The sequence below is a fragment of the Panthera pardus genome, unplaced genomic scaffold (genome assembly GCF_024362965.1).
Source record: "Panthera pardus isolate Hobbes unplaced genomic scaffold, ASM2436296v1 HiC_scaffold_18, whole genome shotgun sequence".
NCBI lineage: Eukaryota > Metazoa > Chordata > Mammalia > Carnivora > Felidae > Panthera > Panthera pardus.
The window spans coordinates 32,799,999-32,932,078 of record NW_026526743.1 but is presented as its reverse complement, the minus strand read 5'-3'; the positions used below and the strand labels follow the sequence as shown (position 1 = coordinate 32,932,078).

At 45.9% G+C, this 132,080-nt stretch overlaps 3 protein-coding genes across 4 annotated transcripts; all 3 read right to left on the bottom strand.

Moving 5' to 3' along the window:
* Nucleotides 1-10,936: 10,936 nt before the first annotated feature.
* Nucleotides 10,937-80,508, bottom strand: LPCAT2 (lysophosphatidylcholine acyltransferase 2). 2 transcript variants are annotated; one of them, XM_019455913.2, is made up of 14 exons: nucleotides 80,177-80,508; nucleotides 67,685-67,824; nucleotides 64,381-64,598; nucleotides 62,705-62,817; nucleotides 60,456-60,516; nucleotides 59,488-59,546; nucleotides 58,188-58,222; nucleotides 55,079-55,133; nucleotides 45,249-45,331; nucleotides 42,665-42,790; nucleotides 40,732-40,885; nucleotides 20,433-20,531; nucleotides 16,707-16,842; nucleotides 10,937-12,877 (listed from the first exon to the last, which is right to left on the bottom strand). In XM_019455913.2, the coding sequence occupies exons 1-14, from the start codon at nucleotides 80,345-80,347 to the stop codon at nucleotides 12,693-12,695; spliced, it is 1,635 nt and encodes a 544-aa protein (XP_019311458.1). In that variant the 5' UTR covers nucleotides 80,348-80,508; the 3' UTR covers nucleotides 10,937-12,692. The 2 variants fall into 2 exon arrangements, with proteins under 2 accessions (XP_019311458.1, XP_019311459.1); XM_019455914.2 differs by lacking the exons at nucleotides 59,488-59,546; nucleotides 60,456-60,516.
* CAPNS2 (calpain small subunit 2) lies at nucleotides 24,776-33,538 on the bottom strand. The gene has a single exon (XM_053906117.1). The coding sequence runs from the start codon at nucleotides 29,763-29,765 to the stop codon at nucleotides 29,010-29,012; it is 756 nt and encodes a 251-aa protein (XP_053762092.1). The 5' UTR covers nucleotides 29,766-33,538; the 3' UTR covers nucleotides 24,776-29,009.
* Nucleotides 80,509-82,661: 2,153 nt separating the features above from the next.
* MMP2 (matrix metallopeptidase 2) lies at nucleotides 82,662-106,007 on the bottom strand. Its single transcript, XM_019455916.2, has 13 exons — nucleotides 105,509-106,007; nucleotides 102,676-102,902; nucleotides 101,584-101,732; nucleotides 100,414-100,542; nucleotides 100,005-100,178; nucleotides 97,127-97,300; nucleotides 96,111-96,284; nucleotides 94,290-94,445; nucleotides 92,973-93,108; nucleotides 90,724-90,860; nucleotides 89,457-89,616; nucleotides 85,039-85,148; nucleotides 82,662-83,567 (listed from the first exon to the last, which is right to left on the bottom strand). The coding sequence occupies exons 1-13, from the start codon at nucleotides 105,662-105,664 to the stop codon at nucleotides 83,464-83,466; spliced, it is 1,986 nt and encodes a 661-aa protein (XP_019311461.1). The 5' UTR covers nucleotides 105,665-106,007; the 3' UTR covers nucleotides 82,662-83,463.
* Nucleotides 106,008-132,080: the final 26,073 nt, after the last annotated feature.

Genomic DNA, 132,080 nt, shown 5'->3' with positions numbered 1-132,080 from the left:
AGGCCTACGTGTGTGGTAATAGCTGGACGAAAAGAAAACGTGGCATGGCGAGACAAGGCCCAGACGGAAGGAGAGGGCTCAGGGTTTAGTGAACAAGGGCTGCATCCCGTTGCAGATCGGCCCGATTTTCTGGGTTCAAATAAATCAGCTGTATCAGAAGGCCCTTTTGGCTTTCCAAGCTTTTCCCTGTCAGTTTTATTGGCGCTTCGACAAGTCATGTGTCAGCCTACCTGTCTGAAAGTAACCCTGAAGGGAATGTAAAGGGACTTCGGCGGCCCCGTCAACGCCCCTCTCGGTCGGGCCTGTGTTTACCATTCAAAGGAAATGGCTTTTTCCTGACGACTGTGTGGAGTACAGAGATGTTGCTTCCATTATTTCAGTTTAATTGGGAGCTCCTTCTAACTTAAAACCCTGACAAGCAGAGGACTGAACCCAAGAAATCTGGGAAACTGTGCAAGTTTATATTGTGAATGTTTGTCGCCGAAGAAAACTCTGCGTGTGTGTGTGTGTGTGTGTGTGTGTGCGTGTGCGTGTGCGTGTGTGTGTAATAAATTTAGGGGAGGGGCTCCTGGCTGGCTCCGTGGGTGCAGTGTGTGACTCTTGATCTCCAGGTCATGAGTTCGAGCACTACATAATCCATCATTAGAAAAGGAAATATTTAAAGGGCACCTATGTGGTTCAGTTGGTTGAGCGTCCGACTCTTGATTGTGGCTCAGATCATGATCCCGGGGTCGTGGGATCAAGCCCTTGCGTCGGGCTCCATGCTCAGCGTGGAGGTGGGTGTGGTGCCTACTTAAAAAAAATTAATAAAAATAAATAAATAAAATAAATGTAGGGGAAACTTCAGGCCACTCAAGTGTCTGTCAGCAGAAGCATGGATAAGACAATTGAGGCAAGCCTTACACTAGGACCCTACTGTGTTATAGTGTTCACCAATACAGATGAATCACAATTACTATCTGCAAAAGAAATGGGACACCTGGAAGGCTTCATGTACTTAAAGCATGTACCTTACAATTTCATTTATACGGATTTTTAGGACGGACAGGCTAATTTGTAGTGATAGAAATCAAACTAGTAAGTCATCTCTGTGGTGATGGCGATTATTGAATGTCAAGAGATTCATAGGAATTTTTTGAGACAAGGGTATGGTTTATATGAGTGTATCCAGTTAATCTGTGCATTTCATCGTGTCTGTATTTTATTTAAAATAACTATAAAAATAATAATAAAATACATGAACAAGATTCCTTAAAGATTCAGATATCATATAATATACTTTTTTCTCTTTGCATTTCTATGTTACGTGATAATGAATGCTCAAAAGCCTATTATTAATCATCTAACACAATTCTTTTAATCTTTATGTGTGTTTTAGATCTTCTACTTTGAATGTAGTGAATTGAATGTATTATAAATTCTTACTACTATCGAATACAAAGGAAATTAACATCAAACTCATCGGAAATGGATGTTAATAAGATGGGTAGGTTTTCTCTCTACCTCATGGTTCCTCATCAGTATTATTCCCATTTTTATTTTTATGGATGTAAGCCCTGAAGAGTTTATTTACCTGTGTAAAAGGTAGTAATGGAAGAATTTGTTATAGAAAATTATTTAGGGGCGCCTTGGTGGCTCAGTCAGTTAAGTGTCCGATTTTGGCTCAGGTCATGATCTTGTCGTCTGTGCATTCGAGCCCCACATCAGGTTCTGTGCTAACAGCTCGGAGCCTGGAGCCTGCTTCGGATTCTGTGTCTCCTTCTCTCTCTGCCCCTCCGCCACTCAGGTTCTGTCTCTCTCTGTCTCTCAAAAATGAATACATGTTAAAAAAAACATTCTTTAAAGAAAATTATTTAGATTATTTTCAAGTCATTTGCCAAAAATCACATAGTATCTACTATTAAAGATTATTTGTAATGATCCACCAGCTAACAAACCAGTTGGTCCTCCTTCAATTTTATTGCAAGCAATTAATTAAAGCCATTACCATTAAATACATACGTAAATTAGTCAAATAACACGGTTAAGTATTTCTTATCCAATTATTTCCCCACTCTCCTTCTTAATACTCTGTCAGTATTTGAAATCGTTCCTTTGTCCCATGCCCAGAGTGTTCTTATACCCCCAGAGTAAGGTGTGATTTTAAGACTTAGAGGGGCGCCTGGGTGGCGCAGTCGGTTAAGCGTCCGACTTCAGCCAGGTCACGATCTCGCGGTCCGTGAGTTCGAGCCCCGCGTCAGGCTCCGGGCTGATGGCTCGGAGCCTGGAGCCTGTTTCCGATTCTGTGTCTCCCTCTCTCTCTGCCCCTCCCCCGTTCATGCTCTGTCTCTCTCTGTCCCAAAAATAAATAAAAAAGGTTGAAAAAAAAATTAAAAAAAAAAAAAAAAAAGACTTAGAATAGGTGCAAGGCACACCTTTTTTTCCTGTAAAGTGTAGGAAATGTAAATGTGGAAGACGTCTCTTTGAAAGACTTGCAATGAATTTTAAAGAGGCCAGTCACCCTGGTATCTTTTTACCGCAACCAGACTAGATTTCTGCTAATTCCGTGAATAAGCCTTCCTTTCTCCTGCACGTTTTGTTGTTCCCGGAAGAAACACTCCCTCCTTCACTCTTTAGCTTCTAGTCCTCTTTTCTGGCACGGAGGGCTTCCTCCATCGATGTTAGTTATCGCTGCCCTTTGTCACTTTCCCAAAGTACCTGTTTTCCCCTGTTTTGTAACTTCATCACGCGTAGCGTTACTACCGTTTTAGTGATTTGTCTTCACAAGGCTGTGCATCCCATGAGGATGAGAACTGTTTGTCTTGTTCACCATTGTATCCTGGGATCTATACCAGGACCTGGCACTAGTTATGTGCTTAATACGTATTTATGAAATGAATCTAAATGAATGAAGAAGGTAAGGAAAGTACGGTGGAGATCTTTCACCCGTGGTCCACCTTATACTTGGATAATCTCTCTTGGTATCGCTACGGCTTTACAATACGGTTTTATACCTGAGGTGGCAATTCTTCCGTCTCAAACACATGCAATTTGGGGGTTTTTATCTTCAGAACTTCTTGCTATGTGTAACTCTTTGTACTTCTAAATACATTTTACAATAAGCTTTTTAGAATCAGCTTGTCTGGTATACACACACACACACCCCATGTCACGGAGGGATCTTGATGGCAATTGCTCAAATTTATAGAACTATTGGTGGAAATTTTACATGTTTATCATATCAAGTCAGCCTATAAATGTAATTATTCTTTCCACTTAGCCCTTATTTAACAGAGTTTTAATCAAATTTCATAATTTTGTTCAAGTTCTTGCAAATGTATTTTAGATTTGTTTTCAGATATCTATTATTTCCTTTTATTTTTAAATTTACATATATATATATATATATTTTTTTTTTTTTTGAGAGAATTGTGTGATGTGAGAACAGCTCTGTCTTTGGTAGCTTTGAAGATGGAGATGGGCCACAAGCCAAAGAATGTTGGTGGCCTCAGATGGAAAAAAAAAAAAAAATTCTCCCCTCACGTCTCCAGAGGGAAGGAATACAGCCTTACTGACACCTGGCTTTTAGCCCAATGAGACCTGGTGACCTCCAGCATAAGATAAAAAATTTATATCATTTATGCCACTGAACTTGTGGTAATTTTATAGATGCAATAAGAAACTGATATAGTATGAATGCAATTTACTTAAAAATATTTTCTAATATTAAACCATCCTTGCATTCCTAGAATAAATCCAACTCGATCATGAATTATTTGATACATTGTTGGATTGGACTTAATAAGAGAATCTATATTCATACATAAAGCAGAAAAGTTACTGATTGTTCCCTTATTGCCCTCATATCAATGTTATTTTTCCTCTGTTAAAAGATGTATAATACTGGGATTATCTGTTTCTTAAAGATTTAAAACTTGTCTGGAGCACCATCTAAGGGTTCCTTGGGCGGGGTTGATTTTAAGCTACTTATTAAATTTCTATAACGATTATAGAGCTAGTCAGGATTTCTCTTTAGTCAAAGTCTTGATTTGGCTTTCATCCTTAATGGAATGAAATTTTGTAAAGCAAAGACTGATCAGCTGGATATGATCAAAGTCAAACTCTTTTCTCTGTGAAAGACCCTGGTAAGAAGATCAAAAGACAAGCTACACATTGGGGAAAAAATATTTGCATATCACATATCTAACAAAGAAGTATCTAGAATATATAAAGACCTCCCCAAATCCAAGAGTAAAAACAAAATAAAATAATCCAATTAAAATATGGGCACAAGAGGGGCACCTGGGTGGCTCAGTTGGTTAAGCGTCCGACTTCGGCTCAGGTCATGATCTCACGGTCTGTGAGTTCGAGCCCCACATCGGGCTCTGTGCTGACAGCTCAGAGCCTGGAGCCTGCTTCGGATTCTGTGTCTCCCTCTCTCTCTGACCCTCCCCTGTTCACGCTCTGTCTCTCTCTGTCTCAAAAATAAATAAACGTTAAAAAAAATCATAATAAAAATTAAAAAAAAATAAAATAAAATAAAATATGGGCACAAGAGGGGCACCTGGGTGGCTCAGTCGGTTAAGCATCTAACTTCGGCTCAGGTCATGATCTTGCAGTTCGTGGGTTCTAGTCCCTCTGGGCTGATGGCTCAGAGCCTGGGGCCTGCTTCAGATTCTGTGTCTCTCTCTCTCTCTGCCCCTCCCCCACTGTGTTCTGTCTCTCTCTGTCTCTCAAAAATGAATAAATGTAAAAAAAAATTAAAAAAAAAAGAAAAAGAAGAGTGACCACACCAAATATTACAAGGATGTGGAGAAACTAGACCACTCATCGCTGGTGTGAATGTAAAATGGTACAGCTATGGTAAATAGTTTGGCAGTTTCCAAAAAAAAAACAAAAAAACAAAAAAAACCAAAAAAAACCAAAAACAAAAAAAACCAAAAAACCAAAAACAACAACAACAAAAAACAACACTCTGTGCAACACTCTGTTCCTCAGCAATTGCACTTTCAGGCATTTATCCCAGAGAAATGAAAGCTTATGTTCACACAACGCCTGCCCATAAAAGTTTATAGCCGTTTTACTCGGAAAATGATAATAAACAGGAAACTACCCAGATATCCACCAGTGGGTGAAAGCTGAGATAAACTGTGGTACATCCATGTCACGGAATAGAAAAGAACACGTTCCTTATAGAATCAGCAGCCCAAAGTTACATACTGTGCGATTCCATTGATGTAACATTCTTGAAACCACAAAGATACAGACATGGAGAAAATATGCGTGGTTGTCCGAGGCTAAGGGGAGATGGGAATGGGGGGTGGGGGGAAAGGGCCAGGTGGCTGCAAAGAGCCAAATGAGGAATTCTTACAGTGGGTGGAATATTCTGTGTCTTGACTGTATTAATGTCATTACCCTGGCTGTGATATTCTACAGTAGTTTTACAAGATGTTACCGTTGAGCGAAATCATACTAAAGTTTCTCAACACTAGTAATAAAGAAAAAATGTAAAAAAAAAAAAGTAGCCCAGTGATAAAAATACATTATACACAAGAGAACCACGAAAAGAATTCCTTTTGACTTCTCATCAGACACAATGAAAGGAAGAGGTCAATGGAATCGTTACAGAACTGAAAGGAAAAAGGAAGTCAACACAGAATTCCGTATCTGGCAAAAATAAGTCTTTAATGAAGGCAAAATCAAGACATATTTAGACAAAAGAAAGCAGAGAGAATTTATTGTCAGGCATCTTGCCCTCTAAGAATTGCTCAAGGACATTCTTCAGGCTGGGGAAAAACGATGGAAAGGTAGAATCATACCAAGAAATTGAAATAGAGAGTGCCGGAAATAGTAAATATGTAGACAGACCTTTTTTCCTCAAGTTTTTACTTGACCGTTTTGAACAGAAATGATAAATGTGTCTTGTGGTGTTGAAAACACATAGAAGATACATGACAAAGGTCCAAATGGCAGGACAGAATGAAATGAAAGCACACCGAGCTTCCTACATGATAAGGGAAATAATGTACTTGTATTTGAAAGTAGACAATATTAAGCGAAAAGTATATATTGTAAGCTCTGGAACAACCACTATTTACTTACTAAAAGTAAGTAAGTATAGCTAATGAGCCAAAAGAAAATATAAAATGACAAGATACTAAAAAAAAAAAAAATTAGTCCAAAATAAGTCAGAAAGAAAAAGATCAAAGAAAAAATGGAATAGAAAACAAAAAGCCAGATGATATAGACTCAAATCCAATCACATCAATAATTCTATTAAATGGAAGGAGACTAAATGTTCCAATGAAAGGACAGAAATTGCCAGACAAGATAGATAAAAAGTAAGATCCAAATGGACCACAAAATACTCATTTTTTTTTAAGCTTATTTAGTTTGAGAGAAAGAGAGTGAGCGAGTGGGGGAGGGGCAGAGAGCAAGGGAGAGAGAGCGACCTCAGCCAGCTCCTGACTGTTCAGTGCAGAGCCTGTAACGCGGGGCTCGAACTCACGAACCTTGAGATCATGACCTGAGCTGAAGTCGGACACTTAACTGACTGAGCCACCCAGGCACCCACACAATCTATTTATTTAAGAGATGCATATTCAGTATAAAGACACAGATGGGTTAAAAGGAAAAGGAAGGAAAAAGATAAACCAGGCAAACACTGGTCCTAAGAAAGCTGGCATGGTTAAGCAGTTACTTACTGACAGAATAGGTAGTATTATTGGAATTACAGAGAAATATTCATAACGATAAAAGGGTCAGTTCATCAAGATGACGTAACAATCAAAAATGGTCATGAACTTAATGGCAGAGCTTCAGACAAACTGACAGTTGATAACAGAGTTTTCAACATCCTTCTTTCAGTAACTACTGGAATCGACAAACAATCAGCAAGGTGGAGAGGACATCTCGAGTTGTCAAGTCACTGGACCTAACTTACATTTAGAGAACATTACCCCCAACACTTGTCGAATCCTCATTCTTTACAGGTACACATGGGACAGTCACCAAGATGGACCGTAGGCTGAACCATAAAATGAGTCTTAAAACATTGAAAGGGACAGACATGAAAAAAATAAGAAGAAAGACCAGAGGAAAGTTTTCACCCCTAGCCTAGAACCCAGGCCAAGACAGAAAAACTCCCTCATTAGTCTTCCTTTGCCAGAAGTTGCATTTTTCTGGTTTATTCTTCTCCTGAGAGTATAGCCCTTCAGGCATCTGTGTGTCTCCCCTGAGACCTTGGTCCCAGATCCTCACCTCATTTAAAAACCTTGTCTTTTGCCTCGTAAGGCAGCAAAATACTAAGCCCCTTGTTACTGAGACTGACAAATGTCCGCCTGTGACCTGGAACTTTTATGCCTTCACATAGTTCTGGTTTCCAACTCTCTTCCCATTCTTGGCCGGCAAGGGTTTCCCTTCCTATTCTGCATGCTCAGCTAGCATTTTGAACATGTTTGTGACATTTTGCTCAGCATTCTATGGGTTTTGTGGCCAGAGGGTTCTCAGATTATCTAGTTTCCATATTTCTGGAAACTGAAACCGGCCACATAATTCTCTAGTTATTTTATGCACTCAAGTTACCTTGGCCCAATCAAAAGTCCCCTCTTTTAAAGCCAGACAGGCTTGGGTTTGAATTCCAGCCCGGGTACTCGCCGGTTATGTAACTCTTGACCAAGTGATAGAACCTCTCTGCGTGAGTCTAGGGATCTCATAACGCCAGGTTTTCAGGTTTATTGTGAAGATGATCTCTGTTCTCATACAATGCGAGGCGCATGAAATGAAACCTAATGTTATTGTTGTTCATTCACAAAATAGTGTTTGCTCTGTGTAAGGCACACCTGTTAAGTGGTAGGAATAAGAGACAGTAAATATGCAAACAAATAATGTCACAGAAGTTTAAATTCAAGGGCAGCAGGATTCAGAATGCCTGTAGAGGTGGAGTGGGCTATTTTGATGGGCAGTGGGGGATTCCTATTTGATGACCTGATGTTCGATTTACAATCTAAATAAACTCAGGGTGCCTGGATGGCTCAGTCGGTTAAGCATCTGACTTTGGCTCAGGTCATGATCTCACTGTTCTTGAGCTCGAGCCCCGCGTCAGGCTTTGTGCAATAGCTCGGAGCCCGGAGCCTGCTTCCGATTCTGTGTCTCCCTCTCTCTCTGCCCCTCCCCCACTCATGCTCTGTCTCTCTTTCTCTCTCTCTCAAAAATAAACATTAAAAAAATAAATAAAATGTAAATAAACTCAAACATTCTAAAAATTAGATGTGATAGTTGCACAAGTCTGAACATTCTAAAAAAAGCACTGAGTTGTACACTTTAAATGGGTAAATTGTATGATGTATGTAAATCATGATCTCAACGAAGCCTTTGTTTCTTTTTTAATCTGAATGAAGAAAAGCGAACCAGGTGAAGAGACGGAAGACGGTTAACGGTTGACGTCTACACCTCCAGGGGGGGCCAGACCACATGGGGCCTTGTGGGCCATGTGGAATAATTGGGATTGTATCCAAACTGCAATGGGGAGCATTAGAAAGAATTTAACTGGAGAAGTGATAACTGGTTTGTGCTTTGTAACAGTCGCTGTTCTCTCTGCCCGGCAAGGGAATTTATAGGAGGCCGAAGGTGTAGGCGAGAACAGCAAAGGGGGTGCTCCACAACAGTGCGAGTGAAGGTCCTAGATACTACAGTTGTGAGTTAGTGCTCAGTTCCCTACGCTCGACCTTGATGATCATATGAATTATTATGCGAGCAGAGATGTACTGTGTCCCACAGCAGAGGGACCCAGAAGAAGAAGGGGATTTATGCTCCTTCACTACCCACAAAGGAAAAAGATTACTGTAACGTCCTGAAGTTGACCCTGCCATTGATTGACAGTCCCTTCGATTATTCATATGGGAAGGTTTCTGGATTTTCAGCCCGCCTATCCTGGGCCTCAGTTCACCCATCTTTTCCCATCCCAACCACCTCTGTCTTTCTTCCATTTATGAACTCAGTCAAAATTTGGTATCTAGACCCCACAAGTAGGAACACATATGGCAGGCATTACTCTATCAATTCTGTAAACCAGGCAATGGTGATGCTATATGCAAATAATTAAGAAGCCTGGCCTTTGGAGTCAGACAGAACCCAAAGCGAAAACCCAACTCACATGTTCAGTGTGGAAGAACGATCACACGTGTCATCTTAGTGCTATCTGAAGAGACATTAGGTACACCGAAAAATTCACATTCGCAGGAAAATCGAATGACCTTGGAAAATGTCATGTTCCAAGTGAAACAGTAGAGTGTAGAATACCATGCACGCTCTTATCTTGAGAATGTAAGAATATTTGGGAAAAAAAAGTGAAATAAAACATGTCAAAACATGCGTAATTGCAGATTTGGGGTGGTGGAAGCAACCGTGATTTTTCTGTTTATTCTCTTCTCTCTCTTTTTTTGTTTTTATTTTTTCTAATGTACAGAGACTCTTTCAGAGGAATGATAAGAAAACGATAAGGTCCACGTTAGAAAAACTAGTGAGCTGGTATCCCAGTGTCGGGGAGACAGCTGGTTAGAGCCTCTTACACACACACTCGACAAGGTGACGGGTGACCTAGACACAAGTACTACGTTGAAAGGGCTAAAAGGGACATGAGCTCTTCAGGCCATTACCCTGTTTGCTCAGGTTTGTGACGTGTGTATTGGCAACATAGCAAGAACTTCGCGAGGGCCTTCACCTCTGTCAAACCACAAGGAGTGCTGATTTAATACTCTGGTATAACAACAACCACAAAAATTGAAGTCTCTTCAGGAGAACAGGAAGAAGAGGGGAAAGATGGTAAGTAGGTCTGCTTCCCTGCGGAGTGGTTTCTCACTGGTGGCTTCTTACCCACTTTGGTGATTGGTATATACAAACAAACACACAAAGGGTTTTGGGGTAGGGAGCCCACCTGTCCACCTCGCCCGGTGGGCCGATTCCCCATCTTGCATTTGCGGTAGCGTGAAGGGGAGGGTCCCCGAGTCTGGGAATCAGTTTTCTGTACTGTTTGTGCCTCACGCGGACCGCAGACCATACGTCTTCTGAAAGGGAGGCGGTCTCTTTGAAATATCCGTGTTGGGTACCACTACTAGCAGGCACGGCCAGCCCTCCGAAACTCGAGAAGCAGCGGCAGACGGGTATGAAATACGCATAATGCCAGCAATTTGGTCGACAAGCATTCAGCACATCATTGTTCTTCAACAGAACTGTTCTGATCGAAACCTTTCGAGTTTTTTGGATTTTTAATTTTTTTTCAGTTGCATTTGTTTATTTATTTTTGGGAGAGGGAGAGAGAGAGTGAGCTGGAGGGCAGAGAGAAAAGGAGAGAGAGAGAGAGAGAGAGAGAGAGAGAATCCCAAGCAGGCTCCAGTGAGGAACCCAATGTGCGACTCAAACTCATGAAACCATGAGACCGTGACCTGAGCTGAAATCAAGAGTTGGATGCTTAACCAACCGACCGAGCCACCCAGACGCCCCTGTAGTTTTTAGGTCTTAGGATCTAGTATTTCTCCTTTCAAAAAATAACTTTTTTTTTCAAGCTATTATAGGAAACCACAGTGCATTTAACTGATTTAATGAAATTTAATTCCTTACTTCAAGTTCTAAGAGGAGAAAAGTCTCTTTGAAGGCAATCTTTGCTATGATGGCTTCAAGAAGAACCTAGACTGTAGGGATACTGATGATCGTGACTGTGGTTATACACACCCCACTGGCCAAAGTCAACTTCTTTAAGAATAGGAACTATGGCACCTTTAGCTAAAATTTGAGTTTTTCATTAGAGTAAGATCATGCCTGACATTTCATAAAGCTTAAAGGCAAACAAGAATGATTAATCACGTTCATAAATATGCAAACACATTCAAACCATGATATTAAAAAAGTGTATTACCTTTGAGACAAAATGGCAAAACCAGAACTTTTTAATTGCCAAGAATTTACGTAGCAAGTTTATTTATTCAGTAACATAATAAAATAGGGATATTACATTGGCAGAAGTGGACTTAAGGAGCACAAAATATTAGCTTAAAATGGGAAAACAGTGGGATCGTTTTCAGGAGGTTCATAGGAAACTTTCCATTTTTAATGCTACTTTTTCGTAACTAATAGGAGTAATATGCAGCCTTTCTATGATAAACAGCGATCGTGGTACCTGAGTAGTACATGCATTCTATCGCACACTCAGACACTATTTGGGACAGATACTTTTCTAATTACTTAAGCAATGCTTTCCAGCTCATTCAATACTTTGTCTAAGCAGCTTTAAGGCATATGAAAAAGCAAACGATCATACGTGCTTAAGTATAAAACATTTCGGGAAGCGATGCTCCGAATGTACTCATTCACTTAGAGCACCAACTGCTTCATGTGTAAAACCGGCTTGAAATGATCACCCACCTCTCGTGAGGCTTTCCAACTTCAATAATGGCATTAAAAAATGAGTTCGGGGGTAAATCGCCAATATATTCGGAAACACAGCCCAAACAAAGAGACTGGATTCAAAGACAGAATTCAGAAGTGAGCCAACTATTTTTGTACATTATAGTAACTGGGTCTTCGTTCAAAATTTCAAACACAGGCGATATTAACCATATGTAGGATGCATGACATCCAATCAAAATGGCACTTGAAGGAAGTTGCTGCCTAACCTAAAGGAAAGATGTCACTGCCAGATTCCCGCATGGGGGTTAAATTCTTTACACTAATAAAGTAGGTTTTCAGATTCCCTAACTTTCGATATTTTGGAACCCTTTGTGTTTTCCCTGTAGACATCTCAGACAAGCTGTAAAATTTGTGAGGACACTTACCATCCCACTTGGATTGTAAAATATGTCAATTCTAATACTATATAAGGAAGGCAGATCTGACTCATTTAGTGGGCAAGCCCTACATTCTGAACTATGCAACTCAAACTAGACCCTGTGGCAAATGATTCATTTTCTCAGCAGGTAATTAAGGTTACCTGCAATAAGGCAATTCCCACTTGGCCTTTGGCCGTAGCCTGGGTCTTTAAAACAAGGTTCTAAACTGTAGGTCATGCAAAATGGTATAATTTCCTTAGCAGGCGGTTAAGGAAATCTTCCATAAAGGTGCAAGAGAGAGAATATGAGTTTTAAGAAGGCTCACTGAATTAACGAAGCTCTCCCTCCCTTCCAATCCAGCAAATTCAGTGATCCAAGAAACTGAATTGGAAATAGAAATAATGCATCTGTGAAGTTAAAGGCATGAAATTCCACAATGTTCCTTAGACTTCTCACTCATTTCCAGAACGGGAAGGGATTCGAGGTAACAATATTACCTCATTTCTTTAGAGGGAAGTAGGTTTAAAAAGTGTTTACCCTCTTTAAGACTTTTTACAGTGTTGATTAGCACTCATCAGTAAATAAGTGACACCATTGTATTCATTTGCATATGCAAATTAAGCTGGGAAATCCATAAAAACGTATTTATCACCAGTAAACCAACCAGCACAGCACAACATAAAAGAAAGGGAATATACGTATTCCCTTCATACGTATATGACTTCATATATGTATAAGAATAAAAGCCTTTTAATAAAAAAATCTATCATTTTTATTTCAGAAAAGCTTTCCATTTTAAACATCATCATTACTCAAAAGTCACACTGAAAACGCTATCAATAAATGCCTTTACAACTTCAAGTAAATGACTTTCCTTGTGAATATTTGCTTTTAATCATCCTTTTTGTCTGAGGTGCTCTCGTCGTGATTTTCAGGACTGACTTTATTGCTGGCGATCAAGGGAGCTGCCTGGGCTTCTTTTGGTAATGAAAACACATGGCACGTCTGGAGGTCTAAGTAGGTTGTAAATATCTTCGCATATTGTGGATGCTTTAGGGCAAAACTTTTAAATTCCTCTAGAAGAGAGAAAAAAAAAAAAAAAGCCCCGTAAATAGAGACGCATCTTCTTTTGGCACGATGCCGATTAATATAGGACCTTAATGATAGGATCATTGCAAACTCCTGTTACTTGACTCTTAGGAATCATACAGCCACTTTGGAAGACAGTTTTTCCATCATTTAGTAGAGTCGAGGATGTACATAGGCCGTGACCTGTCGATTCTCTTCCGAAGTCTATAACCTAGAGAAATTTGTGCATGGTGTGTTCTGGGAGACATGAATAAGACTGTTCACAGCGACCTTAGTTATGACGGGTGACAGTGCCAACGACCCGAGTCTGTCGGCAGCAGACATGGGGATGCGTAGCATTTTCATGGAACAGAGCAGCTCTACGGCAGAGAGGACAAACAAACAGCTGTGTTGTAGCCATGTGGTCGGATCTTAAAGCCATAACGTTGAATGAAAACAGCCAGATACACAAGAATGCATATTCGTATGAGTCCGTTAGATGAAGTTCAAAAGCTCGGCCAAAGCTAACACATGATATTTAACGATGGTACTTTGTGGTGAGATGCTAACAAGTAAAGCGAGGTAGAGAGTCCTTTGAACGTCAGGTTAGCTAGGCACACGTGGGTGGCTCAGTCCGTTGAGCGTCTCACTCGTGATTTTGGCTCAGGTCATGATCTCATGGTTCGTGAGAACAAACCCCATGTTGGACTTTTAAAGTCAGGTCCGTCATGCCCGCTTTAGGAGAGAGAAAGGGGTTGTCCCTGGGAAGGGGTGCACAAGGGTTTCCTGAAAAGCTCTATTTCTTTTTTTTTTTTTAAGTTTATTTATTTTGAGAGAGAGAGAGAGAGAGAAGGGAGGAGGGGCAGAGAGACAGGGAGAGAGAGATTCCCCAGCTGACAGCGCAGAGCCCCATGTGGTGCTTGAGCACCTGAACTGTGTGAGATCGTCACCCGAGCCAAAAATAAGAGTCAGACTCTCAGCTGACTGAGTCACCCAGGCCCTCCGAAAAGCTCTATTTCTTGACCTGAACATTGGTAACATAAGTGTTCACTTTACAAAAGCTTGTGATGCTCTATGTTTATGTTTCATTCAATTTTCTCTATTGCTGTTATTTTTTATAATAAAAAAATGCTTAAAAAGGCTATTGCTCATGATTTTTCTTACTGGCTTTTCAAACGATTTTAACCTTTAATTCTGGTATACAAATTCACAGTCTTGAGAAGCTGAGCCCCGACTTATGATCAATAAAGACAAGTAGAAGGTACAATATATAATCATCCTATCATGAGATCCCTGAGTCGTGGGCCTCTTTCTATCTTTGGGGTCTTGGATTTACGAACTGAGGTAGAGGTTTAGAAGGCTAACTAAGTTAACCATCAGAGTTTGCATGTCAAGCCTCCGATAACCTCATGTTTCTGAAGTATAATGCCACCGTCAATTCTGAAGCCCCTCTATCCTCTTCTGCTTGGATGGAGAGAACTTTATTGAGTTTACACAGCAAAAGGAGCCTAGACTTTGAATCAGCTAGCTCTCCAAATAAAAGGATTTTTAACTCCATGTTCTAGTTCTATTTCTTTTTTAAAAATCCTCTGATAACCCAGAGTCTATTTCACAGCACGTTAGACTAACAAACAACTCCTGGAGAAAGAAATAGGTCTCAGTGATGAGAAAGCTACCAGACTGAGCCCAAATCATGCTTTGCAACAGCAACATTATTTTGCATTAATAGACCACTTCATGTTTCTGAATCAGGCAAGCTATTAACATGTTCTTTGAATGTTCTTTTTTAACATCCAAAATAAAGGTTCATCTGCAGGAGTCTGTCTCAGTGATGAAGGCACAGGGGACTTAAGTGACTTTTACGGAAAGTAAACAGGAGAGTTGATCTACTGAAACCAAGATCTTTCAAGACTTGTGCTCTATTCAAAAAGTCAAGGTCTCTGTCCTCTTTGGGGATGTCAGTGGCATTAAAAAGTAACTCGTTTCTAGAAGAAGTGCTGTGACCTGGCTAACCCGTGGAATTTGGGCATTAATTTGGCTAATGGAAAACCGAGAAGGAAAATAATTTAAATGGTCACGTTCTGATACATTTCAATAGCTATTCTTTTATAAAATCATACTTAAATGCTTCCAAACATTTTTGCAAAAAAAAGGAAACTGGTATAATATCGGGGAAAGGGAGATACGGTGTGTATTCTAAAAAAGAAAAAGATTAAACACCGAAAAACAAAGCAGATAAAATTATTAAAATTGACAGGTAAAGTTATGACTACCTAACAAATTATTTTTGGTATAACTGCCACTGAAATAGTTACTCCAAATAGTTGTTCTGAATTTGGCAGCTCAGTAAGCAGTCTTACTTGTGAAAGGAAAATGGTCAGAGAATGAGTACCCAGGGGGTTTATGACTCATACATTTTATCTCCGTATGTACTTCCCATTTTTCCTCCTTCCCTCCCTCCCTCCCTTCCTTCTTTCCTTCCTTCCTTCCTTCCTTCCTTCCTTCCTTCCTTCCTTCCTTGAACTCAATAGAGTAAGTGCCCTAGGCATTTAATTACCTAACCTAGAATGAAGGGCAGGCAGAATGATAGTAATTAAAAACAGAGAGTAAAAGAAGTTTGCGATCTAATTCCCCCATCCCATGAAAGTTAACAAGCTGAAACTCTCTGTACCATAAGGAAAGAGGCCCTCAAGAGGAATCCCCCTGCAGCCTGCAGGAGAGGCTGGGGGAGGTACGCCAGCCTGACGTGAATGGCACAGCTGAGCCAAGCCAGGGAAGGAGTCACCCGGGCCTCTCCACTCAGCTGTTTCTCAACAACTGTACCGGGAAATAACGCGGAAACCGACGGACCATCCTTCGGCCCTAGGGGACTTGTTTTGATGTGTGGACTCAAGCCATCTGGAGAAAGCTTGGTCACTGATGGATGGACGTGCCGTGTGGCCACAGGGTCTTCTTCTGCCGTGCAAGTCCCAGCTTCACAGCGGTGCCATCAACATGATGGGAGAAAACAAGCCTGCGTGAAAGCTTAGCTAAGCTGCTGACGGTGAGCATCAATAGATGGTTTAGCTGCTATTATCCTTGTTGGCACCTCAGTCCCCACCGCTCTACTGTGGTTACACCCACTTCAGTTGACTTGCCCAGTTTTGCTCAGCCACGGAGACGGTGGAAGGGAAAAGACCCTTCCGGGAGGGGCAGCGGATGACAGGTAAGGTGGGGAGGGCAGAGGGCAGGCTCTAAAACCAGACTGTCGTGGCTTTTGAATCCTGGCTCTGACATTCTCTAGCTGATGCCCTTAGGTAACTTAGCTAAATGTTATGCATCTCAATCAAATAATAATTAAGAGTACTGATTAGGGGTGCCTGGGTGGCCCAGTGGGTTGAACGTCTGACTTCGGCTCGGGTCATGATCTCGCGGTCTGTGAGTTCGAGCCCCGCGTCGGGCTCCGTGCTGATGGCTCACAGCCTGGAGCCTGCTTCGGATTCTGTGTCTCCCTCTCTCTCTGCCCCTCCCCTGCTCATGCTCTGTCTCTCTCAATAATAAATAAACATTAAAAAAAATAAAAAAGTAAAAAATAAGAGTACTGATTAAATAGGCCTGCTAATAAATAAAGATTTATTAAAAAATGTTTAGAAGATGTTTAGAAGATGCTTTAGCATCTAAGCCCTCAGTAATTAGCTACTCTTACACCACTACCCCTGTTATTATTACTGTCAACATCATTATTACCGTTATTTCTGTTGTTGATAGAATTAGTGGAGGGACCTCCCGCCCGAGGGTCCATCTGTAGTCAGGGATGGCTCCTGGTAAACTAAAGCAGAAACCAAGCTGCCCACTCACCATACGAAACAGAATCCCCCTGGGCTATTTCCTTGAAGAGACCGGAAACATCCAGGTCGGGCACCCCAAGGGAGGCCTGCAAAATGGTGGAAAACTCTTCCTCTGTGATGAAGCCGTCCTCATCAACATCAAAGAGCTGAAGGAAGAGGAAAATAAAATATAGGAATGAGTGCCGGCAGAACAGAAATGGGATGGAGTAATCCCAGAAAATCTTTAATAATTCAAACCGTTATTGTGCCAGGGGCAAGGGAGATGCACGTGAAGTTAGAATGGTCTCTGCTGCCCATGTAGCTTGGGCATGGAAAGAGACAGAATTAAAACAGGGGTGACAACAACAGTAAGTACAGAGGACGTGGGAGGCCTGTGGAGAACAAGATGAATCCTACGGGAGAGGTCGGGGGAAGCTTGACCCAGCTGACACGTGAGGTGGGTCTCAGAGCACAAAGGGATATTCCTGGAACATACAAGGACTGGCAGGTGAGTGTCGGGGGCTGGAACCAGGAGACTGACGGACAAGCAGGACTCACGCCATGATGGGTGTGTGACACCTCACCTAACCCTGTGGGATTATGACAGTGGGGGACGCGCTGTGATCATATGTGAATTCAGAACAAGGAGGGTGGATTGGGGTCAGAAGGTTGGAAAGACTAGAGGCGGGAGAGCCAATTAAGTGTGGCGTGGAGGGGGGCCTGGGCGGCTCGGTCGGTCAGTTAAGCCTCGGACCCTCGATTTCGGCTCGGGTCGTGATCTCCCAGTTCGTGAGATAGAGCCTTGCCTCAGGCTCTGCACGGACAGCACAGAGCTTGCTTGGGATTCTCTTTCTCTCCCTCTTTCTCTGCCCCTCCCCTACGTATGCTCTCATGCTCTCTCTCTCAAAATAAATAAATAAACTTAAAAAAAAAGAGTGTGAGGGGGAGGAGTGGGAAGGACAGGAAGGGGCAGGATTTATAAGAAAGCAGGGGCAGGACTGGCATGGCAATCGGGCCGTCGGGGGTGGATGGGAAGGAGTGTGAGTGGGCGGGGGTGTTGTAGCCTGGGCACCTGGGATGAAGTGGGTGCCCTACCAAGAACGGGAGAACAGGGGTCCCCCGAGACCTAGGAGCTGGACCTGGGGGCGTAAAACCTGAGTGGGAGGAGATGAAGCGCCTCAGCTCAGGACTGTGGCGAGGCCTGAGCCGGGAATTCAGCAAAGAGCTGAGACGAGGGGTGTGTCGGAGCTTATCTGCAGGGAACGCACACGGTAAGGCAAAGCCCTGGGACAGCACGAGGGGAAGTACTTTGGAAGAAGCTGCCAGAGAGCTGGAGAACCGGAAATGAAGAGCATGTGACTCAGCCCCAATAGGAGGGAGAACAGCACCAAAGTGAAAAGCGAATGGGCATTTGTTTTTGCAAAGGGTGCCCGGGGCTCAGCGGTAACTACCAAGGATCTCGTCACACCCGGCTCCTCACAAGTGCGAGCGCGGCTTCCTTCCCGGGCCTTCCATCCCTAAACAATCCTCGGCGATTCATCTGTCACATTTGGTGCTTTGGTGGCTCTCACTTCTGTGACAGTTCCCTTCACGTGTCCATACTGGGGGCCTTTACTTCTTCTCCATCTGGCCTCTGTCATCACTACTCCAGATTGCGCCCCTCACTGAAATGTTCAATTTCCCTCAACTACTCATCGCTCCCAGTAGTCTCCCTGCTGCAGAGTAAATCCCACACTCTGGACTCCAGTAGAGAGCTCAGCACCCCGATTTCCTTAGGGGGAGTGGTATCTCCCCACTGCATGGACTACGGTGGGACTCTGAGCCAAAACACCCCGTCTTTCCAGCAAGCACACGCTCTTTACAGCAGGACCAGTTGGACCCTCCCTGGAACGCGACTGAGGACAGAGGACAGAATCGGAGGTGCTCATTCTAACTGGCCTCTGGGGTCGCTGCCTCTGAGTCCACCCTTGAGCCCCCTCCCCGGCCATATGGTGATTTTTGCAGCCACCGTCCACGCCTGTTTGCTCAGGGCTAGAGAACGCTAGCTAACACTCTACCCCTGAAGGTCACTGTGATCACGGAATGGGATCAAGGACGGGGAGTTACCTGGGAAGTGCTTCCCAAGTAAAGGATTGGATCCCGTACGTATAAACGGATAGTTCTAAATGAAACATAGAAGTGTGCCAAAATATTTCTTTAAACACCAAACACACCTGGAAAAGGAGGTTGAAAAATAACCACAGGAAAGCATGACCCTTGTCTTACTGGAAAAAGAGTTAATTATAGTTTCAGGTCCTCCTTGCCTGCCTCTGCACCAAACCGAGGTCTAGGCCAGAGAAAAATCTCTCGGCGTCTTTAAAAACAATAATTACTGTGATTGAGGGCCAAATTTTCTACCGGTCTTTCATCGGTGAACCAAAAGTGACCATTTACTCAGCTAAACTTACAATTATGTATGCAGTCCCGAAACAGAAACAGAAATATCTGAATTGGAATCAGTTAGCTATGTGTATAATTTTAGGTTTTATGATGAATAAGTCTGTAAAAGCCAAACGTTTTAAACTTGGAAAAAGTTCTGGCCCTTGCCTTCTGACCATCTGCTAAGCATCAACCACTTGGGTTCTTTATAGGCCTAACAGTTAACTCAGTTTTAACCAATCTGAGATAAAAAGCCGGCTTGGGGACCTCGCCGTCAATGACAGAGCACGTGAACATTCCTGAGGCTTGCCCTGGTGGCCCCTAAAACGTGAGAAAGGACTCTCAGAGGAAGAGAGTCTTTTCTAGACAATAGAGGGGAAAGAAAACCTTGTGGGATGCTCTTCTCAGAAAATCCGGAAGAGAGGGAAGTAGGAGCAGGAACAGGGAAGGTCCTCGGTGGTCATGGTGGGTGGAAACAGGGAGACCTCCACGAGGCTGAAGGATGAGTCAATACCCACAGCTAGGTACCAAGACAAGCAGGGAGATCAAGTTTTTGTTTTACTTGAGAGCAGACGACACAGCCTTAGAACGGGAAGGGAACATCCTGCATAAATACTCAGTAGATGCAGCCAGCACCTTTTATCTCAGAAAAACGAAAAACACTTTGGGAACGTCTTCTTCCAGCTCCTCTTGGGGGCACGCAGGTGATACACGGGGGTCGGGGTCGTCACAGCTCAAACCTCCACCAGGTTCTGCTGAGCACGGGACCATGTGTGCTATTTCTCTGCCCCGCCCCCCTTCCCTGATATTGCTGTGAAAGTACACGTGATACCCCAGGAAAACACACAGGGTGGGAACTTGGGACATTTAGCATGACGCTCACCTGACATCCCACAATAAAATAAATTCCATCAGGAAAAGAGCACTTAAAATAGCTCTGACACACAGAAGGAGAAAATGTGAAGATAGAGGAGAACTTTCCGGATGGTGAATTAGGATGACTAGTGGCAGGTGGTGTTTATTTATACACTGCACTTCGGGGCTCCAAAACAGACAGGCTGGAAAGAAAGAATTTTTAAAGCGAATTTGTTAAATTCACCGGCTCTTCAATTTCAATGCTATTAGTTAAGCTTCTCCCGAAGACTTCCTTTTTGCTTAACCGGATGCTTGTGGTTTCTTTAGTCTCAGTGGCAATTGTCTTAATCACATTACCCCTGTGTACACGTCCCAGCAGATCTATAAACTCAGGTAATGGATTCACTGGTTTTCACATAATGCACTTAGAGTCAACACTTGTTCACGAGGCAGACGAAGATGTTTTCAGCGGGGCTGACAGTACCTTAAATGCCATTTGGATGATGTCCTCCGTGTTGGCAGGGTTACACAGGACAGCCAGGCCAATCACATACTCTCGGAAGTCAATGCTGCCATCATGGTTCTGTGAAAGGAGGGGAGAAATCAATTAGGAGAGCCACCAGTTGAATGACCATTAATCACAGGGCAAAGGTGGACTCCAGGTATGTCACACAGCTTGGCATCATCACGTGCTGAGCTTACTTGGAAAAAAAGTTCCTACTGAGAGGGAACAGCAGGCCAGTGGCCTGCCCGTTCCCAGTTCAGAAGGAAGGAAAATCTATTTCTGCTTAGTAAGAAATAGAAACATTTAATCACTGAGGCCATGTAGAGCGGCTCTGGGGCACCTGGCGTGGGTTCTTGAGCGAAGGCCTGATGGAAGCCCCTCTTCGAGGCAGGATCTAGAATCTTGGTGGTGGCCCCGCCATGATGGCCAACACCAACAGGTCACTAGAGAGTGACCAAGGTCACTAAGCAACTCTCTATGTGTAGACAATGGAAAGGAAGGGAAAGGAAATGAAGGGAAGGGAAGGGAAGGGAAGGGAAGGGAAGGGAAGGGAAGGGAAGGGAAGGGAAGGGAAAGGGAAGGGAAAGGGAAGGGAAGGGAAGGGAAAGGGAAGGGAAGGGAAGGGAAAGGGAAGGGAAGGGAAGGGAAAGGGAAGGGAAAGGAAGGGAAGGGAAGGGAAGGGAAGGAAAGGAAAGGAAAGGAAAGGAAAGGAAAGGAAAGGAAAGGAAAGGAAAGGAAAGGAAAGGGCAGACTCAGGCAACAATTGCAGACAGATTCTTTCTTCCTTGCAGACTTTGTCTGCAATAAGCCAGAAGCAAGTGTGCAAATCTGAGCCACTTCAATGGCCCCATGATGATGTGAGGCCCCAGAAGATCCAGAACTCCGAAGCATCTAGCTACTATGTTACTATCTGTGTACCTCAGGAGGTGTGGCATGGCAATATAAAAGAAGGCATGGATAATTCTAAGCCAGGTTGACTGAGTGCGCTGTTTCTTACACATGAACTACTCGTCTAGACAGGAACGCTGAGGCCGAAGTGGGGAGAAGGAGATTCCGAGAACTGCAAAGAGGCCCCTACGATTATAACCCCAGGGTCTTAGAAGCACTTGGGCGGCACAAAGTCTTCAAGCGATGAATTCCCAGATAAAGCGTGAACTGGTAACAATAGAGCTAGCGTGGTACTTCGCACTTGAACAAATGGTGTTCGGCATCACCAAGAGCGTAAGCTTTACCTGTGACCGAGTATCTACATTTCGACCATGAGGAATTCCCCTAGGGCAAGGATTGCTTTCTCTGTGCGGCACTGTGTTTCCAGTGCTTAGCGCACATAGGTAGGCACTAAAAACAATACTGCTTTTTCTCCTTGACTCTCACCTACTTTGAGTTCACTTTAAAAACTAAAGCGCCTGGTGGCTCAGATGGCGAAGCGTCTGACTCTGGATTTCAGCTCAGGTCACGATCCCACGGTTCATGAGATCAAGCCCCACGTCGGGCTACGTGCTGACAGTGTGGAACCTGCTTGGGATTCTCTCTCTCCCTCTCCCCCTTGCACGCTCTCTCTCTAAAAAATAAATAAGTAAAAACTTTAAAAACAAATAAATAGAACTGAAGTCAGTGCTCTTCACTGGGGCTCCACGGATGAGCTTGGGGAAAGGGGAGGCCGTGAAGCCCCTGAAACGGTGTGCAGTGTGTGTGTGTGCATTTTTCTAGGAAAGAAAATTGCAACTTTTGCCTGCTTCTGGAAGCAACCAGGACTCAAAGGATCAAGAGTCACTTTTAGCATGCTGCTTTATCTTACTGCAGGGTGGGAACTAAAAGGAGAAGCAATTTAACTTCCCTTTCCCATCAGAGAAAATAGAAACAAAGATATTTCAAGACTTCCCTTAAGTAACACGGTTTATTCCGGAGACAAAAACTCAGGTCCTCTGACTTCCATTTTTGTCTGGTTATCTACAAAGGCGATTTCTTCCTTTTCTTGAATCAGTTTGTTTGAAAATAAGTTGACTTAAGAAAATGTATCATTTACATTTGATGAAAAGCACCCGTTTTATTTTTTTTTAATATGAAATTTATTGTCACATGGGTTTCCATACAACACCCAGTGCTCATCCCAACAGGTGCCCTCCTCAATGACCATCACCCACCCAACCCTCCCTCCCAACCCCCCCCCCATCAACCCTCAGTTTGTTCTCACTTTTTAAGAGTCTCTTATGGTTTGGCTCCCTCCCTCTCTAACCTTTTTTCTTTTTCTCCTTCCCCTCCCCATGGTCTTCTGTTAAGTTTCTCAGGGTCCACATATGAGTGAAAACATATGGTATCTGTCTTTCTCTGTCTGACTTATTTCACTTAGCATCACACTCTCCAGTTCCATCCACATGGCTACAAAGGGCCAGATTTCATTCTTTCTCATTGCCACATAATATTCCATTGTGTATATAAACCACAATTGCTTTATCCATTCATCAGTCGATGGACATTGAGGCTCTGTCTGTCATTTGGCTATCGTTGAAAGTGCTGAAAAGCACCCATTTTAAATGTGCAGTTAAGGTGTTTTGACAAATGCATACACCAGGGTAACCACCACTGCCACAACCAGTATCTATGACATTTTCATCAGCCCAGAAATTTTAGAGACGGTAGAGTTTTAAGTGACATCATTTTCTTCTTGGGCCAGCACCAGTTTACTTCCTTATGCACCATGGAGAGCTGCTGTTCATCAGCCTTAGAGGCCGAGCAGAGCAGCTTTCCAAACCGTAGATGCATTATTCAATATAGGCACATTTATTCCGCAGGTGGCTTTCTTGATGAAGCAACACAGGGCCTTGGATAGAAGTTTGGAAAAACGGACAGAAGAATGGTCTGTGGACACTGAAGACATCATAGATTGTGTGCCTGGGCCTGTGCTTTTAAATTTATGTTGTCTCTCTATTGTGAGGCATCCAATTTTTATCTTTACCACCGAACCCTACGTAAAACACAGGTCAAGTATCAGAACTCATTTTTCGGAGGGACAAAGAGAAATATAAAGGACTCTTCACATTACCACTATTCACAAAACAAGGTAATGTTCTGGACCTCTTCTCCAGGAGTGGTCTTGGCTGACAAAAAGAAGCAGACCCTTGATAAAGGATGTTAAAGCAGACCTTGCTAATCAGACACATGAGAAATTATATGTTAAATTTTCATTGTAGTAGTGTAAGGAGGGGAAAGCAGTGTGGAAATCATTCTTAGGTGTTTTATTATTGGATGAATAAAACGATACATTGTTAAGGTTCCAAATTAAAAAATAATAAGACTTGGAACTGGAAGGAACCTTAGAAATCATCCATTTGACTAATTCAGTTTTACTAATAAAAAAACGAATTCATTTTTACTAATAAAAAAAATTGGGAGATTTTGACGTTTAAAAATGTAGATGGCATAATTTCACATGATTTTTAAAAATCACTGAGTATTCTTTTCTCTTTTTAAAAAATATTTATTTATTTATTTATTTATTTATTTATTTATTTATTTTGAGAGAGAAAGAGAGAGAGAGAGAGAGAGAGTGCGAGCAGGGGATGGGCAGAGAGAGAATCCCAAGCAGGCTCTGCACCGACGTGGGGCTCTATCCCGCTTCACTTGACATCACAAAACTTGCTATTATCATCAACTACAATTAAAATTTAGGTAACTGGATTCCGAATCATTCAAATTCAAGCAAGTAGTTTAATAAAATAGATTCAAAAAACAAATAATAAAAAAGTATACGATGAGGGACACTCCTTTCATTTTTTAATTTCAAATCAGTTCCGGGGTAAAAGTTAACCCTCAAATCTGTGGGGTTAATTCTTTAAAAACCTATTGAACTTCTCTGGAAAAATTATACACTTAAAAAAAAAAATCTAGGGTTGAGAATATTTCAGGGCCACATTTCGAAGGAGGAGACCAGCTTTCTGGAAGGAGACCCTAATCCCTCCGTAATCTGTCCTAATCTGGAGGCCAGGACAGCCCCGAGTAGGAACCACGGATTTGCGCTGGGTCACTGCAAAAAGAAGGGGTGACCAAGCCTGGACGAAGCTCCAGACGGTGGGCCCCGTCCCTTCCCTGGTGGTCAGCAGGACCAGAAGAGCATGGAAGTGAGGGCTGATGGTCACCGTGACCTCACGGCACCCCAGCGCCCTGCCAGTCCCACCGTCACTCGACACTAGCTTCTAGGACCAGAGGGAAGTTCCAAACCACATGTTCAAACACGGCCCATTTAAAATTGCAGAAGGGACAAATGGTGATTTTCCTGCATCTGATTCTCAGGTATCCGTTCCCTAAAGCTTTTCATAGTTGGATTCGTTCAACATTTTTATTTCTACAGAAGCAGGTATGTTTAACAACATTTGAAGTCCAGCAACATTTAAGGATATGGGTGTCAATACATTTTGAAATGGCAAACCCCCAAGGACAGGACTATATTCTCTTTGGTATGTTATCATGGGTACCACCTCTGAAGGTGAGAGATCGTCAATACCATCAAAATAATTTAGAAATGCTTCCATAAAAACAGAACTTACTATGCAGCAGTCAACAGAAAAAGGCCTTGAGTCCTTGAAGATACTCTACAAATCCAAAGGAGTTCTATTATTAAAATACAGTAAATTCTCAGTTTCCCAGAGGATTCTGGGGAGAGGCATTCTGTTGGCTCAAATATTCTTATTAAGAGCGTATTTCTACCCACATATGTAATTGTATTACCAATTTTCCAGGAATTAAATTGCTTTAATCCACTTAGCATTAAATGCAGACACTTTTAAGAAGTGATTCTAAAAGCACCTCAAGATCAATAAACATGTTAAATATCAGGACCCTGCAGGTGCATCTGTGAATGTTTGTTAAGGCCCCACTATGGGTTAGTTGCGCAATATTACTGATGGAATTTCTGACTTAAAAAAACAGTTTTTAAAAACACAAGCACTACTACTCAAAAGATATTTTAAGTGACCTTTAAGATGATGTATACATTTTGAACACTCTCAGAGGTTTGCTTTCCTTAGGTACAGAGCGTGTTGTTCTTTTTCCTGCTGTTACAGGTTACAGAATCCAATGATTATATCAAGATAAAGATGTTTTTCAAAATCAAGTGGCAGATTTTGAAATTAAAAAGTGTAGATGGTACAATTTCACTTGCTTTTTTAAAATCACCGAGTATTCTTTTCTCTTTTTAAAAAACATTTATTGATTTATTTAGTTTGAGAGAGAGAGAGAGAGAGTGTGTGAGCAGGGGAGGGGCAGAAAGAGGGAGAGAGAATACTAAGCAGGCTCTGCACTGTCAATGCAAAGCCTGACTCGGGGCTCTGTCCCACAAACCATGAGATCATGACCTGAGCTGGAATCAAGAAATCAGATGTTTAGCCGAGCCACGCAGGCGCCCCACTGGGTATTATTTTCAACTTAAAACATCGATCGTATAGCTTAATGTTAGAAACTGAAAAACAATGGGATGAAATGATATGAATCAAAGACCTCTGTCTACATGTAGTCTTCCATGTAGAAATGGTAAATTTAAAAAAGTGTATCACATAAATACTCCCTCTTACATTGAAAATGTGCCTTTAGGGGTTTCTGCGTGGCTCAGTAGGTTGAGCACCTGACTTCAGCTCAGGTCATGACCTCACAGTCTGTGAATTCAAGCCCTGTATCGGGCTCTGTGCTGATGGCTCAAAGCCTGGACCCTGCTTCGGATTCTGCGACTCCCTCTCTCTGCCCCTCCCCCCATTCATGCTCTCTCTCTCTCTGTCTCTCTCTCTCTCTCTCTCAAAATAAATAAACATTAAGAAAAAAGAACATTTGGGGCACCTGGGTGGCTCAGTCGGTTGAGCGTCCGACTTCAGCTCAGGTCATGATCTCACAGTTCACGAGTTCGAGCCCCGCATCAGGCTCTGTGCTGACAGCTCGGAGCCTGGAGCCTGTTTCCGATTCTGTGTCTCCCTCTCTCTCTGCCCCTTCCCTGCTCACGCTCTTTGTCTCTTTCTCTCTCAAAAATAAATAAACATAAAAAAATTAAAACATCAACTGTTGGATAAAAACTAAGAAATTCAGTTACTTGTGGCTATTGCTTCTGCACAATGCCAAAGTTTGGGGTACTTAAAAAAAATCCAGAGTTTGGATTGGATTTTCCAATGTCTACTCTAGTGACTGGGGTTATCTGTACAAATGTTCTACAAATTCAGAAGAGAAGAGAAGAGAAATGTAAGTAACTGTGGGATGTTCTGCCCTGTGCAGTCAGGAAGAGAATCATAAGGGCAGATAATCCCTTGACCCGTGAGGAGCAAGAAAAATACTTAATACCGCCTCCCACTTGAGGTAACTGTCTTAACTTCCAAAAAATATTTAGAATTAAGTGAGGAAAAAAAAGTGCAGTGCAGTTATGCTGCCCTTTCTACAACCATCACGCAGAAAGGTTAAATAATAAGCTTAACATTCTGAGACCTTAAAAGGCATCTTGGCGGCTTTCCCCTTTCTTGGCTATATTCCTACACTCATGCCTAACATCTGAATGGGCGGACTGTAAAATAGGAATCCTGACATTAACGTGTGGTTGCTGGCGGCAGCCTCATTCTGATATGACCATACCTGGTCTAAGCAGCACACCAGAGCAGGCTTAAGTTACAAAGCCCCTGGTGGAAGGTGGACGTGGCGGTCTCTGTGCTTGGTTCAGGGCAGGATTATACACACGTGGTGGTGCATAAATATGATATGATGGTGATGATGGTGAGCAAAGAGGCCAAATGCCGACCTCTCCTAATTTCACTGAGGTTTGCTCCCAGGCAGCCGCGGGCTGTTAACAGGGGAGTTACATCGGGTCTATAGTTAAGCTCTCCTCTAAATGAGTCAACAGAGGAAGGAAGAATTTATCTTCAACCTCAGGAGGACCCTCCAAGGTAGCCTTGGAGAGAGGGGGAACGCATGAAAAGCCAGAGAAGCAGAGGGGTAGAAGCCAATTAAACAGCAGGCGAGGGGACTGAGCGGTTGCCCATGCAGCCCCCGTAGCTGAGTCTACTGGATCCTGCCTGCCCCACCATAATCACCTGAATCAAAATGAAAGAGCCAAACCGAAGGCCACATGCAAGAAAGCACGGCTGCCCTGCCTGGCAACCGTGGATGCTTGCTGGAATCATCTGGGGGAGCTTTAAAAGTACTCATCTCTCCAGGGCGCCTGGGTGGCTCGGTCGGTTAAGGGTCCGACTTTAGCTCGGGTCATGGTTCATGGGTTCGAGCCTTGCTACGGGCTCTGTGCTGACAGCTCAGAGCCTGGAGCCTGCTTTGGATTCTGTCTCTCTCTCTCTTTCTCTGCCCCTTCCCCACTCGTGTTCTGTCTCTCTTTCTCCCTCAAAAATACATAAACATTTAAAAATAATAATAATAGTAATAATAATAATAATATTCATAATAAAAAACCTCGTCTCTGGGCCCTACCTCTAGAGATAGATTTTTCTCTAACTCATTTGGAAAGGGAGCCAGATATCAGTATCCGTGAAGAGTTCTCTCTGATTCTGAATTGCAGTCAGGGCTGCGAACCACTATAATAATAATCCTCAGCAATACTTATAAATCTTTACGTATCTCTATATCGCTTCATATTCCAAATAACTGACGGCAATTTAGGTAAGCTCTACTTTTTGTTTCGTTTTGTTTTTCTTTGCTTACTTCTCTTCCATCTGCAGTTTTCTAAGAGGAGCAAAACAAATATTCCTAGCTCTGAGGCAGGGCAAGACGTGACAAGAGCCAGCCAACATGAACGTGGCATGCCTGATTTTGCATACGTGCGTGTAAGAATGATTAAGAGTGACATTTCGGATTACAGGTCTGCCCTTCATTCTCCAATGCCCTGACCCTCTTTACAAATACATCAAAGCAAGGTTGTCGCATGCTTATTTTACTAGAGAAACAGGAATAAAAGAATTCTGGAATGTTAGAGAGCTACATGTATCTACCCCCCTCCTGTGAAACTGCTTCTTTCCTCATTTCTGAACCTGCTCCTATACAGTTAAATAGGTTTCCAGGAATACATCTTTTTTTTTTTCTTACATAATGTAAAGAGCAGATGTGAAATGAGAGGAAAACAGATTTTGAACTTTCCTCCTCCTCACCTTTTTAAAGGGAAAACAGATCTCTGGAGGGCTTTTTTGATTTGTTCCAGGAGTTTTTCAAAATTTCACTCTCAATAATAACAAATTTCCTGCTCCTTGGAACTCACTCGCCAAATAAGCGACGGCCCGTTAAAATCTACTCCGCTGGGGCCCTGCCCCGCCCCGCCCCACAGCACACATGCATATGTCCATATATGTCCGCTACCTCAAAAAGCTGACATACAAACCACTCAGAACATCCTTCATAAAAAAAAAAGAAAATCTGTTTTAATGAAGCTGTTTAAAGGGCCGCCCCAGTTCAGAAGCATTCAGGCCGGTGCAAGAGCTCGCAGGAAATGACAGCTGTTGGGCAGGGTATCAGCCTCCGTGCAGGCGGCGCGGCTAGGCTCTTGGCGGTCCCGTCCTCCGGGAGGGCGCTGGCTTCTCGCTGCCCGCTTCAGGAATACATGGTCAGCTGCAGCCATTCTTGGATGGACACCTGAACCAGGCCGCCTGCACCTCTATCCAGAGACTTGAAGGCACGGAACATGGCATCCAGGCGGACCAGGCAGCTGATGAAATTGTTGAAATCCATGCTTCCATCCTCGTCGGCGTACCGGCGGATGATCATCTGGTAAAGTTGCTCGTTTAGCTGGAAACCTGCTGCCTGGAGAGCCCCTTGCAGCTGAGAACTTCCCAGAGACCCAGAATGGTCCCTGTCATACTGCTTATAAACGCACTGCCATTTCTTGATGTTGTTCCAGAGGTACTTAAATTCTTCGAAGCCCAGCTTGCCGGTCGTGTCACTGTCCATCACAGACACGATGCTCCGGCAGGTGTCAAGACTAAAGCCGTCGGTCTTCAGGTCCTTGTGCTTAGAAAGGACTTTGTTGAGAATATTCATTAGGTCGGTGGCACCCACCTCCATGTCCGGCCCAGCCAGCTGTGCAAACTGTTGCCGAAACCGACGAACTTCCTCACTTTCGTTGGCCTCCACGTTGGTGAAATGCTGCTGAGTGGGAGGGGGTTCTGGGGTGTACTGAGCTGCGGCAGCCTCGCTGATGAAATTCACAATGCCTCCGACTATCCCGCCAATATTTCTTCCTCCTCCACCTCCTCCTCCTCTTCTCTGACCGCCTCCTCCAAGAAGGCCTCCAAGAGCTTCCCCAAGACCCCGATCAGCCCCTTCCAATAAAGCCTTTGCCAGAAACATGCTTTTGGTTTAACAAGCAAGTGTAAAAGCTGCTGATACCTTGCAGATGGCGTGGAGAGAGCTGAAATGGAGTCTCATTAGCTTATAGGTGGAAGAACTGGCTTTTCTGTACCTGCTAACAGGGCACCACGCCCCATGGTGCTATGTCTCCCCTCCTACTGAATACTTGATTTCCATTAGGTCCTAGCACCTGCCAGTTTTTACAGCACCTCAGTAAAATATTCGTAAGCTATTGTGTGCATGGCGAATTACCAAAAATACTATTTTAAAATGTAATATATTAAAATACATGCTTCTATACATCATTGACTTCTCCACATCTGAAAGATGACCATGCATTTCCCCAACAGAAGCTAAATGACTCAAAGATGTCAAGCATGTCTTTCCTAAGGAAGATTTGTTGTTAGAGCAGAACAGAATTCTTGATCATCGGGAGGATAGTTCCCTAATCCTTCTCCTTTAGCAAAGATTCCCCAAGTCCAGTGTTCTCAAGAAAAACTTGGAAGAGGGTAGGGGGATTAAGATGCAGGGTCCCTAGGTCCCATCCTCAGAGATTCTGATTCTGTAGCCTGCTGTCGGGCTCATGATGTACATTTTTGGAGTCTTTTCTGAAGTGTGACAGGCATATGTAGAGCTCAGAGAATTTCACACACTGTGCACACCCATATCTTCACAGCCAGATCAAGAGATAGAATATTACCACCCCCAGAGCCTCGTCCCTCCCAAGGGTAACCACTATTCTGATGACGAACATCATCGATCACTTGCTGTACCTTAAATATATGGAGTCAAACAGTACACACCTCTTTGCGCCCTATTTTTAAAATTTGAATTAAATTTCTAAAAACTGTGGTGGAATACATATAACATAGAATTCTCCATCCTGTTTTTAAGAGCTCAATTCCATGGCATGAGGCACCTTCATATTATCGTGCGACCATCACCACCATCCATCTCCAGAAAACTTTTCATCTTCCCAAACTGAAGTTCTGTCCCCGTTAAACACTAACTCCCTGTTCCTACCTCCTGCCAGGCCCCGACAACCACTATTCTTACTTTTTGTCTCCATGAACTTGACTGTTCTAGGGTACCTCGTGTAAGAGGAATCACATAGGATTTGTCCCTTTGTGACTAGCTTACTTCACCCAGCATGATGTGTTCAAGGTCCATCCGTGTGGTAGCATGTGTCAGAATTTATTTCCTTTTCAAAGCTAAACAATATTCCACTGTATGTACGGAACACATTTTGTTTATCCACTCGTCTGTTGGGAAGCAACCAAAAGGTTGCTTCCACTTTTTGGCTTTTGTGAATAATGCTACGAATGTGGGTGGACACGCATTTCTTCAAGTTCCTGCCTTCAGTTCTTTTGGAATATATACCCAGAAGCAGAACTGTCGGGTCATATGGTAACTCGGTGTCTAATTTTTTGAAGAACCTCCATACTGTTTTCCACAACACTCCTTCCTGCCCTCCCTTCCTTCCAGCCATCCTGACGGGTGGCAGTCGTAATGAGTATGAGGTGCTAACATCTCATTACGGTTTTGATGTGCGTTTCCCTAATGATAATAGACTGTCCTCTCATTTCTGATCTTGGGTCTGGCTTTTGTTGCATTTGGAAGATTTGGTTTGATTTTTTTCAATGAGTATCCAAAGTCAGTCTATGACGAGCAGTCCCGCACAATACTTTGAGAGACCCTATCTTTGAGGCTAGCTAGAGAGGGAAGGCACCAGCCCGTCAGAAGTCTCTGGAAGGTCTACCAGTGAACTCTAGGAAAGGTGGCCAGGACATAATAACTAAACCATCACATTGCTTAGCATTTTGGAAATCAATTCCAAATCTGCAAAATGATGGTTAATACCATCTCTCCGCCTATTTCCTAATGACTCAGGGTCGTTTGTTAGGTATCAGGACGTGGGCTCAGTGTTTAGGATCCAGAGGTGAATCCATCAGGACTGCTGTGCTCAAGGATCGAGGACGTCCCCCGAAAACTAGTTGTAATTATAACCTGACATCTATGTTCACATTTCTACTATTAATACTAAGCTATTACATCTGCATATAGTATTCTTTGGTATTTAGGTATCACAGAATTCCTTTGAAAGACAAAATAGTCGCGATGAATAAAGAAAAATTCAGAGAAGGTAGGCTACTGAGGAAAGGTATGGTGCTGTATTATCAAGCATGGTGGGTGCCCGAAAGGGGTGCGATGAATTCTGCCAAGGAGAGCATTTACCTACACACGAGGTAATGTGCAGGCCTGACTACAGGGCAAGCCAGAGTGCTTCAAACAGACGACAGATGTGAAGGGACAGCGTAGTAAAAATACAGAGGAGCTGACAGGATGCGTGGTCTTTAAGTGACAGACCAACGTGATGACAGTCCCTTGCCCGGCACGACAGGCCATAACGGCAGATCCACAGAACAGACTCAGGCTGGCAAGGGCTTTGAACCGCCAGGTGACAGTCTACCTCTCAGCGGGAGCTGCCGAAGCTCGTGTATAAAGTCGAAAGGAGATGAGATGTGAAATTACTTTGTAAGTTGTGCAATTCTAGAACTGAATTATGATTGTTCTAGCCAGTGTCAGGGAGAGAACAGTAGCTGGGGGACACTGCTCTGTTCAGGACATGGGAGCGATGTCTCCTTCTGCCACACCCATTGGTTTGTGTAAAACACTCCCAACGACTGGTTTTATGACACAGCGACTCCAATAACTGGTCTCATGGGCACAATGAAATGGCCTCTGTGAACACCAAAGGCCAAATGTCTTCCCTAACCACACAGAAGAAAGCACCACAAAAGGACCATCTTCCTTTTAGGGGATCACAGGGCCATCTGGCCTCGGACAGATTTGAATCCATTCACATGAGCTCCTCTCAGAGGAAATTACATGGGCTTTGTTTTTATAATATTGCAAATTAACCTGATAGCAGCCACCGCCACATAAAACATGCCTCCTCAGGCCCGGCTGAAGTGGTTTTCACTGAGGTTTAAATCCAATTCCCCTCCTTTACTTTCCATGAAGATGGAGGGCATTTGGCTACCAGTTTCTCATAAGCCATCCTGGAATAAAACACTGCTATTAGATTAACAGGCCTTTTCTTCTCTGGACTATTTAACCCCCTGAGGCTATTTATTAGAACATTAATAGTAACTTTGGTTGCTGTCTGTGGGAACTCTACTGTCCATATCTGGAGGAAGAAAGAGTAAGGGAAGAAGACACATCTGCTGGCAAATTTAGCCTCCATTTGAGGGGGAAACGCTACCAAACTCAAATCGTAAACAGTAATACGTGAATGCTATTAGCAACATTATTCGTAATGGCCCCAAAGTAGAAACAACCTGAACGTGTACCAACCATTGGTGAATAACCCAAACGCAGTATATCCATACACTGGAGGGTTGTTTGGCAACAAAAGAGGACAAATACTGATCCATGCCGTGGCAAGGATGAACTGCAAAAAACATTACGCTAGGTGACAGAAGCGAGACACGTGAGACCATATACTGTATGATTCCAATATATGGAGACGTCCAGAAAGGGCAAATCTGTAGAGACAGAAAGTCTTTCTCCTGGACTAGGTCTAGAATCATACTTTAGGACTCACAAGTCAGTAGTGGTTGCCTACGGCTGGGAGACAGCTGGTGACAGGAGCTAACACTTAATGCCACGAGGAGACACAGTGGAAATGTTCCCAAACTGATTTACGGTGATGGGTGCACAACTTGGCAAACTGACTCTAAAAATCACTGAATTGTAGGCTTGAAATGGGTGAATGGTATGATATGCAAAATAATGCCTCAAGAAAGTTATATATACACACACATATATACATATACATATACATATACACATATGTAGGGCCCAACTGTGTCTCAGTAAAACCAGCAAAACAGGCATCAGGCTAGATTTGGTCCATCAGCTGTAGTCTGCTGACCAGTGCTCTATTTCCTAAGCTGATGAAAACAAAGCATGTTGGTAAGGTTTAAGGACTGGTTGAGAGACTGTAGTCAGTGCTTAGAGTGCCTACTATTAATTTGTAGGATATCCCACATTTGACTTAAAAAATACACACACACACACACACACACACATACATACATATATGACATACATAAAAAAGTCAACAGCGATGGTTTAAAGTAAAAAGAATACCGACGAGCAGTTCTAGTCTCAGTCCTGCAACTGACCAGCCCTGTAGCCCTGAGCACCATACTTCTTCTTTCTGGCTGGCGGCTTTCTGCGAAATGAGGAAGGTGGGCAGTTTGACAGGAAGGCCCTGCCAGCGCTAGAATTCTAGGAGTCTAGAGTTTCATGTGTCCTGCAGTGGTGACGGTGGTGTCGTTTCTACCTTGCATTTCCTTTCCTTCTCGTGCCCAAGTGTTTTTATGCTACATGTTGACTTCATCTTCCTTTGTCTTGGGTCTGGCTGCACCACTTTTAAGGACATACTTACCCTCACCTCCACTTTGACACACTGCTTTTCAGAAGTATTCCTGGTGGTGACCCACCAAGCATGGTGCTCCTCCTCCAAAGAGAATGCCGAGATGGGGCTGCTGAACCCAGAAGGACATACAAGCTCCCACTTGCAGGGAATCCTTTCCATTGGAGACGGGGCGGGGTGGGGGGTGCTTTCACCTAACTGCACCATGATCTGGACCAGACCTGCCTAATTTATTGATGAAGATGTCATGTTGGATGAAATCAAAAGCCTTTCTAGAGCCCATATAGATAATATCTATTCCTTCTTCTTTATCATCTTGGACCGTCACTCTGTCATAGGAGGAAATTAAATTGGTCGGACGCAATTTGCTCTTTACAAAGCTCTGTTCTTTACTTCCTGATGCTCACAGAGGAGGCCAGCAATTGCTCGCTTGTGCTAATACAAAAAGCTAAGCTTTAACTCATGCAGCCTCCCTTCTGTTTCTTCTGAGCACCTCCTAGGTATACTTGCATTGAGGAGCCAAAAATAAAGTGTATAATTCTCACGCTTGAGTGGATATTCCTAACAGAACAACACTCAGTGAGAGAAAGTACTATAATGGATTGAATGGAGCAGCTCAGTCAACCTGAGACGTGAAGAAGGAAATGGTCAGACATACAGGACCACCAAACATTTAGGACGACTTGTATGACTGCACAGGAAGAAGGTTATGGCCTTTTTCTGTTAATTGTGTCATAAACGCTATAGGTACATTTCGTATAACAAATCCTGATTAACTGAGATTTAGAATCAACAGGAGTTGTTTAGAATCAACAGGAACTCTGAGAAACTACATTACAAATCAACCCAGAACTGGAAATTTAAAGGATAGAAGACTTCACTGTTGGTGAGTGTTCACCTCTACCACTGTAGAGAGAAAGCAGCCATAGGCAATCCATAGATGGATGGGCACGGCTGTGTCTCAATAAAACTTTATTAAAGAAAACAGGCATCAGGCTGGATTTGGTCCATCGGCTGTAGTCTGCTGACTACTGCTCTATTTCCTAAGCTGATGAAAACAAAGCATGTTGGTAAGGTCTAAGGACTGATTGAGAGAATGGAGTCCGTCCTTAGAGTGCCCAATATTAATTTGTAGGATGCCCCACATTTGATTTAAAAGCGATCACTCTGAATCTTTATTCTCATCTCCTCTGTCTGCCTCTTGCTGATACCCTCCCTTGGTGCTACTCGTGTTATTTGTCTTTAGAGATGAGAGAGACTGATTTCGAATTCCTCAGCTATAGATAGTCCAACATGAGCTCATTATCTGTTTTACCAACAACATTGCCTGACAGACCACCACCTGCTAAAATTTAGGTAGGTGGTGATTCTTTCAATTCGGTAAAAAAGTTTTGAAAACCGTCGTGATTTTTCCCCTTTCTGTCCGCCTTCTAACTGGTACTTAGTTCTTCTGGCATTCACTATGTCCTTTGTTGAAATATTAGACAGGAAAAGCGTGTGTGCACTTCAGCTCTTTGACACTCTGGCATTTTTGGCTATTGTAAGCTTCTGTAGATCTTTTATTGCCGTTTCACATTATGTGGAATGAATGCGTTCCTTTATCCCGAGTTCTTTCCTGTCTGCCCGGTTCTCGGTATTAGTGCCAGCGTTAAATCACGAGTGCCAACAATAACAAGCATCTCGGCTTGCCCCTTCCTGTCAGACAAGGTGGGGTGCTGCAGCCTGCGGGTTTTCTGCTCACGCTGAGAGTCAGGACCGGGCGCTTGCGCAGCTGACGTGACTGGCCGTAAATAGAGAAACCTTTCTGAGTAGGATGAGATGAACTTTTCTGTTCCGTTGTACAAGTTGCCCTGAAACTTTGGGACCATATGCCCCGCAAAGCAAAAAGTATTTACCATCTGGCTCTTTACAGGAAAAGTCTGCTGACCCCTGACATACAGCTTCTGCCACCAGTGAGCTTGCATAGTATTGGAGTGATGGATGCCGACGACATACTAAGCTGAGCGTGTCACGAGATGCGGCGAGGAGACACCGGCCTCGCTACCAGTGAGAGGTAAAGGGCAGATGACATGGCACACTGTCAAGCTAGCAACGAAGGTGAGCTGTGCTGTGGGGGACGTGAGGACTCCGTCTCACAGGTACATCAGAGACTGCTGGTGAGGCGGCGGCACACGGGTCTGCTGGGGACGCCGCGCTGGAGGAGGACGAAATCGACAACTCCGAGACCCCTTTGTAACTGTAAACACGACGGCGTTCCAATGATTTCTGGTTGAGCCAGTGTGGTTTCCGAATCCCATTAAGTACACTTCAATCCCTTCAAGAGTGCTGGCAAAAAAACCCCTAGTATTGAAAACGGGATTATGAATATAAAAAATGTTGAGACACCACCATCGTCTCAGCCTTCGACTCTGACTCATCTGGACACCCGACTCATCGGAGGCAGAGTTCAGTGGGCATTCATAAAAATAAAGAAGCTAGGGGCGCCTGGGTGGCGCAGTCGGTTAAGCGTCCGACTTCAGCCAGGTCACGATCTCGCGGTCTGTGAGTTCGAGCCCCGCGTCAGGCTCTGGGCTGATGGCTCGGAGCCTGGAGCCTGTTTCCGATTCTGTGTCTCCCTCTCTCTCTGCCCCTCCCCCGTTCATGCTCTGTCTCTCTCTGTCCCAAAAATAAATAAAAAACGTTGAAAAAAAATTTAAAAAAAAAATAAAGAAGCTAAATTCGACGCCAAGATGAAAAAGGTCTTTTCTATCTTTCAAAGAGATCAGACCTCTCCGAAGGAAATGACCCTAAACTAGGTAACTCTGGTGCGCTTTGGATCACGAATGCCATGCTTCTGTGGGACCTTACCTGCTGCCACATACATACCTGGGAGTCTGAAGGGACCTGTCAGAGTGTCAACAGGGGGCCGGACCAACAGTGTATTTTTTAGGGACGAAACTGAGACAAAACCATTATTACCAACGATAGCGTTACCAACGATAGCCAAAGTATAGAAAGAGCCCGAATGTCCATTGACTGACAAATGGATAAGGAAGATGTGGTGTATCTATATGCAATGGAATGCTACTTGGTGAAATCTTGCCATTGGCAACAACACGGATGGAACCACAGTACATTATGCTAAGTGAAATAAGTCAGGCAGAGAAAGACAGATATTGCATGATTTCACTCACATGTGGAATTTACGAAACACAACAGAATTTAAGAAACACGCAGTAGGGGAAAGGAAGGAAAAACAAAACAAGATAAAAACAGAGAGGGAGGCACACCATAAGAGATTCTTAAATACAGAGAACAAATTGGAGGTTGCTGGAGGGGAGGCGGGTGGGGGGATGGGCTAAGTGGGTAATGGGCATTAAGGAGGACACTTGTTGGGATGAATCACTGGGTTCTACTTCTGAAAGCAATACTACCCTGTATGTTAACGGACTTGAATTTCAATTAAAAAAAAAAATTACAAAGTTTTTATAGACTAGCCAAGAATGCACATAGAAAGAGTAAGGGAATGTGGGGAGATAGGTCTCTTCCCCCATCCCCCAAATACCAACACAACCACATTAGACTCTGGGAGAGAATGAGAGAGGCTTCGGGCAGCTGTCTGCACTGCAAACATTTCCAGCTGCTGGAAGAGCCACAGGAACACCCCGCCCTTTCTTGTTCCCACCCTTCCTCCCCCTCCCCTCCTCCTCCCCCCCCCCCAGCCCCCCCATGAAACATTGAGTTTAGCAAGATAAGCTACTCTGAGGGAAACAAACTATGGCGTTACTGAACTTCTTGTCTTTCCCCTGGAACATTCCCCAGCTAAATCACTTAGAGAGACTGAGAAAACAAGCCTAGGGTGGGAGTAGCTCACCCGCACAGGGCGTGGCAACAATTGCATAATTCGCCTTCTCAAAACAAAGCAAATCTTCACAGGCACAGACAAGCGGATGTGTTAAAGACAAAAAAAAAAAAAAAAAAAAAAAAGGAAAGAAAGACAAAGACAGAAAGGGGAGAAAAGAAGGAAAGAGGAAAGGAAGGTCACGGGCGCTAGTCACTAACTCCCCAGACTATTTTGTCTACCTTTGGAGATCAAAAGGAAAGTGCTGGAGAGACCATCTCACTGTCTGCAGCGAAAGCCAAGTCGCACTATACAAAGAAGCGACAAACCCAGTTGTAAGTGATGTGTGAACCCGTGGAAGCGGTCCACGCGGGAATGTGATTGCCCAAACTGGCTGCCAACACTCACCAGTCTCCTAAGTGCCTGGAGCCCACTGTACCCTCTAGTTCAGAGGGAACCGGCTCACCGGGGGTTATTGTGACCCTTGTGCTGGTCCCTTCCCCACTTCCAACCTGCCCATACTTAACACTGCCAGAGAAACGACGGGGCAGCCGGCAGGGACTATCAGTGATCGACAGCCAGATCCTCATGATCTGTTGTCCTGACGACGGTCAGGTCACTGCTGGCGGTGACAGTTTGACACCTGAAGGGAGGGCCACCTCGACAGATATTGTGTCTAATTTTGATCAAATATCCCGATGAGCACAAGGTCTAAGATGCGCTCGAAACTTCCTCCTTGGTTCCTGCTTCACGGCGCTTCCCATCTCCCCATCTCCTGTCCTCATTTGTACATCCCTGCCATATTCTTTCCTGTCACCATGTTCATATTTATAGAAGCTTCATTTAAAATTACTTGCCTGGTATCTAGAGTCAAAGAGGAGGATGCGACACAAATCCCACAGAAAGACTTGTAACAGTCCAAGCGAGAAGTTCTTCTGTTTTCCCAACTTGCATGGGTGGAGCTGATGACTTACTTCTCCTTTCTCCTAAATCTTCATCATGCTTTCTAGTAGTGCCACTGCAGTGTCAGGGACAGGGAAAGATTGCTTGTGTGCCGCAAGCAAGCCAAGGAAAGGGCACTGGGCACTACCCAGAGAAGGTGGCTGAAGTGAGTCACGTTAAAGAATGATGAGTCTTAGAGATCACAGACTAGCTCATTAGGAACGTGAGTGTGCTCTGGGTAAAGGGAAAAAGAAGCCGTGTCCTGGTTGCTGTCATCAGGCTGTCATTTCCTCATGAAGTATCTTTTCCCAGCGGTCAATAGAGAACGGGGACTTCCGGTGCCAGCCAGGAGGGACTAAGTCCAGTTGAGCCTCCCTCTCCTTCCAATTATAATTAGAAACTCTCATCAAAACACAGAAAGCAACTACCTCTGGACAAGACACCACGGCAGGAGGGTTGGTGAGGAAAGCCACAGCGAAAGAACAAGGAGTGTAAGGAGCAAAGTTGTGGGAGACCGAAGGCAGTATGACGTCATCATTAAATTGTTGAAAGGGAAGAGCTAGCAACTCAGCTCTCTTCACCATGCAAATAGCCTTCAGGAATCCACATAACATAAAGTCACTCTCAGATAAGGAATAACAAGACCACAGTCCTAGGTATGTACCCAGGTGAAACGAAAGCCTACATTCACACAAAAACCTATACAGGAATATTCACAGTTTGTATTCTTAATGGCCCCAAATTGGAAACAAACCAAACCCTCCTCAGTTGGGGAACGGATACGCCAAGAATGTTGCGTCCATACAATGGAATACCACTCCGCAAGAAAGGGGAACAAATTACTGATACACACAACAGCACGGCTGAATTTCAGATGCATTATGCCAAAAAAGCCAGACTCAAAAGGATATGTACCCTTCGATTCCATCTATATGGCGTCTAGAAAGGGCAAAGCTGTAGGGTTGGAGTGACTGTTGGGGGTTAAGGGTAGGGCAAGGATTTGACTGTAAAAGAATAGCCCCAGGGGATACTTTTTTGCATCTGTGATATATCTTGAATGGAGTGGTAGTTATATGCCTCGATGCATTTATGAACCCTCGTAAAACTGTAACCAAGAGAGGAAACTTCACTGTCAATTTTATATGTTAAAAAACACATTAAAAATAGAGAACTTGAAACCTTCATACATTTTTCCTAAGGAGACTCCGTGACAATTCAGTTATCTGACTGCGTGTACTGACATATTCATAAGCAGAAAATTGTACCCCCAATACAATGGCTAACAGCCAAGCTTTAATTGAAGCCTTTGTCATAAAATGTTATTTGAAAAGAAAATCTACTCGGTGGTCACACATTTTGGGGGAAGTCCAAAACCTTCAGAACAGAACAGTACCACCCCTGTCATCAATGTATGAATTTTGACATAAATATTTAAGTTCCTGTCAGTTAAAGAGGCCTTGGCAATTTCCATATTACAAACACGGTTTTGTGTGGTCACAATCTTTACTTCTGACTTGGTGTTTAAAATAAATAGATACTATCATAACTGTTGCAACACACACGTGCACGCACACACGCACATCATGATATTACTACTGCTCTCGTTTATTAAGGGGAACAAACAAAATCATGAAATTAAACCACACACTCGGCCTCGCTTCCTCTAACAGCGACCTGCCAAGTTCTTCTAATGCCATACTGATTTATGGAGACGGGCAGAGTATGAATGTTAGCAAGTTGAAGATCACGTTTTAACATACCCTGTCAAAGAGTGTGAAGAGTTGTCTCAAGACATCTGAAACAGGCAACTTTAAATACTCTGCAAATTCGTCAATTCCAATTCTTCCTCCTTTGGAACAACAGGCAATGGTTGCGTACTCGTCCAACTGCTTACGAATGCTATCCCAATCTAACCTAAGCAAACAAACAATCAGAGATGCGTGTTGTCAGCCCCTTACAATCCACAAGGACATTTTACGAACATTCGTTTGTCTGAGGGAAAAAATATCGTACATCGTTACATTTGAAAATGAAGATAAAATGGGTATTTTGGGATACTTATGGAACATGTATACAGGTTTCTGAGGGTTTTTTTTTTAATGTTTATTTATTTTTGAGAGAGAGAAAACAAGAGGGGGAAGGGCAGAGAGAGAGAGGGAGACAGAGAATCTGAAGCAGGCTCCGGGCTCCAAGCTGTCAGCACAGAGCCTGACACGGGGCTCGAGCCCACAAACCATGGGATCATCATCTGAGCCAAAGTCGGACGCTTAACCGACTAAGGCACCCAGGCGCCCCCCAGGCTTCTGAGTCTTTTAAAGGATATTGGTAAGACCAATTTCCCCCAAATACCTGTGCAAAAGAAAAGTAACTGAGAAGAGCAATGTGACAGAAAAAGAAATGACTCATGAAAAGAAAATAAGAAATCATATTGTAATCCAAATATTACTAATTAAGTCAAAAGTACTTATTGAGTTGTTAAAAAAAAAATGCCACTGTTAATTTCTAAGGAGCTTCCAGGCTGATAATGAACACACATTTCACAAAATGTTGTGTCAGGGAGATTCATTAGATAGGACACACTTCCTCCGATGTTAGTTATAAAAACACTAAAACACCAGAAAACGTACCGTAGCTTACAGCACATCTGCCTTTGTCTTGTACTATTAAACAGGTGACTTAACACATAACTGCTTTCTTCTGTATCCAATTTCAGTAACTATCTAAACTTTTCAAATTTATACGAATTTTGTAAATATAACATCAAAATGTGTTTGCTATCTAGAAGATATAAATAATACTTGATCTATTATCTTTAAATATTGACCTCTGGGGTGTCTGGGTGGCTCAGTCGGTTAAGTATCCGACTTTGGCTCAGGTCACGATCTTGTGGCTTGTGGGTTTCTGTGCTGACAGCTCAGAGCCTGGAGCCTGCTTCAGATTCTGGGTCTCCCTCTCTGTCTCTCACACTCTGTCCCTCTCTCTCAAAAATAAATAAGTATCAAAAAAATATTTTAAAAAATAAGTAAATATTGACCTTTAACACAATAACTGGTTTTGCAGCTCCCTCCTAAGGAGGATGCCAAGGCCAAGGGAATCAATACATTCTGCAAATCCCTAATAGGAGTGAAAACAGAGTGACTGGTAGTAAGTGGGAAACGAGGGGTGACAGCTTTCATAGCAGATGGTTCAAATGGGTTGTTCATAAAAGCACAAAGGGGTGTCTTGGCCTTAAAAAAAAAAGTATGTACCCAGAAGAAAAAGGAGATTGAGGGTAAGTACTTAAAATTCAGTGATGGTCAGAATTGCTTCTCTACAAGTCAATTCATTTTTCACACGAGAAGTTCTGACCGCTGCATGCCAGTCCCATCTAATTACGCCATCCTTGCAAAGGGCAGCGGGGTAGGCTGACTGCTCTGAGACCCTTCTGGGCGGAGGCAGATCTGTGCTGGTCCATATCCACTCTCTCTCAGTCTCCTCCTGTGACCAACACACATGTCTCTGAGTTAACTGTCCTCGAAAAAACACAACTGGATGAACTAAGCAGGAGATAAATTTACAACTCTGCCTTCCTTAATAAACACCATGGAGGTTCGAGAGCCGAGCATTAATGAAACCAGGGAAAATAAGCGTAGAGGAGTTCAGATCTCTTTGGGACACCTTTACAAAAGTGTAGCAATTTAAAGGTATACTTACTTCAATTTCCGGCTAATTTTGGTAAATTCCACCAGCCCAGCTTCCATGGGCAATGTTAGCTGTCCTGCTGAGATCATTAATCTGCAGTCTTCATAAGTGTGGTCTGTTACTGGAATTCCCAAAGCTCTAAACGGCATTTCAAAGCAAACAAATTCAATTTTTTTTTTTTTTTAAGAAAGGTAATGATTTTTTCATTAGGCCTGAGCTGGGGAACGAACAACAGTAAACAGGGAAGTATTTACTACTTTTTAAACCAGTAGCTTTGGCTTATTATTGCAAAAGAGACGTATTTCTCTCCTTCTGCACAGACTTCCTGGTTGTTTTGTGTTTTAACTGTGACAATAGTTGACTTCAGTCTCAGGGAAAGGAATAAGGCTTATGTTCCAGTCCGGTGGAGTCTTTCACCAGCTGTGGACCTTTTGGCTCTTAACCTAAGCCTTGCTCTTGTCATCTGTATATAGGAATAATTACCCTACTTACTCTACAGGGTTATCTATCGTAAAGATGGGCCGAAAATGCCTGTGGGAGTACCATTTGAACAGATACATTTGTCTGTACACAGTGTAAGTGAGTAATCTACCCAAATCGCTAGCCATCTGCGTTTTTCCATCTCTCGAAACTGGAGATGACTTCTTGCTACATAATCTTCTGAAAATACTAAAGAGAACTGATAATAAGCTCAAGATTCTTCCAAACCTAAACATCCGAACATGAAATAATTTCCTGAAGATTCCTCTTCACAAAACTTTCATTCACAAATATTCAGCGAGACTCATGAAGTTAGATCTTCAACGGTATTTGGTTTTGTTGAATCACCGTGAAGAACGTGACATTTTCAATGAATGGGATACGAATAAAATATTTTTTTCTATCTACAACCAGGCTATTTTTGATGAGTAAACATTCTGGTATAAGAATACGTAAGCGGGAAAATAAACATTTTAACTATTTCAGGAATGTATAATTTATCATGCTCCATGGGTATAGCATGCTCGTTAAGAGCTTTTGGGTTTGGGTAGCAAGTGGGGATCTGAGTCCCAGCCCAGACCCTCACTGTCTGCTATGATCTTGGGCAGACGACTTCCCTCTCTGAATCTCGGGTCCCTCGCTTGCCTCCTAGAAGTGCTGTGAGGGTCACGTTAGCTACCCAGAGTAACAGCCTGGCACAGTACTTGGTAAGTATTTATCAAGAGTAGTAGCAACCCCACTTTACCACTTTCAAATGCTTCTGTCATACACTTTCCTAGGTGACTCTCAGGATAAGCAAAACCATCAGAGAGGAGAGACGAGTATTCTAACTCCCACTTTACATTGGAGGAAAAGGACCCCTCGAGGGACTTGTCTGTCCATGGTTGTGCAGCTAATGGAGGTCTTTCCTACTCTTTATCCAAGACCCTTAAATCTCCACGGCTCCAAATTCAGAAAAAAACCAAAACGGCTGCCTAATCAAATCCCTGCTCTGTTTTTAGGCAAATTATTGGGAGGTCAAAATACCTGGTATAAATTCCCTCCATTCCCCAAATGTATCTTAGTTCCTAACTTTTGGGCATGAGCTCATATGAAAACATAAGGAGAAAGGGAAGAAAACAATATAAAAGCAAATTTTGTAGCTAATCTAGAAACTGGGAAAATCAAGTACCTATAGGTACACATAGTAAAATTTTTTTGAACATTTGAAAATTTATTGTTTTGGAAATAAAGTTCTTCTCCTGTGAAATATTAATATATATATAATATATACGTAATAAAAAATATAATCTTGCTTATAATACCAAATTCAGTCATGAAGCTAAATTCAGAGTTCTCATTTGAATGTTTACTGGGGATAAATATCGCCGGCCTATGAGCGTCAACCCTCCTACTGGAATGGCAGAAAGAGGTGGCACCTGGCATGAGGGTGAGCACCCCGTAGGGCTGCCTGGGAGGTCGGACAGTATGACACGCATGCTTTCATTACAGGACGGGAGGAGATTGATCTAATCAGAGTAATGGGCAGCTAAAACTCCCTTAAGCTCAGGACAATACTTGCCTCCCGTTTTGCGATTTACAAATCCTAAACTTATAGCCATTCCGAATGGGGGTGACTCCCCCCCGTTTCTGTGCCTCCATTACGTTCCCTTGCAAACTTCCTCCTTTTTGTTGCTGTATTCATTAATGCCTTTGAAACACCCAGCGTTGGCAGCTCTGGGGAGGCTGGGCCATAGGAAGCGGACCATGAAGGGCTCAGACCGTCACAAGGCTTTGTCAGACAGCCACAGGCCAGCTTAGGAGAATCCACCCCGTGGAAGTCACTGACTGGTCTCTTCTGGTTATTGAATCCTCCCTGCTCCCTTTCTGGCAAAGACACATATCCATTAGTTTGGGGCTGCATCTGGGGAAAATATTCGTAGATTGTTTTACCACATTCCTGGGCACATTTAAAATTTCTAACCAGAATGAGTTAAGAAATGAGACCCTCGGAATTAAAAAAACAAAAAACAAACAAACAAACAAACAAAAACAAATCCTAAAACTATATAAAAACCATATATTTACCAATCATTTAAAAACTATTTATTGATTATGATGATATATAGAAACTCACTCTGCCATTAGACTCCGGACTCTACAGGCAAAAAGGATGGGATCGCTTTTTTCTTCATCATTTGGTACTTGAACAGGCATAAACTGAAAGACAAACATACCTTTCCATTACAACTGTTAGGCCTAAGCATTAAATGCTACATACATTAATTTATAAGCTGTCTGTCATTATATTAAATCCCCCACCTTCCTGGCGCATGGGTTACATGCTAGACAGGGAACAACATTGTGTGCCACTCAGCAGATCCGTAGTCCAGCCCTGTGTCTTTCTGTGTGTTAACTGGTAGGTCTCTGGAGTTTTCTTCACTGTTGCCTGGACCCTAACAAGAGGGCTGTGATCACCCACTCACTTCAGTGCGATGAGGATGAAAGAAGCCAGTGCCTGGAATATTCTGGAAGTTGTAAAGCTGTAGGTTCTGAGACCTTATTCTCCAAGCTGTACTTCCTACCACTTCCAGCCCTTTGTGTGAAAATGTTAGTACCAGAAGCAACCTGTTTCTTATGATTTATCTTCTCTACCCATGCCTGTGTCAGCCATATTTTTATCATTTGTTCAAATGTCACGCTTTGCATTTCTTCTGCTCTCTTTTAACCCTTAGCATCGGCTTTCTAGCTTTTGCAGAGTATCATGTGTTATCATTTTAAATTTTACTTTTTTTCTCTACTTGATATTCCGTAATGTCTCATTTGTACTGTTCTTGTTTTATTTACAGTTTTCTAACATTTAACAAGATTTTGGTGCTATATTGAACTCATTGCATATTTTTTGAGCACCTACTATATACCAGGCAAGATTAACAGGACTCTATTCCTGCTCCAAAAAAGATCTGTATTTTACTAGGATAGACCAACTAACTTAGGTTCAAGTTATAAAGGTCACATGACCGGGACTCAGCCCAAGTCCTATCAGATTCTAAAACCCTTGTTTTCCCCACTCAACCATCCTTCCTGGAGTATGAGAGCAAGGGATAGGAAATGATTAATTTGGCAGGGGGCAGGGAAAGGCAGCCAAAGAAGCTTTACAGAAGAGCTAATACTTGATCTTGGCTTTTTAAGGATAAACATGATCTCGCCAATAGCTACTGTTCATTGAATTATAACTATGAACCAGGCACCGCGCTAGGGGTTTTATATGCATTATTTTCATTCCACCAGTCCTCTTGATTTTAGTCACAGGATTGGGACTCACATTAAAAGACGTGCTTAAGACTTCATGGCCCATTTTCATTCAATAAATATTGCTGAGGCACCTCCTGTATGCCAGGCATTGCACTAAACCCAGAAGACAGGACAGCAAAGCCCCTGCCCTCAAGGAGCTCTCCATGCGGTGGGGTAAAAGTTATGACAGATGAGTGCAGTCTACCAACGAGAGCTCCCATCCATTAAGCACGTACCATAGGCTGGGTACGTGCCGGGTACTGTATATTAGGGGCTTTATAAGATTAACTCTCCACAATTCCTTGAGGTCAGTTCTACCACTTGCACTTGACGGGCGAAGAAAGTAGCTTGAAGAGGTTAAGACCACACACCAGTGGCAGGATCACGATTTGAAAGAGAAAGAAGACTGTATAAAGAACACCACTTTTGGACCTATGTCGACCTGTTTTCAAATCCTGTCCATCGCGTCAAGAAGCCTTTGGGCAAGGGTGATTCAGAGATGAAGTGTGAGCCAGGGGCTGGCGTGACCAGGTCCAAGCTTTTGAGCAGAAACATCGGTTGGTAGGAGTGGACAAACCAAAGAGGAAAAGGCTAAGAGAGCAGGGAGAAGCCCTGGGGGGTCTGGAATCACCCCGTGAGAGAAGGAAAGACCACGAACAGAGGGAGTGAGGGTGCAGAGGCGAGCATGGATGCAAGTGGTACGGGAGGACAAACTGGAAGGAATGGTAGGACCGTGCGCTAGGTGACATTGACCGTCATTGACCGCTAGGTGACACAGCCTCTCCCAGGGGACGGTGGCATGCTGTGCAAAGAACACTGTTTCGGCTGCTTGCCGTCTTGTGTCCGCCGTGAGGTCCCAGGAAAGTCATTCAGCCCTGATGAGACTCAGTTCCCCCTCTTGTTAAGCGAGGAAGTTCGACTCGACATTCTCGAAAGCCCTCTCCAACTGGAATTCGACGGCTAGCTTTCCACTTAGGATCGTTATTCTTTAAGATGGAAAAACACGCTAAGCCACCAGAGGTCCCCACATCACTTATGTATCCAGAGCAACATCCGATCTTTGCAGATAAATCTTTCTCAAGTGTCCCTCCATCCTGTTCTAGATTTGAATTTCTTATGCGTGCTTAGTAGGAAATCCAAGGAAGCAAACAGGACGTTAAAAATCAATGTTCATAAAACCTCTAACAAAAGAATACAAAAACGTTTTAAATTGCCATATAATTCTTCACTTTTTAAAAAAAAAAAAAAGCCACACGATCATTTGACACACGCTTAATCTGTAGGTCATAAAAGCACATCCTTGAGAACCCTGAAAAACAAATTACGGCTACACTGTTAACCAAACATAATACGACGAACTGTGGGTTTAATTCCTTTTACTGCAGGTAATATTTTCCGTGAAAGAATTTTTAATAACTCTCATATTGGCATGGCATTTTATTCTCAATGAAGAAAATCCCACTGGGAGTACAAAATAATTAAAAGCCTGTATTTGACCCTCACGGGCCTTGGAGGCCTCCCATGCCTCCTGAGAAGCAATTCAATGGAAATTCTCGTAAGAAGTCACTTCTCCTTGGAGCGGACCTAGCCCTCTTTAACACATTTCCATTTTGCATGTAGACATTCAAGGCTCACAGCATATACGTGTCCTCTATGCGGGTAGGGTGACTGGCTGAAGACAGGAAAACGTGATTGTCGTTGTCTGCTACTGTCCCCTAATACACAGCTCAATACTGCAGGGTCTTCAGGACCCCAAATTTTCTTTTCTACCTTCACCTTCTCTCACCATCCCGAGTATCCACATGGACGGTTCGTCAGACATGTTGATCTCACGGCTCTCCACCTGGTCACAGGTGCTCTCAGCTGTGCCTCAGCCAGGGTGACAAACATAGGACGCTAACCTTCTCTGGCAAGTTCTTCCATGAGAATTTCCCTTCGTCGCCTATTAGCTTTTACTTCTCTAACCTGGTCCGGCACAGACTGTAAGAACCTGCTAGTGACCCTCAGGACATGCTCGTCCCTCCCTTCCTGGCAACAGCTGCCTGCCTGTCCCCACTGCCCTTCAGGAGTCAGACACCTCCATGTGGACTTTCTGTCATCCAGACTCTCCCCCTTCTGCCACACCCATGGCGCCAACCACATACCCATGATCGCCTCTCCTGCTCCTGCCTTCCCATCCCTGCTAGAGACCACTGCAGGATGCTAAGGAAAGGTGCACAATCTTACGGGCTGAGGCTCCTCCGATCCATGGGAAGCTCCATAGGGTCCTTACAGCTGCTTGAAAATTATGTGATTTTCCCCAGGTGACCATACCACCTCCAGACTCAGAAATAGTTTTGTTTTGCTGAAGGTCTTCCCTTTTCCTTTTAATCATGCAAGTGTGCCCCCAAATGTGATCTCAATACTGAGTCTGTTTCCTTAGTGTCTGTGTGACAGGTGAGGATCAAGTTACTTAACATGAACCTCACTGCGGCTTGGATATCTGTGCTGCACCTGCTGCCGTCATATCTAAATGTTTCAAACACGGTCTGTGTTTCTCAGGTTGCAGTCCTGCTTTTCATCCCAATGGTACTTCACGCTCAACTTTTGAAGGAAGACAGTGAAAGAGTTAAGGACATGCGACCCCAAAACATACCGCTTTGGTATACTGATTATTTTGAGCTGAAGGCGCTTGGAAAATAGCCAATGTGGGGAGACGTTTTCTCTGAACTTCCCTTACCTCCCTAAAGTCAGCTACTCTGAAAGGAACTCAGTTGTCCCTCATCTGTCCTAAAGTCCCTCCTGGGGAGTTTCATCCAACAGGGAAGATGGGCTCTTACCGCAGGTGACACGACTGGAATTTGACATCACACACAGACAAACGTGATCACACGCTATCATAGCTCCCGGTCTATTCTTCCCAGGGCCCACCAGTCTTTCCTAAAAACCACTGACTCTCCCCTGCGTGGCCTACCCCCTCCCTCCCCTTCCTCACTCCTTTTTGTGGTATCCACTTTTTATTCCCCATGACGCCTTGCACACATATTAAAAATGAATAGATGTGTGTATCCTTTCCCCTATTAATCTGCCCGCCATGAGATTATCTCACAGATCCAGCTATGGAACCTCGGTGGGGAGACGGCAGGCACTGCCTCCCCACAACAGCCCAAGTGAGCTTTCCCAGTTCTTTCCCATTGCTCCCGAGACTGGCTCGGGGCCTCGCTTCAATGTGCTCTGTTCCTCCCCCCCGCAGGCTCGGCACCACCCTGCCCCATCTAAGGGGAGGCTAACCGACATATTTCCCATGCTAACACCTCATTTGTCCTGCTGGTCTGGGAGTGCCCTACCTCCACCGGGGCCTTAGGCTGCACGCAAAATAAAGTCAGAATTCTTCAGCCCATTTTGAAGGCGATCCGATATCCAGAGCCAACCCTTTACATGGCTACTCAGGCCCAGCAAAACTGCCTTATTCATTGTTTCCTGACCACGCGGGGCACATTCCTTTCTACCAAATGGACCATCGTGAAAAAGAGAAAGACTGATGGGTGACGATACTACAATCAGTCTTTTCTTCTTCCAAGTAACAGGAAAGGACTTTAACGAATCACTCTCAACAAACGTGGAGTTCTGGCTCTTCTCGTGATTCTTCTTTTAAGTCTTCAAGAAAGAGCAAATGTGAATCAAGGAAGGCATTTACGAACTAACATTCGCTGCTTTCTTCCCTGAAGAACAGAGACATTTAGAGGATAAGGAAATACAAGTGAATGTTTATTGAACACCTACCACGTGCTAGTATGTAAGTAACCTTATTAAATGCTAACCACCCTATAAAAGAGGTGCCATTATCCCCATTTTACCACTGAGAACACAGGCTAGGAGAGGCTTAAGTCATTCACTCGAGCACATACAGGTTGGTAGCAGCAGAATTGGAAGAAAACCCCAGCTAATATTCTTTATATAACATTCTATTTCTTTTTTTAAAAAATAATGTTTATTTATTTTTGAGAGAGAGAGAGAGAGGCAGTGTGTGAGCAGGGGAGGGGCAAAGAGAGAGGGAGACACAGAATCAGAAGCAGGCTCCAGGCTCTGAGCTGTCAGCACAGAGCCCGACGCGGGGCTCAAACCCACGGACCGTGAGATCATGATCTGAGCCGAAGTCGGACGCTTAACTGACTGTGCCACCTAGGCAACACATACAACATTCTACTTCTCTGCTACTACTTAGAAATTTCAGAATTCTACCGAGTTCCAGAAGAAATTAGCTTTGTTAAAACAAGCACATATATAGGTTTTATGTGTGTGTGTATATTTGCATGATAGAGGTTTTCTAAAAGGCTTGTTTGTTTTAGATTCAAAACTACAAGTCATATGAGTGTGTTTAGATAATTAAATAAACTACATAAACATACCTGAACCTTCCCTAAGTAATAAACTCTTTGGAGATTTGAAAAGTTGTATTGGAGCGCCTGGGTGGTTCAGTTGGTTAAGCGTCTGACTTTGGCTCAGGTCATGATCTCTCAGTTCGTGGGTTCAAGCCCCGTGTCGGGCTCTGTGCTGACAGCTCGGAGCCTGGAGCCTGCTATGGATTCTGTGTCTCCTTCTCTCTCTGTTCCTCCCCTGCTCACGCTCTGTCTCTCTCTCTCTCAAAAATAAATAAAGATTAAAAAAAAATTTTTTTAAATAAATAAAAAGTTGTATGTATCTATAGGGATTGGTCATAACACTCACTATTACAATCCTTCCCAAAATCAGAATTGTTTTTTTAATTAAAAAAAAATGACCTTCTCTTACTTGTGACAATGGACTGCCCACCATAAAGTACTCTAAGTCCAATTTTAGCCGCTAGAAGCTTGCTTTAAGCTTTGCAAAAGAATTTACTAAAACAAAATGTTTCTGTCTGCCTACAAATCATTTTTCTGTACCTGTATCATAATGGATAGCTCTGAATACAAATAGAGATGTAACCTATGAAGGAGGAAACAGACTGATGATCACTGTGAATGCCCTGTTTCCATTCATAAAACAGCTGCTGTCCACATAGGGCCCTATAATCTGGCTTTGCTTGGATTCTCTTTCATGAGATTCACTAGCAGGCTGTTGATTTATGTCACATTTGGGGATGTTTCCTACTAGCTATCTTCTTCCCTATGCCCCTAAGCCAGATGCTTATAAAGACATACGTGTGAGGTAGCTGGCCAATAAAAGTAACCACTCAAAGACAGTTTAAACACATCCACTATGCCACTATGATCCAGAGAATAACTTTCAGGAGAACCTTCTGCGGACACACATGGCATCATTGTTCAAGGATGCCGGAAGACCAATTATAGAGGGTGTGAGGTTTGGACCTGATTGTATTTTTAAGACTCAAGAGTCAAGGAAATAATGGCCTTTTCAAAAACAAGTTCTCTGCTTGAGAAAGCAGAGAGGGAGTGAGGGGAGGAGACATTACACTCCCTAGGTGTTAGCTATCCAATGGTTTTGGTAACTACAGAGTTGGAAAATCATCATCAGTGAGGAGTGAGTTGTAAAAGGAAAGAATACAGCCTTCAGCATCCAGAGATGTCCTATGACTCACCAAAAGGGGAGGTCTAACAGGTCTAAAGGATACCAAACGATCCACTCAAGTTCATTTTAAAAACTGCAAAACTTGGGGTGCCTGGTGGCTCAGTCGGTTAAGCTTCTGACTTCAGGTCAGGTCATGATCTCACGGTTCACGAGTTCGAGCCCCACATCGAGCTTGCTGCTGTCACTGTAGAGCCCGCTTTGGATCTTCTGTCCCCTCCTCTCTCCGCCCTTCCCCTGCTTGTTCTCTCTCTCTCTCTCTCTCTCTCTCTCAAAAATAAATAAACATTAAAAAAATAAAAAATAAATAAAAATAAAAACCGCAAAACTTAAGACCACATTCTTGAACAGTACATCTTAATTAAGCTTAACTGGTTACTAGAAGTTCTAAAGTTCTAAAAACATATGTAAAAAATAATAACTAGGATTTCCATCAGTTGTAATGAACATGGACGCTGGGAGGGGGTGCTTCTGAACAACCAACACGACTGTAGTTGGCACAACTAAACACGCCGAGCCTTCTAACTAAGCTACATGTGTGGCAGCTCAAGTCGGGCATCCCCAGATGTGGTGCAGAAGCCGGAGTTTTGACACAGCGCCCAACTCTCCAGGGCCCTGAGCCAGGGTGTGGACACAGAGAGCACCAGACGGGCTGTGGGATACATTTTTCAATTGTGCCCAACCGGGGGGAATTAAAATATTCAAAAGTCATAAAGTGGTGAGAAGTCCCCAAGGTGAAAGGTAGCATCATGAATCTAAAATAAACATAATTAAAATAAGAAGACTACATGTGAAGGCCGCAGAGTCCCATCCTCTTGCCCTGCACCACAATTCGAACACATTGAATCTTACCAATTCAGCTATTCTAAACCAGGTGCTAGCCATTTTGTTTGTGAAGTTATCAAAGGATATATTCTTTCTTTGCCAGCAAATATTATTCAAACAGGTCTAAGAACTGGCTGGAGAATGCAAACACTGTAATGGAAAAGAAGGAAGGAGGGAATAAAGGGGGAAGGGAGGGAGGGAAAGAGGGAGAAAGAGAGAAAGAGAGAGGAAAGAAAGAAAGAAAGAAAGAAAGAAAGAAAGAAAGAAAGAGGAAGGAGGGAAGGGAAGGAAAGGAAGGGAGAGTGGAAAGGAGAAAGAAAGAAAGAAAGGAGGGAAAGGAAGGGAAGGAAGGGAGAGTGGAAGGGAGGGAGGGAGAGAGAAAGAAAGAAAGAAGAAAGAAAGAAAGAAAGAAAGAAAGAAAGAAAGAAAGAAAGAAAGAAAAAGGAAGGAGGGAAGGGAAGGGAAGGAAGGGAGAGTGGAAGGGAGGGAGAGCGGAAGGGAGAGAGAAAGAAAGAAAGGAAGAAAGAAAGAAAGGAAGAAAGAAAGATAGAAAAGGAAAAAGGCTATGACACAGAAAGGAAATGTGGTAATAATGGTCAGGACAAAAAAATGAGGCCTTTGCATACCTCTGTTGTAATAGTTTGACCACTGAGACATGTGCTAGACAGTTCTAGGTACATTTCCACATCTGTTGCTAGATCTCGTTTTAGCTGGGGAAGGGTAAATTTAGAGGAAGGGGCAGCATATATATTATATAAACAATATCTTCCAATTTTGCAGAGAAGACAGGGTGGGTGTTTTAAGTATAAGTTTCCCTTCCTTCCTCCCTCCCTCTCTCCCTCCCTTCCTTCCTTCCTTCCTTCCTTCCTTCCTTCCTTCCTTCCTTCTTTTAGAGAAAGCAAACAGAGCTAGTCTATCTGCACAGCTATGGAAGATGGAAGAACACGCTTGGAGTACTTAGAAATAATATAATATTTCTTCCTGACAGGGCTTCCCAAAATATATCCTATGGAACACCGCTTCCAGGAGGTATCCAGAGAAAAAGGGATATGGTGGTCACACCATCTCAAAGGCACTGACAGGTCTTGAGAAAAAGAAATCTGATTGATTTTATTTACACTGGTATTTCTCAAACTTACTAGAGTACAGATTACTGTTTTTCTCTAGAAACATCTAAGTATATTCTAAGAAGTAGTGTTTTTTTGATCACATTGAGAGAGACAGAACTGGTTTTAGAGGTGGGGAAGTGTGGCATACAGTTAATAATTAGATCGTTTCCTGGCAAGCAGACAACCTGTAAGTCTCCAGAAAAATTTCACCAAAGTGAAACTCATTTTGAAATGCAATTTGCCCCCTACATCATTTGGTATTTCCGACCTCTATGTGGCTAAATGACTAAGCTATACAACGACAAAAAACCAGTATTCTTGTGACTTAAATTCCGTGTCCTGTCACTGGGAGCATGGGCCCCCACTCAGGACTCCGAATTAACATATGCAAACTTAGAGTTCTCATTGCACAATCTACGGATGCAACTGGAAGATGAAGGCAAGAGCCTGACTCACTCTTCGGACCCTTCTCTCTTCAGAGGCTCCCTGAGGGTATCACTAGAGCCAACTCTACTGACTCTGCATTTATGAGTCCATTCCTCATCATTGCTTGCATCTAAGAACGGTTCTGGAACCTTCGTTCAGAGTCTTAAAAATCTGGGGCCAGGATTTTCAGAACCATCTAATTGCTCCCACACTCCCTGCCTGTCTCTGCAACTCAAGCCCAAAGACGGCCAAACCAGACCAAAAGAATGCTGACGTGAGCTGCCTCCCAGAGAGGATTTCCGCAGGCTTTCCAGGTGCAGAGTGAGTCCAAAGTGAGGGCTTCTGACGTCTGTGCCTCTCCCCAGAGTCCAAGTAGCACCTCTCCGCTCTGACAGAACGTGCTCTTCCAGGAGCCGTGGGGCTCCATCGGCTGCTGTACGTAGCCCCTTTTGTCAAGATGTGAAGCATACCACACCGTTCAACCGGGCAGAGGTCAGCATTGAAAGGAGGATGATGGAAACCAGTTATGCAAATCTGGTCAGCCAGGGTGGTCGCCTATGAAAGTGCCCAGAAGCCAGAGGTTTCTCCTGATAGGATTCCAAGGGCTGGATCTGACAGCCAGGTGGACAGTTTGTAAAAGACCAGCGCCTATTTTAAAGATGGCGGATTTAACCGCCAACCTTTGTACAGTGGGGCTCTCGAGACTACAAGTGCAAAATAAAAGGAGAGGCCAAATCTCCAGTTCCAAGACTGTTTGTGAATGACTTACCTCAACTTCCACCTTTGTGAAGAGCTGGCAGAAAGTGAGCATACAGAGCTGAATGCTGAGGAGAAAAAAGAACAGGCCATCTTTATACGGTAATACAAGCATCATCTATATTACCCGACGATCCTTTCTTTATAGGCAAACACTGCCACGTCACGCTTCATATATATATTTTGTGCTTATAAATGCCACACGGCAGCTGTAACACTCCTTGGGCGTAAGCAAGTATCCTTGATATTCCAAAGTTAAATCACCAAGTACAACACCAAATATGTACTTGTGAGTCAGAGCTGCAGCTCGGCAGACTAAACCCCAAATGTGAAGTCTCCTTGACAACTCAGGCTCGTAGGCCTACGAGCCTAGAGAAACTCATTTCCCGAGGCCACATTTTAAGGTACATACATGTGCTTATAGGAAAACTCCTGAAGTGAACATTACATTTCGAAACCCTTCTCTGATATTAAAAAAAAAAACAAAACAAAAAACCAGTGGGCCTTTCCCTAAAAGCAGAAACTTTATCATAATTGTCCCAATTAATAATCAATATTTTATTTAAGGAGAAATTTTCCGAAATGTTTCAAATTTCATTGCAAAACCAGATAAAGGCTTTCTTTAAAGTGGTTAAAACCAACCCTCTCAAAGATAATTTCTGAAATAGTTGTTTCTATGTACCTTTCTAATATATATTTAGATTCTCTGGATAGGATTTCTATGGGATTTTTATTTCACCTCATTTAGACAGATGACCCAGAAATCTGGCAGAGTGGATCATACTACATGAAAGAAATCAACCGACCTTTTTTTGTGTTTAAGAAGCTAAAATATGATTTAGCTATAAAAATTATTTAAAGGGGCTTACTTAAGACACGAAATTTAGAAATTTAAACAAGGAACTTAGTTAAAAGAAGGAATTTAAGAAATAGATGTACCAATTCCGTATATAATTATAAGTTGTTAAGTATTGGTTGTCAAACTTCGCATCTGAGAGGAAAAAAATATTTTACTATTAACCCCAAGCAAATAAAATCAATCCACATTGTCTACTATAAAGTAAATTGTCCCTGAGTTATTTAAATTGAACTTTTGAATTTGGTGATTTACACAGACAAATCTGTTCTGAAAATTCTGAATGCTGGAAGGAAGGAAGGAAGGAAGGAAGGAAGGAAGGAAGGAGGAAGGAAAACGAAACAAACCAGCATAAGATCTCATTGAACCTGTGTTGTCCAAACAACACTTCTCAGACCCACACAAAATGGCTTTTCCATAGCTGCCCTTTCTCTGAGTGTATTCCCCAAGTTTATTAACTCTCTCCCTTAGGCTGTCTGTCTTGGTATAGAATCTCTTCCTTAGAATCTGAGTCTAGACTAGCCCTGGGAGCAGGAGCAACTGAGAAAACTGACTTAAGAGTAACAGATTCAGTGCTAAATATCGTATGAAGCCCACTGGAAGATTCGGGCAGAAATGAGAGTGACCACAGGCCAAGCACAATGTGGCATTTGGACAAAACAAAGCTGTGCCTTTTAAAGATTTTGTGTTTATCACTCCTAAGAAATCTTTAACTCCTCAAAAAGTGTTTTCCTCTCTTTTCTGAATTCTCTCTCCTATTTTCTTCTTCCCTTTGTCACACTTGTTAGAAGGCTGGTTTAACCAGAACACTCCATTTTCTATCCTGATCCCCCTTCCAAGAAGGCCTTCTCCTACTTGACCTTCATGCCTACCTGGACTGCTGAAAACGTTTGAAAAAGCCATACTGAGCGCACTGTGCATCTGAAGTCACTATCTCTGCAAGGCACTTAAATTGTCAGGGCCCTAAGGATGACACAACTCAGGAACTATAAAGACACACTATATCCAGTTTGTAGGCACTCCTTTTTCTAAAATACTCTCATACTATTTGTTTCTTCTCACTTGCTCTCGTATAAAAAGCTGAAAACCAAGAACACGAGATCAACAGTGGCACAAAACACGTATTCTAGCCAAATAAATAAACTGATTTCCTGAAGAGTTAAAGACCACATAATGCCTAGATATTCTTTACTATTTGTGGTCTTTATTTTGAGTGTCGTTTACTTAACTTCAACTATGAAGGACTGAAGCGTAATAGGAACATACGTGTTTCACATGTTAATAAACACTAACACATGTGAATGGCCCATCAGTTACCTATTCTGATTTAAATTTATTATTTTGATGCAATTCACACATACAAAATGGAGAAAATTGGTATGCACCATAAAAAAAAATCTGACTTTCATACATTGTTTGGATTATCTAAGAGGTATGCAAGGAAGTCACAAGATACTTGAAGGCGAATGAAGATTCCCTTTTAAATAGGTCCAAGTGGTTGTTTGTGCATCGACAACGTTATGTAAACTCTCTATGTAATAGTATCAAAAGGCATTGCTGGGTAAGCCCCAGGCAAAGTCCTCACATCCAGGCATTTTACATGGCTCTCACCAAATATAAACCAGCTCAGACTTATCCAGGGGGAACTCGACAAAAACGTCTTGAGAGAAAGTACGATTGTACATGCTCTGTTCTTTTTAGAGGCCTGTTTCAGTGCAGCTTGCTTAATGGCGAGCTGTATTCCTCTCCTGTCTTAAATGTTTATAGAAACTGCTGATCCCTCTGCTTTTAAAATCCAAGAACGGAACTGAAAGCTTAGCTATTTTCTCAACTCAGATCAGACATATCACAGCTATTTTAGGCCATATGACGCAATGACTCCGGACTGCTTAAACCGATATAGTAAAACAACAATGGAGACACCAGATAACATGCTAAATCTGCAAAGGGAATAAAACTACAAGATTAAAGCTAAGTAGGGTGCAAACTGGGTCACTGGACTGTTTCTTAAGGATTGGTAGCTACACACGTGAGACCCGCAGGAACACGGCAGACAGCTAGAATTCTGCACGTGGCCGGCGCTGGGGGCTAACAGGAAAGACAGCGATGCTCTCTACAGACTTTCTCCTTTACAAGATTCTAGGATTTGATTAGAAATCTTTACTTTTACGAAAACAAGGCTTTAAAAAAAAAAGGAATAAATAATTTTTCTTTTTCTTCCCTGAACAAAATTTATATAAACCAATAATAGAGAGAAGCAACTTACAATGTATATCCCTGCCATGTCCACGTCACGGTATCCTACAATAACAAAGGTGTTTAGACTGTTAGTTCAGAGAAAAAAAAAAAAAAGCTAAATAAAATCAAAATCTTATTTTCATATTGGTACTCATATACGTCCCTGCTGAATTAAAAGCAGTATGTTGAAAAGTAAAACAAGCCTATTAAACAACAGCAAATTGCTCTATGAGTTCTTGGATTATATCTCTACATGGCAAAAATCTGTTTTCTATACGTAGCCACCTATCTTTTCATGAAATTAAGTTGCTTTTAATTCTTAATAGAATTCTGAGCACGGTTAGCTATTTTTTCTCCTAATGTGAACACATCTGGATAATTAATTTGTTTATAAGGCCCAGAATATATCAGTTCTCAAAAAAAAAGAGGGGGGGGGTACATGCTTGGGAGAAAAGATTAGAGTAGTACATAGTGAAAGGATTTACATAAATGCCAAATAGGCAGAAGTACAATTAAGTAAATCTTGATAGATATTAATTTTTTAACTAGGGGATGTCCAAAGGTGAGAAGACAGCCACTGAAAGGAAGTTGAATTGATCGAGAACTCTTGATCTTAAGTGACATAGATAATGAATCATTACATTCTGCTTGTTCATGGAAAGTCTCTAGTAGAGAAAGTTCCTCTCAAGACAAAACAGATTCCAAAAATTCTTTCTTTAGGAAAACGGTGGCACAATAATATCCAGAAGACAGCGGTGTGCCCAGCTGGAGTGGAAGTCCCTGTTTCCTGAGCCAACCGTGCACCTTCTATAGGATGACAGCTTCTTTTCATGTATCTTCTTATTCACGTTACTTGCCAAGAGTCCCACAGCTAGGAAGTACTGAGCCAGTAATGAAACCCCAAGCCAGTCCCAGATTTATCCTGCGACACCAGCTATCCCTCCAGTAATGACCGCTGAATCAGGAAAAGTCTCTTTGTAGGCTCAGTGCAAATCACAAATCTATGCACGTTTCCTGCTACCCAGGCCAGTAAGAGCCTGAATCTGAGACTTCATTGGACCATCACAGTAACAACAGAGGAGAAACTGGGGAAATGCCTTCCTGGAGCTTAGGAATACCAGAGACATCGTGTAATATTGGTGTCCACAAACACGTGCCTCTCTTGGCAAACTTCTAGAAATGAAATGTGGCACGGGGAATGGGGTCTACCCATGTGCTTCCAACCTCTGTCTATTCAGAGCTTTCTTCAAATTCTAAAAGGGGTCCCAGAGGATTTGTGCTGTTCGGAATGTCTGAGATGTTTTCCCACGGTCAAACACTATGCTTACCAGCTTGTTCGGGTACCTAAGGAGGATCGGCTGCACGGGAACCCCTGGAATGAAGGCCCCTAAAACCACATTGAGACATTACATCTTCATATAGGACATGAGGATTACTATAAAGAGAATTAATAATAAATGGTACACATATACTTTACTGCTTTAAGAATACACACAAACTGTGAAATGTTGGTAGAATCCCCAGTGCTTTACCAAAATGAGAGAGTTCTAAAATTCAGAATTAGGAAACCAAGACATTAAATGTTATGCCCAAGTCACTGAAAAGATTTATGTACATCCCCACGTGTTTTCATTTTCTAAATACTTATTATACAACAGGATTAAAAAAATAAAAATAATGGCAAAGTCAAGACAAAGAGAAAATGGGGAGAAGAAAATCTAAATCAAAGCAAATACTTGTAGCAAGAACGAGCCCCACTTGCTAGAAGTGAGTTTTAACTTGGGCTCTGAGCATTCCAGCAGCCAGTACAAACACATGTTAAAGTATTATCAGTTACTATGAAATTACGTATGAAATTATACATCGCTATGAAATTTATGACTTTATAATATTAAAAAAAAAGAGTGAAGTGTAGAAGGCATCTGAAGGCATTACAATGATCACTTGTTTTCTATTAGAAAACACAGGACCTGGGGTGTCTGTGAGGGTAGCCTTGAAGGAAAAGAAGAATCTGCCAGTGGTTTCTGCGTGTGCATGGATATGTGTGTGCATGTGTGTGCGTGTGCATGCACACACACACACGCGTGCACACACACACACACACAACTATCCAAGGAAGAAGGGGTTGTGATACCAAAAGAGAAAGTAAAGGGGTTCTGCAGATTCACTGTGTTAAAAACTTTTTATCGGAAAAGAAATGCCCAGAACAAACTAACTGATTGTTTTGTGTATTAGTATCAAATCATTTGAGAAATCTTCCACAGTTTGTTATAGTACATAATTTAATTGATCTCACCTGGTTTAAAAGTAATCAAACAGGAACGATTAGTACAAGTACCTTCTGGGAAAACTAGTATCTTGGGAGAAAAGGAATACGTAGATTTAATATTTCAGTCTAATCAATCGGTTACCTCTTTACTCAGTTTCTTACGACTTCACAAATAGCTGCCAATTCTTAGAAGACGAAAATGAAATAAAAGGCTAACACTTGATTCTACCGAAAACTAGAATCAGATTATTCAGTTTTCCTCTAAAAGAACTGTCGTCTGACCATTAAGGTAATCAGAAAACGGATTAAAGCTTTGAATAGAAAATACACTTAGCAAATGTTTCTTAATGATGATGCTAATGATCTGAAATAAACTTAAAAGAAGATATAGACCCGGAGACCTGGTCAAAGAGCATATTAGATTCTTTCCTCTACTGCTATACATCCTTAACCAAATCGTTCCTACTTCCTTGTTTCTGTTTTCCCTGTTAAATGATATTCACTCCTACAACACATAGTTTAAGGATATACGGAGGAAGCAAAAAGGAAGCAAAAAAAATACTTGCAGTATGCTTTATGCTCCCTTGAATTAGTAGACATATGGAATAGAGTTTAGTACCTTGTTTGAGAAAGTGTTTTTAGCATTTAACATAGGCCTTTGTGTTCTTCAAGTGAAAGACACAGAGCACAGTTAGTTTCCCCATTAACGGAACAGGCTGGATTTGCTAAGGATTTCAGGATCGGGCAACGAGTAAATTGCCAAGTACATAAAATAACAAAAAAGAAAAATCCTGCACCCACAGCAGTTAGTGTGTGTACTTAGTTAGTATTTGTATCGTTAAATAATTAGAAAGGGAAAACTTAATCAGCCTAATGTGCCACAATGACAGGCTATTTATGAAATAAAAATTGTAAGTGTGTGCAATTTCATCCCCCAATTTAAAAACAAACAAAACAGGTTTCCTATTACAACAAGATACACTATCAAACGTGGTTCATTCAACGGAAATTCTACAGCTACTCCATTAACAATGAACGGATACAGAGTAAATCATAAACTCTCAGATCTGGAAGGGGCATTAAAAGCCATATAGCCTTTCCAGTGCTTGAATTCTTTCTACAACACTCCCCTCCCCCCGCTCAAGTTGTTGCTTAGCCAGTGCCTGAAAATTCTAGAAAAGGATTTCAGGGGCGCCTGGGTGGCGCAGTCGGTTAAGCGTCCGACTTCAGCCAGGTCACGATCTCGCGGTCCGTGAGTTCGAGCCCCGCGTCAGGCTCTGGGCTGATGGCTCGGAGCCTGGAGCCTGTTTCCGATTCTGTGTCTCCCTCTCTCTCTGCCCCTCCCCCGTTCATGCTCTGTCTCTCTCTGTCCCAAAAATAAATAAAAAACGTTGAAAAAAAAAAATTAAAAAAAAAAAAAAAGAAAGAAAAGGATTTCAGATCAGATCATTCTGCCTCTGGACAGAGAGTTCCTTGAGGTGGGTGAAATGAGCTGAAATCTTACCTATTTGTTAACTTTTGCCCACAATCCTAGATATAGTCGTTGGATCCAAAGAGAAGAGTCAAACCCTCATTCCAAGTGTCACTTCTTCCTGGTCACTTTTTAAATCATTCCTCACATCCCTGGGTTTCTGAAACCTCCTGCTGGGTAATACTCCTCTTAGTATTTTAACATCTACGCATCATCATGGGTGGCCAGATCACAGGGCCAAGGTAGAACGATACTTATCGGAATTATCCAGTAACTGCTGCCCCTCCCCTTACCTTCCAAAGGCATTCCAGGGGTTGGAGGTCGTGAGATGGGAGAGTCTGGAAAAGTTCTATAGGTGATTCCTTATATACCCCTTGATCTGAAAAGCTCTGTCTAAATATACTTTGGATAAGACTAAGATCATAATCGCTTTTTTCCCCCAATAAACATATACTGTTTAGTATACTAAACATACTGTTTAAACATACTGTTGAGTATAATTGAGCTTTGATAGGCTGTCTTTAAGATTATAAATAAATTCAGAGAATGTATTTTTTTATGACACAAAGTAAAAATTGGTTCAAAGAGTCCGGAGAATAAGAAAGAATGATACATTTAATCCCATGGGATATCTCCTGGGGAAGAAGACTTCTGAATACTCACTCATTTATTCTGCTTCTATTATGCTGAAGACACCTAGCATAGGTGTCCCCAGATACTGCCATCTGTGGAGCCAAACGATTTCCAAGCACACAAACAAGAAACAAACTCACAGTATTCTAAATGAACGTCCCGTGTGTTTTACCTGCGGCCACTGTCCTCCTGATGTTGCTCGCCTTATTATTTCATTTATTGTGTTTTTTCGAGAATCCGGATCTACACGGGACACCAGCACTGGCTGCACAGCTCGTAAAAGTCCTTGAAAACAAACAAAAGGTCACAACTGAGTCTTTTTTTTTTTTTTTTTTTGGCTAAAGCTATCACAGCAATGATACTGTATGAATCATAAAACAAGTGTTATGTAAAATTAAAATACAGCAAGTCAAAGAGAACTTTTTAAAAAAACCCTCCAATTTAAAGTTTATAAGAATTTAGCTTCCAGAGGCGTCTGGGTGGCTCAGTCAGTTAAGCGTCAGACTTTGGCTCAGGTCATGATCTCACAGCTTGTGGGTTTGAGCCCCGCATCAGGCTCTGTGCTGACAGCTCGGAGCCTGGAGCCTGCTTTGGATTCTGTGTCTCCCTCTCTCTCTGCTCCTACCCACTCACACTCTGTCTCTCTGTCTCTCTCTCAAAAATAAATAAACATTAAACAAATTTTGAAAAAAAAAAAGAAAACTGATTATGTGAATTCACAGTACATACAAATAAGGGGCAATTATTAATTTTACTAAAATTTTCAGCACGACAGTCTTCTGACTAGGTAGCTTCCTCAGGCACGCAAAATAAACCTCAATTTGCCAAAATTCCATTGCTAAACACCTTTCCAGGAAAATGCCATATGATACAAAGCACTGTGGCTACACTGAGGGAAAAAAAAAGAATGAGCGAAAGAAAGAGAGAGAGAATTTTTCTGAGCTGAATGACAAAGCTGAGGACACGACTGTTTCTCCAAAGCGCCAAGGCAACCTCAGGCAACCTCCACACCCACTCTGTCACCACTTGCAGCTGGCAATAACCTTGGGGCAACCGGGACCAGTCACTTAGAGACTCACACCCTAGGGAGAGACCACAGCACCTGGTGGGATAAGCATTTCATTTGCTTCATTATTTTATACGGCAGGAAGTACTTATTGTTCTACATCATAATTTTCAAAGAGGTTCAGGTCCCTCATGGAGATTCTGGGGCAATAATAAGAAAACAGAGTTAAGAGGAAAGACTTCGTGTGAGTGTGAGCCTAATACTCTCAAGAGAAATTCGTGAAATAGCACGTAACACAGTGTTTTCACCAGTTCTTTGGTTCAATTCTCCCTCCAGAAAATCAAGCATGTTTGGTACTTGAAACTCGGTCTTTCTAGCAATATAAGAACAAAAGGAAGTGACTGGACCCTGATAAAGATATGAATTTAATAAGAATTATAAGGGTACAGGTAGGGGAGTCTCTAAACTTTATCACAAACTCATTCTGAAAATATAGTTCCTCATTAAAAGTAAGAAAATAGGGGCAGCTGGGTGGCTCAGTCGGTTAAGCATCTGGCTTCAGGTCATGATCTCGACGTTCGTGAGTTTGAGCCCCGCATTGGGCTCTCCGCTGTCAGTACAGACCCCACTTTGGATCCTCTGTCTCCCTCTCTCTGTCCCTCCCCTGCTCTATTTCTCTCTCTCTCAAAAATAAATAAACATTTTTTAAAAAGTGAATAAATCGCTTTGAAGTGTTTCACTATTTTAAAGTTTTTAAAAAGCCTACCGATAGACTATATATGATTTTTTGCAAATGTGAACCCCAAGCATGAAAATATCTATATTGTCTTACAAGTACTTACTGCCAATCAGAGGCACCTGTGCATTCTCGTTTCGAGACACCATGGAAGGTAACCCGGCTACGACACAGGCAATTCCATCAAAGAAAGTTGAATGAGGGGCAGCGACAAATATTGGTGCCTCCGCAGGACCCGCCACCTTTCCTTTCACGGTGACCATGAATCCCATGGATAAGAACATGGCATGACCCAGAAACTTCAAAACTGGTTGAGTAATTTTCCTTTGGAAATAAATATTAAAAAAAAAAAAAAAAAAGACACAATGAGCTTTGTTAATCTCAACTAACAGCAGGGCTTTACTCTAAAACACAATACAAAAACCCAAACATGTCAGAACACTTCATTTTAAGATAGGAGCTAAGAAGAATACAGCTAACAGTTACATGGGGTTCTTTTTGCCACGTACTATCCTAAATACCTTACATTTATTAATTTATTTAATCTTCAGCCCAATTGTACGAAATGGATTTTATTTTTTAGCATCCTCATTTTTTTTTTTCTTTAACGTTTTATTTATTTTTCAGACAGAGAGAGAGAGAGACGGAGCATGAACGGGGGAGGGGCAGAGAGAGAGGGAGACACAGAATCGGAAGCAGGCTCCAGGCTCTGAGCCGTCAGCCCAGAGCCTGATGAGGGGCTCGAACTCACGGACCGAGAGATCGTGACCTGAGCTGAAGTCGGACGCTTAACCGACTGAGCCACCCAGGCGCCCCACTCATTTTGCAGGTCAGAAAACTGAGGCACAGAGAAGTACAATTTCCCAAGGACATGTGGCTACTAAGTGGCTCCATGATTCTATGACTACAGACGGATAAAAATGAATCTTCAACACACGTCCCCCACTGAGAAATCCAAATCAGTATTGTTCTTCACAGGAGTGACCTTGGGAATGTACATTTGTGTAACAATGATGCTATCTCCCCAGACACTTTTAGAACACTCATGCTGCATCAGTCCTCAGTTATTTTAGGAATAATTTTTTAAAGCCTTATTACCTATGTCATTATAGCTCTTAGACATCATCAAAAATCTTAAAAGCTAAAGTCACCAGCTCGCTTTCCTGGAAGTAGATGCACTTACACAATTTCAGAAATTTAACTGCTTACTTTTTTAAAAAGAATTTATGTCAGGGGCGCCTGGGTGGCTCAGTCGGATGAGCGTCCGACTTCGGCTCAGGTCATGATCTCACTGTTCGTGGGTTCCAGCCCCGCGTCGGGCTCTGTGCTGACAGCTCAGAGCTTGGAGCCTGCTTCTGCTTCTGTGTCTCCCTCTCTCTCTGCCCCTAACCCACTCGCATTCTGTCTCTGTCTCTCTCAAAAATAAACAAACATTAAAAAAAATTTTTTTAAATTTATGCCATTAAAGACTAATTAATTCATCAAACTGTGCCAGGACCTCTGCCGGACACAGAAGACTAAGACTATCCAGTCCCTGTCCTTGATAAGCTCAGTTGAGTTGGGAAACAGAAACACATTCCTAGAAATGCAAACACAGGACGGATATCTGAGTATGTGAAGAGGCATGCAGTTTTCATGAAAAACAAAACCTGTGTCTTTCCTGTAACACATCTAATGAGAGCTTTAAAAAGTAGACTTCCTGTCTAATTCTCTCAGTACAATACAGCGAGGGGCTATTAAGCAATTAGTCACTGAGGAAGTTTCTCTGACTTTTATTCCACAGTAAGGAGAAGTGAGACACAGAAAGCCAATGTACTTTTCCAGAGGGCACAGGGAAATGACCATCTCTCTCCTTGCTGTTTAGAGTTCAGAGTCTATTTTACATAAGGATAAAAAGCTCACCCCTTTACCGAATTTCCACACTTATTTTTGATTTAAAGTGGTGTAGATTTTGACAACCGCATTCTAAAATATCCCATATTCAGAGCTGTTAAATACTTTTTTAAAGGATTTTAAAAGGGCTAAAAGTTTGGGGCTGCATAATTAATTTCAATGTTACCTGTTTGAGAGGAAGTAGAAATACTTAATTGGAAAAAATGGAACTTTCTTTTTTTTAATATTTATTTTATTTTTGAGAGAGAGAGAGACAGAGAGACAGAGAGGCAGCATGAGCGGGGGAGGGACAGAGAGAGAGAGAGAGAGAGAGAGAGAGAGAGAGAGGATCTGAAGCAGGCTCCAGGCTGAGCTGTCAGCACAGAGCCCGACGTGGGGCTTGAACTCACAAACTGAGACCATAACTGAATCGAAGTTGGTGCTCAACAGACCGAGCCACCCAGGCCCCCGGAACGTTCTTTTCTAACAGTTATTTAATCTGTTTTCTGGATTCTTAGACTACTCCTTCCATCATGATAGGGCTTCATAAGCTGTTAACAACAGAAACCAAAGAGATAATTGAAAGGAATTGGCGAGTCATGAAAAAAAATCTCTCTTAAAGTATTTTTTAGGGACACACGGCCTTGAATCATAAAGCAAAGGATTATGATTTGCAAGGATTGAGGTGGTGTTATTCTCTGGGGACACTGCCAGCCTTGTATTCACTTCCACTGGAAACCAGTCTTGTGCTGAATGTTGACATTATTCACTAGAACATGAGCTGAATAGTAAATTGCGTATTTCTTTAAAAGTTTCTAGAACAGTGATTTTCAAAATTTTTGGAGGACATTCTCAGTTGAGATTTGGAAGAAAGGAATAGACCCTATGCAGCATACAAATTTTAAGCAAGGTGGACAATTTTGGAGAGTTCAATGGTGCCCTGCACCTCACCTCCGGCTTTCTATTCCAAGAAGTCCACCTTACAAACCTTCACTCTCAGGACATACTTACGGCAACAAGTTGGCTCTGTCCAGTGGGAATGAACTTTTACCAGTAACTATCAATTGGTGATGAGTTTATTCTCAAATACCCTGCTGATTAGATAAATATTCAAAAATACACTATAGCTCATCCACTTACTTGCACCACGGCAGAAAGAATGTAGTTACTACAGAGGGACAAAAGTAAATGTCATGACTGGGGGACAGCAGAGGAAAGACACATAGTTTTCAGCTGTAAAGGTTTCAAGTATACTAGTTGGGTTTCCCAGAATCAGGGACCTCTCACTTTTTGGCAATGACTCGGAAAACAATATTTTAATATTGGGAAATTACAACTTCAACAGAAAATTATCAGAAGGCGCTTGGGCAAAAGTTTCTATATGTGATGAATTTGAGAACCGTTTCATCTGAGAAAAAGAAAATAAATGGTTAATAGTGAGTAGGAACATTAGATAAAACCACTGACTGATGACTAAACCACAGTAATTGCTTCTTTAATCTTGATTTAGCTAACATTTAGACATTATTATTTCTTACCTCCTCCAACCAGTTATTGGATGGGTCAGCTTTTCAGGACAGCATGCTGTTGAAATTGCAGCAAATGGCCATGCCAGTAATATAATTAATGCAACCAGTAAGACACGGATTGGAAGCAGGATAATTCCAAGAAAGAAAATCTGCAAGTCAAAATTGATTAAAAAAAAAAAAGGATGAGTGGACAATATTGTAATGTTCTGGCTATCAGACTGAAACACGTAAGAGGAAAGTTTTGTGTTATTCACGTGTTCACTAAAGGATAAACTGAACATTAACATGCACCAGACATGAAAATCTAAGCACAAGGGAAAAGAAACTACATCTGGCAAAAGCAACAGTGAATAAAACCAGGTACTATAATGACAACTTGATCTATTTATCAAGGAAGGTGATAGAAACAAAGTATCTGACTTAGCAGTCAGGGAAAGCTTCCTGGAGGAGTTGAAGGCTGAATGGTCTCGAAAGACAAGCACAGGGGTGCCCGGGTGGCTCAGTCAGTTAAGCATCCGGGTCTTGACTTCGTTTGGCTCAGGCCATGATCTCACGGTTCACGGGTTTCAGTCCCGCATCGGGCTCGGTGCTGGCAGTGCGAGAGCCTGCTTGGATTCTCCCTCTCTCTCTTTCTCTTCCTGTTTCTCTGCCCTTCCCAGCTCATGGACTCTCTCTCTGTCTCTCTCTCTCTCTCTCTCTCTCTCTCACTCTCAAAATAATAAACTTAAAAAAAAGAAAGAAAGACAAGCAGAAGCTAGCAAGGTGAGAGGGGAAATCGCTTTTTGAGAGCTGAGTGGAAGGAAGAGTGTTAATGAAGGTGTTAGAGTGTAAAGGAGTAAATGCATGATTTTTATACCTGCCAGTCCTTTATAATTAATAACAATAAGGAGATGGAGAAGGGAAAAGTACAAATAACAATAAAAAAAAAATAAGGAAGAAGAATGAAAACTAAAAATAACCAACAACACATGAGGGCTTACTAGGAAGCAGGCACTCTAAGCACTTGGCAGGTGGTGACCTATTTGATTCCTATGACCTTAGCTTGTTTTACCTCCAGGAAGGGATGGCAAAGAGGAAGCTAAGTGAAGCTACTTTAAGATGACAGTTACCAAGTAGCAGCACCAGGGTTTGAACCCAGCTTGGTTACAAAGCCCTTGCTCTTCATCCTATACCATCTTGACTTTTAAATACATGGCCCTTATGCATACCAGATCACCTTTCTTCTGTTAGCCAATTACACTACTCACACAGTGCTGTCCTTCTGCCTCTATTGCCCCTTGATGGAAATCTGAGCATCATCAAACAATTTATGAGAGACACCAAAATTGTTCCACTTTTCTATCGAATTATTTAACATACAATTCAATCTCTATCAAGTTATCTGTGTGCCTGTGTGCATGTTTGAAGTCAAAATTACATATGAGGAAAATGCACGGATCTTAAGTACATAATTCAGTGAGGTTTGATAAATATGTACCCTTGCAACACCAATCAAGACACAGAACATGTCTACCATCCAGAGAGTCATCTTGGGCCTCTTCCAGTGAATCCCTACCCTTTTAGGCAACCAATTCTGGATTTCCATCACCATGGATTAGTTTTGTCTGTTCTTGAACGTCATATAAATGAATCATACATCATGCATTCTTATGCGTCGACCCTCTCCCAGTTAACATAATGTGTTTTGAAATTCAACTATGTGATTTTGCAAATCAGTAACTCATTTTTTTTTTTATTGCAGAATATAGTTCCAGTGTATTGCCTGCATGACAATCTGTTTATCTATTATTATGTTGATGAATCTTTCGGTCGTTTCCAGTTGTGGGCTCTTATGACTAAAGCCACTATGAACATTCTTCTAGGAGACTTTTTGTGGATGTGGGTTTTCATTTCTCTTAAGTAACTACCTAGGAGTGGAACTGCTGGGTCATAGATAGTTTAACTTCATCAGAAATTGCCAAACCACTTTCCACAGTGGTTGTATCATTTTAAAGCATTACTGGCAATGTATGGGAATTTCAGTCATTTGTACATCCTTACCAACATTTGGTCTTAGTATTCTTTTTAATTTTTTTTAAATGTTTATTTATTTTTGAGACAGAGAGAGACAGAGCATGAACGGGGGACAGTCAGAGAGAGAGGAAGACACAGAATCTGAAACAGGCTCCAGGCTCTGAGCTGTCAGCACAGAGCCCGACGCGGGGCTCGAACTCACGGACCGTGAGATCATGACCTGAGCCAAAGTCGGACGTTTAACCGACTGAGCCACCCAGGTGCCCCGGTGGTATTCTTTTTAAAAAAAAAATCAGGGTTCCTGGGTGGCTCAGTTGATTGAGCACCCGACTTTGTTCGGCTCAGGTAATGATCTCACAGTTTGTGAGTTTGAGCCCCACATCAGGTTCACAGCTGTCAGATCCTGCTTCGGATCCTCTGAAGCCCTTTCTGCCCCTCATGCTCTCTCTCTCTCTCAAAAACTAATGAACATTTAAAAAAAACTTCTGGGGTGCCTGGTGGCTCAGTCAGTTAAGCGTCTAACTCTTGATTTTGGCTCAAGTCATGATCGCATGGTTCATGAGATCGAGTCCCACATGGGGCTCTGTGCTGACAGCACAGAGCCTGCTTGGGATTTTCTCTCTCCCTCACTCTTTCTCGAAACTAAGATAAATATTAAAAAATCAACTTTATTAAGGCATAATTTACATAAAATAAAATGCACCTATTTTAAGTGTAGAGAGGATGAGTTTTTCAAATATATCCTTATGCAAACACCACCACAACCGGGATATAAAACAGTCCAATCACCCAAAAAAGTTCCTTTGTGCCACTCAGCAGTTAGTATACCCTCCCTGGCCCTTGGTAACCACTGACAGGCTCTTTTTCACCCTAGTCTTGCCTGTCCTAGATTGTCACATAGAGATCACACAGTATGCATTTTTTTCTGTCTGGCTTCTTTCCCTTCATATTTTTGAGATTCTACCTGTCGTCATTATGTACCGAAAAGACATAATGTCAATACATAACATGGTAAAGTCTTTTAAATTGCAGAGTATTATTCCACTGTATGAATATATCATGATTCATTTATCCATTCATTTGCTCATGGACATTTGGCCTATTACAAGTTTTTAGCTATTATGAATATAGCTCCCATGGACATTAAAGCTCAAATCTCTGGTGCTCATACATTTTCACTTCACCAGGAGTGAAGCCATTGGGTCAGAATGGATAAATTTATAAGACACTGCCAAACAGTTTCCCAAACGGGTTGTATGATTTTATGTCTCCACTGACAAAACATGGAAGTTTCTGTTGCTTCATATCCTCACCAATATTCGGTGCTTTCAGTCTTTTTAGGCATTCAAGGGGGCATAAAATAATATCTCAATGTGGTTTTAATTCACATTTCCTTGATGAACCATGATGTTGAGCACATTCTTCATGTGCTTACTGGTCATTCCTCTAACTTTTTATGTTAAGTGTCTGTTCAAATCTTTGGCCTATGTTTATTGGGTTGTTAGTCATTCTCTTATCAATTTGTAGGAGTTCTTTATATGTTCCACATACAAGACCTTTGTCATTATATGTATTAAAATATTGAAATATTTTCTTCCATTCTATGGCTTGCTTTTTCATTTTCTTAATGATCATCTTCTGATGAGAAGAATTTTAATTCTGACGCAGACTAATTTATCAAGTTTTAGTTTTAGTTTTCTGTGTCCTTTCTAAGAAATCTTTACTTATCTCAAGGTCATGATGATATTTTACATTCTTTTCTAGAAGCTGTATGGTTTTGATCTATGACCCATCTTAAATTACTTTCTGTGTGTGGTGTGAGGTAGGGATCATGGTTTGTTTTTGTCCACAGCTTTATCTAGTTGTTCCAACACTATTTGTTGAAAAGACCTGATACTCCATAATGACTTTCTTGGCAACTCTGTTAAAAATCAGTTGAACACATATGTGTGGGCTCTCTATTATGGTTCATTTATTGGTTGATATGATTGATTCATCTATTCTGTCAATACCTCATCCTCTCCACTTCTGTCACTCTTTTTAGTAAGTCTTGAAATCAGGTAGTAAATGTTCTGCAGGTTTTTCTTCAAACTTTTTTGGGGTTAATCTAGATCCTTTGCATTTCATCCATACATACATTTCAGAATTAATTTTTCAGTTTCCACACAAACAAAAAAGTCTCTTGAGATTTCAATGAATCTATAGGGTTTATTGAATCTATAGATCGATTTGGAAGGAATTATCACCATAATAATATTGATTCTTCCAATTTATAAACATGATATATCTCTCTCCACTTATGTTAAGTTTCATTAATTTCTCACAATGGTGTTTTGTTGTTTTCAGTGTACTGGTTTTACATATTTTGGTTAAATACATTCCTAGTTATTTAATGTTATTTTATTGCTATTATAAATAAAATCATTTAATTTTATTTGGCAATTGTTTGCTACTAGTATATAGACCTATAACTGATTTTAAGTTTTACGCTTCTACCCTACAACCTAGTCAATTTCACATATTAATTCTGGTTGTTAGTCATTTTGCAGATTCTTTAGGATATTCTACATATACAAACATGACATCTGTGAATAAGTACAGTTATACCTTTTCTGCTTTTTTTATTTTTAATTTTTAAAACTTTAAAATTCCAATATAATGAACATACAGTGTTACATTAGTTTCAGGTGTGCAATATGGTGGTTGAACAATTCCATACATCACCTGATGCTCATCAAGACAGGTGCCTTAATCCCCATCACCTATCTTATCCACCCTCCCCACTCACTTCCCCTCTGGTAACCATCAGTTTGTTCTCTATGGTTATGAGTCTGTTTCTTGGTTTGTCTCTTTTTCCCCTTTGCTCATTTTGTTTGTTTGTTTCTTAGATTCCACATGTAAGTGAAATCATATGGTATTTGCCTTTCTCTGACTGGCTTATTTCTCTTTCCTTTTTAATCTGTATGTCTTTTGTTTCTTTCTCCTCCTATTTTATTGCACTGACTAGGACCCCCACTTCAACATTGAATAGAAGTGTTGAACAAGATATTTGTCTTGCTCCCAAACTTTGGGGGAACAGGCTCACTATTTCACCATTATGATGCTAGCTACAGGGGTTTCATAGATACCTATTATTACATTGAGAGAGTTCCCTCTTATTTCTATTTTCCTGAAAATTTATTTAAACATCAGTGGATGTTGAATTTTGTCAAATGAGTTATCAAAATTTCTGCATCCATTGAAATGATCATATACTTCTTATCATATGTTTGGCTAATAAGATAAATTACATTGAAATATAAATTTTTGTAGGTTAAACCAACCTTGTATTCCTGGGATAAACCAAACATGGACAGGATATATTATCCTTTCCACACATTGCTATATTTGACCTGCTAATAGTTTAAGAGTTCTTATATCAGGATCATGAGGGAAATTGGTGTGTAACTTCCTTTTCTTATAACATTTTTTTCCCCCAGATTTTGGTATTAAGATGATGCTAACCACATATGTTTTTGTATAGTGTCTTCATTTTCATTTATCTCAAAGTATTTACTAATTTTTATGATTTCGTCTCTGAATCATTGATTTTTTAGGAGTAATTTAACTTCCACATATTTGTGAACTTCCCAGTTTTTTTCTGTTATTTTTTTCTTTTTTTCTTTTTAAAAAAATTTTTTTAATGTTTATTTATTTGTGAGAGAGAAAGACACAGACAGAGAGAGTGTGAGTGGGGGAGGGGCAGAGAGAGAGAGGGAGACACAGAATCTGAAGCAGGCTCCAGGCTCTGAGCTGACAGCACAGAGTCCGATATGGGGCTCAAACCCACAAACTGTGAGATCATGACCTGAGCTGAAGTCGGACACTTAACTGACTGAGCCACCCAGGTGCCCCTCTGTTATTTTTTTCTAATTTAGATACATTGTGGTTGAAGAACATACATTATATTCTTGTAATTCTTTTACACTTACTGAAACATGTTTTATGGCCTACTATAATTCTCTGTCTTAGAGAATGTTCCATGGGCACTTGAGAAAAATGCATTTTCTGCTGCTGCTGGATGGAGTGTCTATATATATACATATATATATATATATATGTATATATATAGACATGTATATATACATGTATATATCTTAGGGCTAGCTAATGTGTTGTTCAAGTTTTTTCCTTGTTTATACTCTGTTTCACTGTTCTACTATTGAAAGTAGGGACTTGAAGTCTATAACTACCATTGTTGAATTGTCTATTTCTCCCTTCAATCTGTTTTGCTTTGTGTATTTGGGGCTCTGTTGTTAGGTGCATATATGGCTCTAATTGTTATATTTTCTAGATGAATCAACCCTCTTATTATAAAGTGTCCTCCTTTATCTCTAGTAACAATTTCTGTCTTAAAGTCTATTTTATTTAATATTAATATAGCCCCTCCAATTGTCTCTTGGTTACTGTTTGCATGGTATATCTTTCTCTGTCCTTTCATTTTCAGCCTATTTGGGTCTTTGAATCTGAAGTGTGTCTTTTTAGATAACATAGAGTTGGATTATATATTTTTAATCCATTCTTCCAGTCTCTGCCTTTTAATTAGTGTGTTTAATCCATTTATACTTAATGTAATTACTGATAAGACTTAATCTGCTCTTTTACTATTTGCTTTCTACATATCTTATGTATTTTCATTTCTATATTTCTCCATAAAGTTATTTTATGTTAAACAGATATTTTTATAGTGTACCATTTTAATTCCCTCGTCACTTCATTTAAAATTATTTTCGGGGCGCCTAGGTGGCTCAGTCGGTTAAGCGTCCAACTTTGGCTCAGGTCATGATCTCGCGGTATGTGAGTTCGAGCCCCGCGTCGGGCTCTGTGCTGACTGCTCAGAGCCTTGAGCCTGTTTCAGATTCTGTGTCTCCCTCTCTCTCTGACCCTCCCCCATTCGTGCTCTGTCTCTCTCTGTCTCAAAAATAAATAAACGTTAAAAAAAAAAATTTAAATTTTTTTTAGTGGTTGCTGTAAGTGTTCCCATCTTCACTAACCTAGTTTGGGTTAATACTAACTTAATTGTAATAGTATACAAAAATTGTGCTTCTATATCTCTATCTCCTCCTTCCTCCTGTTTGCTTATATTGTCATACAAATTACATCTTTATACACTATATGTTTATCAACACATATTTCTAATTGCTTTATGTAGTTGTCTTTTAAATCACATAGAAGACAAAAGGATTTACAAGTAAAAATTATTTTTATATTGTCTTTTATATTTATACATGTAGTTATCTTTACCAGTATTTTTTTTATTTCTTCATTTGGATTGGAGTTGCTCTCTAGTATTATTTCAACCAAAGTTCTCCCTGTAGTATCTCTTTCAGGGAATGTGTGCTCGGGACAAATTCTCTCAGTTTTTGTTTAATTTCTCTTTTACTTTTGAAGGAGAGTTTTTCTGACTCTATAATTCTTGGTTGACAACCTTCTACTTTCAACACTTTGAGTATATCATCCTAGTGCCTTCTGGCCTCCATGGTTCCTGATGAACAATCAGACATTAATCTTATTCAAGATCTCTTTGTATATGATGAGTCTGCTTTCAAGATTCTCTCTTCTTCTTTGGCTTTTAACAGTTTGATTATGATGTGTCTGGGTATAGTTTATCTTTGAGTTTATTATGCTTGGAAGTCATTAAGCTTCTTGGATGTGTAAATTAATGTTTTTTTCACTGAATCTGGAAAGTTTTCAGCCATTTTTTCTTCAATTATTCTTTGCCTCCTTCTGTGGCTCCCATTATGCTTATGTTGATACACGTGATGGTGTTCTATGGGTCTCTTTTCTGTATCTTTTTTCTGCTCACTTTTCTGTATCCTTTTTTCTTTATATTCCTCATACTAGTTAATCTCAATTGCTCTATCTTTAAATTTGCTGATTCTTCTGTTTGTTCAAGTCTGCTGTTGAGTCCCTCTAGTGAATTTTTCATGTCACCTATTGTACTTTTTAATTCCACAATTTCTATTTGGTTCTTTAAAAAAATTTTTTTTTAATGTTTATTTATTTTTGAGAGAGAGAGAGACAGAGAGAAAGAGAGAGAGAGCTAGTGGGGGAGGTGCAGAGAGAGAAGGAGACACAGAATCCGAAGCATGCTCCAGGTTCTGAGCTGTCAGCACAGAGCCCAATGTGGGGCTCGACTCATAGATTGCGAGATCATGACCTGAGCCGAAGCTGGATGGTTAACTAACTGAGTCACCCAGGTGTCCCTTTGGTTCTTTTTTATAATTTCTATCTCTATCTCTATTTGGTGATACATTGTCTCATATTTTCCTTTAGTTTTTTAGACATGGTTTCCTTTAGTTATCTGAACATATTTAAAGTATCTAATTTAAAGTTCTTGGATAGTAGGTCCAATATCTGGGCTTCCTCAAGGATAGTTTGTATTGACTCCTATATTTCCTATTTATGGGACATACTTTATTGTTCTTTGCATATCTTGCAATTGTTTTTGTTAAAAACCATTTTAAGTAATATGACAACTCTGAAAATCATATTCTCTTCCATCACCAGGGTTTATTGTTGTTGCTGTTTGTTGTTGTTGTTATTTGTTTGTTCAGTGACTTTTATGAACTAATTCTATAAAGCCTGTATTTTTTGTCATGTGTCATGTGTGGCTACTGAAGTCTCTGACCAATTAGCTTAGTAGTCAGCTAATGATTAAATAAGATTTCCTTACATGCCTAGAACCAATAAGTTTCCCAGTGTTTGCAAAGAGTCTCTTGTTTGTATGTTGGAGCATATCTTCAACACACAGCCAAGAAGAAGTTCACAGCTCTGCCTTAGCTTTTACTTCCTGTTTGTACAAAGCCTAAAGATTAGCTAGAGGTGAGAGCTTAGGGTATTCTGTTGTTTTGTTTTGTTTTGTTTTGTTTTCAGGTCACATGTATAGCCTTGGGTATACACACAGACCGATATAAGTGGATGCCCTTCTAGATTCCTATGAATATGTCAAATCTTTTTAAAGTCCCCTAAGGACATCTCATTCCCTAGCTTTTTCTTGTAAGGTTTTTGGTTAAGCCTATTGTTCGTTCCAATCTTTATTCACTGCCTCAGGCAGCTGTCATGTTAAGCAACTGCCTCTGATTGTTTTTGACAAACACCACTGGAGAAAAGACTGTTTGCACTGGGTGACCTCCAAGGCAGGTCAAATAAGGCTTGCAAACAGTCTTGCAAATGACCTAGAAATAACCTTTACTGCAAAAAGGACCATAGCATAGACCCTGAACAGACAGTTAGAATGAAGTTATAGTATATTCATACAATTTACTCACATTCACAATTAGTAGCTAATACAAAATTTAATTAAGTTGTCAAACATTGGGCAACTTTTTTATGTGCCATTTCCAGGTTTGCAACAAATAATGGTATTTAACAGTAAATAAACCATTTCTGAGGAACCTTTTGACAAATTAAAAGGATTCTCCACCATATTTCCATTTGGTACATCATCTCTGGAGGGAGGCCTTCTTTCAACACTCTCAGGGTTATCTCCTCTGGATTTTCTTCATAGGACTACTAAAACATGGAATTTCATATTTTTTGTATTTGTTTAACTTTTTCAGTGAAACATAAGCTTTAGATAGGCAGGGTCCTTATTTCTCTTGTCCACTGTTGTATCTCCAGAAATTAGAGTTGTGCCTGGTACATAATAGACATTCAAAAAATATTGTTGGTGTGGTAAGTGCCCCACAGTTACTACCAAACACTCATTTCAATTCCATATTCTGTTGAGGAAATGAAAGCCAGGCAACTTATTTCCATGCCACTAAGCGGCAGACCCTTAAATTGTCAGAAAGAGAAGAGGAAGGGCAAAGCTAAGTCTTACAGTGAGATACACAAGTGACAACAGTCCTTAAGCGAGATATTGATCATTATTCAAGGTTAAGTTGAGTCTGAATTGATCATAGTAAGTCATACTTAAATGAAAGTATATCCACCTTTTAAACTTGGTAATATAGATAACATTGTTTTTCAACCAAGTCTAGTTAAATCTTCCCTTTGCCCAGACTGTTCAAGACATTGAAACCTCTCTGGTATCTCTGGTCTATATTTTTAATTTAAAAAGCAAAAGCAAAACAAAACAAAAAACCTAGACTATATTCAACTCCGTTCAATACAAGTAGTAAATTTTAAGTAGAGTATAAAATTTGTAGACAACAAATAGCATAGCTATCAATATTAAGATCAGCAAACAGTCCAGATTCTTTCACACATTATCCCACTTAATTTTAACCCTCCTTTGATGTAAGACTATCCCAATTTAATCAATGAGGAAAGTGAAGTTCAGAGAGGTTAAGTAACTTGGCCAAAGTCATACAACTAATAAATGGCAGGGCCTGAGCAGGTTTTCTAAGACTAGTGATCTTTCCATTATACTACAGCTCTTGTAGAGTTATTTGAAAGTGCTCTCCAAACAATAACAGGTCATGTATAACAAAGAAAAACAAACAAAACAATTTACTCTAGATGTAATATAAATATAAATAAATATAAATATATACCACTTTGACCCTCTCTCCAAAATATAAAGCCAAATAGACATACTTTCATTGAAGAATGACTGATTTGACCAAATCAGACTAAAATTAATCCTGTGTGATAGTCAATGTATTTAGAAGTGTTTCAGAAATTTTAAGATACAAAGGGACTATCTGTCCATTTAAAGACACTAGGGTCGAATTTTTAAACATTTAGCTTCTTTACAAAGAGGTATTACTACATTATCTTCCTCTTCCTCTCTCGCACCCTTCTTCAACAGATGCCCATTACTCTAACCTGCCTCCACTGTGGAGGACAATGGTCTCAGCACATGTAAGAGGGCTATGCAAATATTGCACGATTTCAAAGTTGCAGTAAAGAAACGTGTGAGATGGACAGGAAAACATGAACCCCCCCCCCCTTCTTTTTTTTCATGCAGAACACACAGGACAAATGTAGCTTGCACATTCTATCTTGTTCTTTGATCGCTAACTGTACCAAAGAGGAAGTCCAAAGAGGGAGTTGTAACTGCTAATGGTAAAAGCAGCGCTTTACAAGAAAAAGGAAAGAAAAGGAAACTTCCTTTTTGTGTTCAGCAATTCTTAACAGTGGAAAAAAGTTTCAAGAAGCGTTGACTCTAGAAGTGATTGAGTGAAGAATGATCCAGGGTGATGACTTTTGAAACACGTTAAGCTGACCCACGTTATCCCTTTTCCTAGATTCGGATTTCCTCCCCTTGATGCCCCTGTTCAGCTAGATCATCCCAGCCTTACTTCTTTCCTTGTTCTAATTCCAGACCCGGGTTCTCTGCGTTCTCCCTCACTCTTCACATCCCAGACTGCCTCCTCTCCTTCCCTAAGGCAAAAAAAAAAAAAAAAAGACTTCCAAGCCCACTCTCCTATAGATTGCCTCCCCCCCCCCCACTCCACACTAACAAACTCGAGTTGAAGTTCTTGTCACAGATTCATCTCCCTTCTCAGCACAGAATGTTTCCTGTGCCACTGGCCTGCTCAGTCTTCTCTTGTTTAGGACTCACCTCTCAGACCCACATGTTCTTTGCATTTGCTCTTCTCACACACCTTCAGACCATCCTCCACTTGTCCTCAATTCTCACACCTACACCTCTGCCCCTTCCAGACTCGTGGTCCCTTCAAAAGCCCTCACTTCCTAGATCCCACATCTCGTTCTTCCTCAGAGCCTTTGCTTCTCAGACTCGCAACCCTCCACCCCTGCCACACCCACACTCCCTTCCGACAACTGCCCCTGTCATATCAAGGGCCCTTCCCTGAATCTGTCTCCCCTCTCAGACCCACATCCCTCTCCCAGACCTGCCTCCTCTCTGTGACCCACATCCCTCCCCTGGATCTGCCTCCCCTCTCAGACCCACACCCCTCCCCTGGATCTGCCTCCCCTCTCAGACCCACATCCCTCTCCTAGACCTGCCTCCTCTCTATGACCCACATCCCTCCCCTGGATCTGCCTCCCCTCTCAGACCCACACCCCTCCCCTGGATCCGCCTCCCCTCTCAGACCCACACCCCTCCCCTGGATCTGCCTCCCCTCTCAGACCCACATCCCTCCCCTGGATCTGCCTCCCCTCTCAGACCCACACCCCTCCCCTGGATCTGCCTCCTCTCTCAGACCCACATCCCTCACCTCTCTCACCTGGCTCCTCCTCCTTTGTCAGATCTCCACCCTTCCCCTGGATCTGCCTCCTCTCTCAGACCCACACCCCTCCCCTGGATCTGCCTCCCCTCTCAGACCCACACCCCTCCCCTGGATCTGCCTCCTCTCTCAGACCCACAACCCTCACCTCTCTCTCCTGGCTCCGCCTCCCCTGTCAGATCCACGTCCCTCCCCCGATCTGCTTCCTCTCGGCCTCAAGCCCCTCACCTACCTCTGCCTTCACCGTCAGACCCACGCCTCTCCCCTTGTTCCTCCTCCTCGCCCCTTGCTCCGTCGGCTCCCTCACCTGGAGGCGACTCGCCGCGCCCATCCGTGTCTGCTGCACGAACGGGTTGGGCACCGGCGGCGGGAAGAAGGACGCCTGGCGGGGCACCATGGACGGACGCAGCCCGGCTTTCCCCATGCCCGCGCCCGGCACCGTGGCCGCCACCGCCGCCGCCTCCGCGCACTTGCTCATGGCTCAGCAGGGCGTCGGGCCGGACCCAGCGACCGTCGCGAAACGCCGGAGCGAGCACCCCTTGAGACCTCCTAGGGGGAGCTTCACCGGAGTCCCAGCCCGCGGCGCTGTTGCGGGGCCACCGCGCAGGCGCGAGTCACCTAGAGGCCGTCCGGCCTCGCCTCTGGCTCTGAACGCCCCAGCTCTGGCTCCGCCCCCTGAGCGCTAGCCCCACCCCTTTAGGTATCTGGCTCTTCCTCTTTGGTCATATAACTCTTCCCCCCCCCCCCCCCCCCCGCCCCGAAAGTTTCTCCTTCAGAGCAGGGCACCCCAATGAGAGACAGTTTAGGCAGGGTTCTCTGCTTGAGGGTCACGCCCACCTGGAGTACCAATCTCTTTTACGGGCCTGTTGGCCAAATCGCTGGCTCCAGGAGCCTCAGTTGGCCCCTTCTGTAAAATGGGATAAACAGAACTCAGATAAACAGAACCCAAATCCAGCCATCCCTAGGATGTACCATTTAAGTGAGTTAGTATATCCAGGGTAGGTTTTGTTTTATGTGTTTAATTTCTGGTATATGTTTCGGTTTTGCTTAAACCAGTTTGAGGTGGATGTTTGCCAGTTACAGCTGAAAGAGTCATGACAACAGAGATATTGGTACCTGGAGTGGAATCTTCCCCTCAAAACATGGACCAACAGTGGAAGATGGTTCTCCAAAAGAAAATCGAGCTTTCCCAATGCTGTTAATAGAAAAAGACAATGATTGCCAACTATTGCCTTCCACGCTTGATGAGGAACCTGGCCCCCAAAAGGGAAATCACTTGGGCCATGGCTCTGTTTTACCCTGAGGAAGTTCAAGGGCCTATCTGGAACTATATGAGTAGTGGTGGGGCTGGGGAAGATAGACAGTTTCCCAGGACCTGAGGCCAGGTGGTCAAGCCTTGGGTGCAGACAAGCAAATACTGGAGATGGTAACTTATAATTACTGGTCAACGACTCACACCAGGCTGGAGGGCCTGGTGAGAATCCGAATCAGGACCCTGGGACAGCTGGTGCTTCACACTTAGCTACTGCATAATCTCAGAATCTTCCAACCCTACCGGATAGATGTGTGGCCTTCAGCTCCTCACTTAACCTCTGAGCTTGTACCCTCATCTAAGAATGGGAAAAAATTAATTTCTACTCCATAAAGTTGTAGTAACAATGAAAACAAAATGAAACATGTAGTGTCCATAGGAAAGCAGTCAAGAAATGGCCCCTTTTAGGTATTACATTGTGGAGCAGTGGAATGTTCTCAGTGTAACAGAGCATGCTAATAATAGTGTATTATAGTCATGATGTAAGCTTCCTTAGCCTCGGGGGTCTTCAAGTAGGGGCTGGCAGTCCCTTGTGTCTCTTTAGCCAGGAACTTGCACAAAAGGCTATCTCTTCAGGACCCTCAAGGACCTGAGCCATTGGGCAGGCCATAGGAGAAAAGATGACTCCACAAAGGTCACCTCTAGAGAGTCCTGTCCAATCACCAGCCTCACCATGAGAGGCCTGAAGCAACCAGTCTGTCAGAGCCAGAAAGGGCCTCCGAAATAATCCCAGGCTTTCAATTCGTTTCCCAGCAACTCCAAGCTTCCTATATGGAAGGGGATTAGGGGTGGGCAACTTGGTGGGAAGGATAGATAAAGAGCTTAAACATTAATAGAAGCTGTGTTTTGAAGGCCCACTTTATTTCTCCCTTAGTTATGTTTACTTAGGGTGGCTTTGGGGGCAGTAGAGGGTAATGCTGCTGACGGAGATTCTGGGCTGGGGCTAGAGCTCTTTCTCTAGGTCATCTTTGGCCTTGACTTGGGTTGTTACCTGATAGCTATGGTACCCTGGGCAAGTTGCTTTTCTCTGGGCCTGTTTCCTCATCAGTAAAAATTGAGTTAATCACAGCCTCCCCCTCTTTACGCTGTTGTAAAGGTTAAATGAAATGCTGCATGTCAAGTGCCTGGCACATAGTAAGCACTCTATTAATGGAGGGGCGTTTTGGGGGTTCAGTAGTAGTAAACTGAGCCTCAGAAAGGAAGGGGACCTTGAATGAGACCCTGCCAGCACAGTGACAGAACCAGTGTTATTTCAAAGGCTCTTCCTTCAGGACAGAGGGACTCCAGCTCACCCACTTGGAGGGTCTCCTGCTCTTTATTTTGGCAGCTCTGACCTTTGCCGCAAATGTCTCCCGGGCCCTGGAGGGAGCAGAGATTTATAGACTTTTTAAGTTTCTTCTTCTGCCGGGGGCTGTAGCCCCTCTCTAGGCTCTGCAGATTAAACAAAAAACAACAACAAAAAAAAACCCCCTGCAAACACTGCCACTCCATTGGTGTCTTTATTCATACTTGTTGACATTTCCCATGGGGAACTGTTGAAGGAAGGTGGGGGAGGGCTGAGCGGGAGCCATGGCTTGGTTTTCCTCCAGCCAGTGGAGGAAGTGATGGGGTCAGGGACGTACTAAACAGAGTGAACAAGAGAACCATCACTATGTGGGCTGAGATGCATCATGGAGTGACTTCAGACAACCTGAAGTCCTTCTGTCAAGAAATTCAAAGTGGAACAATCAAGTCGATCGAGAGAAAAGAACAAAGTGCATACAAAGCAAACTGCTAACGTAGAAAAGGTCCTAAGGCGTCCAGCAGTGAGAAGCCAGGCGTGCAGGGTGGCCACGTGACCATGCCCCTGTCCCACTGCCCCATGCCAGGCTGGGCTGTCGGGCCACCAGTGCCCTCTTGAGACAGTCTCTCTCTGTTGGCTCCGAGGGTGCTGTAAGCCACAGAAAGTTGTGGAGGGAGAAAGAGCCCGAAGCGTGGCAGCACCAGGGCAGCCCAAGGCAGGGCTGCATTGAGAATATCAAAGCATCTCTTTGGGGGTGGCTCTGGAGGGCTGGTGGGGTATGGAAGGGGGATGAGGGCACCTGGCAGGGGTACAAGCAGCACCGTTCCTGGGGCACAGGGCAGAGCCACCCTTCAGAATCTTAAATTACCAGGTAGGGGTGAGAACGCTGATTAACTACAGAGCTGAAGGCTGCCAGGCCCATCCGGGTCCTTCCCTGGCGCTCAGGGCCTGGTTTTGCAGAAGACATGGATGCGCGGGGCCTGGAGGAGCCAGAGACGGCTCAGCAGCCCAGCCAGTCGGATTTGATGCTTCCAAATTTCACGCTCTTCAGACTCTGGTTCTCCAACTTCAGGTAATACGCGCCCTTGAAGAAGTAGCTGTGACCTGGGACGAGACAAAGGGAGGTGGTGACCACCCCATCCTTGGACATTGTAGCACATGAAAGGGTCCTGGGAGCCTCCCGTAGGGAAGAAGCCTTTAAACCAGAGAAGACCCACCCCCACCCCGCCCCAACCTCTGAGGCCGGAGGAAGGGGAATGGCTGGGGAACTAAGCTCTCTTGAGTCCCTGTTTCTTCATCTGTAAAATGGGGGTGAAGATACGGACCTCTTAGACCTCTGGGCGAGGATTAAATTGGCTAATACATGCTATTATTAATATAAATAACCCCGCTCCACTGAGCACAGGCACAAACTAAGCACTTCCCAGAGGGGGCAAATGAGGAGGCTCCCAGGCCTTTCAGGCCGACAGCTGGCTATTTGGCTTACACAGATTCTGTGTTTTGTTTTGTTCTGAATGAGTTGCCAGCGTACAAACATCTGGAAACTTCACATGAAAATACGCACTTCTTGCTCCCTTTTAAAACAGCTAGACTATCTGAACGACACTGGGCCCCCATTCTTGCAGCAGCCATCAGAAGGAGGTGGTTGTAAATCAGCCAAGTGCCTTCTGGTTCACCACAGACCTCACCCTTCCCCACTGTCTGCCTTGCCTGCTTCATTCATTCATGCTATTGGCCTGGCCCCTACGGGCTGTAAAATGTGCGACTCCTGACATACGTGATCTCATTTCCTTCTTTCAAAAGGCCGGCACACAGTAGGTGTTCAATAGATGTTTACTCTCAAAGACAATCCTTAACCTAATCCCTAGATTATGTGCTGCTCTTCCTTGGACATGTGAGATCTTTCACCACCGGAGCTTAGGGCCATGTGCTTAGCATATGATAGGGGCTCCAAAGAAATCTTTGTGGAGTTTAATTGAAACCTCCTGTAAAAAGCCAACTGGACTCATTTCCAGGACCCTGCAGACCTCACAGAAGCCTCCTCAGAATATGGTTTTCAAACTCCAAATTCTATCCCTTGCTGATACGGGGTTGTATTTTATTCAGCAAGGGACCGGGGGCAGATTGAGTTGAGTGGGAGAACTTTGCCACATCAGCAAGAGGGCAGGACAAAAGTCTGTCCTGTCTCCAATGGAGCCATCCTTCTGCTAATGGGAGGCAGTCACAAGGCCTCCTGTGGAACCTGAAAGGGCCTGGACCAAACCCCGGAATGAATCCAGGGCACAGAGCCCATGTTTCTTGTTCCAGCAGGCCTCCTGCCCTCCCCTTCCCTGGCTCCAGGCCCTGCAGCTGTGAGGGGCCTTTCTGGGTCTTACTGCCTGGAGCCAGCTGAGTGAGCAGAGGTCAGGGGTCTGGATGCCTTCCCAGCCCTGGGCTGAAGGGGCTGGTTTGTTTTCCCCGGGCTCCGCTTGCTGCTCTGCACAATGAGGGAGTGTGTGCTTGTGAGGAGCTGGGCCCCGGGGCTGGGGGCGGGGAGGCAGGTCCTAGAAAGCGGACAGGGGGCTGGGCCGCTCACCACCGCCCTGCAGGTCGACCACGGCGTCCAGGTTATCGGGGATGGCGTTCCAGGCATCCGCGATGAGCTTGGGGAAGCCAGGGTCCATCTTCTTCTTTACTTCATTGTACCTGCAAGCAAACAGCAGATGAGGAACCGGGGGGCGTCCCTTAAGGCCAGCCCCCCCCCCCCAACCTGGATGGGAAGGCCCAGTGGCTGGCTCCTGGCTGAGCCTGGAAAACCAGACCTAGCCCTGCAGGGAGGCGGCCGGCTGGAGTCAAAGGCCAGGGAGCCAGACTGGGTCTGGATCCCAACCCCACTACTCATTAGTTATGTGACCTTTAAAAGTCCCATAAAAGCAATCTTGTGATTACTGCTAATGTGTAAGCAGTGCCTTAACCACTTTCCATATATTTCCTGTCAATCTTTGTGAGAATCCCAGGACACGGTTATTACCGGAATACTCATTTTATAGACCAGAGGCTTAGAAAGTGCACCCAGCTCCCAAGTGGTAATCCAACCCAGGCCTGCCTGGCCCCCCAGCTGCAAGGTCCTCTCTGAACCTCCGCTTTACTAACTATAAACTGGGGTTGTATCGAGCATCTTAATTAACGTATGTAGGAAATGAAATAACATATGCAAAATGCCTATCTCCCTGTCTGCTGTTTGGTATTTGGGAAATGTTAGTTCCTTTACACACTCTGATCCCTGCTGCAGTGTGGGGAGCACTGGACTGAGAGTCCAGGGATGGGGTCCCGCCTCCACATTCTTTCACTGAGAGGCTTTGACAAACCACTGCTTCTCCAGGTGGAGGTGACCGTCCGCATCCTGGAAGATGATCTCATCTGGGACAGCCAGGTTACATGAGTGGCACGCGAATCCAAGCCCTGTTAGTCACAGGGCGGGCCTCCCGCCCCCTCCGTCCCTGATGTAGCTTACAGGGCACATAGTTATCCTGGGCCGTGCCTTTTATCCAGATGAATACTTTGAGAATTAGTTGGCATAGTCTTCTTCCTGGCTAGCGATACCTCCATCGTTTTCCTTTTTTGGGGATTTTTTTTTAAATGCCGGGGCCACTTTGATTCCTTTGGTTTTCTACTTACACTCAACCTACTCATTATTCTCTAAATATTTAATGACCTCCTACTCTGCCTGCCTGTGGATACTGCAGCAATCAAGATAAAAGTCTTGCCCTTGTGGAGCTGATTTTCTAGACAGATCTGTGCTCAAATGCCATTTTGGGGACAGCCAAGCTTTCCTCTGTGGTGCCTCAGAGCGGACCCTCTTCCCCGAGGCCAGCCCGACCAGCCGATCCTAGACACCAACAATAGCTTTCCCTGTGGGTTTCCCTTTCCATCCCTCACACCAACCACCATTTCCACCTCCCCCTCTGCCCACCACCCTGGGAACCATCGGGAAAGCCCTTCTTAACCCCAGCTGCATCATAAGACTTCTTGCAAAACCTAATATGCTTCCTCGTGACCTGGTCTACCAAAACCAAGTCTTCAGCCCAAAGTCCCAGCACCTCATCCACACCACCCCCTCTGAGGCCCCCAACACTACATTCTCCCAGAGTGGTAACGGCTCCGACTCTGGGTCCTATGCTTGAACTCGCCCTCATTTCTCTCTCAGTCTACCCACAGAGGGTAGGCAGGGCAGGAAGCAAGCCCATTTTATAGATGTGGAAACCGAGGCTCGGAGAAGTGAACCAATTTGCTTCCAAGTTCTTTTCGGCCAGGAAGAACAAGGCATCAGGGCATCAGAAGGTGCTGGCTCTGAAGGGGCCCGAAGCTCTTCGTCTTCCTCTCTGTCTGCAGGTTCCTACACTGCCTGAAAAGGTTTCTTTCTCTGTGACACTCCATGCCTCCCCACCGCTGTGGAAACTGGCAGTGCAGAGCAGGTGTTAAGAACACAGACATTTCTGTCTCAGCTTTTCCATGGGGGTACCCTTGAGGTACTTCAGCCTCAGTTTCCACACCTGGAGAAAGGGGCTAAAATAGGATCTACCTTTAAAAAGAAATAAAGGTGAGGGGCACCGGGTGGCTCAGTTAGTTAAGTGTCCGACTACGGCTCAGGTCAGGATCTCATGGTTTGTGAGTTCGAGCCCCGCATCGGGCTCTCTGCTGTCAACGGAGAGCCCACTTTGGATCCTCTGTCTCTCCCCTGGTCTCTCCCTCTCTTTCTCTCAAAAATAAGTGAACATTCAAAAAGATAAATAAACGTGAAATGCACAGCCTCAGGCCTGGGATAAGCCTGTCACGGAAGCCATCGTTGTTCTTTTCAAACATGTTTATATCTAGTTCCCTCATTCGACCGTAAGCTCCACAAGGAAAAGCGTGACTATTTCTTAACCACTGTCTTCCAGCACCCAGCTAAGTGCCTGGCACATAGGAGATACTGAGTATACATTTGTGCACTTGGTGGAAGCTTCCAGAAGCAGGGGCTGAGAACGCCCTGGCACAGACGAGGGCATGCCAAGCTGGAGGCAGATGCCTGTCCTCTGTCATCTGGGGCTCTCCTTCCTTCTCCAGCAGGGAGGCCCCTGAGGCCTCTGAAGCCTCAGCTCCAGAAACAACGTCTCAAGCTCATTGACTACGTCTTCTGGAAACCCAGTCCAGAGCTTCCAGAAAGGCCTTTAGCTCTGCTGCTTTTAAGTCAGTTTCACTGACCTTCCAGAGCAGCCTGTGCATTCTGGACCCTAGCTTCGGAAGGTGGGCTCGTTGCAGAAAGGGACTGGGAAGCAGATAACTCTGCCCGAATCCCAGCCAGGTGCCGCCACAGCCCGTGTGTCCGTGTGTGTGTGTATGCATGCACGCTTGGGCACACTCGCGTTCACACGTGGCTACATCTGTCCTATATGTTCACATACACAGGGGGCCCTGGAGGCGGAGCACAAAAGTCCTTCCAACACCATGGTTTGTAGACACAAGTGCTGCTTTATGGTTCGAAGATTCACGTTTCTGTGTTGTCTGTGCTGCTCACTGTCCGCATTCTAAGATTTAGAGATTCAGGGCGCCTACCGCGCTGAGATGCTATTTGTAGTACGTGCTTGTGCAGAGGAGTGTTTGGGAGCCTACGGGCAGAAAGCCTGCTCCGAGGTTTCCTGGCTGACTGTGTTCTTTCTTGAGGCTTGAGATATCCATCAGCTTAAGTCGCTAAGTATCTTAGCAATATGTCTGGACTTCCTCCCTGACACAGGCAAACAGCTTCTGAATGCAGGGCAGCTGGGGGCAGGGCGGGTGGGAAGGGCAGGGAAGGGGGAGAAGAGGGAGGCCTGGGAGGGAAGCAGGACTGTTTCAGGGATGGCCGGCAAAGGGCCCGGATGCGGGAGCAGCCACAGGAGGAAGGTGCCAACCACCCCTCGCCCCAACCACCCCTTCCACTGACTGAATGACGCGGAGGGTAGAGTGGAGGGGCTTGGGGTTTGGGGCCAGGAGAAGCAGTTACAATCCTGGTTCTGTGGCCAACACACTTGCATTTAAATAACGTAGACAAGGTATTTAATTTCTTTGGACCACAGCTTCCCTGTCTGGGAAATGTGGAAGGTTTCTAATCAAATTCCGGAAGTCTGGGTGGCCTTTCACTGGCCATTCACGGATACTGGGCTCCCTGACCCATGGCCCTGACCATGGCCTCTTGGAATTGAACCCTTTCCTTTTGATGACCCAGAGCGGTGAGTAACCTCCTTCTGAACTGGCCCACTGCCAGCCTGCACCCACAGACACTGGCCCCGTGGCAGACATTTCACAGGGTGCCTGCTGCTTCCCGTGGGGCCTGATCTGGATGCTTCTGCGGGCAACTGGTGGGCCTATCTCTGTCTTCATCATATTTTGCCCTCTGCCACCCCCGCCTTCACCACCCCCATTTCTGAGGACCCCACTATCCCAGGTACTATAGAGAATAGGGAAGAACAAATAGCATGGTCTCTAGGAGCCAGAATTCCCAGGTTCGAATCCCAACCTGCCACGACATGGCTGTGTGACTTTAAACCAGATACTTAACCTCTCCGGACCCCCGGTTCCTTATCTGTAAAATGGGAATAATAACAATACTTATCTCATAAAGCCCCTTGGAATAATGTCTGGCATCCAGTGTTATTAGTAGCAGCTGCTGCCTTTATTTTTATTGCCCTCTTCTTCAGTGAGTCACTCCCAAATCGGAGGCCCCACACCAGACAAACATGGGCCCAATCGAAAGACTTCTGAGGAGGAAAGGAGGTTCTGACCAGACCCCTAGCAGCCATGTACACAAGGATGCTTCATCCTTCAGGGACTTCTCGCAGGGCCTGCAGCTCTGGGAGAGGAGAGGCGAGGGAGGGGGCACCCGTGGCCCCAAACCTCCGACTCTGACCCAGGAAACAGGAAACCACAGAGTGTCTTCTCTTCGTCCACACAGATGGCTGTGCTGTTCTCCTTTCTACTCTGCCCCACCCCCCTTACCTCCAGAACTTGTCTCCAGCAAAGATGTAGGTCTTCCTGTTCTTGCTCCAGTTAAACGCAGCATCTACCCGCTGGACGTCAGGGGGCAGCCCCAGGCTGGTCAGCGGCTTGGGGTACCCTCGCTCCAGGGTGCTGGCTGAATAGACCCAGTATTCATTCCCTGCGGCGGAAGCAAAGCGTGCGTTGGTGACTGGTGTTGAAATCCCTCAGGCTGGCCTGTCCCTCCCGTCCTCTGACTGCCGGGGACCCCACCGTGCCCATTTTCATCAGGGACACAGGTCCTGCTCACTTCGGGCTCAGTGCCCAGAATCAAGACTCACATATACGGTTTCACAAATTGCTTATAGAAGTTGCCTGGCCGAGGAGGAGAGTGGAGGAGGGTGGGGGGGGGGGGGGGGGGGGAGGTGCATGCCTTGCTCCCTCACCAGGCCACGCACGCTAAGTGCCACATTTACCATGAAGACCTTTTCCTAATATTGCATCACAGCCCACGAGCACTCTGGGACGGAGGAGGCGGGGAGCTGGCTGGCGGAATCTGTACCTTTGTGCTGCTAAGACTTCAGTTCCTCTGGGAGGCAGTCCCTGTGCCCACCCCTCGGACCAGGGCAGTTTCCTATCAGTCCTCCCTCCCCTATGATCATAGCCTTACTGCATTTCCTCCTGACAGCCCGCTTTTCTCTCCCCGCACCCCCCGCCACCCCGCTAGCTTGTGAGCTCCGTGAGGGCCGGGCTGGATCCCTGGCACGCTGTAGGTTCAAATGAATGTCAAAGGAGCAGGGTTTCCCCGATGTCAGCCGTGTGACGCTCCCTTGATGATTCTTAACCACTTACAGAGACTTTTTCTACTATTGTTTGCTTAGTATTTGGCTTTCAGGGAATTCATCCTGAAATCCATAGAAAATACATGTATTTTCTTGAACTAAGTTTTGAATGTTAAAAATGAAATCACCTTTTAAAAAATTCTAACTCAAAACAGTCAAAGGCTCTAGCTTTAGGAAAGCGTTGGAGGCACCAGCACTGAACTGTAATTTTCCTTCTAGAAAACGGATCAGAAGGATTGAAAATTAAAAAGTAATGAAACGTTCACACGTGGGCTAATGTATTTGATGCTGGGTGTCTGAGCCAATCTCCCAGATGAATCCCATGCTTTTGGAAGTCATGGTTGAGAGAACGGAACCATAAAAGAGAGGGAGCACCCACAGGTGCACAGGAACCACGGTGCAGACCCCCGTGGCGCTGAGGGCGAGGCAGGCCCCTTCCCACACACCTGCAAAGAACACAGCCTTCTCCTCCTGTGGGGCCTCGTATACAGCATCAATCTTTTCCGGGAGCTCAGGCCAGAATGTGGCCACCAGCAGGGGCCCCATGGGCTTGCTACGTGGTGTCACTGTTCGCCAAATGAACCTGGAATTGGGGCAGGGGACACAGAAAACCACACCTTGGGTCACTCTGCAGCTATTACCACAGGTCATATTAGCTCCCCAAGCCCACTCAAAAACTTCCCAGCGATGACGCCCTTGGAGAAGGAGCCAAGATCAAAAGGAAGGTTGGAAAGACTGGAGAATGGGCAGAGCCCCCTCTGCAAGATGCCAGGGCAGAGAAACCACTTTTTTGCTCCCTGTCTTGCTTCCTCCTCCAGGAAGCCCTCCCTAACTACCTCTGTCCATACCATATTCTTGTCCCTCTGAGTCTCTCAAAATCATCAACACTGGGTGCCTGGAATAGTAGTTTGATTGTTGTTGTTGTTGTTTTTAAATATCTTTTATTTAAATATCTTTTATTTAAAAACATCTTCAAATATCTTTTATTAGATCAGAAGCCAATTGAGGCAGGGGCTTATGGTATTCACAGAATGTCTTGAATTGAAAGGCAATGGACTTGTGCACCTTGGCAAGAGTGACAACTATTACTTCTGGAGGGCCTACTAAGTGCCAGGCACGTTGTGTGTCTTATAAAACGAAACCTTCATAATGTCACAAGATTGCATCCTTCCTCACACAACTCTGGTATTCATGATCCAAGTTTGCCCACCGGTGGACCCAAACCCCATTCCGATTAGTTTAAGCCACCAGTCTCAAAGTGTGCTCCCCAGACCAACAGCATGAGCATCATCTGGGGACTGGGAAACACAAATTATTGGGTCCCACTCGAGACCTATGGGCCAGATTCCCTGGGCTTGGGGCCCGGCAATCTGTTCTAACAAGCCTTCCAGATGATCCTGATATGTGCCAACCTTTGAGAACCACTGGTCTAAGCTTATCAGAGCTTAGCATTTCCTGGCAATTATTATTGGTTCAGTAGTTGCTATATGATTCATGTGAGCCTGACAAGATTGGATAGACTTGTATTTCCTATCTGGGGACTTCTCTCTCTCTCTCTCTCTCCTGCCGGATGTGGGCAAGGAAGCCTGCTGCCACTGGCAGCCATTGTGTGACCATGAGGGACCCAGCCTTGAGATGAAATCAATGCGGAGGATGGCTGTGGACAAAGATATCATTGAGTCCTGCCCCTGGAGGCAGCCCTACGTCTGGACTTCATGCCACATATACATAATTAAACTGCCTATGATCATGCAACCGTTAGGAGCAGGTCCAAGATTCCAACCCAGGGAATCTGGCTCCAAAGCTCATTCTGTCACCTACCACATTCTATGGATGGATGGATGCATCGATGGGTCGACAGACTGTTGAATGGATGGATGATGGATGGATGATGACTGACTGGTAATAGATAAAGGATAATGGATGGATAGATGATGGACAGATAGATGAATGATGGATGGGTGTATGTATATGTGTATGTACAGATGGACGATGCAAATATTTTTTAATGCAGTCCTAGATACTGTCTGCCATTCTCCAGGAGGGCTAGGGCAGCTGGGTGAATCTCAGCTCTTGATCGATTGAGCGGAGGCCTTTATCTACAGCATAAAGGATACCACCTCTCCCCTGCGGTTACTTGATCCCCATAGAAAGAATGATTTGGCTATTTGAGGTCAAGGCGATTCCAGGAGAAAGCCTGTGGGAGCCTGGATTACTGTTTCCAATTCTTCCCTCCACCCCTATTTCAGAATTACACATCCATGTGCATTTGCCATGTGACCTCTCAGTACCACCGTCTATAGTGGGTGTTGGGCCTGGCCATGTGATTTGCTTCAGTCAATGGAACATTCTCAGACATGATGTGAGTGGAGGCTTTAAATGCATTTGTGTGGTTTGATCTGGCCTCTTGTGTTTGTCATCTGCCACGAGCAGCTGCTAATCCCAGGAGAGTGAGTGATACGCAGAAGATCCCCGAACCCAAACCGCAGCCCAAAGCCAAGACACCTAGACAAGACCCATAGACTAGGAAAGAGTAATAGAAATGCCCATTGCGGTAAGCCACTGACATCTGGAGGCTGTCCAATACATAGGACAAGCTGTCTGTACGGGCCATTCTGTGAAGCAGAGGTTGGGGGCACAGGGGTAACGGGAAATGGGCAGAGGGCAAGGACGAGAAGCAAGCTCCTGTACTCACCTGTCCTTGAAGAAGAAGATCTCGCCCCGGATCTGAGAGATGCCATCAAAAACAATGTCCTGTTTGCAGATCTCAGGAGTGACGGGGCCGAGAGTTGGGGTGGGGCCGGTGCCAGTGTCAATGTCAGGGGAGGCCCCTGGAGGAGGACATGCCCTCAGACTCTCGCCAGCTCCAGGGGCTCTCCCCACCGGGCTGAGCCCCCAAAGCTGCCCACCCAACCTGCTAAGGGTCAGAAGAAATAGTATTCTGGCCTTGGAGTGAGGCCGGGCAAGACACAGAGATGATGTCTGGACGCGGCAGATCAGTGAAGAGAGACCAGGGTCCCAACCAGCTGGTTGGTACTTAACAAATGTTATTCACTGACATCTCCCGAACCTGTCTTCACCATGGCCCTTGCAAGGAGGCACCGTTATTATTGCCATTTTACAGACGGGGAAACTGAGGCCCAGAAAGGTGGAGCGACCTTCCCAAGGATTCAAACCCAGAGCTCAGGTTCTTAAGCCCAAAAGAGAGTCAAGGCCAACAGCGGCCACCAGTGTGTCCAGCATCGGGGGTGTGGAACCTTCTCAAGCATTCATCCCTTTGTTCCTCGTGGCAACCCGTCACAGTTTAGAGAAGAGAAAAGTGAGTCCAAGGAGGTAAAGACCTGCTCCATCTCTTGCTGTTGGTGAGGGGCAGAAGCACTTGAACTTGTTATCTCTCCCTTTGACTTGGTCCGGGCACCGGGACCATTTGATACCTTTTTTTTTTTTTTCTTACTGGACCTACTCTAGCCTCATCATAAGCATTAATAAATAAATCACTGTTTTCAAGCTCTGGTTGAATTACGCCTATTACACATCAAGATAAAAGAATTGGGTATGAAAACCAGACACCTTGGGTCCCCTCCCGGTCTCATCAGGATCTTCCATACGCTGGCACATTCGGCTCTGTATGTAGCTCCTTCTCCTGGATTCTAAACCTAACTGGGTTGCTTTCCTGGTGACCCTGGGCCAAAAGGGTTACCTTCCTCAGGCCTCAGTTTACTCACCTAGAAAATGGAGAGCCAGTTTCTCCCCTGCCGACCTCACAGAGTGGCTCTGGGGAGCCAAGAGGGGCATGAATACTGGTGCTATTTGGAAAGGAAAGGGACTATCCAGGGGTCCCCTTGGAGGGCTGCTCTGATACCCCCAAGACTGATCAGCGCTCCTGTCTCCTGCCTTTGGTCTCCTGCGGTCCTGGAGAGACGGGACCTTGCTGGTCCCCAAGCCCTGGCCTCCATCCTGGGCTGCGTGACCTCCCCAGACCCCCATCCCAAAGCCCCACACGGAGGGTTACCATAGAGCTCTTGAATGCCCTTGATGTCGTCGTGGGACAGGCGGAAGTTCTTGGTGTAGGTATAAATGGGTGCCATCAGGGCCCCAGGGTCCTGAGAGTGCTCCAGCCCCATTGCATGGCCAAACTCATGGGCTGCAACCAGGAACAAGCTGTACCCTAAGGGCCGCAGGAGGGGAGGGGGGCAGAGAGACAAGGGGAGAGAGACAAGGGAGGATGAGGGTTCTGAGGACATCCCCATGGTAGGGCCGAGAGCCGTGCAAATGGCACATATTGATTTTTCCTTCTCCCGAATGCTCTGGGACTGAGATACTATGCCCATTGCTTCCAGGTCGGGTCAGCCAAAGTCCCTTTGTCCCTTCCCATGGTGGGCGGCTGCTGTGTGCTATAAAGAACAAATAGCAGCTGCAAATCCTCTACTTGGGGTCCCATTTGATAAAAAAAAAAAAAAAACTTGCATTACAGGGTCTCTGAAGAGGAAAGAGAGTGGGCTCACCCTTCCTGCCCCAGGGGAAGTAATGACAACCATTCCCACTTGGAATGATTGCCCAGGCTTAGCCACAGACAGAGGGCAGGCTGTAGGATGAGGGGGGTCTCCCCAAAGGATAGGTTCAGTTCCTAAGACTGAGCTCCCGTGACTGTGTGTGACCTTATATGGAAATAGCATCTTTGCAGATAAATTAAGATGTAAATTAAAAGGAGGTCACACTGGAGCAGGATGGGCCCTTAATCCAGTGTGACCCGTGTCCTTATAAGAGGAGAAGATACATAGAAGGCCATGTAAAAACAGAGGCAGAGACTGGGGCTATGCAGCCTTCAGAGGGAAGGTGGCCGTACCAATGCCTTGACTTTAGACTTGTAGAGAATACATTTCTGTTGTTTTAGGACACCCAGTTTGTGGCACTTTGTTATGACAGTCTTAGGGAACGCAAGTGTGCCACAATAGCTCTGGGGTCTTAAGCCATTCCAGCAGATGGAGAATCCCACCTTTACGTAGAAGCTGGAGCAGGGCAGGTAGTATCAGGATATGTCCTAGAGTGGCATTGGCAGGGGTTAAGAAAACGTCTTTCGGCCAGTCTCTGTCGGTTAGCCGTTACCCAAATACCACCCCATTGTGAGTAAAAAAGAAGAAAAGTAACATAAAAAGAGGCTGATCTAATTCTGGCCAGCCCCGGACCAGACCTCTCACTTGGCCATCTGGCGCCATTGGGGAGCTTTAAGCCCAATCCACTGGGCCCTGCAGACTAGAGTGGGCATAGTGCCCCCAAACACCTTGCTCACTGCACTGACCACATAGTAAGGTCATGGCCTATCTCCTGGTCATGCTCTTGCCCCAGCCTGTGAGCCCTGGGGGGCAGCACTGTCAAGGTCCCCCCACCCATTCACAACTTGGCAAAAGAGGGTGCCAATGGGACACGGGGGGCTCTGGGGACTCTCTTGTGCTACCTGGAGGGTGGTGTTGGAGAAAGGATGACGCTCCTCCTGTTTTTCCTCTCTTTTCCTGCCCACCCAGCTCCTTGCAGGCAGCTCCCCACTGGAGGGGAATGCCTTGCAGGGGAATCATTCTCTGGAACGGGGTACCCTGCGCTCGGCACTGGGATGTTTCGCATAGTCACAGCCCCGCCTGTGGCGCGGTCAAGGCGGAGGAGAAGAGCGCCATCTCCACGGGTGGGCAGGGCCTCAGCCAAAACAGTGTGTCTGCCAAGCACAGGTGGGTGTCTGGGGGTGATGTCTATGCCAGAGGTGGGTGGGGGCCCAGGAAGGTTTCCAGTGCAGGGGCGGGGCAGCATCTGGTGTTTCTGCCCAACGGGCGGAGCGCTGTACCTTGGTCAGGGCAGAAGCCCCACTTGCGGTCATCGTCATAGTTGGCTGTGGTCGCACACCACATCTTCCCATCGCTGCGGCCCGCGCTCGTACAGCTCTCATGCTTGTTGCCCAAGAAGGTGAAGGGGAAGACACAGGGGGCACCTTCTGAGTTCCCGCCAACAGTGGACATGGCTGTGGAGCAAGGGACATGGGTGAGGGGGCAGTAAGGCATCTGAAGCCACCACCAGGGAACCACACGATGTGGACATTAACAAATCACGCTTATGGAGCACCCGCTTCAGCCCTGGGCACCGGAGCAAGCACGTCTCTATAACCCTGTGCAGTAGGGACTGTAAGTCACCCCCATTTCGTGGATGGGAAACTGGAGCTCAGAGAAATTAAGAAACGTGCCTGAGCAGATACTGCTGGAAGCGTCAAACCCATGCAGCCAGATTCCAGAGCTTTATTAGCCTCCCGTGGATGGGGCTGGAGGGGACCAGAGGCAAAGGGTGCTGGGCACAGCCAACGGGGCCAGCATACTTAGACAGTGAGCTCCATCATGCGGGCTCCTGTGGAAGACCTACCTGTGTCTCCTGCAGAAGGCAGGTGCTCAGTAAAAATCAGGAAGGAAGGGAGGGAGGAAGAGAGGGAGGGAGGGAGGGAGGAAGGGAGTCCTTACTGAAAAACAGAAGCCAAAAGACAGAGACACAGACTAGAGCAAAGAAAGGCAGGGAAGACATACTTCAAGATGAGACAGAGAGAGAGAGAGAGAGAGAGAGAGAGAGAGAGAGAAACGATTACAAGGAAGCTGAGAGTGGGTGGGCCATTCACAGAGGGTCCTGAGCTGGCCTGACATTAGGGATCACCATTTCGGCTTAACTGGCTATTGTTCTGATCAGCATCTGTTTGGATTTTGGTGCTCATGCTGTACCAGCTGCTAAGGACTCTGATGAGTTGCCCCGGACAGGGGGAGGGGGCTCTGGTAGCTTTTCTACCAGAGGACAGACTTTTCCATCAGAGGTGGAGACACCCACCGGTCTCGGGGCAGAAGCCATACTTCTTGTCTCGGTCGTAGTCTTCCGTGGTCCCGCACCAGCGGTAGCCGTCGGTGCGGCCCTCAGTGGTGCAGCTGTCGTAGGATGTTCCCTGGAAGCGGAATGGGAACTTGCAGGGCTGTCCGTCAGCATTGCCACCCATGGTGAACAGGGCTGGAGGTGAGGGAGAGACGGAGAGAGCATGAATGTGAGAGGCCACCCACCGCCCAACGGGGAATGAGCTCAGCACCTGCGTGGGCGCAGGGCTGGCTGGGGGCCAACCTGCCAATTCACACCAGCGAAGATACAGCATTGTTAAGTTGTTAAAACCCGTCTATGCTGGTAGCTGAACTGCTGCTCCTCTGGTCCCCTGGAGGGTACTCCTGCCTCCCCAGCCACCTTGATCCCTCCCCTGGGACCTTATGGGCCACCCCTCCTCCCACCAATGAAATGGTTAAAACCTGGCACACAGCATGGGGACGCCAGAGCCCTGCCCCTGACCCAACCCCAAGGTGACTGTCCACTCTGCCTGGTCTGTGCCCAAGCCACGCAGATTGCTAAAAATATCATCCATGGTGGTCGGCAGGACCACAAATCTTTGCATTCGAGAGTAAGGGAAACTGAGGTTCTGAGAAGGCTGGTTCTGGAACTGCTCATGGTCATCTCTCTCTTGCTCACACCCTTTGCCACACACACACACACACACACACACACACACAGAGAAAGCTTCACCTCCCTTTCAACCCCAGGCGCTTTCCTGGACGGCCCTCCTGTGGTCTCTGTAGGAGAGAGAGGAGGAAAGGAGGGGGAGAATGGAAAAGAGGTGGCGTCTCCAGACACCTTCTAATATGCCCTCTGAGCTCCCACTCTGACCTCCCCAAGACAGAGGTTATGCCTGGAGAATTTGGGGAGAGTGGGAGTCAGAGTCTGGGCTTGTCTGTCTTGGGTTTTCCCCCTGCTCCCCCATGCCTTCATCCACCCCCAAAGCTACAAAATGGTGTATCTCTGAAATTGCCAACTAGCAAAACCACAAGTTCGTAACAAGGACCATCTGTGCACAACGGCGCCAGAGGTGACCTCATCAGCCCTCATTAACTCCACCATGGCCAAAATGGGGGCCAGGGACCACAGGATCAGGGTCCCATATCTTCACTACTCCCCTCTCCCCAACCAAGAGACCTTCCCCCCGCAATACCAGAAACAAGGAGACCAGGGGAAGAGCCAAAACTGAAGCCAGACGCCTTGGTGGCCTCAGAGAGGGAAAGGCAACGTGTTAACCTTGAGGGAGGCCAGCCTCTGTCTCTGGTCTCCCAACAGCTGCATTTCTACCACCCAGGAAGCCCCCATCCCCTTTCAGATCCTGCCCCCAACGAGGATGAAGAAAAGCAATCATTGACTCAGCAGTCAGGAGGGGCTGAGTAACCAGAACCTCTATCCCAAGACCGAACACGTGCATGTTGTATGTACTTGAATCTGGCTAAACACCAAGTAAATGGCTAATGTCCGATGCAGGGAAAAACCAAACTTATGAATTACAGCTGTTTCCACTTCCATGATCAAGGCATTCTCTTCTAATCACAGGGACTGACACATGGCAAGGTTATCTCTGCTCGAATCCCTACTGGGAAATGCAAGAGACATAAAATATCTTTGTTTAAAAATTTGACTTATTAATGGTCAATGACTTGAACTCTTACTTAATACAAACTATCGCATGAGCTTTGGTATTAAAAGTGTAAACAGGAACGCCATTAACTAGTTCTTGGTTTCTTTCCCTCTGTTAAGATGGCTGGTGTTCAGTTGCAATGGGGTCGGAGAAGTCACAAACATGTAAAATTACAGCCAAAAAGACAGAGGCATATATATATATAGATCAAAGAGCCTTCAAGGGATGAGGAAGAAACAAGTAATAAAAAAAGTAAGTTCTGCATTTTCTCCCAAGTATTAAAAAAAAGTAAGTTTTGCATTTTCTCCCATTTCCCTTCCAGTTTTCTGGGCTTTTGATCTCCAGATCACTAAGATGATATGATCTAGAATTAAGATGTATACACACTCTCTTTGTGATTTCTGGTTATGAAGTGTGTGTCATCGTGAAGGATCTACTAAAAAAGGGTTGGGTGTGTTATGTCAATACCCTTACCCCTTAAGGAAACTCCTTGCTCTATATGGCTTCAAAATATCTAAACATTTTGTCACAAGCATCAGCAAAAACACGAAGATACTGAGTCAAGCCTAATGCCTTTGCTGAGACACAGAGATGCAGACACAAGAAAGGGAAGACAGAGACCCCGAGAGGCACATGGAACAGTCCCACACCCAGACGTGTGCACACACACACACACACACACACACACACACACACACACACTGGAAGAGTCAGCATCAGAACTGGAAACGATGGCTGAAATTCCCAGGGCTGGTGTCCCCAAGCCAGATTGGGTACCGGCCTTGGTGTCTGAGTCCCGCCTCTGAATCCCACTGCTAGGCTTCCGATCCACCCCCCCCCCGAGCCTCTCCTCGTGTCCCTGAATCCCCAGTTCTGGCCGGAGGACCACTGGGCATCTTAGTAATTCTAAATTCATTCTCATGCACATTAGAAAAAAAAAAATAACTAGCACGTCAAACCTGTGATTTCACAAGTATTTCTGCTAAGGGCAAAACAAAACAACTGATTTCCTGCAAGGATTACGTACGTAATCGTGCCGATGAGAAGGACACAGCAATGGCTCAGACGAGGCTGGTAGGGCCTGAACGAACGAATGAAGTGGGGCACACTGGCCGCGTCCGGCCTGGCGGTTGGGGGGGAGCGCAGGGGGTAGTGGGGAGCCTGGGAAGGTGGAGGCTGCGGTGGAAACCCCGGGGCCAGGTGGACGCTCACCTTCGTGGGGGCAGAAGCCGTATTTGCCATCCTTTTCAAAGTTGTAGGTGGTGGAGCACCAGAGGAAGCCGTCGCTGCGGCCCGTGTCCGTGCAGCTGGTGTATTCCTTGCCGTTGAACAGGAAGGGGAACTTGCAGTACTCCCCGTCGGCGTTCCCGTACTTCACGCGGACCACTGAGGGCAGCAGGGGGTGGATGGAGTGTGAGCCTCTCCGGGCCCTTCTTTGGAGACCGGGACTCTGACTCACCGGGCTACGTGACCTCCCTCCCCCTGCCGTCTCTCCGGTCCCATCGGAGCAGATGGAGGTGCCCACGGCGGCCCAGGAAGCCACGGTCCTGGTTGCTAGGGACGGCGAGGCTCACGGAGGACTGGGGAGGAGACCCGGGCGTGCGGATGTTCACTTTCTCACCTTGCCCTTCTCCCAGGGTCCACAGCTCATCGTCGTCAAAGTGGGAGTCTCCCCCAACGCCAGGGCCCGGGGCAAAGGCGTGAGCCAGGAGCCCGTCCTTGCCATCAAAGGGGTATCCATCTCCGTGCTCTGCAACACAGTGGGTCTCAGCTTCTAGCTGCCCCGGCCACACCCAGCCACGCCCAGACCACGGTCCTATAGCTGCCCTAACGTCTGTCCCCTTCCCTGTCCCGGTACGGTCATCCGGCACCGGGAACACGGCATCTCCGCAGAGGGCTCCTAACTTGATCGTCACCATCCCACGGTCTTCAGTACCCCTCAAGTCTATGTGGCCCCCAGTATCTCTACCACCGACCTTCACTAACGACGTTACACCTACACACAGACTAACATGCCACACGGGCGTCCTCACCTCTCACTCACTGTCCCCACCTCTACACCATTGTCTATATCACCTACCGCACGTTCCCTGCCATTTTGGCCCTAGGGCTTACCCTCAGGTCACACCATCACCAATATCCACAACAGTAGCCCCCATGCCTACTTTGCCGCCCAGGCCCGCACCATCCACCCACACGTCAACACTGCTGCCTGCGCCGGTGCCTTCACCCACGTCACAACGCCGCTCACAATGTCCACGCTCCCTCCCTGCACGTCTACACTACCGCCAGTGTTCACAAGGCCAACCCACATGGTGTCCTTGATCCCGGGTTCTATTCCGCTGACTCTGGCGTCTACACTGCTCCGTTGTTTCCGAGCCACCCTCACATCCAGAGTTGCTCAGTGTCCCCCCAGCATTAGCCAATGGAACTTTCTGTGATGATGGGGATATTCTTTGTGCTGTTCAATTCAGTAGCCACTAATGTCCTGTGGCCACTAAGCACCTGAAATGTTGCCAGTGTGGCCGAGAAGCTGAATTTTAAGTTTTATTTACATTTAAACGGCCCTATGTACCCAGTGGCCACCATGTTGGGCAATGCAGGTAGACCACTTGCTTTCAGGGCACACCCCCCTGTCATGTCACCTGCCCCCACATCAGCGTGGCTCTCCAGTGTCTACATCTTCTACTCTCCTGTCTAAGCTATGCTCAGGACTCCGGTGCCCCTCTAATGGCCAGACTGCCCCCCCTGGTCTCCACCCTGGCCCCCCGCTGACCCCTCTTCTGCCTACCCCAGCGGCCAAAGTTGATCATGATGTCCGCCTCTCCATCGTGGATACGAGAAAACCTTAGCGGGGTTACATCACTCCAGACTTGGAAGGCACGAGCAAAGGCATCATCCACTGTCTCGGGGTCCAGATCAGGCGTGTAGCCAATGATCCTGGAGGAGATAGAAACACGTGTGAGTGTGCCTGTGTGTACCAAGGAATGTCAGTGTGCATATGCACACGAGCACGGACATATAGGTGCAAGTGTGTATATGCAATTGTGTGAGTGACCATGCCTGAACGTGTGTGGATGTGCACGCATGAGTACAGGTGTGCGAGTGTGTGCTTAAGCACGTGAGGGGTGCACAGACTTCTGCACGCACATACGAGCGTGTATGAGCCTGGATGCACGGGCAGGTATATGTGTGTGCGTGTTGAGCAGAGCCTGCTGGGAGAACAGCCCACCCAGAATGCCTTGGGGTTCTGTGGAGCCCTAGCCCAGCCCATGCCTCCATGCCCTGGCTCAGAAGTCTCACTCCTCACCTCTGGCTGGCGGGCGAGGAGGCATGAATAACGCGTTAAGGGGCACAAGGCAGAGATCTCCCCCTTGGAATCCAGCACGAGCCAGACAGAGCAGCGCTCGCAGCCCAGCTCACAATCAGTTATAACAATTCTTTAATATCATATAAAACTCAATTAGCAACCAATCATCAAATTCCCTCCACCTGCTCCAACGACCCCACTTAATAATAATAGCGTATTATTGTAATAACAGTGTATACGATGTGACGAACGACTAGCATTCACTACGCTCTTACCGTATGCTGGACGTTGTGAAATCCCCTTTATTTATGACCAAGCTTAGTTCCCAACAACCTACTAGGAAGGTTGTGTTTTAGCCCCATTTTGTAGACTGGAAAGCCAAGGCTCAGAGCACTAGAAACTAAGTTGGCTGATGCCCCAAGGCTATTATTGTGAGATTCAAGCTGTGGTCCATCTGACTCCATTTCGTAAGAATTCCAGGCCCCTCGCTGGATACCCCCTGGGTCCCCAAGAAGGGAGAAGCAAGGCCCGGAGACCCACTGTCCCCACGGCCCAGGGGCCCTGCCTTGGCACCTGTATGTGATCTGGTTCTTGTCCCACTTGGGCTTGCGGGGGAAGAAGTTGTAGTTGGCCACATCAGGGTTGCCACAGCGAGGCTTCCGCATGGTCTCAATCGTGCTCTGGTCAAGGTCACCCGTCTGGGGCAGCCCAAAGAACTTCTGCATCTTCTTTAGTGTGTCCTTGAGCACGAACAGGTTACAGCTCTCCTTGGGGCAGCCGTAGAAGGTGTTCAGATATTGCTGAAAGACAGGAACACCCGGAGACAAGCAGCCACGTTAGGGTGGCACAATACTGACCAAAGTAGTCAGGGAATCCAACAGCACTGGGTAGAATCCCGGGTTCCCCAGCCAGCTCTGTGACCCACTGGTTGAGTCACATCGTAAAGCATGGCTTGCAGCACGTGTTGAGTGCTTACTATATGCCCTATATGGTTATTGTTACTATCCCCATCATCCAGATGAAGAAACTAAAGCTCAGAGAGGTTAAGAAACTTGCCTAAGATCCCACAGCTCATGAACGGAGGAGCTAGATTCGGATCCAAGCAATCCGGCTCCTGGGTCCACACTCGGAACTCTAACTCTCTGCCCCTCTTCTCCTCTGTCATCTCTTTTAATTCACCTAACGGCTGATGACATAGAAATTGTTCTTTCGCTTTTCTTATAAGGAGTTTCATGGCTTATGTGCACGGATTCCAGTCGCAGACAGACCTGGGTACGAATCCTAGATCTGTCATTTCCAAAAGAGAAAATCATCTTGTCTTTCCGGATCTGAGCAGCCAGCTCTGCCCTAACCGAGGCCTAAACCAAACAGACCCCTGGGGAGTCGCAGGGACCAACCAGCTCATTTGTCTCCTCACCAAATGTTTTTTTGACGGCTGCCATGTGCCCAGCCCTGTGCCAGTATTATTGGGGATAAACTGGTGAACACGACGGATGTTTCTAGTCTCCAGGCTTCAAATCCCAGTGTGGGGAGGCTGACAGACCATAGTGGGTGCAATATTAAATATGTGATCTGTGTTGTAAAGACAGCCAGGAGACCTTATTATGGGGGCCCTAACCTTGTTTGGGGAGCAGTTAGGAAAGGGAAATAGAGGGTATAATATTAGTGATAACGAGAATGATAACAAAGGTTATCCCTTATTGAATGTTTACCGCGTGCCAGGTACCCTTCAAGGTGTCTAGGAGGACTTCCCCCTTAGCCCTGAGACAGGCATCACTATTATCTTGTCTGCGGAAGCAGGTGAGATTGAGAACTTAAGTCACTTGCCCAAGCAGGTCAGTTGTTAGAGTCTCTCTGATGTGAACCTAACCAGTCTAAGTCTAGAGGAGGCTTCTCAGGCCTCCCACTGCATTGCCTCTGGGCAACACGGACTTCCTTCCAGGTGCTGTAGGAGGTGTGGGGACCCAGGTAGCTTTGTCAGTGCTACAAAGCTCACCTTCACCCCCAACCAACAGCCACATCAACATGCCGGCCAGCTCCAGACCCTTGTAAAAAAAGTAGCCCCCTAAAAATATAAGGCCTCCCAACCCACTTACCCAGCTGGGACAGAGGCCTATATATAGGAAATGGGAGTGGTGTTATCACATCCTGAGAAGGGGCACCTAGGGTGACCAGAGGGGACCAAAGTCCTGTCCTGGGCAGGATGGGGGACCAGGATGAAGGAGAATGAGATTTCCGGGGTAGGTGAAGCAATAAAGGAGCAGATGTCTGGAAAGCGGGAAGGAACATCCGGAGGGGTCCTCAGCCCCAGGGGCTCTCAAGGTGAGGAGAGGTGCCCCTCGGGGGCCCCCAGCCCCCTTGTGTAACGTGTAACGCTGCCGCGGTCGGTCAGGGAGCCCTTCCAGCCAGGCAAGCGAGTGAGTGAGCGCGCTGGCAAAACAACGTCTGAGCCACAGCTCGGAGCCCCGCCAGGAGGGAGGGCTGCCTGGCGGCTCTCCGGCCGGCCGGGGCTCCTGGCGCTCAAGGCTCAGTCCGCCCCCGCCCCACGCGCCCAGGCCCTCCCGCGCCGCCCCTCCCTGCGCCGGGCGGCCAGATCTCTCCTCGGGTCCTCAACCCTCTCTGGAGAAGTTCGAGGAAACTTTCCGAGGTGCAACCCTTGACCTTCCTGACCAACTTGTCCATTGAGCCAGGTGAAAACGATGCGCTCTCTGCTTCCCTCCTGCCCCAAATATCTGCCAAAAGATCCCCTCCAAGGCCTCTCTCCAGATGTATGCCAAAGGTTCCTCGACGTTGGCCAAGCTCTGCTTTACCCTGAATTCCTCTCCACATGTGTGCAAAAGTTAACCCAAATTGTGTGCCAATGGACCCTCTTCCCGAAGTCCTACAGAGGTTTCGAAAGATTCTCCATTTTCAGAAGAGACCCCTTTTAGGCCTTTGGCCAAAGGTCTCCGACTCTTGCCAGGGGCCTGTTAGCCAACCCCCCAGATGTGTCCAAAAGTTGTTTACAAAGCTGCCCCCTTGCCAGATCCCCCAGATACTACACAATGGCCCTGCTATTTACAAAAGGGGTCCCTTCCAGCTGTTTGCCAAAGCATTCCCTGCCCTACCCCCGCTGGTTTCTCGCCCCCCCCCCCCCATGCTGTGTCCTAAAAGTTGCCAAGTTGTTTATCAAAGGCCTTCTCCAATTACCGAGGATCCCCCACGGTTTGCAAAAGAGATTCCCTCTTTCAGCTAGCCAAAGACCCCCCAAGTTGTTTCCTGAAGCTCCTCCCCAAGCCGTGTGCCCACCGCGGGGGTGGCTTTTCCGGAGACCCGGAGACCCCCCCCTCGCCCCCCCCCCCCCCCAAATCCTCGGCCTCCGAAGTTTCTCTGAACTTGACTCCTGGAGGCCAGCGCAGCGACTCACCACGGCCAGCTCTTTGTCCGTTTTGGGGGCCACATCTCCAGGGAACTTGATGATGGGCGACGGCGCGGCGGCGGCGCGGCCCAACAGGCAGCCCAGGACGCAGAGCGCCCGCAGCGGGCCGGCGAGTGCGCCCCGGGCCCCTCGCGCCTCGGTCATCGCGCTCCCGGGCCCCGCGCGTCGCCCGGGGGTCGCTGGCTCGGTGCGGGTGGCCGCGTCGCCGCCTGGCTGGCGCCTGCTCCGCCGCGCGGCGCTGCGCTCCGAGGGGCCGCTCGACTCGGTGGCCTGGGCTTCGCCCGGCTCAGCGGCGCATGGTCCGGCCCCCGCGCCCCAGCCCCGCGCCGCCGCCCGTTCCCGCCGGCCCCGGCAGTCCCTTTGTATGTTTAAAGCCCCAGATGCGCAGCCTCCAGCCACCGCCGGAGGAAGTCTGGATGCAGCGGAAACAAGGGAGGGGGCAGCCGCCAGATGTGGCCTGCTGGGCTGGGAGGGCGCTGGCTGTGCTGGGAGGGGGGCGCGCTCAGGCCCGGCCCTCTCCGCCCCACCCCACCCCACCCCCCGCTCGCCCTCCTCCTCTTTTCTCCTCTCTCCGCCTCCTCGCCCCGCCGCCAGCCGCTCCCGGCCTTGGCGGGCACCGGCAGTGCGCGACCTCTCCACCCCTACCCCCATCCGGGCGGGCGCCAAGACTAAGGACCCCCTGCGGGGGGACATCTGGCGCGACCACTCTAGACTCGTGACGTCCAGAGGTTGGAGAGCAGCGGTTCTTGGAGGGAAGCCCGGGGTGGGGGCGAGGGCAAGGCTGCCTTCCGTCCGAGATGGGGAGGAAAACCCCGAAACATCTTCAGATTGAGAGATTGTCAGAGGAAGAGATTTTAGAACTTTAGAGGTGAGGACAGAGAGCAGTGAGAGAGCCGGACAGAAAAGAAAAGAGACAGAGGGATGGAAACAGAAGTGGAGGGTCCCTCCTCTCCTTCCTTCCTTCCTCCCTCCCTCCCTCCCTTTCCTTCCTTTCTTTCTAAGGCAAATATTTAAGCATTTGCCTGGCCTCAGGCATGATGCTGGGTGCTAGAGGTATATACACTTGGAAACACAGCAGTTGTGGTCCCTGTCCCCGAGGAAGGTCACCTCCCTCTCTCAGGAAAGAGAATTGGGTGCGAAGGAGAACTCCAGCAGACTGTGGGAACACCTGCCCTCAGCCCCTAAACTAGTGGAGGTGGTCAGGGAGGGCTTCCTGGGTGAAGGGGCTTCTGAGCTGAGACCTGAAGAGCTACCTACAGAGACACAGGAGTGTTAGGTGGGGGGGGGCTGGAGTGGGAGGGCTGGTTCAGGCACAGTCTAGGGAATGACACACACAAAGGTCCAGAGATGGAAGAGAGCAAGGCGTCCTGGAGAAGAAAGCCGGCGCTGTCTAAAAAAAGGTTGGGGGGCAGGGTGAAGAGATGGGACTAGGGGTCAGTCAGTAGGGACCCACGTAAAGAACAAAGTCACGGGCTGAAAGGGCCAGGAACAGTCTGCCAGTGAGGGCCTTCGGAGGCCACGGTGACAAGTCTGGACTTTCTCTTGAGAACCGGAAAAGCCCCCGCAGCTTGGGTCTCAGTGGGCTCCCGGCATGTTCAGGCTTGCCTGGCAGGCCTGTGCTGCTGGTCTGCCAGCACTCGGTCTGAAGGGGGTCCCTTGAGAGGGACTTTGTCCCGCAGGAGGGAGCCGGACCCAGGGAGAGGCCCTGGCTATTTGGGGGAGGGTGAATCCCAGGGCGGTGGGGGAGGGGGATTGTTCCTGGCTCTGCCCCATCTGACACACGTCCATGTCCCGCGGACGGCCAGGGAGTCAAGCGGAGAGCTGGCAAGACGGAAAAAGTTGTCTCACTAAAGCAGGGCTTGCAAACCCGTGGCCTGTGGGCTGAATCCAGCCTCAGCAGCATTTTGAAACGGGGGAAACTTCACGTAAAAAAAATGTGACTTTCTGGTGTTTCTTTTAAAAATTCCCGAAGATCTGGCAACCCTGGGTGCCAGTTTTCACATGGCGCTAAATAGCAGCCGCCCGGTTGAGATGAGGCACGCGCTTTGGTTTGCCACAGTCCCCACCGTTCTCTGCTGCCTCGCACGTGACTCGGCTCAGTTCTGTTCATTTACGTCGCTCGCCCCATTCAAGGTTTAACCTTTTCCCGCAAGGCTCTGGGAGACGCTGGGGCCTAAACAGCAGAGCTTTGGGGCTCCTCCGGCAGAGGGAAGCTTTCGCGGTGCCTCTTCATGACCTGTGTGGCTCTGGCATTCCAAGGGCGCTGGGGTCCAGCCTAGGTGCTTGATGTTTCTGCTGCTTGGCAGAAGCCGCTGCCCGTGAGAGACAAGTGGCAGTGCCCTGCAGAGACCAGAGCGCAGGGCGCCAGGAGAGCGCAGGTCGCCTCTAGCGGTCATGGACTTGGGGGCGAACACATGAAATCCCTGTGTACCCCTTTCACTCTCTCCCGCAAGAACCCGTTGTGGTTATCCTGGTAGCCCCAGGCTGGTGTGGTAGAACCACGAAAGGAAAGCAGCCAGACCTACTTTTGCGTGACGTCCTCCAAGAGTTGGAGCTATGTCACCTCGACGTCTTCTAGCCAACCCTAATGCAGGTCGGTGTAGAGGGGCTGTGTCGTGGGTAGGACGGTGTCCCCCCAAAAGGGTAGGTTCCAATCGTAACTTCCGGTGCCTGTACGTGTGTCCCCCTTTGGAAATACGGTGGACCCTTGAACAGCATGGGTTTGAACCCATGTGGGTCCACTTCTAGGCAGACACAGGACCGTACTGTAAATGTATTTTCTCTTCTCTGCAATTCTCTTCACAACATTTTCTTTTCTCTAGCTTCCCTTATGTAAGAACATAGTATGTAATACATATAACACCAACACGGTGTTAATCTGTTTATCTGGTTGGTAAACTTTCGGGTCAACGATAGGTTATTAGTAGCTGAGTTTATTGGGGGGGGGGTGGTGGTGGTTAAAAGTTATACTGATGTTTTTTCAACCGCACGGCGGGGGGGGTGGGGTGACCCTGGCTGCCCCCTGAGCTGTTCAAGGGTCAACGGTAGTCTTCGCGGATATAATCAAGGTAAGAGGTCAGAGCCAAGGGTTGTCTGGAGCCACCAGACCCTGGACGAGGCGAGGAAGGATCCTTCCTAGAGCCTTCCGAGGGAGCCTGGCCCTTGCCAACACTTTGATTTTCAACCTCTGAGCCTCCAGAAGTGCGAGAGATGAAATTTTGGAGGTTTTAAGCCGCCCAGTGTGTGCTACTTTGTTACGGCAGCCCTAGAAAATCGATCCGGGCTGCAGTTAGGAGACCCCAGGAGAGGGCATCAATCTCTGTCATTCATTCAACCATTTGGGAAAACTTTAATGAGCTCGGTTGCAGGTGCTGGGGCATAATGGCGTCAAGATAAAGGTTGCATTGATGAAGATCAAAAACAGTGTGAAATACGAAGCATTAGGTGGTACCGGGGGAGGTGGTGGCCCTCTGTGGTTTATACCTTCCAAATGCCCTGTCCTCTCTTATTTTTGGAAGCTGCCCCTTCATTTTCCTTTGGGGAGCCTCTTCTCCCCAGCTCTTGGTCTAGGAGGTCCGGGGGACGTGACCTACCTTCTGGTCCCCGGGTCCTCGTGATCCAGGCCCGGCTAAAAAGTGGATCCAATACCACTGGCCGGGTGGTGGTTCAGAGATGGGCTTGTGAGTCCACTAGAGCCGATGAAAATGGATTCTGGAACTTTCGCTGGAGAAATTTGAGATGCGGCCTACACTTTAAGCTGTAAATGAAGTTGGTGTCATTCAGAGGGGGAGGTGCCCTTAAGGACAGAGGCTTTTTAAATTTTTTTTTTTTTAAAGTTTATTTATTTTGAGAGAGGGAAACAGAGAGAGAGAGAGAGCAGGGGAGGGGCAGAGAGAGAAGGAGAGAGAGAATCCCCCAAGCAGGCTCCACACTGCCGGCGTGGAGCCCGATGTGGGCTCGAACCCATGAACCGTGAGATCATTGACTGAGCCAGCCAGGCGCCCCAACCCCGAGCTATTGCCGTCAGCTCCTGGATCCAGCCTTGCCTGCGGCCAGGGCGTCCTTAGCTTTTTTTGTGAGAGCCAATACATCCTCTCTTCCTAACTTTGTGTTTTGTTTTGTTTTTCTTCGGCTGTTTGTCTTGAGTTTCTTGCCACCCGAGAGTCCTGACTTGACATGGGGAAGACTTAGCTGAGAATCCAGGTAGGACTCACTCATCAAACCCTCTGCCTGAGATCATGGGCTGCCCTCATTTTGTACAGACTCTTGGTCCCAGGAACATCTGAGAAGCACCCTTGGGGGCACACGGGGGCTGCCAGCACATACAGCCCTGCAGGAGCAGAGGCAGGCACTTTCTGGGGCCAGGAAATCCCGGTCCCTTTGGGTTTCCTGCTGGGACCCCAGCCCCAGACCCAGGCCTACGGATTCCAGGCTCAGAAGCTCAGAAGGTTTGGCTACTCTCTGCCTCAAATCCTCAAATCCTTTAATGACTTCCACACACTCCTGGGAAAAACCCCACTTCCTCGCTGCAGCCTGCGGAACCCTACATGACCTGCCGTGGCCTCTCCACGGCAGTCAGGGACCCAGGAGGGAGCAGATGGCACCCCTGGACCAGGATAATTCGAAGAAAGCTTAATGACAAAAAGGATTAAATCCAAAACATGCGTGCGGAGCGCTGGGCGAGCCAGCCAGCCTGTGGTGCAGTAACCTGGGCCAGAAGCTCTGGGACTGCGGCTTGCAGGCCCAGAGGGTTGACAGGAGAGGGGTTATAGGAACCAGAAAGTAGAAAGAATTGCACAGAGCAGGGGCCTTGAACAAAGCAGACAGTCCAAAAGCCCCTCTGGTGGTGGGGGAGGGGGGAGGGGGGTCCGGGAATGAATTCCCCGGTCTCTTCCTTCCAATCCTTTACTGGGCTCCCCCGGCCCAAAGCCAGGGGTGCAGAACTGTTCATTTGTGACCAACAGCAGGAGAAACTTAGGGTAGACTTCAGGCAGGACTTCCCAACCATGGAAAAATGGAATGAGGCCTTAAAGCGTCCATGAGGTAGGCTGAAACGATTGCTTCCCTAAGAGGCAGACACAAAGGGCCAGCCAAACCACGTTTGACCTTTCTTGAACTAGATGGATGGGCACAAAAACCTTCAGACAGCTTAAAGATCCCGTCTGGGCTGGGAAAGACAAGTGGGCCGTTGGCTTCCTTTCTTGCCGCCCCCACCTTGCCCGTTGGCCCTTCATTCTCCCCCCCCCCCCGCCCCCCACCACGTCAACATGAGTTCTCTGAGTCCTGAGTCACTGCCTCCCCCAGGGCGCTGCCCCTGCCCAGCTCCCCTGTGTCTCCGCCTGAGCGTTTAGCCACAGCCTCTGCCTTTGTTTTGGTCCAGATGTGTGGTCTCTGGCTGGGATGGTCAGGACAGAACGTGGCGCTCTTTGGGGCTGCTCAGCCCATTCTCTCTTGTGTTCACAGCTCACCTCCTTCCGTGGGGCCCAGGCCGGGCTGGCGGGAGCACTGAGCCCCTGGGAGCACAGAAGCCACTTGGCAGTTTCTATCTGAGGGGGCAATGCCGGCCTCAGGCCTCAGGGCGGAGCCGGGAAACAGAAGACACAGACTTGGGGACCCTTTGTGAGACCCCAGATCTAGCCTCACTAGGAACCAGTCTCGTCTTGGATTTTTCCATTTGATGAGTCCTTTTAGACTTCATGCAGTTTGAGTCGCCTTTCTGTTGTTTGTACCTAAAAGCGCCCGGAGGAATGGATGTGATATCTGAGAATGGTCCGCCCTGAGCTGCTTCTGCGGGCGGGGTGCAGCTGGAGGGGTGCAGTCCTCCGTGGGTCCCAGGACATCAGCGAGGAAGGGACCACATTCCCGCCGCTGCTTGAGCAGGCGAGGAGAAGCACACATTACCAGAGGTAGTGAGCTCCCCGTACTTGGATGTGTTCGAGGAGGCTGGGGCTCCCTGCAGAGAGGACTCCTGAAAACTGTCCTCAGCAGTGGGAGTGCGGATGTACCACTGGGCTCGCATCCACCTTGGCCCAGAGGACCCGTTCCCCCAGCTGCAGGCCAGCGGTCAACCCTCTGGGAGCTGTCTTGGCAGAAGTGCATGGACCCCCCTCCCCACCCCGGCCCCCCAAGGCCACGCCCTCTTCCTGGAGCAGCATTTACCATTGGCTGGTGCAGGGATATACAGCCTCCATCCCTGTGCCCCATTGGATGGCTCCTAAGGCGTCCTAGTCTCTGGGACCATGAGGCATGGGTTCCTTTGGGTTAAGGCACTGTCCCCTGGGTGGGATGGGGCTGGGGACGATGTTCTTCCAGAGGAAAGGAGTGTTTGGGGAGCCCATGTATCCGTTGCATCGTATATGCTGTATGGCCGGCTGGCCTTCCTGCAGCAGGGAAGGTCGCATGTGGTCTGGGGAGGGGGATGCCCAGATGAGGGGCATAGCCAGAAGTTCTGGAACTTGCTCACGTACTTGGGGCACTGATCGTGAATACCTATGACAGGCGGGTATAAGGAAGGAGAGAAAAAGAACTTGCTAAGGAAAAACTAACTAGCGTGTCAGATCTGGACGGATCCTAGAGACGGTCTGATGATACCTCTCTGTTTATTGGGAGGTCACCGCTGGAGAACAGTCTGTGCACGGATAGCATGCCAGGTGCCGCGCTGGGTGTCTTAGAGACATGGAATTTCCGGAGATTCCTTTGAAGCAGGTGGTGTGGTTAGCGCCCCCATTTTATAGTGGAGAAAACTGAGGTGCAGAGAGGATACCTGCTCAGGGCCATACGCCCAGCATCAGCATCCCCTGGGGCTCGCTGACGCCAGAAGCCTTGCACCCAACCACGACACTACACGGCTGCCCTGGAGAGATGGGGAAACTGAGGCATAGAGAAGGATTTTCCCAGGCCACATTACAAGGGAAAGAAAACCAGCAGCTGGGAACTGTGGCAGGCACCTTCACCCAGGTCACTGTACTCAGTCCTCCCAGGGAACCTGTGACCAGGCTATTAATATGGAGATAAGGTGAGCCCAGAGAAGTTAAGAAACTTGACCAAGGACACACAGCATGTAAATGTAGCGCTGGAACGTGAGTCTGTTGACTCCCTTGCAGCAGCTGCTGGGTCCTCTGTCAGCCGGCTCCCCGACCTACGTCTTCCACCCGCTTCTAGCACCCCTGCAGCCAAACACCTCCGGCCCCTTCACCACCCTCAGCCCACTGGTTTCTCCTTCGCTCAGGGGCGTTCTTCCAACAGCCTCGCTTTGCCGGTCCGTGGCTCTCCCCTACTTTAGAGCCTGCTCAGGACTCACCCCCAGGAAGCCCTCCTTGGTTCAGAGCCCTTGCTCTGCAACCACACTCCTGTGCTGCCTCTGGCTTCCTGACCATGACCATGACCATGTGATTAACTGCAGGAAGCCTCACTCCCCTTATCTGTCCAATACTCCTAATAACTATCTCTCAGGGCTGTGGGAAGGATCTGTGAGTGTAGATTGAATACTTAACACAGTGCCCGGCATGCATGCAGTAGGCACTTAATAATTAAATGATCACTATCTTTATGATAATTGTTTTCCACAGGACTCACCGAGTCGGCTTGTATGGATGCGTGTGTATCTGTTCAAGTGAGCAAAAGTCTTTGTTGAGTGCCTACTGAGGCCAGAGTCTTTACACTAGGCGCGGGTGCTAAGACCAGGGGCAGATGAGGTTCTGATTGGGACAGGGGGTTGAATTCCCATCACCCTGAAATAGAACCGGGCCTCCCCTGGCCTCAAGACTCCTTCTTGCGGCTCCCTTAGCAGGGAAGGATGTGTGTGCAGCCCTCAGACCACCTATTCAGTAAGGCGGGGCGGTCCCCTTCCCTGCTCCGGCGGAGGTGTGGCTCCTTCTGAAGACAGACTACGCCATCTGGTGGCCGCTTCTGGCGAAGCGGCCTCAGGGCTCCGAGCGGCCGGGGTCAGACCCTTTCTCTGGGCTCATGGCTCCATCTAGTGGCATTAATGCGCAATCACAGTGTGAACCTCAAAAGGAGGGGAAGCTGCTCTTTGAACATTCCAGATTCCACTTTAGAGCAATTGAATCAGAATTTGGGTGGAGGGGGGATGCTTTCTTACAGCCTCCATTTTAGACAACATTCGCAGGTTATTAAGCTCTGGGAAAGGTTAAGTTTGAGAAGCATGACTTTAAAGGGACTTCTGCAGGTGTGTTTGTAGCCGCTCCCCACCTGTTCAGTAATGAAATAGCCGTCCGCTTCACACCTGGGATTCTCACCTCCAGGAGGAGGAAACTGAGGCACAGTTAGTGGGCGCTGACCCAGGCAATCTGCTCTGGAGCCCACGCTCCTAGTCAGCTGACTTCCAGTGCCCCAGGGCAGGCGAGGCTTGGCTTCTGACCCTGAATGCCATCATGGTCTCCTCTCTGGACACCCTTGGCCAGGCCACCCACTCCCCCGTCTGGGTCTTTTTGTTCCGAGTTGCTTATTTACCTAGTAAATGCGTATTAAGCCCTGTGCCGGGCACTGGACCTACAGCTGGTTAACCATAGTCATTGTTTTCATGGTGCTTACATTCCAGTGGAAGGAGACAGGCAACAAAAGCAGACACATTAATAGATGAGGTAATTTTGGATGGTTGGAAGGCCTGTGAAGGGTGGCATCGAGATGATCTGATGCGGAAAACTTGGGAATGAGTGGTGACGGTGGGGGGGGGCTTTGAGGGGGATTCATTATAGATCTGATGAGTCCTGATGAAAGGAAAGGAAAGGAAAGGAAAGGAAAGGAAAGGAAAGTCCTGATGAAAGGAAAGGAACCAGACATGTGCAGAACCAGGGGAAGAGTGTTTTAGATCGAGAGAATGGCATATGCAAAGGCCCTGTGGTGACAGCAAGCTTATCATATTTGAGGAACAAAAGAAGGGCAAATGAGTGCCGCAAAATGAGTGAAGGGCACAATGGACATTTGTGGGTTTGGCCGCCAAACATCTTTCCCCTCTTCCTTTGGGGAGTCCCGTCCCTTCCCACTGAGGACAGTGTTGCTGGGAAGGTAAAATGGGGCACTTGCCTTCCCTCTTCAGAGGCCAAGTGAGTCTTTGAAGCCTTCTTGGCCAGGCCTTTCCTCTCGCTACCCTACAGGTGGGCTTGCGACCTAGGCTCAGCCAAGGGGATGCCCAGGAAATCTTCAGTAACACAAACATCAATGGCGCTGCCGGCTGTGGGGCCCCACGGACTGGTGTTTCCATCTTGGCATCTGCCCCAGTTGGGAGGTTCTTGCCCCCACCTCTGTGATCACCCCAAGAACCCCCATTGCCCTTAAGTTAGAGTGTATTTCTATTGCTTGCACCCAAACAACCCTAGGGGTTCAGGGTGGCGATAAAGGAAGATGAATCTGGGGTGTCAGTGGGGCCAGATCATGCTGTCTGGCTGAGCTAAGGAGTTGGATTGTGTTCCGAGGGCAATGGGAAGCCGCGGGTGCCTCTGACACTGCCCTTCTGCGGTCCCACGGCGGCGTGCCGGTGGCTTCTTCCTTGCAGGGGTGCCCTCATTCCACCAGCCCCCGTCCAGAATGCCCACTCCCCCACGGAAGCCCAGGCCTGTGCCCATTCTACAACTAACAAGCACCTGCCTTCAGCAAGCGCCCAGCCAAAGGACAAGGAATGGCTTTGAGATGGTTTGTCTGCCTGTGGTCTCTCACGGCTCAGGTAAATGCCTCTGAGACTTTATCCCCACCACGCACCCCAGCAAATGAAGAGCGAAGTGAGAAGGAAGGAAAAGGGACAATCAGAACATCCTGCATGTTGTGGGTCCCAGGTGGGGGCTGGGGAGAGGGCTGGGGAGCCCGAGGTTGACCCAGGGTCCCGAAGTGCCTCCTGCCCTTGAATTCCAAAGCATCAGGAACCAGTCATCGTATCAAACAGACAGCTGGTGACCCCAATCCTTCTGCCCCAGCTACATGCCCTGCCTATTGTTTTTCTAAGAATCCAGAAAATCCCTTTCCTGTAAGTACCGCCTGCCCTCCCCCAGTCGGCCACAGATGCGGCTTGCCTCCCCTCTGCCGCCCAAGGCTACAGCTCCCTCCTTCCCTGTAGCTCAGCTTCAGTCCACTGTCCTCGCTGCCTCAGCCCAGAGACCCCCAGAGCCCGCTCGGGTTCCTGGAACCCCGACTCTGATGCCCAAGTTAGTCTCCACATCTGGAACTTTCTCTGTGTCCTGTTCCCACTCATCAAACTTGCCTAGTCCTTGCTTCCCCCCTCGGTGACCAGCTCTAACAGGTTGACACCTCCCCTTCTTTACCTGATGGAGGCTCATTGAATAAATGCCTCTGTGCAGAATCCAGGAGGGGTTTGCGGTGGGATTGCAGATGGGCAGCTAGAAAGGGGGCCTGGGATCGGGGGGTGGGGGGGGTCCACAGTGCACCTTGTGGGCAATGCCCTGTCTTCCTAGGGAAGAATCACCAGGCACGTCCCCCCAACGGGGCAAAGCGGGAGTGAGGGAACCCAGCCTCCTGCAAGGTCTTTAGCCTCCCCTTAATTCAGATTCCCAGGGGACCCCCTCCCCACCTCGCGGCCAGGGACTGTCATGGGCCCCTGTGTGGGGGGCAATAAGTGTGATGAGAAAGGGGAGGGATAGTTTTAACATCTTCCTTCACAAGTACCACCTTTCCCTCTTAGCTCCTGCCACACAGCCCCTGGGCACTCACAGGGCTGACAGGTGAATACCCTTCCTTGCTTACGTGGTGGGGAGGGGGTGGTGACCAACAGGTGCCAAGGGACCCCCAGGTCAAAGCAGAGGCTGAAGAAGGGGGGGATCCCAAGGGCTTCAAGAGTTTCAGAAAGAACAATCTCAGTCAAGGGAGGGGATCAGGGAGGACTTCCCAGAGGAGGCATCACTGGAGTGGAGCCTTGAAGGCTGACGAGGGGGAAGAACTTTCCAAACTGGGGGACAGGGGTCGAGAAAGCCTGGGCTGATTCAAGTTCTGATGTTGGTCACGTTTAGCCTTGAACCAAGGGCCCTGGCTGGGGTGTCGAGTGGGGTTTACGTCCGGCTAAGACAAGACCTGACATGCGTGTCTGCCCGTGGCTGCTGGAGGGGCGTCTGCCTGGAGGGGGCTGTTTCTAATTCACACAACAGCAAGGCCTTGGTGACAGAGAAAGATCTAGCTGTAGGATCCAGCTCGAGAGGATCCCGCCTCGACCTCTGGGCATCTCTGCCCTCTGAGCCAGGGATGCAGGCTCTGGAGTAAGAGCTTTGTAGACACGGGGGTGTGGGGGTGGCTGGAGGACCGGACGCAGCCTGCCCAAGTGTTCAGAGTGTTCGGACCATGTTGTATCCGAGGAGGGAGAGATTTCAGTTTAAGATCTTGGGGCTCAGAGCTCTTGGGTGTCACAGCCCCAGATATATGGAGCCCGGGGTCGGGGCTGAGGGAGAGATGGCTGGATGGGGCCTGCTGAGTGCACAGGTGGTCCCGGTGGCTGTGCATGAGTGGGGGTCACTGAGGCCACCGTGGCCCCTGCAGTCAGCATGACCTCCCGCGGGAAGGACAGAGCAGGTGGCAGGGTGTGAAGAGTTCAGAGGCTTCCTCCCCTCTCCCCGACCCCAGCAGCTTTGAACTGATGATGCTTGATGCTTTGTTGAGCCAGAAATGTTTCCTGAGTCTCTGGTCCCTTTATTTTTTTGGGGAGGAGGAGAAGGATGTCAGCATAGAGTTGCTGTTTAAAACATGAATTAATTATTGTATCGGTTAGCTATCACCACGTAACAAATGACTCCAAAACTCAGGGGTGTGAAACAACAATTTATTTATCTTTTTTAAGTTTAGTTATTTACCTTGAAAGAGAGCCGGGGGAGGGGGGGTGGGGGCCGTGAGATCATGACCTGAGCCGAAGTCAGGAGTCGGACCCTTAACTCACTGAGTCACCCAGGCGTCTGTAACAAACATTTATTATTTGTCATTAGTCTATAGGCTGGCTGGCTGAGTCGTGGCTCTTTCCTGTTGGAGTGGGCTGGTCTAGGTGGGCCAGGCTGGGATGGCCACATGGTCCATTCCACGTGGTCTCCGACCTTCCAGCAGGCAGGCCTGGGCCTGTCCTCACAGTGGAGACAGACTCCCACAAGGGCGACGGGTTCAGGCAAGGCCGCCTGAAGCCAAGGCTCTGAACAGACATCCTTTCATTTCTGTTACAGTCAAGGAGATGTCAAGGAGCAGACTCAGTGGTGGGAAAGTAGACCCCGGCACATGATGGGAGGAGCTATGAAGTCGCATGAAAAGGGCCTGGATCCAGAAAGACGTGGGGCTATTTCCACAATCGATCTACCAAGATTCTAGCTTCTCGTATCCAGCTGGGAGATCTGGATTCTCCGTGCACAGTGGACTGGAGCCACGTAGTGGCATCTCTTTCGATAGGGGGTGCTTTCTTCGGCTTCTCTCCAGGCCTGTGTTACCCAAGTGTAGGCAAAAGAGTTGCCTACCTCTGTCCCCAGTGCCACCAACTCATGGTCATGGACCGTCTCTGGTTCCCTCTTATCAACAGGGGAAGGTCTACGCACCTTAGCTTGGCATTGAAGGCTCTGCATCGTGACTAGGCCGGGCTTACCTCTTGCCTCTGCCCCAGAGCCTCACCTCCCCCCTCCCCTGCTTCCCTTTACACCATAAGCCCTCATCACACATCTGCAAACACAAGAAACTTTCTTCGCACACTTCGGAATTTGTCTACTTCACAGGCTGTTCCTTCCACTGGAAATGTTCTTCCTCTGCCTGGAGAAACCTACTCATCCTGCAGGGCTGGGCTCAGGGTCATGTCTACAGAGTCCTGCGTGTTCCTTTTGGGCCCCCCTGGATGTCACCTTCCCCATCCTGACCTAGCACAATGAATCCCTCCTTCCCTTCCCCCCCCCCGCCCCCGTCTCCAAGAGTGCTATAAACACAGCCCTCTCGCCTCACTTCCTGCCATTGCCCGCCACTCTCTTCCCCTGCAGTGAGCCTGTGAGCCCCACATGGGCCAGGAATGAGGAGCTATGGTGACAACATAGCCAGTGCTGCCTGCAGTACTCACGAACCCAGTTACCTTGGGCAAGTTGTTTGATGATCTCTCGGAACCTCAGTTTTTCCCCACCTGTAAAATAAATTCACAATATATCCACCTCGAGGGGCTGTTCTGGGAGGCCTCATTGAGGCAACACCCAGAATATACTCAGTACGATGCCTGGAACGTAGTAGATGCTCAGTAAATATTTGTTGTGTGGACACCTGTGGTTCCGTCCCAGGTGCCTGGAAGCCCCTGCCGCCCCCACGCCCTTCCCACCAACACCCACGAAACCCTCCTCATTTCCTCGGTGACGACAGCATTTCTGTTCTCTGATCCATGTCAATTTCTTAATCACTTTGCGAGGATGGAGTGAGGGACGCAAAACATGTCCACAAAGTACTTGAAATCATTGCCAGGCGGGGATCAGAAGACAAAGGTTACTTGCCTGTTTCTGTCTCACAAACAAATTAATGGAGTGGCAGCTTTTGGCGCAAAATACGATTCTTGTCGAAAGGATTAGACACACTAAGTCCAACTAGAATATGCCGTGATCTTGTGTGTGTATTTTTTTTTTAAGCAAAGCTGCCATAGTCGTAAATTTACGACTAATAAATTGGGTCCTGTAATTCCTCTGCAATAAGCCTTTGAAATATAATCTGTCATTTCAGACTTACAGAACATGACTTTTCATAATTATAATTCTCCAGCACACGTTACTACTTATAATTAAATTCACTTTTAAGAAATCCAAAACGTTTTTTTTGGTAGATTATCTGTTCATACGATGTCATGATGGTAAAATTAATGTGTAATCTGTTGAATAAATTTGGTTAGTTCTTATATAAGAAACACACACTCTGCTACCGATCGAAAGCTGGAAAGACAGATAAGGTGAACAGAATACACACTATTTCTTAGCAGCAGGCTCATACAGAGGCAGGGCAAACCCAAGCCTCTCTCCCCATCCCTGCCTCTCAAAATGGGCAGCGAGCCCCATCAAAGGAGTGTTTGAAATAGTTGAAAGAAGGCAAATGTTAAATCATGGCCAAATTATCTGTCGAAGAGCGTGCAGACCCACATGTTTGGAAAAACAGTTGAATAAAGACCCCAGGCTGGATGACCAGAAAACAGACCCTCGAAGGTCCCAAACCAGTGCAAGAGAAAATGTAGACCCACCACCTATGACACAAAAGAAAAGGCAAGCAGATAAAGCAAATAGGAATCTCGAACTCAGAGCAACAAACACAGAGAAAGCAGGTGTGCGTGTGCATCCTGAGTTCTCGATACAGAATGGCCTAGAAGCCGTGTTGCATTTTTGGAACTCTGGGCATATTTGAGCCAATGCTTTACTAGTCAGCCTGAGGTCAAGGACGTGTTCACCCATGACTGGGTGTGCGTGCTCCCTCCTTGTGCCTCGAGAGAAGTAAATGCTTCCTCAAAGATGGGACGTCAGGAATGGCAGCATTTTTCTTCTCCATCAGTGTAAATGTCTTTCCAGGTTTATTCCTTGCTAAACATGTGACAGTTTTTCCCGAGGGGCGGCTTGAATGACAGTCAAGCACCAACTGGGTTCCTTGGAGAGGGGTGTGAGGGAAACGGCATCTCCTGCCACCTGGGACCGTGAGCTTGCGTGGGAAACCTGCAAGCATTGCCGCAAGAGTGGCCTCTGGGAGCTGAAGATAGGGGTACATGTGTCCACGTACCCGTGTTCACTGTCTGTGCAAGCATGAGGGTCTGTACGTGTGTATCCGTATCTGAGAGGGCGTGTGTGTGCGTGCATGTGTGTGTGAAGATGGTAAGAGGCAGAAGAAAGGAACAGGCTTCCGGCAAATCCCTTCTCTTCTCTGATCCTTAATCCCCCGTCAGCAAAACGGCGTTTCCCCCCCTTGGGCCAGTTAATCTCAAATGTCACACCTACTACGTGCCGTCTCTGTGCTGGGCGCTGGGGACATAGACGTGACAAGTCACAGTCCCTGCCCTCACAAGGGGTCAGTGGCGTCAGGGAGGGGGACACCAGGGCTCACATCTTCCCGAGGCCCTCACCGCAACAATGAGGAAGGCCACCACCTACAGAGCAGGGCCCGCCTTGCACAAGCGATTAAAAGACCCTGCGCCCCCCTCCCCGCCTTCCCAACAGACGGGTGAGCGAAATCTCTTCTGAGTGCACTACAGGAAGTCACTTATCTTTGAGACGATGGATGCCACTTTCCTATGTTCTCCTTTGGCGAAAAGCATATAGTGCCAACAATTCAGCAATTATGGAGGCGTTTCCTGTGGTTATGGTCCAGGCAGGACACAGGGAGGAAGTCCTGACACATTCAGGTGGGTGAGCCTCTTAAGGCCAGCTCACCAGAGGTGATGTCGTTAGCGTCGGCCTGGGGCCTGACGTGAGGTGACGAACCAGACCAGGAATGGTCACTGCGACAATTTAGTCTCATAAGAGAATCTTCAGCTTGTGCCACGAGAAAGAGGGGAAGGCAGTAACCCAAGGTCCTATGCAACTTAGAAGCCAAAACAGGTCTATCACAAAACGTCACCTTTTAATTCCTGGTCTGTGCTGAAAACACACACAATATTATTTAAATACTATATTTGGCTGCCTCCCGCTCTCTGAAGCCGGGATAGGACCAGGATGGGACTGGAGATAAGACTGAACTTGGGGTTAGACTCATTTCTGTTTCTTTCGTATTTGCTGGTACCTGGAGGCATTGGTGAATATTCAATGGATGATGATACATGGGTGGATGGATGGATGGATGGATGGATATAGAGATTAAGGAAGGGACAAGCCTGGGGCCCAACAGTCCCCTCCCAGACTGGAGTTCATCCACACATGTTTTATTTTGGTCATACGTTGACCCATGCAAAGGTTTTGAATATTTAATAAGTACTCAATGCAAAATGAGGAGATTTCACATTCAAGAAATGCAGATTTCGAGATTTTCTTGAAAAAAAAAAAATCAGAAGGCAGAGCGATGGCAGGTTTGCACTCCCACATGGAAACAATCTCAAAACTGCCTAGCAACTGCCCCTTCTGAGGGCACGATGATTTCTAGCGCTAGGCAGTCCCCACCACACCCTCCTACCCGGCACCTTCCCCACATCCTCAATTCCATTACTGGTCTAGCCCCATAGGTATCCGCATTTTGGATTCCTGAGTTAAAAAAAAAAAACACAAAAAACTCCTTTGTCTCTCTTTTTCCCTCAGTTCACTGATGCTACACCCAGCTGGTCTGAGGCCGGTGTTTTCTCTTATTTCCCCCCACCTTTCCACCCCACCTCCTTGTTCTGCAGTTCGGGGCCGGGCACCCAGATACTCCTAATCCATGCCTCCAACTCAGGCAGTTCAAGAGACAGAGAAGCCCCAAGCAGGAACCTGCAGCCCACCTGCCTCCGGTCTCCCACGGGGATGCTAAGCGTCCAGACAAGGGCTCCCCCACGGCAGAGTAGAACGGTGGGTCGGGTACCCAGCGGCCAAGCCAGCCAAGGGAAGGAACAGCCAGCCAGCCGGAAGTTAAAAGGGAATGATTTCTGAGAACGTCCCCTATGCACTTTTGTATTTCATTGACATTTTAATTAAGGCTGGAGCACTCTTTGGGGAGCTCTGCTCTGAAGTTGAAATCACTTTAATATGCTGCCCTAGCATAAAGCTAGATGAATGGAGGCCTGGGGTTCTCATACGTTTCCTGGCACTGAGTGATTCCTCTTCACAATGCATTATGATGTTAAGACGGTTTATGAGTTTCTATTGGCTAAGTGCAGCCATAGCAAATCATAATTTTACTCAGTCGATTTTGCTCTAAGAAGATTAAAGGACCCCCAGGCCTTACCCCGTGGGAAGGAGGTCCCAGGAGTTAACATTGTTGCTGGTGAGGTGACCTCCAGTTGAGAAGGCAGTTACGGGGTTAACGTAACAGAAGGTCCCAGAAGCTGTCCTAGCTGGGGGTGAATCCAGGTGTGCTAGGAATTGACTCCCACACGAGAACCTCCTCAACCTTCACGTCGTGTGAGTTTTTGTTCACAGAGCTATGCACTTTTGTATCTTGCTCTAGTATTCAGATTTTTCCACTTCCTGGCCAACACACGAACACAGAGGTTCGCAATGTGGAAGTAGTCCCACAGCGTTTTTATTGACGACATCGGTCTGCGGTAGCTTTCTGGTTGGCGTATGCTCACAGCCCTTGTTCCTTATCAAAAGTGTTTTGGGGCGCCTGGGTGGCGCAGTCGGTTAAGCGTCCGACTTCAGCCAGGTCACGATCTCACGGTCCGTGAGTTCGAGCCCCGCGTCAGGCTCTGGGCTGATGGCTCGGAGCCTGGAGCCTGTTTCCGATTCTGTGTCTCCCTCTCTCTCTGCCCCTCCCCCGTTCATGCTCTGTCTCTCTCTGTCCCAAAAATAAATAAAAAACGTTGAAAAAAAAATTAAAAAAAAAAAAAAGTGTTTTGGCTGCATCACCTACACCGTGTAGAGGATGGCTCCCACAAGCATTGTGAGTGATATTGTCATTGCGAAATAATTATGTAGCCTCCAAACAACGAAATACATGTGGAATACCGAAGCTGCTACCAAGGCTTGGGAGTCTTGAAGAGGTAGGGGAAAGCTGGCTTAATTTCATAGATGTCTTTGGAAGGACTGCGTCATCATCGAGAAAAAATGTACAGTTGGACCCCTACGTCACAACTTGTATCCAAATAAATTCCAGATGAGTGTGAGGTTTTATACATTCAATAATATGAAAACGAATTGGAAGCAGATAAGGGGGAACTTTCAAATAATCTCAGGATGGGTAAGAGTTTTCACCATACGACTGAAACACCAGAAGCTATAAAATATTGGCCAATTGGGCTGTATTTTTAAGGATGCGTAACAAAAAACAAAGATTAAAAGCAATCTAGATATGGAAAAATATTTGCGTCTCCTATCATACAGAGACGAATTTACTGAATATACAAAGAGCTCCTATAAATCAATAAGAAAAAGCCATAGACTGAACAGAAATGTATTTTAAGACTGTGGACAGGCAAGTCAAGAAAAATCAAATACTGTTTTTCATTGGTCAGAGTGGCAAATACCACAAAATTTGATGAAACCTTGTTCCGGGGGGTTCTGGAGGAATACGTAGTCTCTTGGTACATTCGTCACCTTTTCTGGATGGACTCGTGAGAAACTAAGGTCACCGTCTCTGAGGAGAGAAACTGGGTAGCTGGCTAGTGTATGTGAAAGATATCTTTCGTTATTAGGAAGTGTTTTTTGCTGCTGTCGTTGTTTTCGTTTTTGCCTTACATATGTATAACCTACTAAAACAGAAGATCTGGGTCTACATATAGACTGGCACCCACATCTGCATCCACAGTACTTCTGGCTGGATGCTGGAACTTCTTCTTTCGAGAATGGTTGATAATATAGGCTCTAGCTCAAGAAGAAACGTGTCGGAACCAATTCTATATTAACAGCACTATTCTCTCTTTGCTTTTCTCCTCTTCCCCCCAGACTCCTCACAACCTCAGGCTGAAAAGAACGGACACCACTCTCTTCCCACTTTTTATAAGACTAGGACCCGAACATCCAGCCTTCTCAGTTTCAAAAAGAGAAAAATTAGGTGGAAACAAACGCCAGGCCACTTGGCCCAGAGAATGACAGGTAGCAATGGCTTAGTCTACCTATACAACTTTGGGCAAGTGACTTAAACCCTGTGGGTTTTTTGTTATTGTTTTTATTTATTTTTTGAGATACTACTGACGTACAACGTCGCATTACTTTTGGGTGGACGACATAATTGTTTGATATATGTATATATTGGGAAATTATGACAACAACAAGTTTAGTTATTATCCGTCACCACGCATAGTGACAATTTTTTTTCTTGTGGTGAGAACTTTCAAGATCTATTCTCTTAGCAACTTGCAAATACACAATAGGGTGTTGTTAACTATTGTGGTCGCCGTGATGTACATTACATCCCCAGGACTTCTTTATCATATACCTGAAAGTTTGAATCTCTTGACCACCTTCACCCATTTTGCTCACTCCCACAACCCACCGATCTATTCACTATTCAACCACCAATCTATTCACTATTTCTATATGTTTGTGGTGTTTTAGGTTCCACGTGTAAATGAGATCATACAGTCCTTGTCTTTCTGTGTTTGAGTTATTTCACTTAGCATAATGCCCTCGAAGTCCAGTCATGTTGTTGCAAATGGCAAGGTTTCCTTTTTCATGGCTGAATAATATTCCTGTGTGTGTGTGTGTGTGTGTGTGTGTGTGTGTGTGTGTGTGTATTGCATTTGCTTTATCCATTTATGTGTCAATGGACACAGGTTGTTTCCTTGTCTTGGCTGTTGTAAATAATGCTGCAGTAAATGTGAGGGTGCACGTATCTTCTTGAGATAGTGATTTTGTTTCCTTCAGAAAAACACCCAGCAGAGGCATTGCTGGATCATATGGTCGTTCTATTTTTAATTTTTTGAGGAACCTCCATACTGTTTTCCATAGAGGCTGCGTAAACTCTTTGAGTCTCTGTTTGCTTGTCAGTATAATGGAGACAATAAGAACTACCTCTTTTTTTTTTAAGTTTTTAAATTTAATTTGAGAGAGAGAGAGAGAGAGAGAGAGAGGCTGAGAGCAGGGGAGGAGCAGAGAGAGAAAATCCCAAGCAGGCTTCACACTGTCAGTGCAGAGCCCCACACAGGGCTCAAACCCACGAACTGTGAGATCCTGACCTGAACGGAAACTAACAGTCAGATACCTAACCAGCTGAGGCACCCAGGTCCCCAGTATGACCTACCTCTTAGGCACTTGGGTGGCTCAGTCAGTTAAGCATCCAGCTTCAGCTCAGGTCATGATCTCATGGTTCTCGAGTTCCAGCCCCGCATCGGGCTCCACGCTGGCAGTGCAGAGCCTGCTTGGGATCTTGCTCTCTCCTCTCTCCCTGTCCCTCCCCCCGCGTGCACTTTCTGTCTGTCTGTCTGTCTGTCTCTCTCTCAAAATAAATAAATGAATTAAAAAAAAAAAAAGAATTACCTCTTAAACATGATCAGCAAATGCTAACTAAATTGAATAGAGTTCTTCTCAGCAAAAGGTCACAATTGAGATTTTAAGGGTGGGAGGTAGGTAGGGGGTCTGTGCGGTGGTCTGGGGGGGGGGTGACAGAAGACAAGCTGGAAGCAGAAATGTTGGGGTAGGTGGGGAATGGGGTTTATGAAGGGCTTACAGAACTTCAGCCCAGGCAGCTTTTGATACTTTTATGCTAAGTTGAGTCAAGACATCAGAAATGTAAGACTCTATGAGTGTTTGTTATTTTGCAGGCTTTTAGATCCTTCTGTTTATGTGGATCTCTGTGTGTCTGTATTCCCAACAGCATGCACTTGTGTGGACGCCTGTGCGTTCATGCATACACATGCATAGTTAGCAGGAAAGCACTGGAACCAGGTCTCAGGTTCTATTCCCGTTCTGCTATCTCATACCTGGAAAATCTTTGAGGGTTGGGGCCGGTTTCTTCATTTGTAAATAGAGAAAAATTTCCCTCCTGACCTCACTTTACAGAGTGTTTTTATCTTTCTGGTTAAGAATCTAGGGGCTCCTGGGTGGCTCAGTCGGTTAAGCGTCCGACTTCAGCTCAGGTCGTGATCTCACAGCTTCTGAGTTCGAGACCCGTGTCGGGCTCTGTGCTGACAGCCAGGAGCCCGGAGCTTGCTTCGGATTCTGTGTCTCCTTCTCTCTCTGCCCCTCCCCCACTCACCCTCTGTCTCTTAAATAAATAAATAAACATTAAACTAGACATACATTAAAAAATAAAATAAACAAACATTAAAAAAAAATTTTTGTTTAAAGAATCTAATGAGGTGATGGATGAGGAAGCACTCTGCGCCTTGCAAAGACCTACGCAATTATAATTAGCGGGGCTTTCCTGCCTTTTGCTCAATTTCAGGCTTTGGCTCCTGTTAAAAACACCAACTCTCTGGTCCTCCTGCCCTGCCTTTCGTATTTCCCCCTGCTCTTAATTATGTGTGCCTCGGGGCAAATAAATAGGTTTGGCCAAGGAGAGTGCAAAGAAGAGTAAGCAATAGAACTAGAAATAATAATAATAATAATAATAATAATAATAATAATTGCAACAGCAACATAATTGCAGTAGTGATGTGTGTTGAGTGCTAACTCCGTACCAGAGTCAGGGGAGGCTGGTCCTGAGTGTGGGAGGTCCAAGAGGGGAAGAGAAGGTAAATTATGGCTACTTCAGAGCAAACTTGCTGCAGGAGGGCTCTGACCCTCATTACGGTGTGTGTGTGTGTGTGTGTGTGTGTGTGTGTGTGCGCATGCTTGTTAGAGTGTTGGCTTCTTCCCATTTCTTCCCCACAGCCAGAGGGGTGAGAAGACACAGTGGGAAGAAGGCTTTGGAGCAGGCTCTGGTGAGCAGCCCTGGGGCGGTTGGGGGCCTGACAGTTCAGCCCTGGTGGTGTAGCCATGAGATTCCAAGACTGAGATATCCGGGTCAGAGTCCCTGTTTAGCCCGTGCCTTGCTGGGTGTTTGGCCAGGTCTCTCCTCCCTCAGTTTTCTTATCCCCTCTGCTGACCTGAGCAGGTTGCTAATCCCTTCGGTGAGACGCGTAGGTCACCATGGTAACAGGCGTCTGTGGTTTTGCCCCCAGCCCCAGCCTCCATTCAGAATCCCCCACTCTCAAGTCCAGGCAGGTTGGGCCGAGAAGAATCCACCCCCAGGTCCAGGTGGACTTGCAACCTTGGGCACTGGGATCGGCTCCGCAATGGGCAAGTGACTCCATCAGAGCCGGAGAGATGCCCAATGGCTGTTGAGATTTCTGGACAGAAGTAATCAGTAATCAGAGCACCCAACCTCAGAAACATGAGTGACTGGAGCTTCTGGCAGCCATTTTGTCACCATGAGGAAGACATCCATTTGATTGGACTCAACACTATCAAAAGTGAAGCAGAGACATAAGAGAAACTGCATCCTAGGGACCTTGTCAGATCACCTGGATCCACCTCTGTACTCAAAAGTCACGTGAGCTAGTGAACCTGATTGCTACCGCCATTATTTGCCGAAGCTTATTTGACTCGGCTTTCCATCGCTTAGAGCCCAGTGACTTAGTCTTGAATTATGCAGTCATCATCATGTGCCTTTTGACTCAGGAATCCGAAAGCTTAGTGGCTCGTGTGAGTCCCCCGAAGGGAGCGGGGCTGGCTCTAAGGAAACTGGGTCACAAGACTTCAACCACGCTTGCCCTGCTCTGCCAGAAGACATTTCTGACCTGCTGGGGTGGGGAGGGCTTCCCTGCCCTGGGGCCCCATGGAGGGAAGGAAGTGGTGACCAGTCCTGTGATGCAGAAGTATTAATGAGTTTGTGTCACTTTGGTCCACAGCCCACTTGGGGATATCATATAATACATGGCAGTCGTGTTGTATAATCTTTTCTGAATCAAGTTTATTTTATGTATTTTGAGAGAGAGTCAACGGGAGGAGCAGAGAGGGGGGTGGGGAGAGAGAGAACCCCAAGCAGGCTCCACACTGCCAGCACAGAGACCGATGAAGGGCTCGAACCCACGAACCACGAGATGGTGACCTGAGCCAAAACCAAGGGTCGGTTGCTTAACCGACTGAGCCACCCAGGCGCCCCTTGTTGTGTAATCTTTTTAAAACCTGAAAACTTCTGAGTACTGAAATATGTCTGGTCCCGACAGATTCAGATAAAGGCTGGTGGCCTTGTAGTGACCTCTACTCGAAACACAGAAGCTTTCACATAAAAGTGTTCCCACATTTCTGGCTTCCTGGAAGGGGTAGAAGGTCTGGCCTTGCCCCACAGCGCCATCGGTATGCACCCCTGGGGTGACAGTGGCCTCTGCTCCCTTGCACGGAACCTGCCCCTTGCTGTGGGTTCACAATCCGATACCACCCAAGAGTAGAGACAGTTTGGACAATCCTCTTTTCATAGGAGGTGGTGAGGGCTGTGGCGGCCTGCGGGGAGGCTCCTCGAGTGGTTCCCGGCTACCTCCGTCTCCCCGAGCTGTGAGCTACCAACCATAGCTTGGACAGAGGGCCGAGCACATCGTGCGTCTTGCCCAAGCCCACACACCCTTAGACACTGCTGGGGCAAGTCACATCCCTTTTGAGCTCTGGACCATCGTCGGATGGTCAATCAGCAGAGACGACTGGACTGGGGGACCCCCCCCCACAACCTGGGAGGGAAGGAAGAAAAGAGAACAAGGACCGACCAGCAAAAAGCCAACAATCAGAGTAGACGGAACATGTGAAAGTGAGGGGCTTTCGGATTATTTGGCTCAAGGTTCTCGTTTTCTCTGTGGGGAAAGTGGACAAGGTCCCAGGTTCCAGGCCTCACGGTTGTTTGGAGTAGAGAAAAAGGCCATCACAGGGCTTTACAGGGAACAGATTCTGGAACCTAATAGTTAACTCTGGGCTTTGCCATTTGACACCTTCCACCCCCTGCAAACCTCATTACCCTGCTTTGCAGAGAGAGGGTGGGGGTCTCAGCCCTCTCACTTCCGCCCCCTTGCCCCTTGGCCTTTTGCCCTTGGGGGATCTTTCCATCACACCCGGCCTCTTTGGACTTTGGGAAGTGAAAACCCAGCCCCCACTGGTGCGCAGCCACACTGGAGCCCCGAGGAGTGTTAAAATTCAGCTGGAGAGGCACATAGTCCTCCAGAATCCCAGATAAAGGAAAAGGATCTCAGGCAAAAGAGGAAAAAATAAAATAAAGAGGAAAGACTTAAAATGTCCTGTGAAATGGAGAGCATTTGGCCCCCGGCACACGTTGTCTGTGGGAGATGACTCAACTCCTTTATAAAGCGGTGAGTTTCGAGTGAGTACAGATGCATTTTGTTTTCCTAGGAGGAATCAATGATTAAATTATCAGAAACCAAGCTAAAAACCAGGCTGCTTGTATATTTCTCACACCTCCCCAGTGTCTCCCGCTTATGAGGTGCGGGCTTTATCTCGGAAGCTTTAGTTTAAATGTCCAACACATCTTATTAATGAAAGTAATAAGCTGTTGTTTATTATATGTCATAATGGGGACTAAGACTATTTAATATAAATCTAACATTTAAATTCCACTTAGTTCTGCGATGTGGACAGTTTCAAGGCATAACTCTTTACCCCCGAGTAAAAACTCCCTGGGTCTGCATTTTAAAAGCATTGAAGTTTTCAAAGTAATCAGGTTCCTTTTTTTTTTTTTTCCAGAGGAACCAAATTGTGAAGACATCTGTTCTGTTATTAATTTCACATAAATCTTAAGCTCCTCAAGGCCAGAAATGAGGCTTCATTCACGTCGAATTAATGAAACATGATTGTAAGTCCCTTGCATGGAAATGCTGTCACACAATTCTGAGCTGCTTATAAGCACTGAGTAATCTCACAAACTACCAGGGGACAGCCCGGCGAAATCCGCCCTCCCCTCCCCCCGCCACCCGAAAACAATATCTGAAAATATCACAACACTCACTGTATCCTGAAAGATTAATAGCAGATGAACATTTCTGGGAAATGAATCAGACTTTCTTGGTAAAGGATACAAATATCGGGGGTGGAAGCAGATTGCACAATGCAAGAGCGCTTTGGATACAGTTTAATAACTGCAGCCCTGTGTGCGCCTGGGGGGGGGGGGGAGGGCCCCTCCCCCCGCCCCCGGGATGTCGTGCAGAGGTGTCTTTGGGGGGGGATGTTGAAGACATAAGTTTGAAACGGGAAACCTTCCCTGGCCAAAGCATGATACGGGTGTCACACGTGTGGGAGAATGTGTGTGCGTCTGTGTGTGCAGAACTTGTGTGTGAGTGCGCGCGTCTGTGGTGCGTGCATTTGTGAGTGTGTGTAGGAAAGATACGTGAGTGTGTGTGGACACAACACACACACGTAGATAGAACCCTCTCAGGATAGTCAGCGGGATACGGATCTTAGGTAATAGCTTAGCACAATCTTATGCCCGGTTGAGCTCTTGAAAGGAACTTGCTTCTGGGATTTTGAGTGTGAAGGGCATGATTTTTTTTGTCAAATAACCGAAATTGCCAGCAGAAAGATTGTCTGGAGGGAGCCGTGGAAAGGGGAGCCTGAGATTTCTTAATCAAACTTCCAAGTGTTATTTTTGGTCTTCCGCTGAGCTGGGACCCAAAAAAGAATCTGCATATGATATTTACATCTCAAATCTTCAGAGCCTCATTAGCTTTGATATTTATTTATTTATTTATCTGCAAAAAGGAATTTAAATCAAACAGAGAGGCACAAAAGCAAAACCTTTGAATGCAGTGCAAAATTAATTAAAACCGGCAGCCGATGGATGGGTAGCGTGGAATACAATGGAACTCGGAGAAAAGACAATGAAACTAATTAGACCCTGATAGGAAACTCTTTCCCCTTTTACTGATCATCCGTTGGTAATTACTAAGTCACCAATATTGGTATTAGAAGAAGTCGCCAGGATTTTATCCCCCTGTCTTTTCTAGACGTTTCCTTCGTTTCCTTAGACTCTGATCTTCCACACTGAGCCAATCAAGTTATGCGAGGTTGTGTTTGTTTTGTTTTGGAGAAAGCAGTCAAATTGATCCCCAGCAACTGCTGAGCTCTTACCAGCCTCCCCAAAATAACACATAGGTGGGCTGAATGTAACAGACAGCAGAGGAGGACAGCAGGTCTCCAAAGGCAAGGGGTGTGGAGCTCCCACAGTTGGCGCTCACCCAAGTGGCGGATCCAATTTGTCTACACGAACACATACAGTCCCCGCTACATTGTTGCCCATGGACACTCTGAGGCTTTGCGTTACCATCCGTGCTTCACAGATCTGTGAAAACCATTTCCAACCACCCAGCTGAAAAACCCTTGACCCACAATATGAGAGAGGCTTTTAGCTTTGTGTAGCATAACACACGCAGCAACACAAACGTACGACTGTCACAGTGGGACAATTTAACGCAGAGCCCGCCTGTCACAAAGTTTTAAAGTTTCAGCTTCTTTGAGAATCTCCCTCCTACCACCCCCCTCCCTGTCAGCCCAGCACTTAAGTCCCTCAGGATGACCCTGGGTCATTGCTAGCTTAAGGAGAGCTTTGAGAAATACCTTGCTAAACCTGTTTGATTTTAAAAGATGGATACAATGCTAATGGCGGAATTTCAGGCTTTAGGGAGGTTGGATAAAAGGGACAGTTTTGAGCAAAGAATCTTCCCAAGTGATTCCTCAAAAACAATTCTCCAATGCGTAGAGTTGGCCGTGTTTAGATAAGTGGGTAAATTAAGCAAGATCTCAGTTTTCCTCTGTGTAAAATGGAAGGAACTGAATTGGAACTAGAATGATCTGAATGATTTCCTAAAGGCGATGCAATTCATGATTCTAACGCACACGCATCACATATGTGTGTGTCTATATATATGTGTGTGCGTGTGTGTGTGTGTGTGTGTGTGTGTAGATTGAGAGAGAGAGAGAACTTTGCTTATGTACAAAGAAAACACGAAAACCAAGGCTCTTTCTTATAATCAGCATATGGATTCATTCATTCACTGCCGCGCGCGCGCGCGCGTGTGTGTGTGTGTGTGTGTGTG

Excerpts from the sequence above, each read along its gene's own strand:
- CAPNS2 (XM_053906117.1), bottom strand. The coding sequence starts at position 29,765 with ATGTTTCTGGCAAAGGCTTTATTGGAAGGGGCTGATCGGGGTCTTGGG.
- LPCAT2 (XM_019455913.2), bottom strand. The coding sequence starts at position 80,347 with ATGAGCAAGTGCGCGGAGGCGGCGGCGGTGGCGGCCACGGTGCCGGGC. Across the intron at positions 62,818-64,380 it reads ACAGGTGCCTCTGATTGGCA|GACTTTTACGAGCTGTGCAG; the intron begins GTAAGTACTTGT and ends TTTGTTTTCAAG. Across the intron at positions 40,886-42,664 it reads AAAATTAGCCGGAAATTGAA|GTTAGATTGGGATAGCATTC; the intron begins GTAAGTATACCT and ends TTGTTTGCTTAG.
- MMP2 (XM_019455916.2), bottom strand. The coding sequence starts at position 105,664 with ATGACCGAGGCGCGAGGGGCCCGGGGCGCACTCGCCGGCCCGCTGCGG. Across the intron at positions 94,446-96,110 it reads GGGCTTCTGCCCTGACCAAG|GGTACAGCTTGTTCCTGGTT; the intron begins GTACAGCGCTCC and ends TGCGGCCCTTAG. Across the intron at positions 93,109-94,289 it reads GGGCATTCAAGAGCTCTATG|GGGCCTCCCCTGACATTGAC; the intron begins GTAACCCTCCGT and ends GTCCTCCTCCAG.